Source organism: Tauraco erythrolophus, chromosome Z, assembly GCF_009769465.1.
Source record: "Tauraco erythrolophus isolate bTauEry1 chromosome Z, bTauEry1.pri, whole genome shotgun sequence".
NCBI classification, from domain to species: Eukaryota; Metazoa; Chordata; class Aves; order Musophagiformes; family Musophagidae; genus Tauraco; species Tauraco erythrolophus.
Genome location: NC_141496.1, coordinates 44212719 through 44332094, shown reverse-complemented (window position 1 = coordinate 44332094; position 119376 = coordinate 44212719). Strand labels below are relative to the sequence as shown.

Below are 119376 nucleotides of genomic sequence, written 5' to 3'. Positions count from 1 at the left end.
AAGATGGGGGTAGCTGGCTCCAAAGGGCCTGCTTTTCTCCTTTCTTTTTCTCCTTCCTGTTTTCCTGTCACTCACCTTTCTTTGATCTGGTGTTAGACCTTTTCAGTGAGTCATTTCAACTCACTAGCCCGGCAGAAAAAGCAGCAGAAAAAGGAGGAATTCAGATAATTTTCTGCCAGATTACTGAGTTGAATCTGCTTACGAATTGAGGTGCAGAGCCAACGGGGTGGCCAGAGGAAGGTGTTCCCATGCCAGGAGCACAGAGTCGCTAGCCTGGCTCAGCTACTGCAGCCTTGGAAACCCGTCAGAAGGGCAATGCAAACTCAGACCCTTCTGAGTCATTTGCAGACATATGAGTTGCCTTCAGAACCATCTACCAGTTTTTGGGAGATTTGCTCAATGCTACCAAGAGCAAAATTTGGCCTTGAACTTAAGAAAGAGGCAGAGTGCCAAAGCATAGGCCTGGACTGGGTGCGAAGGACTGCACCAGCGTTCGCGCGGGCCTTCCCACGTGGCCTTCTCATGACGCCAAACCAAGAGTCAGACATGGGGATTTTACATGGATGTCACTGGACTGATCTGGCTGCAGCAGTGTGTAATGCAGGTGCTTGGATCTGTTCACGTGATTGCACATTTAGCTGGGCAGAGCTGTGGCCGCTTGGACGGCTTAAGCTGTGTTTTATTAGTCACTCGTGCATGTGTTTATGATTTTGTGGGTTTGCACAATGTACCTGTGTTCATGCAGGTGGTTGGAACTGAAGTTTTTGATATCTGAGTGTTGCAAACTGCCTGTTTAGTTTTCAAATACATATTTATGCAACAAAATGGATTTTTAAGTGCAGGAGAATGAAATGCTGTTGTGAACTACACTGTGGACTAAATTGCAAGGGATATCTAAAATAATAGCACATACCTTGTTCGTTTTTGTAGTGCAATAATTCTATGAAAGCAGCATCCAGGCTATTGACATACAGGACAATCTAACAATGGAAACAGTGTCGCTGTTGCACGTTCTCCTTCGTGAAGAATATCAACTCTTTTGAGCTGTTTTGTGTTTTTGTTTTTAGAAGCTGCTGTGCACTGGTATTCAGTCTACAGCGTAGTTACCCTCTTAGAAACCTGTGTAGCAAATGAGACGCAGTCAACATGTTGTACTGATGTGCGTGCTTGTCTCAGATGTTTGTGACTGGATTTTGTTCCGATGTTTGCGCAAGCGATGTGGGGTGGGAATGGGGATCAGGAAGAGGAGGTATTTTGTCGCTCTAGAGCCTGGGCTGCCCTAAGGACTGGAACAGCCTTAAAGGAAACTGAGATTCCTGTTGCACTAAGTTTCCTCCGTGTCCAGCTCGTATTTACCTTTTCTCGTCACCGTGTCTGAGTACATCCCGTAAGTGCATTGAGTGACTTGACTAGCACATGTGGTGCATGGGCTGATCGTTCCTCCTGACAATAAGCTGCAAGTGACTGTGATTGACTGACTGGTCTTCCCCATCCCTGACACCCCTGCTCCTCTCACCGTCCCTGATCCTCTAATATTCCTCTCTCCCGGTGTCTGCACCATGGGCAAGGGGACCGCTTTGTGCGGGGCGGCTCGTGGCTGAGAGCTCCTTCCCTGCCTATCAAGTGACCTTGTGCTTTGGGGATAATGTGCTCAGGGCGGACCACCTCACGTCGGGTACGTGGGTTTTGTGGGATATTGGACACGAGCACTCTGGAGGCTCATGTCTCTTGTGCCGGAAGCACTCTTGCTCTCTCTTCTCTTGTGCTTTTTGTAAGAGAGCTTTCAAATCATAAAATGAGATGAAATTCACTCCTGTCTAGAGGGCCAGGCCCACATTTGTGCACTGTTTGACCTTCTCCTGACATCCTTAAAACAAGAATGAGGCGACTGGTCCTCAACAATATGAAATGCTTGGCCTCACTCCGTCATGGAAATCAGTTCATCTCGCATGGTGTGGACAACAGGGCATCAGGATCCGCCTGACACCCTGAACTTCCAGAAGCAGTGTGAATGTGTGGGAAGGAGAAGAGCTCACAGGACACACAAATGTGGTTTGGTTTGCCTGAAAAGAGCCAATTCATGCCTCTAGGTTAGAATAGTGAGGGACTCGGATGTTCAGTATGAAATGTGGTGGGAAGTGGGTTGTCACTTCTTTGCTAAATGTCAGTGTGAAGAGATGGCTGCTTTGCCTAAGGTGAGTTACTGTCCTTGTTCTTAAGAGACAGGATGTATTTTCTTTTCTTTCTGTGCTTTCATGTGTGTGCTAAATCTCCACTCTCAGTGCTCAGGAGGAGTGTGGAGAGAAGGCAGTCCAGCATAAAATATGGCTATATTCCTTGCTGAAAAAACTTGAACTACACTTTCTGGTGATGGTCTCCATGTGCTGTACGTTCCTTGGTAGTCGGGTATAGTACCACATCAGGTGGTGTCTCCCGGCATATCTGTTGGCTCTGTGCAGACGCAGCATGGGGCTTGCTGCACCACTCTCCAAAAACCAAGAGCCCGGGGGGTAGCTTGTCAAGGACACGCCTGTCAGCCAGGCATCTGCAAGCCAAGAAGGGGGAAGGCCCTAAGCACAATTAAATGATGGTGCTTTCCCCAGGGACAGCATATGATGGACACGTGAGGCTGCGCTGTGTCTCCTCAAGGGTTTCGGAACGCTAATGGCCACCCAGGACATCACTGCTCCACCTCTTTCACAACAGCATAACTTCAGCCACTGATGGAGTTGCCCTTCTGAGGACAAGTTGGTTTTCTCCGAGCTGCTGGTGAGTTACATGGTTGCACTGCTACGAGCTCCACTCATGCAAACCAGGTGCCATCATGGTCTTCCCTACTGCGCTGTCTCTGGCTAAGACCCTGTGAAGCTCTGCTGAAGTTGTCCTCCAGCACCTTGACCCTTCCTGAAAGCAGCAGAGAGGCATTTGCAGCAGTGAAATGCTGGAAAGCTAAAAAGCCCCACAGCTTTGACACATTGTGAGCTTGTTGAAAACTTTGACACTGGCCATTCACTGGAACATGTTCAAAGCAGTGATGATGTCTAAAGATTTAATTCCTAATCTGATGGGGGAAAAAATTGGTTTGGCACACAATTTGCTCATTACACGAACTGATGGGTTTTAACATAGTCTCTAGAGTCTCTGTCTCAAGTGAGGAATTTATTTCCTCTGTTTTCACACTGAATTGGTTAACTTTAATTGGTAATGCACACAAAGTTCTATTTGTTTTGTTACACAAATGCCATTAAATGAGCTGTCTGTGCATTGGAAATGGACTTAGTGTTTCAAAGGGATTAGGATGCTTTTGCCTAATGTTTTATTCTTGTGCTCAGCATTCATTACACAGCAGTCTCTAGTATCTGAAAAAATAGTACCTTTTCAGATTTCGGTTTGGTCTTTTGTAATTAATAGATTTGTTCACAGCATTTAAGAGACTGCTGAGGTAGGTGCTGTCACTGAAATTCCATGGTATAGACTTTCAGTGGGAATAAGAAGTGTTCTGCTCTTTCACAATGCTTCAGGAATCTGCCTTTGTGTGTGTTGGTTACTACTGTTTTGTACAGCCCATAAGTGTGAAGAAAATAACGAAACAGCCAAGTGAGGGGAAAAGAATCAAGAAAATGCAAAATGTTTTGGACGAAAATATTGTATTATTCTTATACTAGGAAACTAAACTCTTAAAATTAATTTTTACAGATGTTATCTTTGCCACTTCAGCTGTTATTTTTGTGAACAAAGACGTCTCTCTAACATTTCTCATGCCTAGAATTTTATCTGCTCTCTGAAGGCTGTAATCTTGCTGAGACTGTTCTCCTTATCGTTACAGCTGTTCTCAGCTGGCCTAAATCACTTGTAGCCTTAAGTAGTCCCTGGTCTGCCCTACATTGCTCCTTCCCTTCTACGGTCACCCATTTAATACACTTACTATGTATCAAATTTCCAGCTTGAAAACAAGCCAATGCAGGAGACACACTTCAGCCTCTGTATCTTCAGCAGTGGATCCAAAGTCTGGATCCAGAAGGCAAGGCAATAGTAACTGGCTTCGTACTGATTTTGGTAACCTGTGGTAGGAAGACATCTTCTCCTGGTGACTCGGAGGCTGAAGGTGCACTGAATGATGACCACACTGTAAATCACTTTGTGGAGAGGCCTTTGTCTTCTGCATGGTGCTTCTGGGTTCAGGTCTTGCAAGCTTTGCCTTCTGGGGGAGCTTTCTCTGAGAGCGGCTTGCAAGACTGGGTTCATCTGCAGAAAGCGAGGTGCGTGGATGTGAAATGCAGGTGCAGAAATACCCAGAGCGTTCAGGGACGTGCAGACAAAATGTGACATGAAACGTGTTAATGGAGTCTGAAAGCTGTCAGGGAAAAGAAATTATGAGGAACCCGATGTTGCTTCCATTGAGGGCAGCGCCTGCAAGCCAGGTGCTGCTGCTGCTGGAGAGATTTAATGCCCGTTGTGCAGGGCACTGTCAGAAATGCGCGGCCAGGCTGCCTGCTTCCACCCGCTGAGGCTGTGAACTGCGTGCAGCTGTAAGCGCATGACTAGTCCCACTGGAACAAATGGGTCTCAAGCATGCAGGAAAGGACATTGCTTGGCCACAGTTGCGTTGTCAGTTTGGTTTTGTCTGCGTGACCCATCTATCTGAGACTGTCAGCATAGACCAAATTATTGATGATTGGAAGAAGAAGAAATTGCAGATTATCCAAGTGTGATGAAGGTAGCGGAAAGGCAATGGGAAAGCCTGGCAAACACAATGGAAGTTTTTGGTCTTTTTTTCTAAAGAAGGCAAGCATAATCCTTATCCTTTAATACATTATTTTGTTTTACACTGGAATTGGAAAATCTTTTCCATTTGTTTTAATTATCTGCTGGCTTTAACTCTGCCTTTGAAAAACATTTTTGTTATGACAACCCTTGGTCTTGTGGTGAGCAGTGCTAGGGAGAAACAGCTGAAGTGAGGCTTTCATCTTTCCCTGCATCCAGTGTTTAATCTTTCTAATCTTTTAATGCGAATGTGTTTTCTCCCATTTTGTAAATTGACAAGATGAGCACTGTTTTTCCCAAAACAGCAGTCGAAAAACATATTTTGCTTAAACGTAACCAAATTTCCACCTAACAATGTGAATTCTCCTAAGTGACCAGTTCATTCTCAGAGTTAAACCTCCCTCTAAGGCTGACTTCCACTCACTGACTTCAATGATAACTCAACTTTTTTAAGAACACTTTGTAAAAAAAGTAGATTTTGTTAATTGTTTTGTTTGGTTTTGTAAGAAAAAGATTCACTGTCTTGCCAAATAATAATAATAATAATAATAATAATAATAATAATAATAATATTTCTATGCATTGTGTGATTCAGTGAAGTTAGTGTTGAAATTTTGCATGTTTTCTAGATGTTCTGACATTTGTACATTTATGTGGTACTTGTAAAAATGCTAACCATTGCTGCTATAATCACCACCATTGTAGGTAACTGAAAACTGTATTATGAAGCTGTGCCAGTTAGCAGGTTTTTTCTGTGTGTCATGGTAAATAAAACTCTGCATTCTGCTGTTCGTTTCCTGTTTTGAGCCAGTATTTAGCACCTTCTGTAGAAGGAATCAATATGTTGCGGTAGACGGGAGGTGCCAAACTTCCAGTATCTCGTTCTGCACAGATGATCACTTACCAGCTTGAATTTAAAAAAAAAAAAAAAGTAAAAAGAAAAAAAAATCTTGAACTCTCCATCTTTATCTTTAAAGTGTCTTCTCATTAATTTTCATTGGGGAAAAAACACCTTTAAAAGAGCTGAAAAGAAGCCATCTTCCCGAGCTACACCTCCTGCAGCAGCAGTCTGTCAACTGTGAATGTGAGGGGTACGAGGGAATACGCAGTACCCAAACGTTCCTGTCGGTACCAAATTCAGTGATTAGCCAAGCCTGTTCAAGTCGTTGTGGAGCATGCTAAAATGCCTTTTAATGAAAGCAATCCTCTGATTACCATAAGAAACTGTTAGCTCTCATAACTGTTGTGAGCCTGCTCTTGTAAACAAGTGTCAGCCTGGTCAAGTGGTGGATTCCAGTCCCTGTTCCGCCTCCGCTGAAGCCACACATTGCTGCCAAATGAGGCTTGGATGAAATTCAAGCCCAAGATTTTTGGTCTCGTTCTTTCCAACTGCTTTCATGGCAGACAAGCCCTGTTTATCAAAATTCTGACACTGCATTTTCAGTTCCTTTACCACCTTCTGCTTAAGATCTGGCAGTATAGCAAACACACACACACATACGCATTCATTTTGATTTTGATAAGATTTTGACAGGCTGGAAGCGTACCGTACTGTATTCATACAACAGAAACAGGCAGGACGGAAATGCGAGGTGTTCATCTGTATAGTGCATTTCCCAGCCACCAGGCATGGTCAACTGTACCTAGACTAGTCTTTGAGATAGTGTTTTGTATGGATAAAAGAAAAGACTAACTATCGGTTTTCCATCTCTACTGAGAGATGAAAGTCTGTTACATGTGTTGGAAAGACTTTTCAAATCAGAATACAAAGTTTCCAGAAAAACTGTGTGATTGGGAAATTGAATTCATCCTTACATACTAGTCTAAAGCCATCTCTGTTCCCCAGCAGGAAAATTTACAGCCCTTGTGATGTAAAGTACTTCCAAAAAAAAAGAAGTTTATGCCAAAATTTTCAATGTAGGTGCTCCTTTTTGTGATACCCAGGACATTTACAAACAGCAATATTAAAGGGTGCAGCCTAGAACACTCTGAAAATTGTCCCATGTAGTCAGCTGCAAGCCAGTCCCCCGCAGACTGATGAACTGGAAAATCCCAGCTGAAGATCTCAACCTTCCACAGCGATTAGGATGATTAGAAGCCTTTTACAGCACCTCAGTTCCCACCTCTTGGAAGGAATAGGGCTCTCTTCAGAAATGTTTGGCTCTTTAATTGTCTTTTAAAAACTGGTAGCTTCTTCAGGCTCCTTCTGCTGGATCAGGAGCCAGCTGAGACCAGTTGCAATGCGTTTCTTTGTTGTTTTTCTTGTCTAGTAGCCCTTCACACATGAACGCATGCTTCCACTACTGTGAGTTAAGAGTTTTGACTCCACAGAACTCCTGCCTATGTGGCCCTAATATTAAATATGCAAGGCAGTAATACACGATCTTACTTCCTTCATTTCTTCTATTTATAGCTAAATCCGAATCTCCACGGTCCCACCAGTTGCACGAACTGTCTCACCAATTGGTCTTCCCAGCTGCTTCTTTATGTTGGCCCAACTTGAAAAAAAACACATCAGATTCCTGCAGCACAGCCGTTGTTTTAACTCATCTTCTCTTCCATTGTGAAGCTAGATGTATCTGCATTGTCTTCAGCTCAGATTTGAATCAGGAAAGCGATAAATATCCTTTATTTAGCACTTTATGTGCTAATACGCTAATACGCTTCTACAGGTGCAGACCTGGCATTAGGATTTAGCCTGCTGCCTGTGGCGTGTCAGTCTCTAGTGGCATTTCTTTGCTTTTCACCATGGTTCACTGGTTTCAAGGTGCAAACTGGCTGATTCTAATGGTGTACTAGTTTAGATACCACCACTGCAATGCCTTCAGTGTACATGTTGTCAGTCCTGTAGTTGCTTTTGTAATTGCATTTTGTCTGAAGTGCAGGATATTCCAGGACAAGCTTTCTTTCTCTCTCTCTCTTCTCTCTCTCTCTCTTTTTTTCCTTTTTTTTTTTTTTAAGAAAACAAACCTATAGCTTAGGCTGTGCTGCTGAATGGAGCCAAGAGAGAATTATCCATCCAAACCCCAATGGAATCTGGGGACTTAGCTTTTTTTAGACCCCTTTGCAAGCCCCAGCTGTAATCAGCTATTTAAGGCAGAGATTTTAGCATGAGCAGTGCTACATACCTTCCACTCAGTGTGCAGTTTTCTGTACACAGGGCACCTTCTTACACAGATCCCTTGCCTCTGCATTGGAGAGATTATATATACAACAATTTATTAGAGAGAAGTAATATTTTGATGCGTTTTAATGCATTAAGTTCTGCAAATCTAGAAAATCTAGGGAAAGGGAGAGGTTACTGGATCGTTTTCTGAAAATACGAGCAAAACTCAACTACAGTCCATTTTCAGAGCTACCTGTTCAACCCCATTGTCCCCAAATTGCCTTCTTTCTGGAGTTGCAGAGCGACCTGGGAAAAACGAGCAAAAAGACTTTGTTGCTGTAAATGGGGAAAGATTTCATAACCTGCTTTAAGCCCCAGATCCTCAACTGGGTTTCCAGGGCTGATAATCTTTTTTCTTGTCAGCTGGATAAGTTTTGACCCATGTGGATTCCATAATGCTATTTCTGCAGTGTGTTTTTAAGAAACAATCTTTAAACAGGGTGAGGTCCTTCACAGGTGATGACCAATATGGTCGACAAAGTTGTCTGTCACTTCTGCCAGTTTAGAGCAGGTTTTTCTTGTGTTTTGGGTTTGTGTTTTTTTTTTTTTTCTCCTACTGCAAGACACTCCACTCTTCTTTAGTTGGGATGGAGTAAACAAACATACGTTGTACTACTTTCTGCCACGCTTCAGTCAGATGTCTCCTCAAAAAATGCTCTTTTAGTGTTTGAGAACAGAAGTGCCCTCAATGAGACGAAAGTAAAATCAAGAGGTCTTTTTTTATCTTAGTGGTGTCTGAGTTTCATCCCTTGCTCAGTTGTCAGACAATTAGTCTTTTGAAAAGAGTGGATTCAGTTGTGTGCTAGTTGGAGTGTGACATTCACTTTTACTGATCTGCAAATTCCAGAGATATTTTGATCTTTGTTGCACTTCAGCTCCACTTTTATTCCCTTTCTAATCTTTAAAAAGTCTGGTTCTGCTGCGTTAGAGATTGATTTCACTGGCCATACAATGTTTCCTACTATTGTAGTGTAACTTTTTTTTTTTTTTTGAATTTGTATTGGTTCAGCCTTAAACTTACAGAATTAAACACCATTTAAAAAATAATCAAGATGATAGTCATTGATGTCTGTGATAAGTGCATGCTTTATTCACAGTATTTTGTCTGTAATTAGGTGTAGCAACCTCATCTTGTGTATTTAATAAATTGTTTTCTGCAAAGTTGACTGCTTTCTTTCATCAAGTGAAAACAATTTACTTGGCATTTCAAAGCACGTTGCATAAAAAAAGCACAGCATTCTCTCATGCTTTTAGAGTATGAGTATCGGCATAGCTGGGAGGTTCCCATGGACCTGTAGTGCATTTAGATGAGTAGAGTGCAAATAGGCTCACCAAGAAATAGTTGCTGTCATACGCTCTTAACTTCTGGGGTTGTATTTAAACAATTGCTTAAGTCCTTCCCTGCTCAGGAATGTACTTACAAGCAAGCTTGTCTTGAACCTTGTGCTCATTTAATCTCGCTTCAGTAGGACTGAAAGCCTACGTCCTGAGAGCCTTTTTGGATTTTCCTGGACCTGGTTACATCAATTCCAAGGCACAGTTTGGCTTGAAATTTTTTATTTTGCACTTACAATTTCAGCAGTAAGGTCTGCTCTCCACATAGTTTTATCTAGGATAAAATCAAATGCGCATCCAAGGATATGCATCTTTTAAGACGGTTCTCTGTCAGATCTGAATTTTATCTGTTCAAGAAGTTTTAAAATTAAAAGACCAGAAAACTAAAGCTAATAAAGCCCCTGAAGTGTGAAAGAAAAACATCTCAAGTGGAAAAATCCCTTGAGAGCTCCAACGAAATTCCACTGAGCTGCTGTTCATGGGATGACAACTAAGTTGGAAACAGTTGGAGTGTCTCAGGTTCTGCCAAAGGAACATGAGGAAAAGGAAAAAGCCAGATCTCTCAGGGAAGTGCCATCTAGAGAACTGCAATGTGTTTGTGTTGGTGTTAGGACATCAGTTCAGGACAATAAGAGTGAAGTGACTGTGGGTGAGAGATAGAAGAACATGATTTTCACCGGGTGTTCTGGGGCTGCATTTCCATCACCAGGCAAACTGCTAAATAAATCCCCTTTTGCTGCTTGGTGCTAGCAGTGGGACTGTGTGTTGTCGCTCAGCACAACAGCACATAAAAGGCATCATGTCAAAGGTCCTGCCAAGGTCCCAGTGACAAGAGGAAGGAAAAAACAGAGGCCCTCAGATGAAGAGACAGAGAAATGAGGTATGGTCAGGTGATGACCAGGGGCTACCAGCTGCTTTCGCTGTCTGCTGCAAATGCACAATAGACTTGTTGGATTAACCTCTATAGCTTGAATTGAGCTGTCTTCACGGAGGTTGAAGTTAATGTGTTTACCTGTGGACTAAAAGTGAGCATGCAAGTGGTGATTAAAGTTTAACGTGGTTAATGCAGGTTCAGCTAAGCAAATTGGTAAAGTGTGGTAACTCAACTGCTTTCACTATTCCCTTTGTACACTGATTTAACCCAGATTGCTGCTTTAAGAACTGCTGTGCCTATGTGTCCTCTCCTCCTCCTCTCATACCCAAGGATAACCAGCAGCAGCCTTGCATGGTTCAAGCCTTTTGGGTAACTGTGGAAACAGCACTGAGGAATTTGTCTTGGGCAATCTGGAGTGCTTCCCTGGGATGATCTTGCAAACATTATGAAGTCTCCTGGTTGCAACTGAGTGTATCTGAACATTGTGCTGGAGACATTGCTTAAGAATATCATGACTGCAGCTGATGCAGAAGGGACATTGTGGCACGCTGCCTCTTCAGATAGGCTTTGGAGATGGCAAAAAGTGAGGTCTGTAACTCGCCAGTGGTTTTCTTTGCAATATACAACAAAGACAAATGGAAATTGTCAGCTATCCCTGAAAAGATCTGCAAGATTTATTTTTAGAGTAGCCTGATGGCTTACTTTGTTACAACCCTCACTACTGATAGCATTGATTAGCTCTCAAAGATAATAATTAGAAAGAAAAACAAAACAAAGCAAAAAACCCAAACCAAACCAAACCAAAACACAACAACAAAACCTGACAGCTATATAGAAGAAGATATAGCTATTTGTATACGGACACTTTGTTCTAAGGGCCAAATTCCTACAGGTACCTGGGAAAGAATTCACATGAGACATGCTTACTGCTTCTTCTCTGAAAGCTATGAGGAAACAATACCTGGGAGAGCTTGAAGACAAAATCTGGCATGTAGCATGATTATTCACCTCAGAGCTCCTAGTGTATTCCAAGTACAACGTTTTTGGTTATTCTTGTCCCCATGAAAAATGGCAAACACAAAAGGACTGGAGAAAAACCTGCTTTGAAAGTGTACCCAGGGAAGAGCAAGCAGAAGCATTGTGTTGGGGAGATAGATACGCTGCTAGCCTTGGAGCCGTTAACACCATAATACAAGATGATGCCATTCATCTGCAATTGGAAGGGGATTTCTGTGTGTCTAGACCTCAATGAGGGACACTCAGAAACGTTCTTGGAGGTTCGGGGTGGCCAGATGTTCTCGTGTGCAGAGAGTTGCCTGAGGAAACTGTTGAGCAGAGTAGCATTGCCCATTTTACAAAACCAGACGTCTACTGTGTTGTGTCCTCTGCTATGCCGTTTGCTGTGGGGGTCGCCTTTCCACATCCTTTGTGTCCTTCAGCCTCCTGGGTCTGGAGCCCCTTCTGGAAGAGGGAGTGGATACACGGTCGTGAAATGTGGTCATTGAACTGCTCAGCAGACCAGAAATCGGTGGGGCTATGTTGGCTCAGCAGACCAGAAATCGGTGGGGCTATGTTGGCACTGGTGCCTGCAAGCTACCAGGGAGTACAGGATTGTCTCCCTGCCCACCCGTGAGAGCTGTGTGGCCTCTAAACAGCATCTAAAATCCCTGCTCTTTCTGGACAACAGCAGTACCTGCCAGGAGCCTGTGATACGTGTCAGTGTTGTCGCAGCATGGGCTAGCACAAAAATGAGTAAAAGCCAGTTAAAGATGACTAGAATCTGGGGATTTTAAGAACATCCAGATATGGCAGAGATCCTGATCTTTATTTAAGGTAGATAGGTGGGGGATTATTATGTTTGCTTCCTATAGAGGGAGGATGAATATAGTCACCCAGCTTTTCTGATAAAGCGCCACTGAGACAGTCATTACTGATTTGCAGCATGAACAGCAACAGGCGCTGTGCGAGGGACTGCCTTTGCTTTAGGGGAAGAATGCAGAGATGTAGGGAGAAATCAGATCTAAGACCTCACCAGTTCTGATGGCATCTTGCTACCTTGTCTGGCAACCCTCTCTTCTTCCCTCGCCAAACACACACAGAGTATAACTCCTGGCCTCATCAAGCAGCAGAGCATTAGGTGTCTAGACATTTCCCACGTGCATTTTAGCTTAAAAGGTCTGGCATGGAGCACCTACAAACCGTCAGATAATAGCACGGTTGCCTGCATAGACACAGGGTGTGTGCATGCTTTGGCAAGCAGTGCCAAATATAACTGTTTTTTTTCCTGTGCGATGTATCATCTCAGTGACAGAAGCTTGGCAAGAGGGTGCCTGTGCAGATGGCCGTTTCCTGTGATTTTGCAGGGTTTCTGGCGGGAGCGTGGCATCAGGTGAACCGAACACAAAGACGACTTTTTCGAAGGAACCGTCGTTACTGAGGCGTTCAAGTGCTGCGTATTCACGTACCTAGCCTGCATCTCCTGAGGTGTTGTTTGAAAATAAGCCCTTGGGTAACCTCCAGGAAGAGGGAGGCACAATGCAAATTAGAGGTGAGGGAGCAGGACTCTGAGATTTAGGTGCAAGATCTGCTCTGTGTTAGTTACTCATGCTGTACCTATAGCAGTACCGAGTCCGGACTTGTTTCTTCACAGGCAGCCTGTGAGTTGCGTACACAAAAATGCAGTCTTGTGGGACTTGATCCAGAACCTGCATGTGATCATAACCCAGAGCACTGGTGTTTGCAAGGCCCTTCTGGAAATAGGATGTACGTTCCTGGCTGCTTAATGCTTTTCCAAATTCTGTCTCTCAGAGCATGCTCTGGCTGCTGATAGGCGATGTTGAGCAAAGAGATTTGTGGTTTGGTATGCAGTCACTAAAGTCAGCGAAGAAGGCAAGATGGGAACATCCTTATCTTTAAACAAAGTCCATGCACTGGTGCGGTTTTGAACGAAGATCTCAGCCTTTTCCAGAACTCCTCTGCACTGTCCGAGAATGAAAGGGATAAACAGTTTTCTTCCGGACAAAAGAAGGCAAACATTTATTATGCTGATTTAAAAAGAGAAGCAAGGATCATCTATTTCCTGCAGGACTGGAAAATTGGGTAATTCTTGTTCCAGCCTTCTGAGGATACAACACCCTTACAGACGGTAGCTATACGTGCCTGCTGTCACAATGCCATCATTTTATTTCGTTTTTGGTTTATTATGCTGAAACTCCTTTGCTGCAAGTATTAGAGCTGCATGCTGCGCACAGTAGCCAGCACTTTCTGATCTGGCTACGCTTTCAAGCCTTAGAGCAACTCCTGCCGATTTTTGTAATTTCTGAGTTTATGAGGACACAGTATCTAGTGGGAAGAAAAGAAAAAAGTGATGTAGACATCAATGGGCATCACCGTGTATAAGGTACGAAACATGCTTGAATGGCCATCTGTGTGTCCTGGTCTGATGCAGCACTTGACTCGCTGTGCCAGTTCAGGACTAAAGTAGCACGTATTACAAGATGTTATTGTTAGCACTGTGAAGTATCAGAGCTCAACTCAAACCAGATGTCCCAGTTTTTAAAATCTGTAATTTGGAGAAACCAGGAACTATGGCTTAATTTCCTAGCACATGATTAAACCTGCCTTGGGAAGCTGGAAGCAATCTAAGTCTCTGTATTCTGTTGAGGTTCAATAAATTGCTCAATTGATACTGTGATTCAGGAAATGGTCACCAAAATTTTCAAACTGAGGCCTGTCAGAAGTTAATTAATCCCTGTGGGATTAATTGCAGTATCAGAGCTTCAGTGAGGCAGGTGCTGTCATATCTTCCAGGGCAACTGGCCTTGTATGATGACGCTCTTGATTTCAGTAGGTCCTGTCCCAAAGTGCTCTTGGTGCTCTCAGAAGCAGTACTTGGGTGAGCTAGTGGCAGCTCAGGAGATGGCGATTTCAGAAGAAGAGTAGCAACTAGCTTGTAGGGGAACGTGGTGTGGGGTGAATGTTACCGATCCATGGCCTGGGCAAACAAATGTCCTGGGAGGTGTGAGGCTTTATGGAGAACTGACTTATTGGTAGGGGGCAAACAGTGCCTGAACAGTCATGTCAAGAGGGTTGTAGCAAGACCTGAGGGCTCCTTGTCACGGAGACTGCTGGCGACTGAACAGTTCGTCATTTCAGATGACGTGAAGAGCTCGTGAAGCCACTGACCAGAGGAACTTCCACCCAAGTTCAAGCCACCTGAACTTGTCACAACACACCCTTTCTGACCCTGACCCTCCAGACACTGCAGGCAGTGGTCGTCAGCATAGACAGAGGAGGACCATTTGCCATGAGCAAAGTCTGTAAACACAGCTGGCTTTAGGAAAAATACTTGCAGCCTACCTTTCAGATGGAAAGAAGTCCTGGTTTTAGTTGCATTGTACAGAAGAAAGAGAGTCCCTTCAGTTTATGAGACCTCTGCCCCTCGAGACGGGCTTGCATGGCAGCCTGTATTTTTCTGCATAGTATGCTGTTTTCCAGCAATCCTTCTTGGAGTCTTCAGGAGGACATGCTGGACTGTCATGTTTGCAGACCACAGACTGAGGACTCCTGTTATAGAGGTGTCCAGAGCTCAGAGCAACATGTTTGCGTTGTTAGCCTGTGCATCGTCCATCTATTCAGCTTTCCAGCTTACTTTGCTTGCAGTGGGTTCTTCAGTTGGGTTTATGCAGTTCCTCTACCTTCTGTATACTCTGTTAACAGCAAAAGCTGCAACAATAGAAACCTCTTTTTAAAATCCCAGCATGCAGAGTTACACCTCTGGGACTGCAGCAAGAGACAGCTGTGGCTGCAGAATTGAGGGTTAGAAGGAGAAATCTGACATCTCCCTCCTCTTGAGTGTACCGCCTCTTTCCTTTTCCTGTCTCGCTGAGATGGTCGCCTTGGGGATCACTAGCTCAGTGCGTGGATGTTTGGAGCAACCTTTCACAGCTAACGTGCCTTGGGTTGCAAAATCCATTAGCTTCAGCCCTGTAAAAAGTAGACTTAAAGTATAGTGGATATAATAAAATTATAGTGGTATCATAAAAATGTATTACTCTTTCATAAAGGATATTAAGTGTCTGAACATCTATAAAAAGGTTCTCCATCAATCCTCTACTTCAGTTCCTGCCTTGTGGGGCTGAGACTCTGCTTGTAAGAAATGCACACTGCATGCCTTCACTTAATTCATGGTGTTCATCAAGATGCACCTGCCTTGGGTCCACTGAAGCAACAGGGCCTGATCTGTTGTGCCTAACAGGGAGTAGAAAGTGGGTATGAGTGGAAACTGACTTGTTAGCATTGCCTGTCCAGCTTGCCCAGACACCTGTGGTGGTGTGACACACTGCCAGTGCAGAGTCAAGCTGTATAGGAATAGGATGAATTTTTTCCCTGCTTCTGAGTTGACGAACAAAGGAAAAACCATTGTCTTTGTCATCTTCCCACTGTTCCTGCAGCAAGGTAGGAGATGCTGTGTTACTCCCTGTCTGTCTCTGGCTCTGTGTGGCAGTACGTTTTCAGCTTTGCGGCAACCTTAGGGTGACTTCATGTTGGTGCTCCTCCTGCCGCATCTGAGTTTTTGGCAGACAAACTTGTGAGAAATCATCAGGGAAGTGCTGTGTTTCAGCTCTCTTAAATGCCTCACATTTTGTGGAGAACACCAAGTTGCTCTTAGCCAGACATGGTGGCAGCAGGTCACCAGGACGAGCTATTTTTATCCCCTGTCTTTATTTGTTTTCTAGCGTATTCAACTAAGGTCAATAAGTTTCCCGTCTTTAATTTTGATGATGACCTCAAGTATCATTGCTGTGAGCCCCAACACCACCAAGGCCACCCTCTATGCTCTCAACGTATGGAGATACTGGTGCATGACCAAAGGACTCAGAGATTACATGGACTTCACTAAGGTCAGAAAACTTAGCAAAATACTGTTTTTTCAGTTGTGGGAGCCAGCCTCCCTGGTGAAATGAAACTCAGGGTGAATCTAAAGATTTCTATATACACAACACTTGTACACACAGCTTTGGCTTCATGCTGACATGTGACAAGATTTCCTGCCGTTACCCTAAGGACATACTCTTTGCATGATTTCTGCTCCCAGAGCTAACCAATGCAATTCAGAGCATTTGAGGACTTTTCTCCAAAAATGAACGCCCAGCAAAATCAGTGTAGACACCAAAATAAGGACTGTGGCTATTGGCCAAAGCAAAAAGAGCCCATTTTTAAAAGGAAGTTTCTCTGCTAGGTTGATCTAAGACGTTAGCAAGCTAAAGCACCCTGACTGCAATACTGACATCTCATGGCCAAAAGAAGCTGTCGCTGCTTCTCTTTTTTCTCCTCCTCCTTCTTCTCCTCCTCCTCCTTCTCCTCCTCCTCCTCCTCCTACTTCTTTTTCTCCTCCTCCTCCTTCTTCGCCTGAAAAGTTTCCATATGTAGTACGTTACTTCGAAAGCACGGAGTGTCATACCCAAGTGGTAGGTCACTTATTTGCACACAGTCACACCTCAGTGTGACCGAAAACTTCATTCACTTCAAAAAAGCCAGGAATTTGACTCCTTTCTTCTAAAACTGGATTTCTGCAGCTGATGCAAAAGTGGTGGCAGCCAGTGATATGGATCTAGTCTATTTGAGCATCCTTACACCATGGGGTTTGATTGCATCTCTTTTGCTTAGATAAGTACATAGCCTCTTCCAAGATTCTAAGGATGCCCAGAAATGAACTTCTGTGGAATTGCGGAAGCTGCTGTAGGTTTCATCACATAGAGCATGGAGAAGCTCTAAGCATGTCTTCCCCACCTGTGACGCATTTTCTTCCCGTAAGTACCTTGACACATCATTCCACCTCTTCCTCTTGTTCCAGATCCCAGCAGTGAAGCTGAATGAACTCCTGGAAGACTTTTACATCACCGTGAAGAAAACAAATGGTTCCGACTTTCTAGGCACATCCCTTCACGCTATCCGATGAGACCTGGACTGGATCCTCAAGAATGCTGGTGCTGGCTTCTCCATCACTGGTAGCACCTTCAGCTCTTCCACCAGAAAGCTCAAGGAGAAGCTCAAGGGCTTGGGCAAGGCTGGCATGTCTGGTGCCCGCTTTCACAACATTGTCTACTCCCTTTCTGATAAGGAAGAGATGTGGAGGACCGGATGCCCGGGAGATGACAGCCCCGTAGCCCTGCTGTCCACGGTGGCAAAATACAACAGCCAATATCTGAACATGTGAACCTTACTTAACGTTTGGTGACATTGAATTGCTCGAAGACTCCCAGAACAGGCTGCTTTTGCCAGAACAGATAACATGAAGCAAGAAAACAGGGTGAAGGTGAACAGAGCGTATTATGGCCAGATCTACCACGAGCACTCAAAAGGGCACAGGCTCTGCCCATACTCCCTTCTCTACAAGTACATGTACATACACCAGCCCCCGAGGCAGATGGAGGCCAAGTCTCCCTTCTACCTGACAGCCCAGAAGGAGGTCAACAGCATGGGGAACATCTGGTACAAGGAGCAGAGGATGGGGCTCTGCTCCCTCAGGGGTGTGGTCCCCAAGATGGCAAAGAAAGTGAAGCTGGAGCACTGTGAAAATTTTACTTTTGTCTCTTTCACTCAGGCTTCCAGAAAGTTTGTCCCTCTGAGCTCCTACCAGTAACTGTCCTCTGTCTGTTCTCAACAGCCAGAGTCCAAAGAAAGTCCTTCACCCAGTAGCTTTAGTGTGATAAGAAGAGGGTGAGCTGTTTTCAAACAAGAACAAAAGGAAAGACAGGATATTAAATTCTTTCTGAAGAGGACTGCACATGATGCAGTCCCATTTTGGGGATGAATACAGCCTTCTTCTGAAAAGCAGGGGGACAATGGTGCCTACCACTTCTGAGCAAAGTGGTGATGGAGAGCATTTTCCTCATCAGAGGCAGCAACGTGCGTATCATGGATTTTCCTGATTAGCAAGCATAGCTAGGAGAAAAGAGACTGAGTTTTGAGGACCAAGAACTCTTGAAACAGAAGTGCCTATGCTTTCTTTCAGAGCTACTCTACGAAAGTCAGTCTCTAGTGAACAGTATTTTTTGATGGTTCACAGTTTTCTCCACTTGTTTGATGTATTGTAAAATAGATATTTTTCAATACCTGGTCATTTACACTGGATCTGTAGGTACTGCTAGAAACTACTGTTGGCTTTACCAGATAACAAACAAACAGATGAAATTAATTACAGCATCCCCAAAGGACAGCATTTTCTGTCAGTCATTTATAAATGATGAACACTTCACTCAAAAATTATCAGTTTGGGGCTGTCCAGGTTTTGAGAATTCTTAAAGGCGGCTTATTTCAGAAGTCGAATGCTCAGCATCTTTTGAAAATAATACCACTCTGAGGTGTCTCAAGTCTGGCATCCAAATGAGGTAATTTTCAAAAATCGGTGGTCAGTTGTAAAAATAATTGCCTTAAACTTCTACAGCTAGGACTTGGTCCACTTTCTGTTGAGAGGAAAACAGCTGGAACTGTGGCAAGCCTTTAAGTCACACATAAGAAAACCTGGAAGACCTAAAAGGGATTTGGGGATGTGCAATTTGATGATGTGAAGTCTGCTTCTATTCCAATGGAAAGACGTGGCAGGTTTTTTCTCACAGGGTTGCAGGGCTGTGAGAGGATTGATGAGGTTTACTGAGCCCACTATTCAGTCATTAATCTCCTAGTACTGTTTAACACCTTGAAATCACAGCTTCAGTCCAATAGGTCCGTGATCGCAAAGATAAAATGACAACATGTTGTACTTTTTTTTTTTTTTGAAAGACAGCTTCTCCCTCCCCTAAATTACTTGAATTCTCTTTTTTTTAAGTATTAGTTTGATTTGTAGGATCTCTACGTTGTAAAATACAGTATTGCTCCTGTCTTTAAAATGCTTTTGCCAAGCATTATTTTAATTAAAAAAAAAAAAAAAAGTAATTAGCTGCATACCGAAACACAGAGTAGCATCAACTATAGCAGGGGAAATACCTGCTAGGAAAAGCAGCTACCTACAACCTTCACAGGCTGTGGATCTTATTTCCCACTGTCAGGGTGGTTTTTTAAGAGTCCAACCCTGGGAAGCCTTGGCAGCCTATGCTGGTGGAGGCAGAGGATGTTCAGGATTTCCAGACAAGCTCACGAGATGGAAATAGTTTCTGCCTGAAAAAGGTTTCAAGTGGGCATTGCTCCCAGAGGAAAACTGTTACTTGACATCATTTTATTTTGTTTCAGGGGCAATGGTAAAGGGCATTCCTTGTTAAAAAATATCATTCTGAGTCCTGCAGAGCAAACCACCGGGTAAGACCAAGGAAAATCAGAAGCTGGGCTGGGATAGGGTTTATTTGTCTTTGAAAGGAGCAGAAGCAGTTGTTCTAACACAAACCATTTTGACACCTGAGTGCCCCCAGAAAATCAAAAAGTTCAGTAACTAATGAAGGAACATATTCTTCAGAGGTGCTGACCTCCTGGAGCTCCTCCTGCAGTCACTGCCACTGAGCAGTTCCCAGGCTGGGATGTTGCGGTGGCTGTTAGCAGTAAAAGCAGTCAAGGTGAGGTTTCCTCAGGCACGAATAGGAGGTACAAAAGCCCAGTGGCTGTTCCTCTAATCTTTAGAAGATTTTGCCCTTAATTTCTTTGCTCGGTTGATGTGGCTGTATTTGGTGGGTCAGGAATGCTCTGCGATGGGCTCCAGAGTCCTGGTCCTGTGGCAACACAGGGTGGAGGGTTTCCTATAGAAGATCTCAGCTCCCTTCTCTGCCCATGTGCTAGGGGGAAACCTGGCCTTGCCAGAGAGGTGGGTACTTACCTGGGTTCAGACCTCTGCAAAAATAACAACTTGTTCCATATGTTAGCGGAGGGAACATATAGAGTAGGACTAGTTGCTTTAAGGCATGGTGACAGGGACTGCTGTGGTTTCTCTCAATGATTCCAGGCTTCTCCCTCTTCCCTCTAACAGTGTCAAGGCACTAGGAGCTGGGGCTGTAACTAAAGAACACTCCTCTGCCCAGACGTGTGCTGTTTGTAAGGGTCAATAAATATCCAAGGAAAGAATTTAGCTTATGTCAAATATCCCAAGCAGAAGGATAATACCTTTTCCATGTTTTGTGAAGAACTGAATATTCTGTATCTGAAAACTGAGTAAAACCCCAGGGACTGGTAGGTATCATACGATTCAGACTGACTTTGAGTTATCCTGTTGTTGTACTGTTCTTGTTCTCCTGAAGAGGCATCTGATATCATAGAGGAAACGCTAAGAGTGCATCAGAGTGCTATAAGGTGTTTTTTTAGATAGTGACATAGAGTGAAGTGAAAAAGCAAAAAAAAATGTTACTGAGTGCTTTTGTGAAGAAGAGTTGATCTTGATTTTGTCTCACAGTATGTCTTATTCCTTTGTCTGATGTCCTTGAGTTTGACAATGATGTCTGTTTTGTCATTTACAAGCAGTGTTTGTTCTGAAATAAAAGTGGTATCACTCTTGTAAACTGTGGACCCATTATGAACTGAACCATTTCAGAAATTACTTGGATATGGGGAAGAACATGTGGTGTTTAACTGTCAGTTTTCCTCACAAGGAGTATTTGCCATTAGCCAAACTTCTTCTTCAGTACTGATGGTGCTTTTTCTCTAGTAGCTCTTCAAATCCATTATCCTGAGACCTACGTTTTATCTAACAATATTTAATTCATTTGACTTCTTTGGCTCAGCATATAATGATCGGTATTTCAGCAGTGATTAATGTGTTCTAATGAGGCCAGCATCATATTAGTATGTTATTTTTATCTGAAGGAGACAATTTCCCTTGTGAAGGAATTCCTACCATAAGCCAAAAGACAAGGCTAAAAGAGGTGTGATATGACTTGTCGAAGGCCACAGCATGGGTCAGTAGGAGGGTACGGCCATTGCCCCAGCCAGGTCCACTTGTGGCACCCCTATCTGTAAGGTCATTGTTGATAAATGCAACTCCTTGTTGTGGTTTAGACCAGCCAGCAGCTAAATACCACCCAGCCGCTTGCTCACCCTTCCCCACCCTCAAGGAACGGGGAAGAGAATTAAAGGGGAAAAGGGAAAGACACTCCTTTGGATTGAGATAAGAACAGTTAAATACTACTAATAATAATATATGAATATGTATGTGTATAATGATACTAATATATACAAACAAGGGATGCACAGTGTCATTGCTCACCACCCAGTGACCAAGACCTGTCCTGTCCCAGACTAATGATCCCGAAACAGGTAAGTCCCAACACCACAATCTGGACAAGCGAGAGGCCCGAAAAGAGAGCACAAGAGAGAGAGCACAAGAGAGAGAGCACTTTGAGAGTTTGAGGGTGAGAGCCCCAGAAGAGCAAAAACCCTTCTTTCCAGTCAGCCCTTGTCTTTATACTGGGCATGACGTTGCATGATATGGAATACTTCACTGCCAGTTTAGCCCTCAATCCCAAATCTAAATTCAAATCACAAGGGGAGTTGTAGACCCTTTGTCTCAGCCGTGCTCCCCTCAGCCTGTTGTGCTCCTGCACACTGGCAAGAACACAGGAACTGAAAAGTCCTTGAGATCTCGGTGCCAACTATAAACGTCAGTGCGCTGTCAACATTCTTCTCATGACAAGTCCCAGACTAAAACCAAAACAAAGAGCTCTTCCAGCTGCTAAAAAAGAAGAGCTAACTCTGTCCCAGCTGAAACCAGGACAGTCCTCTAAGAGCCGGTGCTCAAGAATCACCTAGCCAAAAAGAAAGTCAGGATACGTCAAAAGCAGCACTTAACCTTTTTGAACATGAGCAAATAATCAAATGCTGCAAAGAACAAAGAAACACCCCCTTTGCACAGCTGAGAATGACCACCATTGACACAGATGAAAGGGGACACTGGCACACCTCTCCTCATCAGGGTGGGGCTGCGCACTTAAGCACCTTATAGCAGACAGACCTGATGTTTTAGTTTTAACATTCTTTGTCATCAGGATGGATGATTAATACAATGTCCTCCTACAATCTTGTGTGCTGGAGAGGGAGGCAGACACTTATATTACACAGGACAGAGAGCTAAGTAGAGTCAGAGAGTGCGTGTGTGTCTACACTTTGAATTGTGTCCTTCTGAGAGGGCATGGAGCCAGCAGACCGCCTGGCATAGTGCGTTCAGTCCACTTAAGTTGAAATTAAGTGATGTTTCAATTTTACTTCAAGAAAATGTTTTTTCTCAAGCCAATGTAAGAAATACATTTAATTCAATTAAGTAAAACGTTCCATACTTTGGCAGACTTTCAGTTACTCAGAACATTGATTTCAGACCTTATCTGCTCAATACTATTTAGTAAGTCACTAAGCTTTCCTAAAAAAAAACAAACCCAAAAATGCCACATGCAGCAGTCCTGAGCCAGGCCATGCAGAATTACACCTGCATATAGGCAGAGTCTAAAGAACTTCGCATTTGTAACCCACTCACAGGTTTCCTATGGACCTAAATATGAATGAGAAGGGAAAATAGTAACAGTTTTAAGATGTACGATTTACTTTTTAAAAAAATCTCATACGCTGTGCTTTTTTAACTCCATTTGTTGTCTCTTTGCCAATCTTATCACTTGGGGGGGCTCAACGTAGAAGAGTTGAATGCTTTGGGTTGCAAGGCAGTGGTCCATTTTGCTGGACTGGAAATCTCTAACTGCCATGGTGGCCCAGGGCTAATTGCAATTTTCACTGTAGACAGGCTGTTCACTACACGTGCAGAGAGTGAGAGGGACTCACTCCTACTGAACACACACTGCAATGTCCCCAGAGCATGGCTGGCTCATCCCAGGACCATGACTGAGCACCCTTATTCAAGGAAAAGATCAAACATGAACTAACCAGGACTGCAGATCACCAGGTCAAAATTAGGGAAGCGAAGGAAGACAGAATGCTGCAAATCCTGCACTCACATCTCCATGAAGGAGTCTAAGGCACAGGAACATATTAACTACAAAAAGTGCTGCTTAGAAGGACACTCAGATGAGGAAACAGGCAAATACCTCCCAACCTCAAGCAGCGGCCCTAAGCCCAGATGTGGGAGAGTCTGCAGGGAGTCTGCAGATATGATATGCTAATTATTGAGTATTTTTCTGCTCTGAAAGAAAACCTTGCCTGGATAATTTGTTCCCTGATCGAAACAAGAGCTCTCATTATTGGTACTAATGCTAGCATGAAAACAGCAACTGGGCAACTGTGAAAGAAGAGGGAGGTGAGCAGGCAGTTAGTTAACAAGTGCAGAGCAGGAAGAAATGTGGATGTAGGAAGCAAAGCAGAGAATCACATGCCATTTCCAGTGGTCCCATTCCCAGAGGTTCCTGGAGTGAGTGAATGGAGGGTGGTCAGAGCAGCTCTTCCCAGAGACACCAAGTGTACAGGAGATGGAGAAAGCCCTACAGCTGCAGAGAAGGTCACTGCTTGGAAGCCGAGGGGCTTTTTCACCTTCAGGACAGCTGCATCATGGCCAGTCCCTAGATGAGCCACCCATTCCTTAGGGTCCTGCCAAGACACTTCAGGACATACCTGAAGGGGCCTGATCTGACTTCTGTAGATGTGTATGGTGGATGAGTATGCTTTTGCTGAGCTTATCGATGAGGTTTGTGGGAAAATGGAGCCTGTCAGGGAAAAACAGTGAGAGGAGATGTGATCAAGTCATGTCATGCTGGAGAGAAATAAGTGAGGTTGAGCCACAGTGGTTGTTCTCAAAATAGAGTTTCTCATACTTAGTTAAAACACAATCCCAAAGAAAACTGTATCAGTCAGGAGCTTGCAGGAATCTATCTCAGATTTGCCAGTGGACATCACAGGTGTGCTGGTGCTTAGAGAACAAGCTGTTGTGCTTGAGCTTACTCAAGGAAGTCCCATAGACAATTCTGGAGTATTTTCTGTGGTTTTGAGTTCTTTCTGCCTTTTGCTGCTGGTGAGGTGGAAGGAGACTCTAGCTGGAAACAGTCCTGCACAATGTGGCTGGAGCTTTTTAATCTGAGGCTTTTAAATAAACCTGTCGCTTTTTAAAACTTACTCCCAATTTGTCAGTGTGTATTGGCAGAGGCTCAGGGTGAGACCCAGCCAGCTGGGAATGAGTCCATGGGGTGGACTTCTGCTCTGCTTGAAAGATTAACCCTTAACCCTGCCCTATGAAAGTCTCTCACTTTGCTAGCAAAAACTCAAAAACTCACCCAAGACCTCCAGCATGTTGCTGAGATCCTCCTTGCTCGGTGTAGGGAGGACAGGACTTCATCCGTTTTCCTGCAGTCCAGCTGTGCTGCTGCAAAGTGGCCTCTTTGCCAAGGGCAAGACAGTCGCTGGGTTGGCTCAAAGCCTCCTTAATAACAGCTGGGTCTGTCAGTCTGCTCCAGCACCTTCTACTTTTTTTGGGTTACCATCTGCGTCGCTGGAGTGCAGCTGCACCCATGAACAGGGAGAGCAGCGGTGGGCTGGAGAGGAGATTTCTGGGGACGAGGGCGGAGGAAGATGCTAACAGAGACTGATGGGAACACCATGGCATTTGAATGGCTCCTCTGGTGTTATATGTTGGTTATTTCAAATGTGTACAAACTGAGGTGCCAGCTCGTGACTGGTTTTCAAAGCAGTGGAGTTTTTGGGGTCGGGACTTGCCTGTGCTTTGTGTCATTAAAGGAGAACACCTCTGTTTTAAACACTTGCAGATATTAGAAAATAAAGCTGTAGTGTCTGAGGTAGGAGGTCTGAGGGGCAGGATCACTGTTTATGTGAGCAGAGGATTCCTTGTGAAGTTGAGCGATGCCATGTTGATTGTTCTGCTGTTCATTCAAATACAGCAGAGTGGGTGGGACAGCGTCCTGACAGGGACAATTTGTTGTGTCTGGCATCATTTTGACACAACATCCAAGCTGAGTCAAGCTGGGATCAGAGCTTGGAGGAACACACCACTCCTTCTTCCTTTCCTGCTTGGTCACCTTGTTTTTTCATGAAGGATACACCTAAACTCACAGACACACATTCATGTAGCACATGAGCAGCTATTGACCAGCTGTAAGTCACATCTGAGCAGAGCTTAAAAGAAAATAGGGGACAAACAGGGATGACAAACCTGTGTGCTGAAGCTGGCATCAGCTTCAGAAGCAACCTCTTGCTCGTCAGAAGCAAGCGTTTACTAGAAAGAAGTGGTCCAAGACGCAACTCAAGTCTTCACTCTCCAGACCCAAGTCCTTCTGACAGTGGCACTGAAAGCTGTGCAAGGAACAAAGATGTTGGTTGGGTGCACCAACAGTTGTTGGTTGAGTGCACCATGTCTCTGAGCCAGACTTTTTGCTCCTTAGCGTTTCCAACCAGCCCTGGCCCCAGGGCAGAGCCACCCTCTGCTCTTCTGCAATGGCTTGGCACTGAACTGCATGCAGGGCTTCTGAGTGAAGGCTGGCCTGGTGCTGAAGCTGCAGAGTCCCTCCAGCAAGCAACCATGCTCCTGCCAGGAAGAACATTCCCTTGCCCTGAGGATACCATGGGCTGGGGCTCCTTCGCACCAATCTCCCTTTTGAGCAAAGCAATCAAGTGTTAATTTCCCAACTCTGCCACCCAGGGACATTGCTGCCTGCTTTTATCCAGTGGAAGACTCTCTGGACAATGAATACTTGATCCACCTCCCATCATGGCCTTGTGGCTGCTATCTTGCCTATTGAGGCAGTGTCATTCTTATGGCCTAATGGGACTCTGAAGCATCTTGATTGACTTTGGCCATACCTACCCCTTCATATCTGTCCAAGACGTGCTGACAGTGCCTCTCTCCCCAGCAGTGCTGGCGATGAAACATAATTGGCTGCCAAGTCAGACACTACCCTGTGATCTAGTAACATGAAGCCCATGTCAAGGCATTGTAGCCCTTCTCATCAGGCACTTGATTATTTTCTGACTGTTTGCCACTAGCCTGTTATGGAGGTTAATGGTGTCTAATGGTGACCTGTGTAACGAAGCCGTTACTGCAGACTGCTGTCTGTGATAGCAAAGGGAGGCCAGCCTGAGACATGAATGTGTTCACTGTATCACACCATATGAAAACTTGCTTGGCTGCTAGGTGTCATTTGTTTCGTTACTACGTCTAGAGATACATTAGTTATGAGGAAAGCCAAATGACAGGACAAGCACGCATTTTTTTACACACTTCTGCAGGAGATTTGCTTTTCCCTTTCCAATAGCATTGGCTTTTGCGCTTCATACAGTTTGTACTTTTGACGTTAACTTGCTTTAATAAAATCCTGAAATGCCTCTTGTCTACCTTTGACTTCTGTAAAAATCCTATTACAGCAAAATTATTTTTACCGTTTCAACACTGCCTTCTTGTGCTCTTTGTAATACTTCTCTGTAACACATGAAGCATCGCCACCATGGAGCCTTTAAGCTAAATCACAGCGAGAAGTAAGGCCTCCTCTTTGTAGTGCTGGTCCTCGGGGACTGTTCAAATAGCTGGAGTCAATTTCTGAGAGGTCTCACATTTGACCTATGCCCGGGATGGTAGTGTCTTCCCCTACAGCCTGTTTCAGCCCTGATGAGGCTTTAGCTGCTGGGTTTTTTTCTGAGCCTTTCCGAGCACTGGAACAATGTGATATTTCATGATCGCTCACTGACTGAGACACTTGCAGGAGATCTGAATGCGCTCCATCCAGCTCCAAGAGCTGTATGTAAGAAGCCTATGGTCCATACAGAGACCTTTGACATCAGAGACATTGTCCCCAAAGCCAAAGTAGCAGATGCCTGTTCTTAGCCACCTCCTGTGATACATGTGCCTCGTGGTATCTGCAGGGGAGCAGTCAGTTCAGCACTTGGGCACTCTGGTGGGACTGGGGCTTTAGCTTGTTGACCGCTAAGGTCCAAACCAACACCAGAGACCTAGGGTTGCAGTAGGTAATAACCCAGTGAACAAATGCAAACGCACTCCTCCTTTTCTCCTCACTAGTGACAGCAAAGAATGTCCCACAGCATACACAGTGCTGATGCTCCACAGCAAATCTTGAGCACTGTGTATGTAATGGAGAAGACCTGCACAGGTTCAAGTTTGTAAAGGTCTAAGAAGAAACCCATTTAGATCATATGGGTACAGGCTGAGGAGCAAGGGAAGCCCTGCACTTTGGGAGGAAAAAAGTACATTTTTGCCTTAAGAAATTTTGAATTTCAGCTGCGCTGCATGCACTTGCCTTCATGGCAGGTGCCAACACTCAGAAGTGGGACTCCTGGTCTGTCTATGGTATGATTCAGACCTCTGTAGGCAGGTCTGAAGAAACTACCATACATCAGTACAGGATTCATCTTTCCCTGGGATAGGTTCCAGTGCTTTGAACAGAAACGTGTCCTACAACTCACATCGGGGATTTCATTCCTCAGTTCTGGATGAAGCGGCAGTGTAGGATTACATCCCCAAGAGATAAAGCACTCAGCGTTGTTGCTGCTTGTAAGCGCTGTTCTGCTCACTGGGATTTTCCAACAGGACATTAAAGACCAGAAGGGTAGCAGGGATTGATGCTGTGAGCAGCTGAGGTGCCTCCTGCCTTGACACATAGGCTTTGAGTGATTTGACTGTAGGAATGGTCTGGCACCGCTCTTGGGCAAGGGAGAGTATTCCTAAGCTTCTTTGGAAACCGGTATCTCAAGTCAGGCATGAGGCATCCAAAAGCATCATTACTGAGAGCCAAACCAGTTTAAAACATTTTCTTGAGACATCAAAAAAATATGCCATTTTTGAAGACTTTTGCACTCTTGGTCTTCTAGAGTTGTGTCCACTACAGAAATGCTCTCAGCTCTCTTCTGGTGAAATCCCTCTTTTTATCTAAGTTGTTTTTAAGTGTAGGTGATTGATTCTCTGAAAGGGATTTTAAAAAATATTTGGGGAAAAAAAGGAGATAAAAAGAAAAGAATAAGCTGTTTGTGATGGTTTGCCCTGCTGTTCAAATGTGCTCCAGGGCAGTTTGTGAGAACAGCAGGGAGAGAAGCTTAAAGGTGTGCGATAAAGAGCAGAACTATGTGTTTTAAGTGAATATACCACTACTGCAGTGATGTAAACATATATGTTTGTAGAGTGCTGTATGTGTTCTGCTTTACAATTAAACTAGAAAGCATGACTGAAAGCTTGCCCTGCTACAGACATTAGAGAACCTGCCAACTGTAGAAACATGCACGTTGGTACAATGCGAGACCGGAGACGTGCAGTAATGAGGATGTGGGGGTATGTTCTTTCTTTCTAAGGTGCCTTGGTAGGCCCAGAGAACGGGTACAATCCGCTCAGACAGTGGGTATCCTCAGCACACGCTGAAGGGAAGAGAAGGCACTGACTGGGCCATTGGGATATGTATGTTTGGGTTCTCACATGTGCTTTGCTGACACATAGCTAGATGACTGCACCCTCAGCAAGTTTGCTGACGACACCAAGTTGTGTGGTGTTGTGGACACGCTGGAGGGAAGGGATACCATCTAGAGGGACCTTGACAGGCTGGAGAGGTGGGCCTGTGAGAACCTTATGAAGTTCAACAAGGCCAGGTGCAAGGTCCTGCACGTGGGTCAGGGCAATCCCAAGCACAAGTACAGGCTGGGCGGAGAATGGATTGAGAGCAGCCCTAAGGAGGACTTGGCAGTGTTGGTTGATGAGAAACTCAACATGAGCCAGCAATGTGCAGTGGCAGCCCAGAAAGCCAACCGTATCCTGGGCTGCATCAAAAGAAGCGTGGCCAGCAGGTCGAGGGAGGTGATTCTGCCCCTCTACTCTGCTCTCGTGAGACTCCACCTGGAGTACTGCATTCAGCTCTGGAGTCCTCAACACAAGAAGGACATGGAGCTGCTGGAGAAAGTCCAGAGGAGGGCCATAAAGGTGATCAGAGGGCTGAAGCACCTCTGCTATGAAAACAGGCTGAGAGAGTTGGGGCTGTTCAGCCTGGAGAAGAGAAGGCTCTGGGGTGATCTTATTGCAGCCTTCCAGTACCTGAAGAGGGCCTACAGGAAAGCTGGAGAGGGACTTTTTGCAAGGGCATGTAGTGATAGGACAAGGGGCAATGGCTTTAAACTGAAAGGGGGTAGATTAAGATTAGATATAAAGAGGGTAGATTAAGATTAGATCTAAGGAAGAAATTTTTCACAATGAGAGTGGTGAGGCACTGGGACAGGTTGCCCAGAGAAGCTGTGGATGCCCCATCCCTGGAAGTGTTCAAGGCCAGGTTGGATAAGGCTTTGAGCAACCAGGTGTAGTGGAAGGCGTCCCTGTCCATGGCAGGGGGGTTGGAACTAGATGATCTTTGAGGTCTCTTCCAACCCAAACCCTTCTATGATTCTATGAATCTACAATTCTATGATTCTATGACCTCGGTAAGGCACTTCCCCTTTCTGTGACTCCATTTATGTTTCGGTTCAGTGAGGAAAACAACAGCTACTGCTTGATAGTGTTCTTCCACAAACCTGGGGACAAAAGGATGTCAAATAGGAGCTCTGCACTTGGAACAAACACTTGCATTGCAAGGAGAGCTCTGCTGCCAGAGCAGATGTTCACACCTTTCCCCTGCCACCTGAGAACAAAGCAGAGCACCATGGCATAATTGTCGATCATCATCTAACTGCTAATGAGAGTAAAATCTTTCAACTGGCTTACCTGCAAATGGAAACTCAGGGTCCCTGAAGGGTGATTACAAACAATCCACCCCTCGTCCCTTCACCAGTTACAACAATCTAAATTCCCCAAGGTCATTCTGCTTTCCTCCACTGTGGAGTGGAGTTTTGAATTATTTTCATTTCTAAATCCAGACACTGAACACGAAAGAATTAAAGGCACAATTCCCACCCGTTATGTGAAATACCAACATTATGAGATGCAGGAAAGCTAACATTCGCTGGTAAATAATGCATTATACATCAGACTGATATGAACCACAGCAGTGATTCAGTGTTTGGCTTTGTTCCTCATGAAAATTGTCTCAGTTTTGAAAAGTTGTCATATTAATGGAGGACCGCAAGATGCATTTTGTTACTCACTGTAAATATTATTTATGGGGATATTTCTGAAATCAATTTTGCTGTCAGATAGAAGGCTGCATAATTTATATTATACAATATGCGTTAGGAAATCCCAAAGGTATATTTCCTTCTGCCACTTGAAACCAATATTGCAGGAAATAGCTTACAGGAAAGAAAAATATAGCTGGGGAGGTGGAAGAAGGCCAGGCATTGGCTTTCATTGCTGTAAGTATCAAAAGAAAGAAAGACATCCAGAATGACATATCTGCACAGAATGCACAATGCATACTGAACACATATCGTAGACCTGGGAGGAAGTGAATAGCCATCTGATGGAGATTTGTGTCCTGTGAGCGAGCGAAAAGCCCTGTATTAATTCCATTTGGGTGTCAATTACTAAGAGGAGACATAGCCTCCTCATCTCATTTCGTCTTGGCATTATGCTTGTCCTGACCATATGCATAAAAATACTCACTAGTATGGAATAGGCATTTTCCTGACCTACTTTTCTCAACCTGCCTCTTCGGAACTGCTCCTCTTTAGATAGACAATGAATATTCTCTAGCTTGGAGCAAAACTGGCCTTGTTACCTTGTGGGTTAGGTCCTTGTTCCAATGATTATTGCACCATTTATCCAAATGGAAGGAGCTCCGTCAGACAAGACCAAAAGCATGCTGCCTTTGTAAGCATGAATCCAGGCACTCTCCCATGGTTTGGAGGTTGGTTCATGCTCCAGGCCTGGACTAGGCAGTCCAGGCTGCTCCTAGGCAGTGAACCTTTATCTCTGGCTTTCTGCTTGCCTCCTCAGATGGTCTGAGAAGGACCAGCACAGAATAAGAATGTTTTGAAGTCCCAGGAGCTTCCCTGGAAAGGGAGAAGCATTCCTCACCCAGTTCTTGTAATAATTTTCCATTTAAGGTGACGTTTGCCCTTTCCAGCTGAGAGCTGGAGTTTGAGGCTGTTTCTGGGAAACAAACAGGGACTGAGATCTCTCCAGGGCTAAAAGGACAGAGATGCTCTCACATGCACAACACAAACCTCTGTTGGAAAAAAAGGCATTGGCATCTCACCTCGCAGTCCCTAGGCCCACAAGAGAAACCTTTATCCAATTAACACTCATCCACTTTGCTTCCTTTTTCTGACCCTCAAAATCCAGTGGTAAAATTCAGTTTCTGTGCACACTGTGCCAATTGCCTTCTGCTGGGTCAGAGCCTGGGGATGAGGCAAACTACCCACGTAAAGGCTGCACATGCTGTCTGTGGGTAAGGGCAGGGAAGGTTGACATCTCCTTGCCTTAACCTGTCCCCCAGAGAGCGCCGGACTGAGATGGCTTGATGTGAGCTTTATCAGGTGGTGTCGGCACTTACCTAATCTAAAGTTCACCAAAATCAGGTAGCATTGCTCACTCCTATCATCAGGCTTTGGCTCAGGCTGGAATCAACCAGCATTTCTTTTGACTTGCTAAGCTCTCAGTGACCAAATATCACTCTCCAATAATAAGAGAACTAGCTTAGTGCTGGAAAAGACAACTTCCTCAACCATGAATCTGAGTACATTAAGGTGATGCTGAGCTACTTTCCCAATAGTGTCATGAACCTTTCATAGAATCATAGAATGGTTTGGGTTGGAAGGGACCTTAAAGGTCATCTAGTTCCAACTCCCCTGTCATGGGCACAGACACTTTCCACTATATCAGGTTGCTCAAAGCCTCACCCAGCCTGGCCTTGAACACTTCCAGGGATGGGGCATCCACAGCTTCTCTGGGCAACCTGTTCCAGTGCCTCATCACCCTCAGAGTGAAGAATTTCTTCCTTATGTCTAATTGAAATCTTCCCTCTTTCAGCATAAAGCCATTACCCCTTGTCCTATCACTACACACCCTTGCAAAAGTCCCTCTCCAGCTTTCCTGTAGGCCCTTTTGAAGTACTGGAAGGCTGCAAGAAAGTGTCCCCAGAGCCTTCTCTTCTTCAGGCTGAACAACCCCAACTCTCTCAGCCTGTCTTCACAGGAGAGGTGCTCCAGCCCTCGAATCATCTTCGTGGCCCTCCTCTGGATTCGCTCCAGCAGCTCCACATCCTTCTTGTGTTGGGGGCCCCAGAGCTCAATGCAGTATTCCAGGTGGGGTCTCACGAGAGCAGAGTAGAGGGGCAGAATGACCTCCCTCGACCTGCTGGCCACGCTTCTTTTGATGCAGCCCAGGATACGGTTGGCTTTCTGGGCTGCCAGCTCGCATTGCTGGCTCATGTTGAGCTTCTCATCCACCACCACTCTCAAGTCGTCTCAGGGCTGCTCCCAATCCAACCAGCCTATATTTGTGCTTGGGATTGCCCTGACCTATGTGCAGGACCTTGCACCTGGCCTTCTGCAGCTGAACGCATTCTCAGCGTTCCCAAAATTAAATTTCTTGGCATAACTGAGAGAGATTAATGTGTGTGGCAGAGGAAGAAATGGTACCACTGACTGGTATTACCCTAGAAAGTCTTAAGAAAATGCTGAAAATACTTCTAAAGGACTAGGATGGTACAATAAACAGGTCAGCTAGAATAATAGACCACATTAGCATGGAAAGGCTGAAAAGCAGTAATCACAGGAACAAGAACCACCATGTTTCCCATCTGCTTTAGGGCTCAGTTGCTGTACTGAGGTGTCTTCAGCCATGTGTTAAGGCAAGCAGTTTGCTAAGACCCAGAGAATATCACTGAGCTGGGGTTTTGGATCAGCAATCATTTATTAGATTTGAGACTTCGCACTCTTTGATGGCTGAACATCACCTGTTACCCTTCACATGTGTAAACAGACTGCATTGTCAGAAAGCTCTGCTGAGTGATGCTGGCACCGTGCTCTCCTCTGATGTACCGCAGCACCACTGCTAAAAGCCCCATGTGGGGATCAGGCCGTCATATTGGCAGGTCTCTCTGAAACCCTATCTCAGACTTTATCATTGGAATAAGATACAAAGTAGCATGGGGGATAATATTATAAATGGGAATACTTTTTTTGTGATTGCCCTAGGAATGCTCGACTGAAAGGAAGACCAGTTAACAGGGGCTGAACCAGAAGTATTTGCCACGATAAATGACTTCCTGTGCTTAGCAACCTGCCTTACGTCAGGTGATGAAAAAACAACCTGCCTACTGTGCCAGGTGATGAAAAAAACACATCGACAATAGATGGTCCATCCAAAACAACACGATAATTGGGCTTGTTTACTGACAGAGCAAACTGACTGGTTCGAGGTACTAAACGTATGTGTGTGAGACTGAGATATGTATCCAGGCTTAGCTCAGAGGGTAACTTCGCCTTTGCAAATGTCAAAGTCCAGGGAAGCAGGCTGTCCTCGGAATGGAGTAGCTTCAAGCAAAGCCAGCACAATACACCAGCATTTGGATGGGACAGAAAACACCGGGTTCTTAGAGGGGCTGCCAGGGTTGCCAGCACTGCAGCACGCATGTCAGCCAGCTGTACAGGGCTCAACACATGGCCATTTTGCTTTCCTTGGACTAACAAGCCATCTGCTAGGGCAGAGTTTGAAAACATATTACTCTTGGTGTGCCTCCTCTTGACAGGCTGTAACAATCCACGGCTGCGAACATGCAGTCCCCCCGACTCCTGACCCAGCTGTGAGCCAGTGGCACACAACTCTTGCTGGCAGAGAAACATGGAGACGACACCTTTGGCTTGAGCCCACATCTGGCCATTCCCACTTCCACAAGTGGCCACTCACTGACAGATGGAGGAAGTCTACAGTCATCCACGCAGATGGACGCTCTAACGTACTTCTACTTAGGGCATGAAATGATGGCTAAGCTCCAGCATAATGGGCAAGTTTATCTGGTCACTGTTGTGAAGAAGGAAGTACGCTTGCCCTTGCTTCCAAACACTGAGTATGATACTGCTGTCTTTTTATCAGCACCCTCCCTACCCCAAATTTCAAACATAAAAGGGCCAAACTCTGCCTTGTGTTGTTGTCTTCACCATCAGAAAACAAATCCAAAACAAATCCAAGCACTGAGCTGTCCATGAAAACAAAGACAAACCAGAAACCAAAGAGCTCAGCATCTTCTAGGAGGCAGAGATGAGCCAGTTGAAGCATGGGATGCAGAGTGATAGTGTCCAGATGATGCCTCACACTAGCTCACTAATCAGGAGCTAATCCTCACAACTCCACAGGCTTTCTGTGTACCTGCAGGCATTGCAACCTCTTTGCATTTTTCTCCATGTGCAAAACTGAAGATAACTTTGTTTGCCTCATGTGAGGATTCAGGTAATGCACTGAAAAAGCCTCTGAAAAATATAAAAGTGTCCACAGATCTACATATATTTTTTACAATAAGACATCTTTCCCTACTGAAAGAAACTCACACTCTACCAACCAGTAATACACATATGCTAATGGACAGGGCAATGTATGTGCACAGTGAAGGTGGTGTGCAAGCTTGTGATTTGCACTTTTAAATGAACAAGTACAACTCTTCAGATAAAAATAAGGTAGATTTTGAATAACTTCCAGCCACAATCTACAAAACTTGCATGCCAAAAGTAGCATCCACTGACCCTAAAATATCCAGATTAGAGTCCTTAAAGAGAACAAGTTGAGAACTGTGCCACCACCTTTCACAATCCAACGCCTGAATGAACCTGGCAGAGTGGAGTAACTGAGGAGAAGAGCTGTTTCCTGACCAGTAGTTAAGTGTAATTTTTCATAATGTCCCACAAATCAAATTTTCTGACTTAGTACATTTAACTTGCTTTCTTCCTCTCTGAAATACCTATATTCAAGGAAGGAGCGTAAGAATCATTTCCCCAGGGAGGTATGTCACTTGATTCCCATAAAGAGCAAGAACCAGGAAACAAGCAGAAGGAGGTGGTTTTGTCTAGGGCAAGCTCTGTGGTTCCAACAAATGCAGACACTCACTGGAGCAAGCTTTTAACCCAACAGCACGTGAAATTCACTTCACCCAGTAGTCTTCAAAGTTACTGTTTGCTTCAGAAAGCTCCGTACAGTGTAGGACATGGGAATCAGCTTTGGTTTAAGCAGACACAAGGGGAAAGAACATCATCTGCGTATGACAGCTATTCTTACCAATGCTTCTGCCTGGTGAATACACCAAGCCCTGTTTTAACTATCATAATGCTTAAGAGGATGTGTCACGTGTCTGTGACTCCATGCTGCACCATTCTAGGCTCATCACCCTCCTTCAGCCCTTGTGCTCTGTCCCTGAAACATTGCAAACACAAGTCAAGCCACAAAAGATTGTGCACTCTAAGACATAGTTGTCTGCATTTTCCTCCACCAGTTTAAGCTCATGTTCCCTGTTACCTGGTTGATAATCGATACCTTCCTCTTCTTTCTAAAGAAAATGGGAAAAGCCTGGCCTCTTCATGCACTTCTACAAGGTTAGGGTCAGCACTGACCTCTCAGCTGTGCAGCCAGACAATAAATGACCTCCAGCCTTTCAGTGACACAGTGGTCTAATAAAATAGAGCCATCTGAAGTGACTACCTCAGACAGGACTCGCCATGAACTGAGTAGTACCCAGCTTCATTCACAGGACTTGCAAATTACAGCTGGATTGTTCTGTGCTGACTGCACATGAAGGCAGAAGTAGCATTGGGTTATTTTAACTGATTGAACACATCTAAGCAACTACGAAGTTCCTGGCAAGTGACATCAGGGGCTGCAATTTCTTTTCAATAATTAGTTTCATGGGGTATTCTGTGTTGTGAGGTGAAGTGCAAATATGCCAGATACTATTGACTAGTTTCATACCAGTGCTTCTGAGAATCAGTAGAGTGAAAATACTAAGAAAAAAAATGACACTAAAACCCTGCAGTGGTAGGAAACGTGTGGTTCTTCAGGCCAGGCTTCCTGTGTTAAAACTGAGCATTTTCCAGAGCCTGTAATGGTGGTGAGATGGTGAGTGACTTTGGAAAACAAGGGTGTGGAGAGAAAACTTGTCTCGTGGAAGAGAAAGAGCACAGAGCTAAGAAGAAAGAAGTTGTGGTTCAGTTCTTTCAGCGTATCAGTTCAACATCTTTGACTTCTTTACCTCATCTGTTCTTGCAGATTATGACTCTGCCATCACTTACAAAGTCTGACTTCACTGTGTGTTAGCCCACCTCCCATATACCTCATCTGTTTGGTGCAAGATCTACCCCGTGACCTGCTCTCGCCCCACCAAGCACCTGTGTTGAGTGGAAAGGCTGATTACTACTGTAGCAAATGAAAAAAAATGACTCTTGAGTGATTATGTGTGTTAAGATACTTTTAGGTACACAGGTGAGCACTTGATTAAAAGCCTTCTGCTTTTATGTGATAGAAGCAAGACATCCCAGACACTTCCTGGTTTGGATATATTCTAACTTAATAATGAATTGAATCTGAACCTGCAATTCCAACAGGAGAAAAGATTTTGCTGAAATTACTGTACAGGGATACATTAATGATTTTAATACTGATTAATAGTGGAAAGGAGAAAGCAAGAGCGGTAAGACAAATTGACGCATCTGACACTAATTGTGAAGAGTCCGTGGTTTCTAAGATAGAAGCTTCCATATACAACATTTGTATCTTTGACAGTTAATTATATCTACATATATCACCAAGTCCCTCACGATTACACAGAATAATGTGAGGCATTATAACTTAAAAATACTACAACAGCTCTGTCAACTTTTCCCCTTTCAAATACCTCCATCTTTGAGCCCAGGCTTTGGCTTTCCAAAAGTAGATCTTTTGATACCTGAGATGAAAACAACACATCCAGCATGTTTAACTTCTTCAGTGGAGCAACTACGGTTTTCCAAAGAAGGATCTCTACTCTTTCCTTACCTAGATCATATGCAGTCTGTGCAGCAACACTGAGAGAATCTATCATTCAATTTGTTAACACAGAAGGTCTATTTATAGAGAAAGACATTCTTTGCCATTTTTCTCAAGAAAAAAAAAGTTCCTTTAATGTCAAAAAGTCTGGCCTACTTTTTAAATTCAACTAAAATCTAAAATCCAAACTTCTATATCTGCTTTACCTTCTTCACCTTTGTATGCTTCCAAGCTAAGACTGATTCTTAGCTGCCTCTTCTACACACAGATTTGCAGAACCTTTTCTTCAAAGCATCTAAGATACTCAGCTCACAATGTAGAATAATGAGTAGTCAGGACGGCTTCATGGTGAAGCTACTCTTGGTAATTAAAAAGCTATACAGAGCCAACCACTGAAAACAAAAATGACAGTACTCCTTTCTCCATTGCCCGCAAAAACCATCATCGTTCCCTTGACTCACCACATCAGACCCCTCAAAAAACCACAGGATTTGAATAGTTCATGTTACAATTGTACATCTTTAAGCACTATCAGGCCTCCTCCACAAGATCCTCCTTCTTGAAAATGTTTTCGTATGCTACAGCTTCTGCAAGGCTGTGTACTCAGCTGAGGTATATGAAAGTTGTGGCATTTTCCTCATACCGGTCTCTTTGTCCTTGCTCTGTTTTGCCCTCTCTCTGTTTTCTTTCTCATGAGGAACGGAATTGTTAACAGTGCTTACAGTTCAGTAGTGCTTACTGGGTTCAGGCAATCCCCTGCAGACGGAAAAAGGATACCCTAAATGTCACTAAGGAAATCTATAGACTACAACCCTGGAAACCTCAGGGGACAGCTAAGTTCTGCAAAGGAGGGAGCTGCTTCAAATGGGCACCAATTTAACAGATGCTTTCAGATTTCTGGTTCTCACTTAAGTTCTCTTGTTCTTTTTATTTTCTAAAACTTGCCTTCATAGATAAAGCCATCAATGTACTAGTATAATTGTATTAGTAAAGCTGTGGAGATATAAGAACGTCTATGTAAGGACTATTTTTCACTCTAAGTTACTTTATCCTGGTAGCATGATCACTATTCCAAAAATAATTTACCTTAACAGATTTTCTTTCAACATGGAGCTGGAATTGGCTACCACAGATAAAAACAGAGAGGAAAAAAGCAAACAAATTGAAACACAGTAAGTTTTGAAAAAGGTATGACTAGAAAAATGTGGCCTTTTAAACTGAATTGTCCTTGCAGACAACACTTTCCATCTGAAACGTCCAGAGAAGCTAAGAGACTTCTTTTATTTTGTCTGTTAAAAGACTGTTTGAAACAATTGGGTCTTCCCCATTTTAATTCATTTTCATATTTCACAAAACCAAGTAAGAGGCAGACACACTATATGTAAGGACTTGAGAGCTGATGATACTGCAACAGCTAACAGTACACTAGCAATATTCCTGCATACACGGGGAAAAAAAGAAAAAAAAGAGAGACTGACTGATGCACTTGATAAATTCATGTCTGTTTTGATGGACAAAAGTAACTTTCGTCTTTCATTAAAGTCAAATACAGTACCTGTACACAATAATAAGACACACAAAAGGTGACAAGAGTATGCATCTCTTGATGACTCTGGTTTGGACATTTATTTAAAGGAAGCACAGAAACAAGGAAGAGCAAGCGCTATGCACTTCACGCACTGAGGAAGTCTTACATCCGACTTTGACTTGACAGAGGAACAGAAATACAAGATAAAAATTGCTGTTAAAAACATTGCTTTTTCATCGTCAGAGCTCACACTCCCAAAAGGCAACCACAAAAATCCAGAAAAAAATAGATTTTTAAGATAAGTAAAGAAATTAAAAGGTCAGACAGTTCCCGCTATGGACAAAAATCAGACCTTGCAGTTCTGAGAAACAACATTCCTCATTCTGCCTCAAGTCGAGGTAAGACAGGAAGAATAAGATTTCCAAATGCAGAGTCTTGAGTTATGAAGTATCCTGAGGAATGTGCGTGTGCGTGCTGGAAAGAGAAAAACATTTGTTAAAGCGTAACTCCCCACAGCACTGATATAATTCAAGACTTTACAGCTTCTGCAGCATTAATTATTTATTTCTCCCAGTCTGCTCCTCAACTCTGACAGTCAAATTCAAAACCAGCATTTTAGATCAGCCACATCTGAACAGGGTCCATCAAGGGAATTTAACTCGGTCATTCCCTGCTGCTCCTTTTTCAGCTAACTCCATGGAGATGGGGAGAGTGGTAACTGAACTCCTGACCACTCTCCTTTGCCTACACCTCATGCTTCCACTCCTATCTATAACCAAATTCCAGGCCTGGGTTTGTGACAGCTGCCACATATGACTGCCAGAAGCATGCACCAGTAGTGTCACACAACCTGAAGCTGCATGTACAAATGACATGTGACCAGACACACCTGGGTGCAACACGGGACATCAGCCTTCTGCTCATGTGATGTATATGTGCTTTTCACCTGACGAGGGCAGCTGCTGCTCATGACTCTGGACAATCTTTGTAAAATCCTAAACTGCCTTTTCCAGTTCAAAAACTGGACTCCAGTAAGCTAGATGGCCTGCACATTCCTTCCTTCTACCACCAGGGAAAAGCCCTAGTGGGTACCAAATTTAGCCTGAGCCAGCAGCATGCCCTTGCAGCAATAAAGGCTACCAGCACAGTGGGCTGCATAAGCAATTGCATAGCCAGTAGGCCAACGGAGGCTACCCATGAGGCTGCATTTGTGATATTGTGTTCACTTTGAGATACAAACTGAGTCCAACAGAGAACCAAAGACATGGCTGGATGCTGGAGCTCTCAGGGGATGGTGAGGGAACTGAGCTTCTTCTGAGAAGGTAAAGCTGAGGAGAGATCTTATACTGTTTTCAGATAGCCAGTGACAGGATATAGAGAAGACAGAGCCAGACTCAGAGGCAAGAAAGGCTGTGGAAAGTCCATCCCTGAAGAGCTTCGAAACTTAATTGAACCATGCCCTGAACACTGTGATTTAGCACTGCTGTAAGTCATACTTCTAGCAAGGCACTGGACCAGAAACATCCAGAGGATCCTTCCAGCCTGCCATGTTCTGTGGTCAACACAGGACACCAGCCACAGCTCACTTTTGCTCCCTTTCATTTTAGGAGAAGCAATCTGGGGCCTTTGCTGGGTAATAGAAATACAAGGCAAAGGATATATGGACAGCATTGCTAGTTTGCATCTGAACATTTTTCCCATTCCTATGCCCTCTGCCAAATCATGCCCCCTAGAGTGCCAAGAAGGCAGGTGGCCATGTACTGGCTTTCCTGCACAACTTCCAATTTCAACACCAAAATCAGCCTCACCTGACATAACCAAAATAGCAGCAAATAGAAGACTAGACGTACAAATAAGTTTTCCAAATCTTTCACTCCTGTCCCTTGTAACTGCAGGGTATTTACTTGGCATCTGCTCAGATTCAACCTAGGAAAGCTGTGTGGCTACTTCTCCCTACACTTCACAAGACATTCAGAAGTGTGATGAAACTGACTCTTGACTAAGATGTACAGAACAGATATGATGATACTGTAGGCTACATTCTTAAAACCATGTCAAGGGAGAATGAGTTGACAGATTTATGCTTTCATCATAACAGAAGAAACTTCATTTGTGACAAATACAGAAATGTATGAAACCTAAGCTCTAGACGGGACTTTTCGTTCTCTCTAGGTGCAGGACTGCTCTCTGAATGGACGCACATCTAAAATAGACCCAAGCTAAACTCCACCTGACTGTTATCAGCTTACCTGCAGTGCAGCCTTCTGCTGCGCTGCGATGTGCTGCTGCTCAGCATGATCACGGAAATCCTTGTTCAGCGGTGATCTTGCAAGTGCAATGCTGCAATAAAGGACAAGAGAGTATGACACATACCACAGAAAAAAAAATGTGTCTTTGCTATTCCAGCCACAGATTCTGTGAGTTCCAAAGCTCACAATTTACTTGACTCAGGGCTCGACAAATGTTAATTATTGTTTGGAATTACTATTTGTTAACATAAGAGAGAAAAGGAAAACAGAGTGACCATAGCTGCATCATTTGACCTAGCATAAACAATTGATGCCAAACTAAACCCAGAAGACTCACAGTCCTGAAGCCTGTTGTGGATTTCGCTCATGGGTGGAGTCCCACTGAAGTCAGTGGAATCACTGGGGTGCAACATTAGACAATGTCAGCAATTTTTAAAACTACAACTCTGTGTTTTCACCATTACTCAGCCACCCAGTGACGATCCTAAACAAGTGTGATAAACAGAAGAACTAACAAGAGCTCCACAGCCTTCAGTATGAGACCAGTTCTACGGCTGGTGGGCAGCAGATCACTGCTTATGGTAAAGGAGCTTCCTATGGACGTAACTCAAATAATGATTTCTCTGATGATATCCTAGAGTACCTAAAATTGATTTGGCTTATATGTCTCAGTGCAGCATACATTAGGTTTCAAATTAAAGTTTCTAAAGTTTCAGTTTTCTTGGCTTTTATATCTTAAGATTTGTCCACCTTGTTAAACAAAAAGAAAAAATAAAAGGCAGACTTTTTTCTTCCCGACTCTAAATAAGTAACACGGTCAGCCATCCTGCAGATAGAGATCAGTCAGGACCGCCATTAGAGCTGTACTGCAAGGCAATTCACAGCTACTTCTGAAATTGGCTCTGGAGACTGGTGCTGAAATCCCAGCTCTCCTCAGTCATAGAGACAGAAGTATGAAGGACAACAAAGGATCCAAGCAAACTTATTAACTGATCCTTCCCAGCAGCTTCAATTTAGTAAACCAGTTTTTCAAAAGCAGCCAGGCTCATGAAAAGACCTTTAGCCAAATCTACACCTAAAAGCATAATGAAAGCTAAGTAACAATCCTCTGAATAGATTTTATGACAAATATTAAGATAAGCTTCACTGCATTTGCATTTAATTTTGTACCCTTTAACTTTTCAATATGATTTCTGTAGTAAGATTATCTACAGAAAAGTGTCAGTTTTATCATACACTGACACTTTTCAAGAGAGGTCTTCTGTTCTTGAATAGAGGATTCCCATATGCCAAGGCCAGAAACAAATTAATTCATTCACCCTTATGCTGGCCATGCCACTACTGTGCTTTAGGTACATAAAGGTTTTATTTTGTCAAGCTTTCAGAATTTCTGTGGTCTCATTTCTGACAGCTCTGTGGTCTAAAACCTTTGGCACAACATCCCCGTCACAGAACTGTCAGCTTCTTAAAAACCACACATCAGCCCACCATACCAAAGCAAAGAGCGTGGCTGCTGCTTTGTAGATTCCCCGTCATCCCCACCTTCAAAATCAGTAAATTCTAATTCTGCTCACTAGCATATAGTGTTATTTTTCCTTAAAGAAAAAAGAAAGCTAACAGGCACTCCCTGAAACTCCGCCAGACTTGCAATGAAGTATAGAAACACTGTTGCCAGGAGTCAGGGGTTGTACATAACAGTATGATATTTCTGTTTTCTTCTCTAATCAGTAATTTTGCTTGAATAGTAACTGTATACAGAGCCACTCAGAGATCTAACTCAGGCGATTTCAAATATTCTGCACGCTTTTTGACAGTATGAAGGAACTAAAGGTGACCTAGAATGTCCTTGAAAAAAAACACAGGCAGCACTCAGACTATATTCAGAGTATTTGACTCTGATACCGATACTGCATGTAACACAGTGTGTCTGGAATATGGCACTGCACTCACTTCATGATAACCCTAAAGTTCAACTATCTCAATTTCTCCATGTGAACCAGCATGTGATTTTCTCATTACTGATTTCTGACAAAAATCTACTCTTTTTGTCTTAAATGGGAGAAATCTCAGTGACAGCTCCCAAACTCAGATTAGATCATTACACCTTGTGGTGTAGAATCATCATTACAACACAGCATCTTTTATAAGAAGATCTGCAGTAACATAAACTGGCTTTGTCCTGCACACAGGGAGTTTCAGGGATAACTCACTCCCTGCTGTAACTGTTCTTCTCTAAACATCCAGTGCCCTGAACATAATGGTCTGCTACTTCCATTCCTTAGGGCATTCTAGCTTAATAATTAAATGCTTTCTCAGTGCCTGCTATCTTATTCTTCTTTAAGGTTGACTTTAATACAGTTGGGTAAGCATATCTGCTTCTCCCCTTCTCAAATGAAAATTACATAAGCCAAAATTCAGGGTGTGTAAACAATTTTAAACACTAACACGTTCCTGAAGTGCAAGGTCTCTCTGACTCATTATTGAGGATGGTCAGAAAAAAAACGTCAGATAAGTGTTCATGTAAGTTTACAGCTCGCTTGCTGATTTTTTTTCCCTTTGATGTAATCAGTGATGCCCAAACAGGTCTAAGAACATTAAATACCTGGCTCCAGGGTGATTTGTGGAAGACTGGTTTTGCATAAGTAACTTTCTCTTCTCCTTGTCTAGTTCTGCCAGGATTGCAACTCTATTTTTATTCTGGAAACCTGGTGGGAACGACAGAAAAATATTAGAGAGATTTACTTGGTTTCTATGGCCCAACTCTAACATGGTGGAATTAAAAGTCTCTGTACAATATGACAATATGATGAATACACTAATCTTCAAAGCTTTGCACCCATCTGAAAGGCTATTAATAAATAGGTTTCATTTTTCCTTTTCTCATTTTACAACATGAAATAGCTTCCTTAAGCTATCATACATATTAATACATTTTAAAATACAGGTTTCTATCTCAAGTTAGAGAGATCCCCTTCCCAAGCCAGCTGTGGAGCTATTATAAACGAGGTACATGACCGAATACTTGCCTTTCAAAATAAAAAAGTAAACTTATCAGTTTCTAGATTTAAAATGCATTCACTGAACATACAACTCAATTATAATAATGGAGTAATATACTCATGGGGCCTAATTTCTTATGCCAGTGAACTCAAACTAATACAAGTTTTACATATGTAACAGGTAAAAATGAGACGACTGCTAAGCTTGCACATGTGCTTATACAAAAAGTTACACGTTTTATTCAATCTGTGCAGAAAGATTTTAGTTTTAATGTACTGATGTCCTTATGTATACACACTACCCTTATTCTGAGTATGACCACAGTGGAGTATAACCACAATGCTGGCATAGAGAAGCAAAATTAAACTGTCTGGACACAATACAAGAACATGGCCTTTATTTGCTCTGTACATCATTCTCCCAAAGGGACCCTGTATACTAGAGAAGGCGTCAGGAAGTAGAGTGACTGAGGGAATTTAGAAAATGCCTAAAATAGCTGCTATTTATGTATTTTCAAAGCTGCCTTCTAAATGAAAATGTGGCAAAACTGCTGCACTTCCACAGGACTCTCATATGGAAAAAGGACCTTATTGTGACCATAAAACAAACCAGACACACAAGTCCCTCCTGTTGCCCAGTAGGCCCATACAGCACAATTGACGACAACAGCTACAGAGCTGACTCTTACAGGCCCCTATCCCACTAAGGACACTCCTCATGTCAAGAACATAAACCTTTTTTTTTTTTATTTCTAATTTGTTGCTATTCTATAAACACCAAGTGACTACACTGTCATAAAAAAAAAAAAAAAAAGAAAAAGTCAAGTGTTCTCCTTTCTTTCATTCATACAAAAAGTCAAAAAGTTATTGCCATTGGAAACTGATGGTGTTGTGCCTGCACCTCTGTCCCAAGTGCTGTTTTAGTAACACCACTGAAAAATGGTAGCCTACAAGCAGTTAAGAAAGCCAGACACAGTAACTCTTAGGGGGAGTATTAGCACGTTGGGGTAAAATGATTTCAAATTTATCTTCACTAGCTGCACTCAAAGTGCATTCCCTTCGAGAGATCTTCTGTTGCCGCTCAATCACATAATGCAATATTCCTTTCATCAGCATGGCCAATGAAGGAGACAATTACTGGGTAGAAACCTTCAACTCTAAATAATAATTTGCATCCGTATTGCCTTGCCATCAAACCCTTATCTTTTTCTTTTACTGTGCCTAGCATACACACCTCTGAGCCTCTGTCTCAGAGTTCTCGACAGGAGCAGAGTCATTTCATCAAATTTCACCGTGGTTTTATGCAGGATCACCCATAATCATCTTTACATTTATTAAAAGATTTTTAAATTAAATTTAATTAATTGCTATTTTCCTGTCTGTTAATCTCTCCTTCTCACAAGGCATTAGTTCCACTTAAACTCTATTTTGTAAGTGTATTGATTCAGGTCTTTGATGTTTCTCTGCTCTTTAGTTATTGTACACTATCTTTTTATTGAACACCCTGTACTTGCAACAAGTTTGAAACATTAAAACACAACTGAATGTGGTGTTCTGAGAGATACAAAGGCTGAGAGATCTTGCCAGCAAGCTGAGATTAACATCTCTCGAGTTGAGCTAGCCCAGACTTTACTTTCTTGTAAATTCTGGAAACAATGCTGAAATATCTCTAAGAGGGGCTGAGCTAAAGTCATCATGTCTGTATGCTCATTCTACAAAGTTTTCTGCCAAAATGCTTCATACTTGACATATTAATCAGTAGCCTTCTGTTTATCCTGAAATTGATAAATCTAAATGCATGAATTCAGATGATACAGTGACTGAGACAAAAAAAGGAGATCACTTTTTAATATAAGTTGCTTTCAGCTGAAAATAAATACTAAATATGCTTACATTTATCATGAAGCAGATGGTGTGATTCACGTAAGAATAAAATTTTAAATGCTGCTTTTAAACTGTCATCAGAAACTGCACAAGATTATCACTGTCTTCCATTTTAGTATGAGTCTTGCTACAGTATCACATGGTAGAAACTCTAGAGGGATTCAGAAGAAATGCAAGTATTTTTTCTTCCTTTTCCTATCCCTCTATTACAAAGAGAGGGTTTTTTTTAGAAAAATAAAATAGTATTTTGCTCTAGAATTCACACAGCGCCCATCAGCAACCTCTGTAGCGAAAAAGTAATTTGTTTAGAAGACTTCGTTAATGGTAAGTACAAAAAAAAAGCCTATCTGAGAAAATGGAGGAGGACATCCAACACATACATGTTAGTGCTCCTCAGCTGAGCAATCTGAAGCTCCTACAGGTATTGTAAACTTTTCTAAAATGCAAAGTAAAACCTGGTCATTTAGAAGTTAATAATGGAGGGGGTGGAACATAAGAAATCCATTTTAGAGAGAAAATCTGGCATCCTTGCAAAATAATTCATCGCATCTGGCAATACAGAAGCGAGCCTTCCATTTAGATTCTTCCCTGCCCAGGACCCCAAAGTGCTTCCATAAAGACCAATCTGAAACAGCTACAGAAGTTTCCTACTTCAATTATAAAGTAATTTTTCATCTGTAGATTTGATACATCTGTTCTGCTTTCTAGTACTAAAAATGCAGACATCTGAAAAAAGAAAAGCAATCCTTAGCATAGACGGGACTCATCTGTGACAGGAAGTTCAGATTTTTAAACACAGCAACATCATAATAAAGCTTTAGGTTTAGACCTCCCTTAACTGGGCTGAGTTGCGCTACTGTTTTGAGTTTGAACAGTTCATCAATATTGCAGTTCATTAATACTTTTCTCTGCTTGGCAGACAGAAGAGTCCTGACACAAAGTGACCCATTCAAAGCAGCCAAATAGATTAATGGCAGTGTCAGATGTCAAACTGAGCACCTGGACTCTCAGATTACTCTCTAAGGTAGAAAATTCAGGACATTTAAAGTTTAAACCTGTTCTTTCTGACATTTCTATTTCTGACAGAAAGCATTGTATTATGTGCTCTGTGCAGGAGCTGAATTTTACTTGCACCGATGTTTTGCAGGTGAAAGGCAGAAAAATAGGGACTAAGTTGAAGTCTTGCTGAGTGACATTGGTAGCTTTAGGAGCTCACAGCAAGCTTTACGCTTTAACCTAATCCTAACACCTAATACTACCACCCTACCTCACCAATATCGACGTCAGTTAGTTCTACTAGCTAACTTCGCATGGCAAGAAACAGTATTACCTTCATCTACTTTAAAGTTCTTGCTTTTCGTCTCATATCTTGTCCATGATCTGTTGGTTGCTTCAAATTCACAGCATGTGTAAGTTTTTTCTAATATGCATTACCATTTGTCCGTAGATGTGTAATGCCATAAAAGAGCCCTCTGTCACTGTGTATTCAAGATACACTTCTATTTGGAAAAATGGTTTCTAAGCTGAATGTTTGCTCTAAGCTTTGCACGTTAAAAAGCACTGTCACTGCACGCTGTTCTGCCTGCTCAATTCGGAAAGCTTTTCACAGCAATTTCTTTACTGAAGTGCATGCTTTCGTAAATTGTAGCCTTCATGAAGTGAGGCAGCAACCTCTTAAAAAGCAGAACCTAAAGACCTTACTAAACACGTAATGTTTGGGAAAAGGATGGAGTAACTGTATTTTGACTTCCTCTTCTGTTTATGACCACTGGCATCACAAATCATCATCTAACAGCCTGCTGCACATCAGCACTCTTCAGCAACAATTCACATTCGGATATGCTACCATATACATTGTGAGACAATGAAACGAAAGGCATATTAGTAATTCAGTAAATTAACTTGAATTACTAAGAGACATATCAGTATTTTGTCTATCCTTCCAGAAAACAGTGACATGCATAGTTGAATATAAGTCACTGACTGCTTTATGGCCACAAAGTTCTCCAGGGAAGAGACATGCCACAGCCCTCAAGTTCTACACTTGCACACAGAACAAACTCAGATGCAGAGAAGGGAAGTTTGTAGATGACGACATAATTTAATGCAGAACAGCGCAATCTTCCTCCTTAACATGGACTAGGTGAATAGAAGGCTCAACCTAGCTGCTCAGGCTGTGTTATGTGAACGCGCTCACATACCTTTAGGACAAAAGGATAAGCAACTGCCAGGACAGAAACAGACCTTGTAGAGTTGCTATGGCCTTAAGCTTAGAATTCCATGTGCGTTTCAAGAGCTTGGTTCTTCCAACATACCTGAATTCTTCTTTTCAGAAAATTTCAGCCCTGTCTGAAACAAGACCTATATTTTCCCTCCTGGGAACCATGCTAAGGCACACGGAGAGCAAGGAGGTGGTGGGTGACAGCCAACATGGCTTCACCAAAGGCAGATCGTGCCTGACCAACTTGGTGGCCTTTTACGATGGGGTGACAGCATCGGTGGACAAGGGTCGACCAACGGATGTCATCTACCTGGACTTGTGCAAAGCTTTTGACACTGTCCCGCACGACATTCTTCTCTCTAAACTAGAGAGGCATGGGTTTGATGGATGGACCACTCGGTGGATAAGGAATTGGCTCAATGGCCACACTCAGAGAGTAGTGGTCAACAGCTCGATGTCCAAGTGGAGACCGGTCACGAGTGGCGTCCCTCAGGGGTCTGTGTTGGGCCCGGCCCTCTTCAACATCTTTGTCGGTGACGTGGACAGTGGCATGGAGTGCACCCTCTGCAAGTTCGCCGATGACACCAAGCTGTGTGGTGCTGTCGACACGCTGGAAGGGAGGGATGCCATCCAGAGGGACCTCGACAGGCTGGAGAGGTGGGCCCGTGCCAACCTCATGAGGTTTAACCAGGCCAAGTGCAAGGTCCTACATCTGGGTCGTGGCAATCCCAGGCACAAATACAGACTGGGCGGAGAATGGATCGAGAGCAGCCCTGAGGAGAAGGACTTGGGAGTACTGGTGGATGAGAAGCTCAATATGAGCCGGCAATGTGCTCTTGCAGCCCAGAAGGCCAACCGCGTCCTGGGCTGCATCAAGAGGAGCGTGGCCAGCAGGTCGAGGGAGGTGATTCTCCCCCTCTACTCTGCCCTCGTGAGACCTCACTTGGAGTACTGCGTCCAGTTCTGGAGTCCCCAACATAAGAAGGACATGGACCAGTTGGAGAGGGTCCAGAGGAGGGCCACGAAGATGATTCGAGGGCTGGAGCACCTTTCCTATGAGGACAGGCTGAAAGAGTTGGGGCTGTTCAGCCTGGAGAAGAGGAGGCTCTGGGGTGACCTTATAGCGGTCTTCCAGTACCTCAAGGGGGCCTACAAGAAAGATGGGGAGAGGCTGTTCAGGAGGGCCAGTTGTGATAGGACAAGGGGTAATGGTTTTAAAATAGAGGGAGGTAGATTCAGATTGGATATTAGGAAAAAATTTTTTACCATAAGAGTTGTAGAACACTGGAACAGGTTGCCCAGAGAGGTGGTGGATGCTTCATCCCTGGAGACGTTCAAGGCCAAGTTGGATGAGGCCCTGAGCAACCTGATCTAGTTGGAGCTATCCCTGTTCCTTGCAGGGGGGTTGGACTAGATGACCTTTGAAGGTCCCTTCCAGCCCTAACGATTCTATGATTCTATGATTCTTTCACCTGTGGGGACCCAGAAGTGAGTTCCTTCCTGAGCAGTCACATTTCTCTCATCTCAGAGGCCCTCCTCTAGGAGAACTCACACATGGAGTCTTTTCATTTAGTAACACGCAAGGTATGCTCTGGCTTCCTTGTGCACAAGCAAAAAGCATTACAAGAGCAGCCTTATTAATGTATGTTGCTTAAGTACTGTGAAGTATTGCTGCAAAACCAGTGTATTACCAAGCACCTGAAACTAATTTCTGTAATTTAGAAGCCGATTTTCCTTCCACCTCCCCGCTACCAAAACGTACCACTGTGTTCTATAAGCTCATCTTGTGGACAACGCACAGCATGTTAAAAGCTTTTCCATTTCTTTTAAATGCTGTAATCAGCTTCATGCAATCAGTGCAATCAGTTCCATGTGGTATTAACAGCCTGAAGTAAAGCTTTCATTCAGTTCTGTTTGGTTTCGCTGCACACATATGCAGCTCCTCATCTTTGAAATTCTAATCAAAAGAGTGTTTTCCTAGGAGACCAATGAATTAAAAGAAGTCCAGTCCACAACTTCTTAACCTTTGTAGTCCAAATCACTCAACTCTCAGGAAAACACTCAGTACTGATTAAAGGGAAAGAAACAGACCAGCACTTCAGAATTAATTACACCCAGCTTTGCCAGACTGCCTTCCCAGATCAAGACAGACACCAATATGCATGAAGAAGCCTCAGGTTGCTGGGAAACTGAATTTGTTTCTCATAATCAGTAAGTGAAGAGTCACACCTGAGAAGCTTCTTTCTCCTTAGCTATTCCAAGTCTCAGAGCTCCACTAAGATTTCCAGAAAGCAATTCTACAGGGTGATCTGAGACTCTCCTCCATTTACTCTGTGACTCTCCCCCTCTCCAACTCTGAGCTCCTTTGAATGCATGTGTCTTGGCTAGATAGATGGACCACTTCCATGTTTTGAACAATTTTACAGATGCAATTCAGATGCATCATCATGCAAAGAAACATTTCATCAGATGATTTTATTTGGCTTTTCCTACTAGGTCTGGGCACTTGCTATCTATCTTTTGACAGCTATCACTGCCTGGGTCTTGCTGCTCCCATCATGACATGGAATATATTAGACTTCTGATTGTTCTTGACACTGAGCACAAGAGCTGCAAGTCACGTGCAATGCTAAGTGTTGCAAGTGTCTGAAACATGCTTCAGAAAATAACGACAGCACCATGGGTATGAAAGAACACACAGTAATTCAGGGCTCCCCAGATATCAGTGGTCTTTGTCAACCATTTAACATGTGTGTCTTCTCCCAGAAGACTTGTTCACACTCTGCTACTTTCAGCCCCACTTTCCTGCCTCTCTTCCCCATTTTGCTCTTCCTATAAAGTAAACTTACAGTATTGGTGACTTCATTGCCATTTTGCACAGTCTTTCCCCTTGAATACTTATATTAAAACCTACCTTGTCCTGAAGGATTTGCTGCCATCCTTCAATTTTCAGCCCTAGTTTTATTCAGCTGCAGTTCAAATCTTTTAACCCCACAAATATCTGCAAAACAGGCACAATACGACACAAATACACTCCTTTAAAAGAAAAGCTTGGATCTCATTCTGCTACAGATTTCATAAATGTGGCAACTGTTACAAAGCATAACACAAATACACTGTGAGTATTGCTTAAAATATGTAATGCTATTCTGTTCGGTTTATGTGGTCAGGTTTTGGTAGTAGGCGAGAGGCTACAGGGACAGCTCCTCTAAGCAGCTGCAAGAAGCTTCCCCAGCTCCAAATCACATCTGCCTCTGGCTAGGGCTGAGCCAGTCAGTGCCTCTGTGAATAACATATTTAAGAAGGGACAAAGAAACCTGGACCATGTGGGTCCTGCAGCTGAGAGGGGAGAGATAGCTGCCTAGGCAGGCAGCTGCCCAATTTGGGCCACTGCCACTCAACTGGAGATGGCTGTGGTGGCACAGCTTGGAGACCTCCAAAGCACCCCGCTCCCAGGGCGACCACGGGGTGGAGTTCATTCTGCTGGCACTGCCGAGGCTCATCGGGCCCGGCACAGCTGCAGCAGAGAGAGGACTGAGACCTGAGAGAAACGGCCACACAGACACTGAGGACGATGAAGATGGAGCGAGAGGAGGTGTGCCGGAGCTGCAGCCCGTGGTGAGATGGCAGGTGGGCCCCCTGCCATCTGTGGAGAAGAGATCCACCTGCAGCCCATGGGACAAGACCCCACGCTGGATCACTCTGTGCCCAAAGGAGTATGTAGAGGACTGTCTCCAATGGGAAAGGCACTCCCATGCTCCTGGACATTAACCATGGAGCATCTGCAGTCTGTGGAGGATCCCATGCTGGAGTGGGTGGCTGCTCCCTAAGAAGCTGTGACTCTGTGGAAGAAGCCCACACTGGAGCAGTCTAATGGGTAAGGATTGCATCCTGCAGGAAGGACTCACATTGGAAAAGTTTGTGGAGAACTCTCTCCCATGGGAAGGGACCCCATGTCGGATCAGTAACAAATTAAACTGATTTGTTCCCAAGTCAAGCCTGTGTTGCCCATGGCTGTAACTGGCGAATTATCCCTCCCTGTCCTTGTCTCGACCCTTGAGCCTTTTGTCATGTTTTCTCCTCTCCATCCCAACTGGAGGGGAGGGAGTGAGTGAGCAGCTGTGTGGTGCTTAGTTGTCAGCTGTGCAGGGATTTATATTGTCCTGATTTAAATTTTTAGCTTGAAATATCAACAGTTGTGATCAATTCTTTTTCGGATTCTAGTAACTTAAGAATAACCTTTAGAGTCAGTCTGGAGTCATAGGCACTTTTCATAACAGAACTTCTTCCTGACAAAGTATGTTGGTCTCCACTTAAGAGTCATGTTAAAGCATTATACTCCTTAAACGCTACAGCCCCCAAAGACCTCAGTTTAGGCTCTAACTCAAGAAAACTCATCATCTGAGGAAAGAAAATTTAAATCTCAGCTACAAAGCCTTTTGAAGGTTACCATCCTCACAGCTGCAGCAAAACAAAAAGGGATGCCTGCTCCTCAGCCATACGTCACCTCGGGCCACCATCGGCTTCTGCGTCCATGAAGGTGCTGGGCTGTGAGCTGCAGTGGCGGAGGGCTGCAGCTCAGCCGGCTGGAGGGGAGGGACGGGAGCACCGAATCCTGTGGGAAACGCGAATCGCAAGTCTCAGATTTCGACAGGAAACAGTTACACCCCGGAACTGCGGGTCCCTGAGCAGCAACGGAAAAGTAATTCAACAACGGTACTAATTCAGAGCAGTGACACCGGTCAGGACGTGCGGCTCCGCGGACATGCGCGCGGGGAGGCCGAGCCCCGCTGCCCCCGCTCCGCGGGGCTTGCCCTGCCGCCGGCAGGCTGGTACCACGCGGGGAACCCCGCGGCGGGGCGGCGCGGCGGAGGGCCGGGGCTGTCCCGGGGACCGGCAGCCCCCGCGGCGGGAAGGCGGGGACGCCGCAGAGAGGAAAGGGGGAGCTCGGCTCGCGCTCCCGCCGGAGCGGGCTCTCCCGTCGCCGGGTCCCCCCCCCGCCCGCGGGAACGGACCCTCCCGCTCACGTTCCGCCCCGCGCCGACGAGTGACGGCCTCTCCCGCTCTCTCGCCCTCCCCGGGCCGGCGAGGACGCGCCGCCCGCCCCGCCTCGGGCACCCGCCCCCGCTCTACCCACCTGCCCGCGGGCTCCTGCGCCTTCCCCGTCTCCCCGCCCGCCCCTAGCCGCGACCCGGCAGCCCCGCAGCCATCCCGCCCCGCCCCCTTCCCGATCGGCTCTCCCCGCCCAGCCCCGCCGCGACCAACGAGCTGGCGGCACATGCTCGTGACGTACGGACTACGCGGCGACGCGCCCCGCCGCCCCTAACCCGCGCTGCCCAGCGCCTTCCTGAAGCGGCGGCGAAGTACGTCACGCGCGTAGCGTGACGGACAGGTCGGAACCGCCAGTCCGCTTCAAGCGCCGTGAGGAGGGCCCGCCCCCGCCTCGGCCCGGGGCGGGCCCTGGTCTGTAGGGCGGGCCCGGGGCGGTGGGCTGGGGCGGCTGGGGCGGGGTCCGGTGACGGCGCCGGGGCCGGGGCCGGGGGAGGCGGCTGTGTGCGTGCGGGGGCGTAGCTCGGCCCCAGAAATGTGCAGTTCTGGCTTTAAACGCTGTTTGTGCTCCCGGGCTCCTGCCGGCGCCGTCAGCCTGCGTGCGGGAGAGGTCCAGGAGCAAGTGTGAGGGAGGATCGCCCTTGGATCACACTGAGGGAACTTCGGGAATCAGCGCAGTTAAACGGGAAAAAAAGAAAGGAGAAGGGAAGGGTTGTTTCATTTTTTTGCCGCGGAGTTTCAGTTTGAACACAGCAGGAATGATTATTCGGCATGAATTCCAGAAAGGGTTGTGCGTTCGTGTTCCTAATCCGTGGTTTGGTTTCGAAATGTCAGGTGACACCTTTATCATAGAATCATAGAATCATAGAACGGTTAGGGTTGGAAGTGACCTCAAAGATCATCTAGTTCCAACCCCCCTGCCACGGGCAGGGAAACCCTCCACTACACCAGGTTGCCCAAAGCCTCATCCAACCTGGCCTTGAACACTTCGAGGGATGGGGCATCCACAACTTCTCTGGGCAACCTGTTCCAGTGCCTCACCATAATGAGAGTGTCTTTTCTTAAACGATCAGGTCTGTGCTGAGCGGTGTGCTGTGGTCTTAAGCAGCAAACTGCAACTTTTATTTTACATCCTTGTGGTTCAAATACTTCAGTTTGACCCAAACTGAGCTGAGCAGTGATTCGAACTGCGGCCCTGAACAGTGGTACCTCTGATCATACCCGAGTAAAATCAGTTCTCAATAAATAAATAATACAACAGGCTGCAAACAGACGGGGCCCACGCTGAGCTCTGGCTAGCCAAAGAATCAGCAACATTGCCAGCTTAACTTTCATGTATGTTTTTTTTAAGGAAGTAAACAATTCTCATGAAATAAAGGCCTTTTTTTAGAACTGAATTTAAAAAGAAGTACAGAAAAATCACTTTTTTTATATATATATGCCTTAGTTCAATGTATCTCTAGATAGGCTTTTACTGCAAGTTATTAAACTTTTTAAGACTGAGATTTTGGTGGTGTATGTAACAGGCATTTCTGAGCAAATGACACTTAACGGCAAGGGCAATCTTGGAGCTGGTAGTCAAACCTCCTGTGTGCTTCAAGGCATGTAGTTGCATCGGCTTCTTCTTCCGTCAAATCTTAGAAGTCCTTAACCTTATCATTCTCCAGGCTTAAAGTGGACAAAGGGCTTATTAAAAATTGTTGGTTTAGTTATGATGGAATTCTTTATATTGGCAAGAATGTACACAGAGTGTACACAGTGATAAATGTGATAAATGCCACACTAGCCCGTTAGCTCGGACACCAAACATACACATAATTGTTGAAGGCAGTTAACAATTTTTTAAGATCTACTGCAGCCAGCTATACTAGATCATGTAGAAATAAATTACATTTTTGAGAGTGTACAGAATGTATAAAAATCCTTTTGGTATCTACAACGATTTATTAATTTGACTTAAAATAGTGTGCATTAGTATTGTGCATACAAATTCCGTGAGACAGAGAATGTTCTGGTGAACAAATATGCTAGCTGTCCATGCATTTACACTTAGTTTTGAAAGCCTCACTAAGTGTGAAAATCGTAAAACTGAACAAATTTATGTCTAGAGACTTGTAACATCCAGATTTAGAATTTTGATACCTAGATTGTTTGCCTGGTAAAACCAGTCTGTGTGTGTTTGCGTGTGTCAATGAAAACCCAAACCAGCACCTGAGCAACTAGCAAACATCTGACAATCTCAGGGAGTTCTCTGTTAGCTTTAAAGCTGTGTTAATTAATGCCATAGAAGGCAAACGATTCTGCCTTTCCCACATACGTGCATTATTTTAAACTCTTCTCTTTGGCTGAACAGCTGACTGATTGCCTTCCCTCCTTCTGATGTTTTCGGGGTGTTTTTTTCATTTTTGTAATTTCTCATTGTGCCTTGAGTACTGTCTGATGTGCTATTTTTTTTTTTTCTGGTAATTATTCTCTCTTGGGTGATCTGCAGTCCATTTTACCTAGACACCTCACTTGTAATCCTTAACTGCTGAGAAGTGAATGAAGAGCACCCAAGCTAAAAATCCTACCTGGTGCATTTCTCTGCATCATTACGCCAGGTCTGAGGTTGTAAGTGATTCTGAAAAGCTGCAGCTTGAGACAGACAGGCTTAGCTGCTCGGCTCTTTTTTGACACAGCTCACACTGGTAAGAAGAATTAAGTAGTAGAAAGTGGTCCTTGGCTGGGGATCGAGGAAGGCAAGCAGAAAAGGAAGAGGTAGCAGGGCAAGGAGGAGGAACCACCAGCAAGGAAACTCAGCTGCAGAAAGGCTGGGACTCAGTAATTCTGCAGGTCTGTACAAGTGTGACAAAAATTGATCATAGTAGTAACTTTCAGCATCTCTATGCAAACATGGTCCTGCCTCAAGTCACATGATCCTTTGGCTTTGGGAGAAGTTTCATATCAGTACATTAATTTCCTCCTTGGGATGGAGGAGAGAATCGAAAGGGTAAAACTGAGAAAACTCGTGGGTTGAGATAAAGACAGTGTAATACGGAAAGCAAAAGCCGTATGCACAAGCAAAACAGAACAAGGAATTCATTCACTGCTTCCCATCGGCAGGCAGGCGTTCAGCCATCTCCAGGAAAGCAGGCCTTCATCACCCGTAACGGTGACTTGGGAAGACAAACACCATCACTCCGAACATCCCTCTCTTCCTTCTTCTTCCCCCAGCTTTATACGCTAAGCATGACATCATATGGTCTGGAATATCCCTTTGGTCAGTTGGGGTCAGCTGTCCCAGCTCTGTCCCTTCCCAACTTCTTGTGCACCCCCAGCCTACTCGCTGCTGGGGTGGTGTGAGAAGCAGAAAAGGTCTCGACTCTGTGTGAGCACTGCTCAGCAACAACAAAAACATCCCAGTGTTATCAACACTGTTTCCAGCACAAATCCAAAACACAGCCCCATACTAGCTACTATGAAGAAAATTAACACTTCCCCAGCCACAAACAGCACACTATTGGAACGTCATTACAAAATCTTCAGTTTTAAAAAATGCGTTTCTTGAACATTGCCTCACGAATCTCCCATGCTGCTTCTTGAGCCAATGCAAAGCTGTTTTTCAGGCTGGCTGTTCTCGTCATCTCTGGGTAGATGGAGCTGTGTATCTCATTAAATAAACAAAAGCTGGGTTAAAATGGAAGTGATACTGAACGATGATAAACTGCAATATTTCAGAATGGCCGTGGGCAGTTCTATTCAATAGAGGCTGCTTGCAGTTGACAAAGCTGAGATAAAACAGTGATTTACTCTTTTTTCTTTTCTTTTTCTTTTCTTTTCTTTTCTTTTCTTTTCTTTTTTTTTTCCTGAAGTGAAAATGGGCCATGCGGGATGTCTCCTTGGCTTGAGCCAAGATCTTCCAGAATGCTGCTTTTCTTTCCAGCTGGCAGTGCTACTCATACATATCCTTTCTAAACATTTCCTTTTATTTCTATATTTATTGTACATGTCAGGAAAAAAAAAAAAAAAAACAACCCACAGACAAACAAACAAAGTAGAATATTTTGGAAGAGTCTTTAACATTTTAGTTGGATTACTTTTTTTATATCCAATTGCCTCAAGATAGTGTATCCATAGTTGTAGTCTTCTGATTTTTCATTTGATAACCATTCAGCACAGGCTTCCACTTTCTATCACAAGTGCCCTATCTTCCCACAATCCTGATTATTGCTTCCCCATCAAACTTGACAACTTTGAAGGCTTTTGATGCAGCAAAAGCTTACCCATTAGCTTAAATGTGTGCATGAATAGTGCTGTTGACTTGAAAGCGATCCCATCTCCTACAGAGTCAACAAGCAGGTGCATAAGATTTAACTGGGTTGGGTCAGAAGCCTGGTCTCCAATCTTTGCAGTACAAGACATGAGCTGTAGTAGCATAGGGAAGGAAGAAAGGACCTTTTTTCAAAAGATAGCTGGATTTTGATTTTTCTGTATCCTCTAGAATGGTCTTGTTTCGTACTAGTTTCGTATGTGCTTATGCATAGACAGACACAAACATTATCCTCGCCGGGTATAGCACAGGGGAAAAAAGATAAAGTGGTTAAGGAGAGGCTGTTGACAGTGAGGAAAAAAGCTTTTACCGCCATTGACCTGGCAAGCCAGCCAAGCCTGACAGTCTGGCTAGTGTGGCCTCCAGCCTACCTTATTGTTTGTTGTCTGTACTGTCTGGAGTGTGCTATAGAGGCGAATCCTATAATTTAGGCTTTAAATAGAATACTTGATGAAAAGGAGGTGGGTTTTACATGTCTGGTCTAGTAAATAAATTCGACCTGAAGTTAGCCTCCTGCTATTCATCGTAAACTCTATTGCCATTTTATGTCTCATTATCTGAACAAGGAGATGAAGATGCATTACGAAAAGAATGTTATGAAACAACTGAGAGTCCTTTTCAGGCTCACACTGAGCACTTACTAAGCCATCTGCCATTATAAAAACATCCCAAGTGGTATTGTTGGAGTACCTGACACTTCAGATCAGAACAGCAGTAAACCACTGGTGCTACCTATCTTTAAATTTGTAAATAAGTTTTCCTGCAGGTGACTTTCCATTGTTATTAAGGAGTGGCTCCAATCCTTGCTTTGAAGAAAAGCACTTTGACACCTAATAGCATATTGCTGCCAGGTAGTATATTTGCTGCTGTCTATAATATCTGCCAACTTATTTTAAAATTAGGAAATGTATTAAATAAGAACACGCTCTTTTTTAGAGGATTTAGACAGACAATAGAGAAAGCACCCAAATCTCAGAACCCACCACCAAACTGCTTCTATACCAACAACTGTAGGTATGTTTCACACAATGCAACTCAGTAGCACTGCATAGAATCTCTTGGAAATTTCTGTTCTTGCTTAAGCTGGCCTATGTCCCACCCTTAGTGAAAATGACAGGAGATGTAACATACAAAGAATGATCTCCAGTTGAGTGACAGAGATGCTTAATTATAATACATATCAGCCTTGGTTGAGAAGATACAGCAAAGCAGCAGAAGTAATACAAGTACTTCCTAACTAACACTGCCTTAATGGAGGTGCAAGAGTATCGTTGAAAAGGCAGGATGAGAAGGTTACCTGTAGATCCTTCCTCTCTATTTCTCCTAGCAACAATCCGAAGAGGTAGTCTGTAGGGCTATCATTTCAGTGATACAGAGACAGAACTATTTTCTTCAGAAAAAAAACCCATGTGAAACTGGTGACCTTTGTCTTGAATTGGTGAGATTCTTGATCCCCAGACTGACCATTTGTCTTCTTTCCCAGTTAGTATTATAGGCATATTTATTCTGTTTTATCTTGTTTTTCAGCTGAAATGTCGTAAATGTAATAAATAGTTAGGATTTTGTTAAGAAAGTGTGCCAGTTTTTTCAGGTTAACTTGGGTTAAGAGGTGGGCATTGAATGGCAGCCTCTCTTCAGCCAGTCACTCATTTTGATTCTCAATGTGTATTTTATTCTGCTGGTTGTATGCTTCATGTGCTGATTGTTTTCAGCTTGGTCAACGTTTAACACAAAAAACCCTATCAATAAGAATGTCAAGGAAAATACTACAGTCCTAAAATTATACCACCACAATTGGTGGTATGGAGTAGGAACTGCAGAATTAAGACATTTATTTATTTCAGTGCTGCTACTATTAGAAAAATAGATACTTTCCTTCCTCAGTTTTTGGCTGTACATTCTTGTGCCTCCTGCTGATGCCAGACAACCCACCTGCTGATGCATTTAGAGGTTTTCTATTTATGTGTGGAAAAAATTTCCTTTAAGAGGTCAGATACATAGCATAACTTTTTTCTGTTTTGTTTCATGCACGAAAGATTTGGAGTTTGATAATGCATTACTAGTTCTAATCAAGGTACAAGAATTTGCTCCTAACTCTCATTTTTCAAAATCGAGTCTTAAAATGTTTCATCTTATGTCTTTTTGAAGTTCCAGCTCTTGAAATCAAGTACACAAGATTGTCATCTTCCATGTTAAAAAATAAAAATAAAAAAGGGTTTCTCTCGTGGCGGAAGAGGAAGCTAAAAACTCTCCTCAGTCTATGATATGAATTTGCAGAGAAGACAGCAAAGAAGAGGCCAGCCAGCTGTACAGATTTTTCAGATTACAAATTTAAAGTAAGTTTCATATATTTTGAGATACAGTTTATGATTTTTGAACTCTTCTAGTTCTCAGTATAAGAGTTTGCATCTGCTTCTGAAGGTATATATGGTTGTTAAACCTAGATTGCTGCCTATACAGATATTTACAGACTCACTGAAATCAGAAGAGGATAGACATCTGTCTTTAGTCTTTAAGAGATTTACGGATACCCTAACCCGGGCTATTTGGTTTCACAAAATGCATGCTATAATCAGAAATGAGTTGTAGTGAATATTTATATTGAAGTGACCTAGGGATGAATATGGGAAAGAGACCTGCTCAACAGTTAACCATCTTGACTTTGTAGCATGCTATGGTGTTGGAATTCTGAAATGTAAACATAACTATCATAAATAGAATTTAGGAGTATCACCATAATAATCACCAGAGTTGTCAATTTTCCTGGATGAAAGGCCTTCTACTGATGTCCTCTGGACTCTTCCAGCCAGACTTCAGCTTGCTTGTATTCACAGGTGCACAAATACGCTTGTATTTTGCATATACTGATCCGGTTAGTTGTTTGAAAATGTTGTTAAGGGGTTTGTGTTAGATGAAAAGACTAAGGATGGCATGTTTCAGCTCCAAGCAGAAACCATCTAGGTAACACAGCTAAATGTGATGAGTAAACTAAGAAGCATATATTGCCTGTACAGACAGTATTCATAGAGAGCTAGACCAGTAAGTCAATCACTGGAGCTTGGAACTTCATCCTTGCACACAAGAAAATTGGGGGGTCACCTCACATTGCTTTAGAAACTAGATATACTACTTCCATAGCAACAAACATTATGGAATCACTGAATCATTCACGCTGGAAAGGACCTAGGGAGGTCTCTGGTAAAATCTCTTGTTTAAAGGAGAGTCAGACATGAGATCAAGCTAGATTGTCTTGAAAATCCCCAAGGGTGGAGACTGCGCAACCTCTCTCTGCAACCTGCTTGGTTGCTTGGTTGTCCTCAGGGGGAACAAGTCCTTCCTAACATCCATCAGGAATTTCTTGTTTCAATTTATGTTCCTTTGCCTCTTGCTCTCCTGTTACGCCCCGCTGTGAAGAGCCCAGCTTCATCTCCCATCTCCTCCCTATGGGGTACTGGGGGCTGCAATTGAGTGCCCTTGAAGCCATGTCTGCTCCAGGCTGGAAAAGCCTGGGCCCCGCAGCTTCTGCTTGCAGGGCAGGTGCTTCAGCCACCAACCAGTGCCTTCCTCTGAACTTTCTCCAGTTTGTCAGTGTCTTTTTTGTATTAGGGGGCACACAATCGGACACAGTATTTCTAATAAGGTCTAACGAGTGCCAAGTAGAGAGTGATAAACCCTGCCCTTGCTCCGCTGCCTGTGCTGCTTGCTGTTGAGGCAGCCTGGATACCGTTGGTCTTTGCTGCAAGAATGCAGCAGGCTTAAGCTCAGCTCGCTGCCCACCAGGCCAGTGGGTTTAATGAGCAGAAGGTTGGTTGTACCTGCACAGAGCTAGAATGTGCCCAGGTTCCCAAGTTGTGACAGTGTTGGAATAAGTGTCTCTGACAGGCTTCCTTTGTAGAAAGGTCTGAGTTCAAAACGCAGCTGGGTCAGGATGCTTAAGGGGAAAGACAGAAAGAGCTCTTGGAAGTGGTAAGCCTGTGAGATACAGGCTTTCACAAAACTGAAGGGAACTGGTTCCTGAGCAGCGTGGCAGATGCACGAACCTGACTGCTGCTTTATCACCATAGTTTCCACTTAAGATTTGGAGAGTCTAGAAGAAAGCTGGGGTGTATGTATTTATGCTGTCTCATTTGTGTTGTTTCCTTTTGCTGAGAGATAAATAGGTTGTTGTTTCTTAAGTGTAATTAACCAGGCGTACTTGGCAGCCTTTTTCTCACTGGGGCCTGGGACTCGGTTGGAGCTTTTGACTGTTATCAGAGTTCAAACATTACCTAACATTAAGTAGTTATTTATAGTAAGGATTGATTTTTAAGTATTTTTTTTCCTGTGATAAATAGCATTTTTCTTTGTAAGGAAAGTTCACAGTGTTGCACCCCCGTGTTTGTCCTGCTGTGCAGCAGCTGGCGTTGACACCTGTAGCACTTGCCAGCTTAGCTGTAGGTAGCAGCACTGCCCTTTCGATTTCAACGGGAAAAGTAAAACATAGGCAAAAATGTCTGGAGCATCCGAGACCTGTTTGGTCACGTATCTGTATGCCCGTCTTTATATATCTATATATAGCCAGAAGGGATTATGACAGTCTCACAGTAATCCATCTTTTCCCCCAGTAGCATGTTACTCTATTACATGTAATTAGTGCTGAGCAAATTATTTGCAACGAATAATTTATCAGACAAATGTAGCTGCTTTATCTGCTCAAGGAATATCTTAAACCAGACAAAGATTTTTCTCATATTAATTAATTATTCAGCAGTCATCACCACTTTTTTCACATTGTTAATTGTGGATAAATCACTGAATTTTTGTAATTGATACATGCTTAAAGAAATTTGCATGGATCATTTATACAGGCCTCGATATAATCTTTCAGCTCCTTTTAGCAAATCGTTAAGTGTCTGAACTTAAGGTTGTCTGAAAAAATACAAAAATTCTTTCCACACATGGTCAGAGTAAAACTTTTCAGAACATCTTCTTTATTTTTTTTTCAAATAAAGAAAAAAAATTCTCTGCGATAAAATCCAAGCAGCTTCAGCATGAAACACTCTAAAAAAATGTGAGATATCTCGCGTGCGGTCAAAGTAAACACACGACAATGGCTGAGCGCGTTTCTGTAGTTTCCTGGCCTCCTGCGCGAAACATCTCTCTGCGTGCCCGCTGGCAGTCGGCACCCAGCCCGTGGCAGACCCGGGGTCCCCTCGTCCCTCTGCCCGCCTCGGCCGGTCTTGCCGGTGCGACCGGAGGACGCACCTCCTGAGCCCGACTGCCCTTGTCGCCACTCTCGTGCCCATATCGCGACAGACCTGAGCTCTCGTCCTCCACGGAGACCCGCCGTTTTTGCAGAGTTTCCCTTCCAACACGTGAACAGTCCGAAACGGGCGAACTGAGCCTGGGAAAGCCGAGGAACTGGTTTTGCTTTCCAGGCGTCTAACCGCTGTTCGACGCCGGCGGCAGCGCTGCAGCCGGGGGTCACCGGCGGGGCCGCCCGATGGCCAGGCTGCGCCTCACGGCAGCGGCCCGTCCCTCCCGGGGTCGCCGCAGGGCCCCGCTGCCTCCCCCGCTCCGCGCACCGGCGCGCTGCCCGCCCGGGCGGCGGCTGGCACCGGCCGCGCCCCCGTCCCTGTCCCCGTCCCCGCACCGCCGGGGCCTGCGGGGGGCGGGGCCTGCGCCCGCCGCAGCCCCGCCCGCCGCCGCCGCGCTGGGGCGGCCCCGCGCTTCCGCTCGGGGCCCGGGGCAGCGAGCGGGCGGGCGGGGCGGGGCGGGGTGGGGTGGCAGCTCGGCGGCCGGCGGCGCGGGGTTGGCAGGTGGCGCGGATGGTGCTTTGTAAAGGGGCGGGCGGCGGTGGCGCGGGCAGGCGCTGCTCTCGCTCCTCCTCCTCCTCCTCCTCCTCCTCCCCCCGCCTCCCTCCTCCTCCTCCTCGTCGTAGCGCGGTAGTGGCGGGCAGGCTCCGGCCGCGGCCCCGCAGCTCCCCGCCGAGGCGGCGCGGCCTCCGCTCCTTCCCTGCCTCCTTCCTTCCTTCCTTCGGTTGCTGCCTGGCCCCGGCGCGATGTCGGGCGGCGCGGCCGGCGCACCCAAACCTCTCCCGTCTTCCGGGCCCAAGTCGCTGCGGGAGATGCCGCATCCCCTGGCCACGTCCAGCAGCGAGGAGATGGGGCCGGCGCTCACCCCCAGCCCCGACCTGCTTCTGCCCCGCAGCGTCGCCGACAAGGTACCGCCCGGGGAAGGGGGCGCGGCGTTTGGGGGGGGCCCTCTGGCTTCTAAGGGGAGCATGGAGAGGAGGGAGAGGGGCTCAGTGTGTGTTTCCCCCGCACGTTCTCTCCTCCGGCTGCATCACTGGCTTCCCGCGGGGAGAGGAAGCCCTGGGCGCTGCTGACATCCATTGGAGAGCCCGGGGCTGCCCGAGGGGAGAACGGCTGCCTGGTGTGTAGGCTGCAGGCATCGTGTCCCTCTGTGCGAGGGACCAGCTGGGTCACCGATGCTCGCCCTCACCCGAGTGGGTGCGAGGGAAGAGATTTTACTGATCGTGTTTTCCTGTGGCTCATACCCTTTACAAACGGGTCTGAATGCCTTAGGAATTGCTGCGACTCCCTTGCCGTCTCCTTCCTGTAGCCCTCACGGGAAAGGCTTGGAGCTGTCGTTTCCTTACCGCTGAGCTTGCCATCAACTTGTCTGTGACTGTCTTCTGCAGAGCTGAGCTCCTGCTTGCTTCTTTGCAGCAGTGCAATATGGAAGGGATGCTGTTGCAGGAGTATCTGTGCCTTCTTTCCCTGCCCTGGCTCTGGAATGTGTCCGCAGGACACTAGTGGGCTTTGTGAAATGCCTTGCCCTGTGTGTGGGCCTTGGGTGTGATGATTCCTGAATGTGAAAGCAGTAGTGGCAGCAGAGCGCTGCTGCTAAGTTCACTACTCTTGCATGGACTCTGTGGGCAGACTTCCTGAAATGTGTTAAGGTAGAGTTTCCTGGGAGCAAGGGTTGCGAGGGGTGAGATCGGTTTGAAACTTTATAATAAGCAGTTCTGGGCCAGCCAGTGTGTGTACAAGGTGTTACAGAGCTGCTGGTGGCAAGAGGTGCTTCGTATGGCTGTTGTCCTTGGGAGTGTGGAGCTGCTTCTGGGCAGGGCGGATCTGCTAGTCTCCAAAAACCTTGGGGATGCCGGCAGCATCTGGTCTGATATGCTCCCATGCTCTAGGGGAACGAGTCAAGGTAGTCTGGCCTCTTCCATCTGTCACCTTCTGCTGCCCTGTAACTGTGCTGTACAGATTCAGCACTCATTTGTGCCGATGCAAGGTGTCCTTTCCTCGAGTGTTCCTCCCTGTTGCTCAAGTGGAAGCCAGGCTTACCTTCCCTCTGGGACCATATGCCTTCATCTAAGAAACTTTGTCAAAGAGCCGATGGCCCTCTGAAAAGAGGGGGTGTGAGGAGGGATGGTGAAGATTTTTGTCTGTGGCAGATCAGATTTACTAATGTAACTAGGTTGCTGTCTGACCAACCTATAGCAATAGGATTTGGGAGCTGCTTTCATGAGTCTTCTTGCGGCTCAGGAGTGCAGCGGTGGTACTGTACTCACTCTGTTGGCACTGTCCATCCATGCTGCTGTGTAGCTGGAGAGAGGCTCTGTTCCGAGGAGTAGCTCACACCCTATAGCTTCTTTCCTCAGCTATATTGAAGGGCTTTTTTGCTTTTGGAGCACAAACACGTTCCTCTCTCCAATTTACTGCTTTGAGGTGTCTGAGAGGTGTATCAGCATCTCTTATGACCTGGGAGCCGAAATACCTCTCTTAGCCTCAGGCGGTGGTTAGCTAGCTTCTCCTCAGTAGGGAAGTTCTTTCCCCATTTTTCCACCAGCAGCACAGCCGAAGTTCATCTTCTAGTACCTGTATGTAGCACTGGCCTGTTCTAGGCAGGTGGCAGCACAGAAGTGCTCTAAAGGGGAGAGCAAAAAGGGGCTGAGGTAAACGGTTTTTAGATTTGAGGGCAGTTCTGTGGTTGACCTGGAAATGGCACTAGGGTAATGACCCTTGCAGAATAAAAGGATTTCCAGTAGGAAGAGAGCAGCATTCTTTTTTTTTTTTTTTCTTGCTGAATTAGCAGAAAAAGACAAATGTCTGATCCTTCTGATGGAGAGAGTCCAACAGCTTTGCTGTGTGAGGGATGTCCTTTCTGCTTAACACCTGATGCACTGGCAAGAAAAAAAATGAGTTGACTTGTTTCCCACCTCAGGAGAAACTTCATTGAACAAACAGGTGTTCCTAACTATAAGGCGATAGTACTAACTTCAACTGCTTGCACTGCATATTGAGTAGTCTAAAAAGCGAGTATGCTAAGTGGAGGTAAATAGATAAAACTGCATTTTAGGTGGTTATTAGGTGTCTTGGTCATAATCTCTGGTGGTGGGTTGTTAATCTCTTCAAAGGCAGGCTCCCTAATCAACTAACGGTGTGTGGATAGCTCCAGTAGTTGGGTAACAGGGAGGTCAGCATCCAAGTCTGACTTGGGCTTAAAGTTTTGCAGCTGTTCTTTATTGATTCTTGAATAGGAGCTGTGCTCTTCTGCTCTCTTGGCCTTTCTGGAGAATCTGGTGGGGATTGACACTGCAGGAAGAGTTTGGGTCTAAGTCTCTTGCTTCAAAGTGGCTCTGAGTCAGTAAGCTTCTGTAAGGACCACTGTACTAGGACATCCCTCTGGCAAAGAGGCAGTGGCAATGGCTGACCCATCACCATGAACTGCATAACTTGCTTTTTCTGGGTTCTTCTTACCTGCCCTGAGCAAATACTTCCTAAGCATGGCTGCAAGATAAAAGTACCTAAGACTGAAGTCTGCTGAGGGGAAAAAGCGCAGAAGTAGGGGAAGTTGTCTGCCCATAAAGCAGTGCTTCAGTTTCCACTGCCACAGATGTGCAGCCTGAAGTGGTTGAACCCCTGCCATCACTGCTTTGCGTTCTTTAAAGCATGCTTTCCTTACTTTTTTGGCGTGGCTGAGTAAGAGCACTACTTCATCCTGAGTCAGAGGAACCTGGAGGACAGGAGCACTGCCTCTGTGTCTCCTGTTGGTTTTTGATTCAAACACGGGAATGATCTAGTGCCTTAGACCCTGTCTAACTTTGAAGTCTCATAAACCTTTGGTTGCTTGTTCAGGAACAATGGCTAATGCTACTAGAGCAGTAGGTAATGGGAAAAGAAAGGAGAACCTTCTGCCCTGTTTTCTGTGGCTTCTATGGTTCTGAGGCCCTCTAAAGTAGACTAGTTCCAAGATTTCTGAGTTTTACTGAGAGGGCTGCAGAGCTTTCGTTGTCTGAAATAGCATCTTCATCCTGACTTGTAGGAGAGTGCTCTTTTAGGAGCCAGGAAACCTTGACTTCTTAGCAGCATCTAACCTCTTAAATGAAGTGGATGTTTTTGGCTGAGTACTTGGCTTTCACAGTGATTCTGCAGCAAACTTGAAACAGTTGAGTTGTAGATTCTTGTCTCTGAAGTGTTTATGTATTGGTCAGGTTTTTCTATAAAGATGTTTCTGTTCCTGTCAAGTCTAATTGCGTAAAACATTGTTTGTCCTGGTGCCTGGTCACCATCAGCTTTTTTGGCTTATTCTCCCTTTACCCTTGTGAGCCTCCGAAGAAGGACACAGCTAAAGTTGAACCTCAGTGGTACTGACCCTTTTTTTTTGATATCAGGTGAGAGCAGGAGGAAACAATCCTTAAGGATGCATGGCAGGGTCCATTGCAGGGTTAGCTGTAAAACTGAGCTCTTGGTCTCTTACAGAGCTTTTATAAAGCATGCCAGCTAATTGAGATCCGCTTTTCAGAGTGGATCGTCTGCATAGCAAGGTAAGATAAATGGTGAAGTGTCAGTGTGGATTTCTCTCCTTTTTTTTTTACCTTAAAAAAAAAAAAAAAATTTTTGCTTGCATGTGACTTCTTGACTCCAGTTCACTAGCTTGTCACTTTCAGTAGTGAATCTGCTCTGTGCCCTAGGACAAGCACTTTGACACTGAGGAGAAAAGGCATTATTAATGGGTTACTGGGTTCGGAGCAGAGGTGAGAAGTAGATGATGTTCTGCTGTGTGATTGTACCCAAATGGCTGTAGAAGTATGATAAGACTCAGAATGCAGCCCCACTGAGGCCATGCGGATTTAATAGCATGCTGCAAAGTGTTGGAAGTGCCAGGCTGTGCAGAATTAGAAAGAAAGGGTTCTGTATGGCTTACTCCTGCTATGGTCCTTGTAGTCCCTCTAGACTTGTGTCGTGAGAGCTACTTACTAACAAGGGTGATGTTGGCTATTCTAGCTACAGTCTGCCTTGAAACTGGCAGCTGTCTGATAAGGTCCCAATTCCCAGTATTGTTTTCTTGCCTATCACTCCAAAAGCTGTAATATCCCGCCTGCGCTAGGGCTCAAACTCCCTTGTCTTCTTTCAGACGTCTCTGACTACTGATCCTTTACTTGTGGCCAGCTATGTATATAACTTGTTAAGTTTTTCTTCTTTGAAGATCCCCATGCCTTGTATTTGGCTCTGTTAATGCTAGACAGCTGAAGTGAGCTTCAGGGGTGTTTTACAGGTAGTGTATCAAGCAGAGCTGATGTGGAATACCAAGCTTGCAATGAATGCAGAGCTTGAATTTGCTCTGCATTTGCTATTCATGGAGATGGATGTCGAAACTCCTACTGCAAACTTCTGGTTGCTAACTGAAAACTATTGCTGGCGTGTGACCTCTTGTTCATCAGCTTCCAAGCTACCACCCTGGTGAACCCCCGGGCCTGTATTAGCACCTGATTGAGTATAAATACTTGGTGTGTTTGCTGGAGTGCTGTTACTTAGCACTTATATTCTGGAAGGGAGCCTGGCAGCTCTCCAACAAAAAATGTACTGAGAGTCTGGAGCTCTACTTCTAGCCTCTTTGGTTGCTAGTTTAATTATTGCTTTTAACTTCGTCCACCCACAGATGAAACCAGTTTTCAGTATAATCTGAAAGCTTAAAATAGATCTGCCTAAGCTTTTACAAACCCCTTCCTTCTCTGACTAAATGAGAACTGTTGGACCAGCACCATATATTGTTGTTAAAGCAAGCTGGAGGTAAATTCTCAGTCTTGGGAGAGACTGAGGACTGCAGGAAGTCAGAAACTGAAGTTGGTGAAGTCGTGAAACAATGTTAGTATGGATGAGTTCATCTCAGTTCCAATCTACCAGAACACAAAACTGACCATCGCAGAGACGTGGAGGCTGGAAGGCACTTCTGGATATCTTCTAGACTGACCACTCGGCTCAGAGCAGGCTGCCTAGGACACTGTGAAGTTGTTTTTTGAATATCTCTCTGGGCAACCTCTTCCTGTATTGAGTCACCCTCAAAGTAAAATTTCTTTCTTGCATTTAAGTGAAATGCAATTTAATATTTCCATTTATATCTATTGTTTCTTGTTGTGGTATTGGATCCACTGAAAGAGTCTGTCTTTCTGTGCTCCTTCCCATCAGGTATGTATCTATATTGGTAGGATTCCCTGAGTGTTCTCCTTTCTAGGCTGTTGGCCTTCTCTGCCATGAGGTGTGTTGTTGGCTCCTGGTCAACTTTTCGACCAGGATCTATTGTGTGCGTTGGGTTTTTTGGGGGATGTATTGTGCGGGGTGTTTTTTTCCTTCTGCCAAATTACTTTTCAACTAGTCACCCCCCAGCATGTACTACTACATGGAGTTATTCCTGCCAGGTGCAGGACTTTGCCTTTCCTTATGTTGAATTTCATGAGGTACCTGTCAGCCCATTTCTACAGCCTGTTGAGGTCCCTCTGAATGGCAGGAAACCATCCAATGTGTCACATGCTCCACCCAGTTCTGCACTCCAGCACCCTTGCTGAGGATGTACCCTGTCCTGTCACTTAGGTCATTATTCAAGGTGTCAAACCGTAGTGGCCTTATTTTCTGCTGGTGTACTCCACTACTGACTGCCCTCTGGTTGGAATTTGTGGGATTGCAATGCTTTGAGACCAGGTTCAGCCAGTTTTCAGTCCACTTTGCTGTACATCTGCCTAGCTTGTACCTCATCAGCTTGTCTAGGAGGATATTATGGGAGACAGTGTTGAAAGCCCTGTTAAAGTTGGGATAAACCACATTAAAGCTCTCCGCTTGTACACCTGGGCAGTTGTATCTTCATACTTAACCAACCCAACACCCACTATGACTTCCCTTTAAGTCCATGCTGACTTCTCATCACCATATCCTTGAAGTGCTTGGAGATGGTCTCCAGTATTTTCTTGATCATCTTTCCAGGGACTGAAGTGAGACTGGTTGGCCTGTAGTTCCCTGTGTCTGCTGTCTTGGAGACAGGAGTGACACTTGGTTTCTTCCAGTTGTCGCCAGCCTTCCCTCATCACTATAATAAGGATAAGATAATTGAAAGTGACATCATCCAGCTCCCTCAGTACTTGTGGGTCCGTCTCATCATGGGCTTTTGTCTGTCCAGTTTGTTGAAATGCTCCCTAACCTGGTCCTCTCTCACTGATGATGCGTTTGCCACCTTTGCTTGATTTCCTGCTCATTCGGTTAGACCAGTTTTCAGGGCTGAAGAGATATTCCTTGAAAATCTACTAGTTCTCTTGAATGCCTCTGTTTCTTCCTAGCAGATCCCTGAAGAGACCGAAGTCTGCTTCCTGGAAGTCTGGGGTTGTGGCCCTGCTCTTTGCTTTGCTCCCTCTTGGGATCCCGAACTTCACCAGCTCATGGCTACTGCGGCCGAGGCAGCCCACTACGTTCACATCCCTGATCAATTCTTCCTTCTTTGTAAGACTAAAGCTCAGCAAAACATCTCCCCTCACCAGCTTGTTGTTCGCCTGTGTCAGGCAGTTGTCACCAATGCACTTCAGAAGCCTTCTAGATTAATGTCACCTCTGCTGTGCTGTCTCTTCAGCAAATACTATTGTGATTAGAGTTACCCATAAGGACCTGTGAACATGAGGTTTCTTCCATTAAAGTCTTGTCCTTGTCTGCAGGAAAAGTGCTTAGAGGATGCAGGAATGCTGTTTTCAACCTAGGACGGTAGGATCACTGGTTTGGTTGAACTGTCTCCTAACTGTTTCTGAATTCACCTATTTATGAAGCTGTTTTCCTGGCTTTTCGGAAATCCTGTGGTTCTCTTCCGCAGTCACTGCACTGAATAGGGAGGTTGCGTTGCATAGTACATGTGGGTTAAATCACTGAACCATGATTCTTAGATCAGGAAACTTTTAGGTACGAGCACTTGTCTTCCACGTGCTTCATAAGCAGGCTATGATCCCAAAGACTGAGCTTAGTTGTTGTCTTTGAACCTCAGTTTTGGATGGCTGTTAAAGGAACTGCTTTCTCTTCTCCTGTTGCACCGTGTGTGTGCATGCACGAACATCAGGCAGGTCTTTTCTAGTCTACCAGTCAAAAGAACTGACTTAAACCTGGCATGGCTTTCAGCTTGCCGTCAGAGCTCTGCCCACAGCTGAGCTGCTGGCTGAATCCAGTTTCCCATCTTTCATGATGGTGGTAACTAGAACTGCTTTCTCTAGCTGCTTCATCTCTCAAACTCGTGATATCCTTTGAACAGGTTAGTACCGTGGCTTCTTGCCAAAAAGATGGCATGCTTCTCTCCTTTTTGCTTGTAGCCAGCCTGGGTTTTGATGGTGTAGAAGCACATAGAACAATGCAGTTGCCTTAATTTATAGAAGTAGGATATTATTGGTAAGGATGCTTTAGTCGTGTGTTACAATGTAGGTGCTCTAATACTGTTGTAAAACTGTACGTGGGTCCCTTTACGATCCACAACTTCCCTACAGTGAGGTTCTCTGGAATTGGCAGTTCCCATCTCTTCTGAACAAGCTAACACTTAGCTTCGGACAAACACTTGCGTCAACATAACTAAGTACCGTTACTCTTTTAATCTTTCCATCTGGTAAGACTGAACATAGCTTCTACTGTATAACAGTATTATTACTTTGTGGCTCTTATTTAAACATAGAGGAGGGAGGGCTATACTTTGAGGTTGAATTCGGTGTTGCACAGCTTTCATTATCTTTTTCAACAGGATTGCTTCATACTTAATGAGAGGGAGTATTGAAAACAGATATTCAAAATGTACGTAGAGGAACTTGGTTCTTCAGATAGGTTTCACAAGGATGAGTCTTGGCAATAACTTGTCAGCCATGGTGGAAAAAGTTATGCTTGGTGGTCGGAAAGAATCCTCTGGGCTGCCTGTGCTGGAATGCCTTTAACCTACTGGAGTTGCTGAATGCTCTCTGAGCTCCTTCATGGGGAGAAGAGGATAACTAGATTGATTAAGGAGCTCTCTCTTTACAGCTGTCTGGGCACACTGTTCTCTTACGGGTGCCTCAAGGGTTTGTGATAAGCCTCAGGCAGCATGTCCCTGTAATTAATGATGGGAGGGGCAGAGGATGAAGACTTTCCTATTGACACAGTGATCTGAGAGACCTCAGTTCCTAGATTAACCTGCAAGCTTGTGTCCTGGTGTCTTCTAGCATTGTGGGTGACTCTTATGGTATCTCAAACAGATCATCTGGCTGTCACATGAGCCAGTCTCTCCCTTATCTGAGCAGAGAGGCTGGTTTCTGTAAAGTAGGTCAGGAGACAAGACGGGAGCTCTTACGGTGCAGTGAGACTTCACTCAGTTCTGCTACGTTAAAATCGACTTGCAACACCTAAGCTACGTCTTTGAGATTGACTTGTGTGTGTGCCTTCAGTCCACAGAAGACAATACTCCCACTAAAAATGGCATTTAATCTTGCGTATTTCTCAGAATTAACTTCACTGAGGCTTGTTCTCTGCTGACCTTGAGCAAGATCTGAAACGCTGAGCTGTGCTGACTCTTTGAGCTGTGGCTGACTTGTCTGCTTGAGCCTGGGTTACGGTGCAGCCAGTACTCCGAGCTCTTGTGGCTGGAGAAAACTACTCCCATCACTGGGATGAGATGGGGCAGACAGCTCCGAACTCCATCCTGGAGGTGGTGGCAGCTGCAACTCTGATGTGAAAGCTGAATGAATTTACTCTTAGTAAATTATTGAGAAACTGTGGGGAACCTGTTTCTCTTCCTGTTGCCAAGGGCAATGACTGACAGCAGGGTAGCTACTAGCAATACTGCAGTGGCCAACTGAAGGTGGAAAACAAATGCAGTGATCTGCAACTCTCTTAAGGAGTTAGCATTCTCCGTGTCAGTCCAACTTGTATGGTTTATTGATGGATGAGTTCGTGGGACGTGTTTTATTTTCTGAATTGGGAGAGGTGGAAAGAGATGTTGATTTCAGCTATAGTTGATGTTATAATGCCAAAACTGTTAACTCTCAACCAAACGTTTCACAGAAATCATGATATACCTGTTTGAATAAGCATGTAGGTGACGTGGGTTAGTGGATCTAAAAATAAAAGCAATAATCCAAAATTCGTACAGCAGGGAAGGAAAGAGCTCAGCCAAGAGCTATATCTGGAGTGGTCCTCAAAGCATGTATTCTTTTGGAGAACATCACTGTCTTACAGCCATGTTCAGAGCTTCTATGCCGCTGCTTCTATGAAGCAATAAGAAGTAGGTGAGAAGTGAAAGTAGTGATGTCTCTAAGCCCTAAAGATGGGCTTCTACTGGACTTTGGTTTGTGGCTTTATGTATCTCAGGTTGACGAGAACTACACTATCGTGTGGGAGCAAAGACATCACAAAGCTGTGTAGTACTCTACTCTCTAGGAAAATGAACAAAATGTAAATAGCAACAGGCTTTACTTGCTTCTAGATGATACCCTCAAATTAGGGAGTGCAGACCCTACTGTGAGGATGACAACCTCTCTGCCTGTCTTGGAAAATAATAGTTGCAGTAGTCTGTACTGTGATTATTGATGGGATGGCTTACAGCACTGAAGCACATGCTTCAATCCTGGTTCTTATTCTTAGTCTGTGCTCCAACAAGCTGACTTTAAGTCTGAAAAAACAAGGTCTTTTAAACCACCCTAACGCTGTCTGTCTAATGAGGGTAGCTAGTAGCCTCTCAAAGCTGGAATACTGGCAAGGGGTGAAGCTTGTCTCTGTCACATCTACTAGGAAAGCTGTTACTACACTTGTTCAATGCCCTGTCCTCATGGGGAGAGTGGTGCCTTACACTGCTTGAATGGAACTTGCTGTATCTTTCTGAAAGGTCTCTTAGGGTGTAAAAAAAACCCCACTCCTGTCTTAGTCTGTCTGCTTAGTTGGCCTCATTTTTCCATTGAGCTTGAATGACGTGATATGTTCCTTGAAAGCAATATGCTGCAGTGCGGGTGTTGCTCAAGGGCAGAGAAGCCTCTTCCCCCTGGATGCTGCAGATGCTGTTAGCAACAGCTGCTTTCGCCTAGCTTGGCGGTGGGAATGGTAAGTGATAGACTGACTACCTGTCATGGGTTCACCATGGCCAGCAGCTGAGCACCGCATGTGATACTCAAACCTGTGCTCATCTGGGTAGAACTGGGACTTTTGCTGTAGCTCTTCAGATGCTAATGTAAAGCAAACTGTAAGTGAAAGTCTTGGATGCTGCCAAGGTGAAGCTGTGTGTTTGGATTGTTGCCAGGAAAATCCTTGGAAAATATTAATACCATTTATTGCCAGTGATCAGCTTGGCATCTTCAGGACTTGTGTTCTGACTTTGTGTGCTGACTAGCTTGCTCCTGTGTCAGTTTACTTCATTTGAAGCTGTGTGTGCCAGAATCACTGTCGGGAACTTAGGCCATATAAATAAAGGCTCTTTCTGTAGGTGAGTTAGTCTATAGATCTCATGCCTTGTTTCTTCCCTCCATCAGTCTCTACAGACAGTTCTCATAGTGTGAGGAAATACTGCACGACTGCTTTTCCTTACTTGTGCTCCTTAAAGCAGGGAGTGAAGCAGTTGTACTGTGTGGATTTTTTTCCTGTTATTTTTTTCTTTTTTTTCAACAGATAGCACACTTTATTTTACCCCTCCAGGAGTAAGTGCCTTTCTGCTGGAAAACATCTTGCTTATCAGCAAACGTGATGGAGGATTATCCCTTTAACTGCATCTGCCTAAACTAACTCTGAGAGCTACTCCAAGAACACACTCCTCCAGCTCTCCAGGGTTTGAGATGAAAACATGAGTTCTCCTCTTCCAATATTTCTGCCTCCTTTACTTACACAGTGATGTCTCGTCAGTCTGACTTGCTCTCATGAAACCTCCACTGACCTTGTGTGGGGAAATGCTAATGCAACTCATCTAAAACAGTGAGCATGAAGAAACCCACGTTGTAGTGCAATACAGAAGTGTATTCTTGCTTGTTTAAATGAAGTATTTACCAGCATACTATAGTGCTTACTAGCCTTCTATCATCTCCTTCCCTCCTGTTTCTTCTCTCCGCTTCTCCCCAATCCTTTGCATCTGTTCACAGTTAAAAAAAAAATTACTGTTTGGTCTTGAAAACCTCTCAAACAAATTGACACTCTGGTGACACTGGATGTCTAGATAACTGATGCAGCTAAACCTACTTCTAGAGTGTGAACAGGAAAAAACTGCTGTGTGGTGTGTCTGCAGAGGTTTAACACAAAGCCGTATGTCTCTAGGAGAAGGCAGTTTCGTTTGGACAAGCTTAACAAACTGCTCCATCTGTAATCAGATATAAATCTGGCTTCTTGGATTGGGAATGACTCCCAGTCATATGCTGGATTCAAGTTTTCCTGCTCATGGTCTGAATCCTGGCTGCTGCTTTGCTATTTAGAAGGTCAGAGCTCAGGTTTCTGAAAATGAAGCTTTAAACAAAACACTGGGTTTGTTAGGCTTGTTCATTAACAAGGTGATCTTTAGCATGTTAAAATGGGTTATAATGTTCTGTGCACACAGCTGCAGAACCCTTTTGATAATAATTCAAGTTATACAACAAGCAGTAATCTTGAAGCAAACTCCTTGCAGATGGACGTGGAACTTAACAGAGCGAGAGGAGAGTAATTGGAGACTTGACTCTAAAGGTCTGTATTTTTCTAAATGTTTTTGAAGACATCCAGCTTCTGCCATTTGTGGAGATCTTTGAGCTCTGGAGATGGAGTGGGATTGGTGTCTGTTGCCTTCTACTCAGAACTGTAGAAGGAAGAAAGAACCTTTAGCTCTGCTAAAAGATGCAAATCCAAGTCTGCCTAAATGTTAAATTCTCTTGCTTTTCTTTAGGTCATGAGCATTTTTCTACTACTTTCTGCATCTTAAGCATAATTGAACTAATCTTGCTGGACAGTTGCCAGACTGGCTTTTTGCTTAGGATGACAGATACAGCTTACTGTGAGGACTCTAGTGCTTTTTAAACAGATGTAGAAGCTAACCTTAGATCTGAGGCCATTTCTTCAGGCAAACATCACCCCCACCTTTAAAAAAGGGACCAAGGACAACCCAGGAAACTACAGACCAGTCAGCCTTACCTCTGTGCCAGGTAAAATCATGGAACAGATTCTTCTGGTAGCTGTACTAAGGCACATAAAATAACCAAGTGGTTGGTGACAGCCAACGTGGCTTCACTACGGGCAAGTCATGCCTGACTAATTTAGTGGCCTTCTATGACAAAGCTACAGCGCTGGTTGACATGGGTAAAGCAATGGTTGTCATTTTCCTAGACTTGTGCAGGGTGTTTGACACTGTCCCACATGACATCCTTGTCTCTAAAATGGTGAGACACGGATTTGACAGATGGACCACTCGGTGGATAAAGAACTGGCTGGATGGTTGCACTCGAAGAGTTGTGGTCAATGGCGCGATGTCTACATGGAGACCAGTGTCAAGCAGTGTCCCTCAGGGGTCTGTTCTGGGTTCAGTGCTGTTCAACATCTTTGTCAGCGACATGGATGATGGCATTGAGTGCACCCTCAGTAAGTTTGCCGACGACACCAAGTTGTGTGGTGCCGTGGACTCACTTGAGGGAAGAGATGCCATCCAGAGGGACCTTGATAGGCTTGAGAAATGGGCCAGTGCAAACTGCATGAGCTTCAACAAGTCAAAATGCAAGGTCCTTCACCTGGGTTGGGCCAATCCTAGGCACAAATGCAAACTGGGCACAGAGTGAGTTGAGAGTAGCCCTGAAGAGAAGGATTTTTGGGGGGTGTTGATAGATGAGAAGCTCAACATGAGCCGGCAGTGTGCTCATGCAGCCCAGAAGGCCAGCCGCATGCTGGGATGTATCAAGAGAGGTGTGGTCAGCAGGTCGAGGGAGGTGATTCTCCCCCTTTACTCTGCTCTTGTGAGACCCCACCTCAAATACTGCGTCCAGTTCTGGTGTCCCCACCATAAGAGAGACACAGATCTGTTGGAGAGTGTTCAGAGGAGGGCCACAAAGATGATCCAGGGGCTGGAGCACCTCTGCTACGAGGACAGGTTGCAGGAGCTGGGATTGTTCAGCCTTGAAAAGAGAAGACTTCGGGGGGGACCTAATAGCTGCCTTCCAATACCTGAAGGGAACCTACAGGAAGGCTGGGGAGGGACTTTTTACAAGAGTGTCCACTGATAGGACAAGGGGAAATGGGTTTAAGTTGAAGGCAACAGATTTAGATTAGATCTTAGGAAGAAATTCTTCAGTACGAGGGTGGTAAGACTTTGGAATAGATTGCCCAGAGAGGTTGTGGATGCCCCCTCCCTGAAGGTGTTCAAGGCCAAGTTGGACAGAGCCTTGAGTAGCCTGGTCTAGTTGAGAGGCATCCCTGCCCATGACAGGGAGGTTGGATTAGATGATCTCTGACGTCTCTTGCACCCTATGCCATTCTATGATTCTTCCAAAAGAATAGTTCATCCTGTGGATGTGTTAAAATACCTCTTTGCATTTAAAATACCTTGCCACAGTAAGGGAGCTATAAGATGTGGCAAGCATCCTGTTATTCCTTACACTTTCCTTCCTGTTCAAGGGCTATGAGGAAGTACATGTCAGGTTAGTGAGAGTTAATAAAACAAAAGTATGCCTTATCCCTTTACGTTTTGCCTGATTAATGTCTGCTCCAAATAATAACCTATTTCCTCTGCCAAATGCCTGGCCCCCAAAGCCTTTTGACCTTTTGTGCACAAGGTAGCACAGTAACACGGTTTATTACTAGTATTAAAGAACTTGTCTTAACTGCTGTAAAATATCTGTGAGATGCCACTCATGATACTCATTTTTAGAGTGTAACCTGAACCACATTTAGCTTTAGTGTGATACTGCACATTTCCCCTTCCAGACTAGGAAAAGAGGCCACCCTCTTAAGGACTCTGTAAGAAGACAGACATACAGCCAGACTGAATGAACAGATGGTCTGATGTGGTACTTGACACTTTCTTGTGACATCCCCCTTTACTCCTATACACAGGAGGGCTGAAACCAAGCCATAGCTGAGTCCCTGAAGACTTCAGCAACAGAGGTAGGAGATGGCTTACAGCGCTTGCTGAAAACGCTATTTGCAGGAAACGCTTCTGTGCCCACATTCTTGCTCTGGTTAGCTTAACTGTCGTGACTTATGGGAAGACAAACCACAAAGTAAAATAATCCATCCTATGAAACTTGGCTGTTAGCCTCAGGAAAGAGGTGGGAATTCCATGACCTGTATGGGAAGGCTTGGAAAGTGCTCGTGTCAATCCTGTAGTGTCTCTGCAAAACTTGTTCCAATGTTTCTCTGTCCAGCCAAAGTGTAAACAAACACTATTCCAAGTGTGATACCTTTGTAAGTAAGAATGCTCCTAGATCTCGAGTGGCACCAAACTGCATGCTGTTCACCTGCTGTGTCTGAAATTCTTATTTTTTCAGGGATACTGAGGAGTTTATCTCCAGGCAACTCTGACCTGCAGAGCAGAAACACTAGTTCAAGTGGTGAACTCCAGAACAAAGTCAGCAGACTCATGGCTTGGCAGCATGCTGTACTCTGACACCTTTCTAAAATATCCCAGGAACAAATTGATCCAGTCTTTGTCTAGCGGCTTTTTGGTTAGATGAGCAGAATCCCGTGGTACTGCTGGAACTGTGGAGGTGCAGCTTGGACTAGGTGTGGTCCCCTCGTGAGAGTTAGGGGCTTTCTGCCCAACACTGTAGGGCCCACAGACTTGCTGCATAATACCCTCCAGGGCTAGGAGGTAAAAGTCTGGGCTTGTGTCCTCTACACCTGGTGTGTCCCTCCTCTGCTGACATGTTTCCAGGTAAAAGCAAGAAGTATTGCTTCTGATTTGAGATTAGTCTTTGTTGCTCTTAAAATAGCCTCAACTTTGCAGTCTGATTCTAGATGATTAATATAGTGGAAAACACTGACCTCTTCTGAGGGTATAATCTTGTTCCTGTGCGTACACCCACACACACTGTACTTTTTCCCGTTACTGGAGAAGGATGTCAGGAGCTGGTGAACATGTAACTGCTTACCCTTTCCCAGGAGGGTAAGTCCAGTCTTAAAAGTTGATTCTCATAGTTCTTGTCAAACTACAACTTGGCACTGTCTTATTTTGTATCAGTGTAGAAGTGTCATACTTCCTCCTCAGAATAAATAGGGGTTTTGGAGTTTTAACTGTGAGTTTTTTCTTTTTTTTTTAAAAAAAAAACAAACTTGTAGAGCAAGGAGTCTGAATCCCTACTTTGGTCACTCTTGCCTCGAAGTACCTGCCCCAAGACAAGTGCAAGAGGAGACGACATGCAGTATCTCATATCTATCTCAGATATCTGTGAGGCAACAAAGGTGACCTGTAGTAAATAATGTATGATGCTGATGCCTGGTAGGGAATGAAACTTAACATACAGAAAAGGCATTTACTTACCCTTTATTTCCTTGTTCTCTATCTGAAGAGAAGTTTAGGTATTTGTCTGCTGCTGGTATTGAATAATAGTCTTGTGCAGACTGAGTTCTCTATACAGATGCTCAGTGAGATCCTCTAATAGGATACTGTACTGTCAGTGACAGACGAACTGATCTAGATGGTCTGGAGGATGGAGAGGTGCTTTCTCTTTCTACCAGAGCTGGCCTGTACAGGCTAGTGGCAGAGAACTCTATAAGCAAAAAATACCTGCTTTCAAAACTTGCTGGGGTGAGACAAGTAATGCTATGAACAGGTCTGTGAAAGCCAAATTAACGCAAGCTTTTATAGTGTCTTGGAAATATTGATGTCTAAACTGTTTGAGTTTTCCAGTCACCAGCAACAATTCTGCTGTGACTTATTGTCGTGTACTGAAGGTATGAAGGTGAGATTGTTCCAGAAACCAGCTGCAGTTGTCATGTGGAATCACTGTCCCCTCAACATGATTGTATCTGTGGTTATGTCTCTTGGGGAAATAGATGGCAAAAAGCAACAGAACACCTTGAAACACAAGGAGAAAGGTACAGCGTGCTTGATTCCAGAGGCAAAGCAGTGAGGCTCTAGTAGTACTGGCCTGGCTGTAAGGTCCCCGAGTTAGGCAGGAATATTTGGGGTTAAGTGCACCACTTGCCTTTAAGTAGCAACATTTCTCAATGTCACTTACTGTCATCTGTTGAATGACAACAATGTGCTTGCACATCAGGTGGTTTCAGGCTAACTCTTTTCAGAGAGGAGCTCGTGTGCTTGGAAGACCTGGCTGAACCACCTCTTTGCTTCCTTCACGGAGTTCTGCTTGCATAGCAAAGCTGCCTGGTCCAGCTGTACGATTGCTGAGGCAGGACAGGTGAAAAGTCACATTCGGTTTGTATTGACTAGCTGCACTTAGTCAGGAGGAGACTTCATGATCTTCACTTGACAATAAGCCAGTACCTACAGGATTTTAGACCTCTTTTTTTTTTTTTAAAGCCTTGAAGGGCTGAGTCCTGGATGCTTTCTCTGGTGTGTACTGCTCCATTGCAGGAGGCTGCCATCCAGAAGACTGAATACCAAGCTCCTGAGGTTTTACTTTATGTGGATCCAAGCTGCTCTGTAAATCCAGAGTCTTGGAAAAACTCCTGGGAGAATCAAGGAGGGAGAAGATGACATCAGCTGGAAACTTACCAACTCGTTTTGCATCTCACATGCAGACTTCAAGTTTATAAAATTCAGTTGAATTTTAAACTTGGATGAAGTGAACTTCTTGGTAGATTTAGTACCTATTTCTAGGCAGGGTGACTAGTGAAGGTGTTTGAACTGCATAATACAACAAAAGAATGTGAAGCTGCTTCCTTACCAGATAGCAGCCTGCATAGTTGGCAGGGCTTGTGCATTTCCAACACAGGCAGTTAGTTCCTACTTGCCCTGCACTGTAGGATACAAAACGTGTGCTGCTAGAGTCATCTAATCTCATGTACCCATAAATTTGAGTGTCTTGAGGAATCCTAAAAACTCCATAGGAACATGTGAAGGGTCTGCCTGTAGGTGGTTGTACTACTGTGCTGAAAAGCCTGGTACTTAACCAGTAGATCATGAACCTGAAGGTCTGAATGACTTACTATTTCTGCTGTAGGTTGTGATCCAGGCCTTGATAGACCTTCACCTGAGCTCCTCCATTCTGGCTGCCAGAAACAGCCTCTCTTCCTCCCTGATGTGGCACTGCTTAGATTCATGGCAGGCTGACTGTACTATGAATAACAGGTGCTGTGACAAAAAGGCTTCCTTTTTTTTTTCACCTCTGTGAAGAGCTTTGTGAGCAGTAGGTACCTGCTGGGACTTGGACTGTCCTGATCTCTGAAAATGTGGATAGGTGCTTAAAACAGTGGATGAGCAGCTACTTGGTGTACTAGAGGAGATGCTGGTGCTTGAGTCTCTGGCACTGAAGTCAGACTTCATTATATAAAACTATTAATACTAGTCAGTATTTCTAATGCTTGTGGGTATGGTAACTACACTGGAAGGTAGAAACGTGGAAGGCTGCAGGTCTCCTTTTGTGCTAGGCTCTGCAGGACATACTCCTCTTGCTATGGTATAAGTAGACTAGAACAGATGATGTAGCCTTGCTTCCCCAACTGCAAAAAATCCCCAGAGTCCCATGGAAGAAAAGCCAGTGCTGGTTAACATGATGAGGAGGTGCTCTGCTGAAAAGATTACAGCTTGAGACAACTTAGATTGCTAGCCCATCTGCTGTGACACTTCAAAGCCAACCTCTTTCCAGCCACAGCGCAAGACTTCATCAAACCAATGCTGCCGACTGTTGAACGAAGGTTCAGCAGTCGTAAGCATCGTTCCTTATGCAGTTTGCTAGGAGTCTCCATCCATTAAGAAGCTTCTGACTTGGCCTTCCAACTACTGAAAACTAGCCAAGTAGCAGGGTGTGATGCCAGCTGGGACTGCCAGGGCAGGGTTCTGCCATCACAGGTGAGGCAGAGCATGGTGGTACTTCCAATGTACACATCATCTGTCCTGCCACCCCCTCACAGCTAGCAGCCCTCCTGCTCCTAACCAGAGTTGATGGTAGAAGCCTTACTTGATCTAGATCTGAGGTGTTTTATCCAAGGCGGAGGTCAGGTGAAATTGTCGCTGCCTTTATTTTAAGACCTGAGATGTTCCAGAGGACCTGTGCCTGCAAAAACACACTCGAAGCAGACTGAAGGGATTTCAGCCTTCATAAGCCTATGCGCCCTGCTTAAAAAGTGCAAGACATGCTACTGTGATATTTTTATCTCTCAAGAGAACCAGTGAGGAAAGTCACTAACTTCATGCAAGTGGCTGCAAGCTCCATCTTTGGTCCTTCCTCCAGTTATTCTGACACCTTGGTGCAGAGTTTCCTTATTTTAGGCAGATTCCATCATATTATGCAAGCTCTCTTTTGGAAGCGTTTTGTTATGAGCTTTTGAGATCTCCTGTGCAACCAGGCTTAAGCTGTTTCTGCAAGTTAATTAATTTCCATACTGGAAGCTTAGAATTTGACTGGCTGCGGTTCTGGCACAACTTGTCTTATACTAATGCTTATTGCACATGGGTGATGAAGAGCTGTCTTTTCCCTTTGGAAACAGGACCAGATTTGTCGACAGCTACTGCAGTGTCCCAAGATTCGCCTCGCTCTTTGCTCAGCCAAATTCTCCTGTCTAGCTGAACTGCAGCTTTTCTGAAGACATCTCCTGTTGCTAATCTTACCCTGTCTTGTGCTTACTCTGTTTGTGAAACTCCAACCGAACTCTTTATCTGCTGAGTTCTTGCAGCATTGCTTGCTTCTTCCTGTTGCATCTGTTCCTGTTGTGTTGAGCGTGGGCCAGGTGCTTGTGTGGTTTGAGCTGTGCCTACCTCATGTATGAGCAGGCAAGCTGTGCCATGCTCATCCTGCTTTTTTGCCCTCTTAAGAGAGCATTTGAGGGCCTGCTTTCCAATTCTTGGCTCACTTGCCAGTTAAATCTGAAATATCTCATCTGTTGGCAACCACTTCTGAGAATTAGCTGGGAGAATGCATCTAACCTCTTTGTTAGTAGGTGATAGTTTAGATTGCCCCTTTCCCAAAATGTCTAGGCTAAAGCATTATTCTCCCTACCTCCCCAAGGCGAAGATCAATACTACCACAGTTCTGCAAGACTGCAATAGGCAGAGGGCTGTCTGTAAAATCCCAGCGCTCCCATGATGGGTTTGTGACAAAGACTGTTAGGAACTTAGCCTTGTTCTTATCAAGGTCTGCTTTTGACTGGCTAAGTAGCTTTAACTTGAAGCTGTCACCTGTAATTCTGAACCCTTGAACAAAGGAGGAGTTCTTTTGAAGACAGGGATTACCCTTGTCCAGCTGGAACATTAGCCAAAATTGCATAAGGAATACTGACGGACAAAGAGGATCTTACTCAAACAGGATTGTATTGTTAAGATTACACATTTCATTTAGCCACTTAAAGACTCTGTGAAGCTGGAGCTAAGCAGTAATTTTAAAACTGAAACACTTCTAGTCAATCTGCTTAGCTGTAGTGATGTTTCTCTGTCTAGTGACCAGAGGAACCTTTGTCTTTACGAGGGAAACTCTCTGTGTATAAATCTGTTCTTGTGCTACTAGCTAAAACAAACAAACTCCTCTTTTCTTTGAAAAGAGCAGCCATGGATCTTTAGGACTTTCTAATACTGTTGTCAGATGTTTGTAAATATTATACAACTTGTCATGTGCTGTCAGCTCCCTGTGCTACAAAACCAGAGCAGAGAACACGTGTGAAGTTGCAGTGGTATTTATGCAAAGGGGACTAACCACTAGCTAGCTGTATGGAGTAGATGGTCTATGTCAGAGTGACACTCAAAGGTGTGGGAATGTACCAAGTTGGCTATAAAGCTTTTTTTGGTCTGTTCTGTGCCCACCCCCGCTCCGGCTGCTGAGTCAGTTTCAAGGAATTACAGACTTCCCAAACCCTTGTGCTTCTCTTCCTAAAATAGCCACTTGCTGGTTCCTTTAGCCTCTGTCTTCCCTAGGCACTGGATGATGCTCTTGGAATTGAAAGGATGGAACAGAAGACCTCTCAAAGTAAAATGCAATGTTTTCCTTGGGCTTGGGACTCCAGAAGGGAGATGTGCATAGACATGGGTGCTGGAGCGGATGATCTGTGACTGTCCTGTAGTGCAGTGATGGCAATTCAGTCTCTGCTGTCAACGCATTTGGAAGTTAATGGACTGGATGGGAAGCCTCTGATACAAGTTTTCCCTCCTTCCTCTGCTATAGGAGTCCCCGGAGGTGAAGGCTGACGGCATTCCAGTCAGCTGAATGGTTTCCCACTTTGCCTGAAACCTGTCCTATGAGTAGGTCTCTTGATTTGTCTAGCTGCTTTGTTTTCGAAGTCGAAGTTGTTTCAGTCTCATCAGGAACTGTTGGTTCAGCAATACTACTTCTTCACACGTAGAAACCAGGTTGCGCCATACTGAGGGGAGGTGTGGTAGTGACGTGCTTTCTCTTCGACTTGTGGAACAGTGGAGCAACCTAATGCTCAAAGCCCGAACATTAGAGGATTGCCCAGGTATCCTGGAAACGGATGATCCTTGTAGCTGCTGGAATAAATAGCTCTTGTAATGTATTAGTGAAGCTTGTCAGTGGCATCTTTGGGAATACTGTGCTTTACAGTGGATCTGCTCACATGTTAAAAACTTGCTGTTTTCATCTCTCCGATACAGGATCTCAGTCTACCCAATGGCACACCTGTGGACACTTCTAGCCCAGCCTCCTCCTCATCTCTCCTCAACCGACTGCAGCTGGATGATGATTTGGATGGGGAAACTAGAGACCTCTTTGTTACTGTTGATGATCCCAAAAAACATGTGTGCACAATGGAGACATATATCACGTACCGGGTTACAACAAAGGTACAAAGCAATGTTCTCCTTTCATAGTATGTTTTCCTTTGGGGAGTTTTTTTTTAGGGCATATTCTGGATGTCTATGCCTTGCATTCTGTTTCCTTATCTTAAAGACATTAACTTAGTGCTTTCAGTACCTTGTGAATGTGTCGAAGGTGTGACTTCTCTTAGCAGAACTGTTACTACTTCAGTATATGAAACTATGCAAAACTTTTTAGATTTTTGTCTCTAGCTTTTAAATAGAAATGTTTCTAGACTTGCAAGTCCAGTTTCTTTCATTAACTTGAAAGTTTGTTCGTATAAAGTAATCTGAAGGGGAATGTAACTTCTTGTTTCACTGTTAATCATCTCACATTGTCTATCCTTTTTCTGAGATGCTTTAAGCTTGTTGCTTAAAGTGTTTACCACACTTCCTCTATCAGCCACTTACCTAAATCATAATCCTGATCCTCAACTGTAAACTAGTTTCCTTGCAGTTGTTAGTACAGAAAGCTGTATAGCTGCTTCTAAAACTAAGTAGCCTAAGAATGCTACTGCCTACCAAAAGAAATAGCTAGAGATTTTTTCAGCATGTGCTGTAGTTCAATCATTAATGCAATCTAATTAGACTAATAGGAAGAGTGATCTGAAAAGTCTGCTGCACTCACAACTGGAATGTTGATTTCTGTTAAGAAGCTGACACTAATGAGAACAAGCTAGTTGATGATGTTGACATCTGTTTTGGGCACTTGTAGTTACCCAAGATGAAAAGTGTTCCCTAACTTCACTACGAGTATACTTGATCTACTTGTCCAAAGCGATTAACATTCCTCTGGTGTGCTTAGATGGCACTATATACTGGAGAGAATATTGTATTTTGAGATAAGGAAGGCTTTGCAGGCCACAGATAATTTTTTTTTTCCCAGATGTCTGCTCCAAAGTTCCACTTTCAGGCTTCACAGGAGAAAATGTCATTTCTCTGAAACGCTAACTACCTCTTACTGCACACTTACCATAGGGTTCTCATTCTTTGTTGCCCTAAGTGTCTTAATCTTGCAAGAAATGCTGTATCTTAACTAGTAGAAAATTCTAAGAAGCACTGTAGGAAGCTTTTCTTGGAGCAGCTTAGTCTCCAGCTGTTAAATGATCAGAAGGAATAGGAAGCACAGAATGAGACACAACTTTTCACAGGCAAATGGCTAAGACTGGCTAAAGCTGTTTCTCCCCTAAATTAAGACCTGATTATTCTATCAAGATAAAATATCTCTACGCATTTGCACCCTAATAATGTTCCTCTGCTTGAAAACCCATGTTCATACAAGGGTTCCCTTCCTTCTTAAAGCAGAACTCCGGAACATGGGTAAGGTGTCTACTGTATTTAGATCAGATGTATTACTCAACAGTGTCCTTTTTGAAATTAAAAAACCCAAACCTCATCCTGTACTTCTGATTTTTGCATATCTACCTACATGGCTGTTAATAGTTGTTTTATTTGGGATCTCACTGTAGCACATAAATCTGCTGTATCATAGCATTACCATACTATTGTGAAACAGTGCATAGTTTATTCTTATCAATCACCACGAAAACCTCAGCTCTTCAGATTGATTATTCTTGTGAACTTCTGGCTAACCTCTAGGGTCAGCACCTCGAGCACTATCTACCAGTGTTTAAGAAAATAATATTTGAAAGACTAACAGTATTAATGGCCTGACTCATTCTTGCCATACAAACAAGGCCTCTTTGATGCCAAGCTAGTTGCCCGATCAGCCATTAGAACTGAAAGCAGTAATTAACCATGGTAAAAAATCTGCACAGGAATACTCCCTAGACAGTGATGAGGATGAGTGGCCATGCTTGCACCTTCAGGTTGTAGGTCAAAGTTCTATAGCAGGATTTACTTCTGTCATCAGTGTAAGGCCATACCTTCCTACCACCTCCCTTGCAGCCTTGCGTGAGAAGGGTTTGAGACCTGGAAAGGGCTGAAAGGGTCACTGGTGGCTCTGGATGAGGAGGCAGGGATGGGGGCTTTTTTTTTCCTCCACTGAAGAATGGTGCTGGAACCTCAAAGGTTTGGATACAGGTCCTAGAATGAGTTATGCTGAAGGCTTCCTTGCTGTGAAGAGCAGCATCACTAGGTGGAAGAGGAAAATGTGATTGCTAGTGCTGTAGTGTTGCTCATGGCTGTGACTGGGCACCACTGTAGGGCAAAGTGTAGCTTGACCACAGCCTTGCTTCTGTGTTGTGTGGTTTTTAGACTGACTTTAGGAAGATCCTTCATTGTAACAGCAAAAAAGAGAAGTCTTGCGCATGCTCAAGACTTCTCGTCCACTGATGCCTCTGTCAGCAGGCAGTAGTGGCTGAGGAAGGGTCCGAAACAATGGCTTGCAGGGAGACTGAGAAGAAAGCTTGGAGTTTACTTCGTCCTGCTTGTGCCCCTGCTTTCACAGCCTCCTAGTAAGAGCTAGGTATCATTCTCTAGCCTGTCTTCTGGGTGAGCATGTTAAAGAACGCAATGGGAATCCTCAAAATAACAGGGACAGTGATTCAGACCTGACTCTCTTGACTCTTTCATACCCTTTTTTTTCTTCTCGCTAACAGCAGTTTTCTTATGAGGTGGCTAGTGAAACAAAAAAGATGGGTAAAACTTGCACTAGAACTTAATTGATCTTGTCCACGATGATTGAAGTGTCTCAGGTGTTCCTGATGATACGCCTTTGCACTCTGCAGGTAGACTGATGTGTACTCTAGAGGGGTTTTATCAATCAGATCTTTCAAAGGAGGGAGGGGGGGGAAATAAAGCTTACCCTTACATTATGTAGTCATCTCTCCCGAGAGAAGCATAAGTAAGTGTGCTTCTAACTTCACTTTTGTTGTACTTTCTAGGATGGCAGTGCCTCTTCTGTGCCTTTTCCCACAAAGGTCTGAACAGCTGTGGGCTGTTCTTCAGAGTCATGCAGTTGCTCTGCAGGCTTGAACGGAGAGGCTTTCAAACCGGTCAATACTCAAGTGGAGGTCTTGTTTTCTTTTTCCTTCTCCTTCTGTTTCCAGTGCATGCATTGGATAAATTACCTGAGCACATGAAACAGCTTGATCCTTAGAGAGGAACAGGTGTAAAATCTCTTTTTCAAATAGGCTAAACTATTTGAGGCAAACAAAGCTATGAACTGCTAAGAACACCAGCCTTGCTCCCTTCCCCCTCTGCCATTCTCCTCTATTTCTGGTTGAAGATTTTACCCCGAACTTAAATAGTAACAGGGAGGGGAATCAACAATCATGAGTAGTAAGAGACTAGAATTAGGGTACAAAAATACTTTCACATAGTCATCACAGCCTAGCTTTAGGTTTGACTGCTAACTCCTTTCAAGAAAGACAAGTGACTTACACAAGACCAAGACTTGGATTGCCTTAATGGTGCCTCAAGTCAGAACTATGCCAGCAACAGAGGCAAAAGTGTCTGTAACTCTGCCTGCTTTCCAGCAAGTAAAACTGAGCCCAGAATACTGCAGCGCTGACTTAGTGAAACTGTGCTGGAGCCTTCAGTAAATCACTGGAAATGTCTGTCTTACCCTTTATTTTTGGGAGGTTGAGATCTGCCACATAAGTTTCTCAGCTTCCTTTGGGAGACACATGTATCCTTGCAAGACAAGATTTATGGATACTGCTAAGAAAGCAGGAGGAATTCAACTGTGTCAAAGCCGCAAACAATTCACTTGCCATCCCTGGGCAGTGGCAAGACCTTCTTTCCTTGTGTGCAGTCTTTAAAAAAAAAAAACAAACCAACAAAACACAAAACTTGTGCTGCTGATGAACAGTTTGATCTGAGATCCAAATTCTTTCAGCATTAGTGAGGTGTTGTTAAAACCTGGAAGGGCCCTTATGTTCTGTTTTTGAAAAGCTTATTTGCCATCTAGATTTGACTGCCCGTAAAGCAAACACTGAAATGCTGATGACTATGATGTATTTTCATCTGCTTCCCTCTGAGGAACGAAACCTGATATATGGAAAACTTGGCAAATCTGCTTGTGATCTGAAGGTAGTAGGAGCAGTTTGCTAGAGATGAACGGTAAATGATGTAAAGTTTGTGCACTGAGACTTTCCCTGCTTTCCTACTTCTAGACTGAATAATACCTATACAGTTTTCTTTAACTGTTAGCGGAATACTGGTTAATAAGGTTCTCAGCACTAACAGATGGGAGACTTTACCTTCCTCATGCTACAGGATAAGATGCTGTACTGTGTGTACATCCTGGTTACTCTCATTCGCTTACTGTCTGATCTCTTAAGAGGCCTTTGCCCAATGACAGCCAGTTCACAAAAGCTCTCCTCACTACTGAATTTTGTTTTGGTTTTGTGTTTTGTTTTGTTTTGTTTTTTTAATTGTGGGTCATCTCCTGCAAGACTGAGATATAACTGCCCTCTTAACAGAACAAAGCAGTCAGCACTACTGGCTGATGAGGACTGTCTACATGTGTGTGAATTATCTTGTTCTAGCATAACGCTGTTCAGTCTCATACTCAAAACAAGTGAAAATGGTTCATGTGAAGTCTCAGAAGCTTAATTTATAGTGTGGCACTCTCAATACGTTAAATAAACTGGTGTTACTCTGAGGTGTAGCTGAGTAAAGCACAGATCCACAGTGGATGTCTTGGTCTTGGTAGTCCCTCGACTACAACTGCTCCATTAATGAGCATTCATTATGTTAGTTCATGGACTAACGTGTTTATCTCTTACCGTAGCTAGCAGGTCAAAGAAGGGAGGAGGTGAGCTTGGCTGCTTCTTTTCTGTCTCTCTATGCCTTTTCTTTTCTTTTTTCTAGAAATCAAATGATTTTGTAGATAATACCACATGAGTGTGCTGTTCTAGTGTACTATAGCTACTGTTCTGTTGATAGCGTGCTAAGGCTGCCGGTTTCCTCCCAGAAAGACTTCTGGCATAGAACTTGTACCAGATCCCTACTGGGGGATAACATGCACCTCCAAGGTGAAGAGTTGGAGCCATCCAGAAAGCAAGTGAAGAGGTGGATTGTATTTAAAGGCTACTACTTGATGCTCTCCAAATGTTTGGCAGTAGCTCTCAGTCAGGAAGTAAAAGCAAAATCTCTGCTGGAATTTACCAGATAGTTGTAGTGGCTAGGAGTAGCAAAGCACAACCTAGTGCCGGACTCTGTGCCAGTTCAGAGCTAGGAGAGCTGGTGTGTTCCTCAGAATGCAGTGGTGCTGCTGTCTAGCTGTAGACATGTAGCATGCTGGTGCAGCGGCATCACCTTCATTGCAAGATGGTCTTGGTGTTGCAAGTAACTAAGAATAGCTCTCTAGGCTTCTCTGTGAGCTGTGCTTCTCAGTGGAATGTAATGATAAGGGCCATCTGCCTTCCAATCAGGGCTATCGCAATACCAGGCTCTTGGTACCTAGTTTTATTAGTGCCTTTTAGGCAGTTGCAATATGCACTGTGCAAGGAGCCCCGTGCAGTCGTCTTTCCAGGCTACGGACTGTTTGAGGACTGGATAAAACATTTGCCAGCAGTTTCTCTGTATACTTACCTTCTGTCTCAAACTCGTAATGGCAAGTTTAACTCCTTGCCCTAATCAATGAAAATGTTAAAGATTTAGCTTAATGTTCTGATATCTGTAGTCAGGCTTACACCAACTTAATGAAGACAAACTCATTTCTTCCTCTCGGAAATGAACAAAACCAGTCCTTTAGCAAATCTAGCAATGACTTACATTCTAATCTTTTAACTTTGAAGGTGTGTAATAAGCCTGTCACTTCTGCAATACAGGGCAGTGATGAAACATGGTGTGTTTCAACCCATGGTTAATGAACCTCATAGAATAAACAGATCATTAAATAACTTCACTTTTAATTCTTGATGGCTAAAATAGTCTCATCCTTGGAATGAGGATTTCTTGCAGTTTTCCCTGCAAACTTGTAACTGCCAAGAGATTAACATATTACACCATACTCTCCTCTTCAGACTCCTCCCATAAATTTTATCTGAGCAGAACATGTAATGAAGTATGAATAGATCTTAAGAACATATCAGCTCCAAGTAATAGCTTTTTTCATTGCTGGCTTTCCCAGTGTTTGAAAGACCAGAGAATCTTCCTCTCATGGTGGCTGCAACATGATTTTGGGGATGGAGTCCCCATGCAAGGCTTTTCTGGCCTCACCCTTGCCAGTGATGGCTGTTCTGCATTTGCTGCTGTGCTCTGAAGTGAGAGGTTTTGGTGCACACTAAGCATATCCTGTTCTTCTTTTCCAGACCACACGAGCAGAGTTTGATTTGCCAGAGTATTCTGTCCGCCGACGGTACCAAGACTTCGACTGGTTGAGAATCAAGCTGGAAGAGTCTCAGCCAACGCATCTCATTCCTGTAGGTAGTAAGCAAGAGTCTGCTACTACAGGCAGTTCTGTATCTGCCTTCTAAGGGTGATACTTTGGTGATACGTCTCTTTAGATTTAAATACAGTACTTCATTCTCTTCTAGTATTTAGATTTAAATATGGTACTTGATTTTCTTCTAGTGGAGTGGGAAGAGCTTCCCATTCTTGACTGATTATGAAGCTTAGACTTTTTTAGAGTGGCACACCTGAGAGGTGAGATTTGGCAGCCTCTTGTAGGGCAATATGTGGGGTGACTACATTTGTTGTGACATAAATGGAATATGCTTCATCTGTTTGCTCAATTTTTGCATGTGAATTTCCAAGTATCTGAGGCTTATGAAAAGCTGCACAAGTACTTCAAGTCCTAGTCTCAGTCAGTTTTCAAGATGGCCTTTTGAGCTGGTTTTAAAGAGAATTTTAAAACTGTTTTGTGCTAACGTTTATTAGCATAAATTTACAAATCTTAGCCTCTGGCCTGGTAGTTATTGCATGTTTTCAGTAGGCAGAAGTTTAGCTGATGAGACTGGCTAAACTACTACACACCTTGTTGCTGAAGCTGGCAGTCTGACCGCATTATGTGATGTGAAGAGTTTGACACTGATCTTCAGCAGTCTATTTTTTCATACTGTAGAAGATGTGAAAAGGTAGGAAACCTTTAAGATCACCACCATGAACTCTTCTGAACAAGGAAATTCTAAAAGGCCTGTAGGAGGTGAATTGTTGGGAAATAGCAACGCTGCTAGCATACTTCAGCTTGCCCATCTGGGATGGGGGACAAGTTTCTCTGCTCTCCCTCCCTCAGCAAGGACTAGGCTGTGTGAGAAGTGTTCAGCTAGACTGTTCCAGGGTAGAGAGCTATTTAAAGTCCTTAATTTCTCTTGCCTCTAAGTGGAATAATAGCTCAGCCTCTCAAAGATAAGAAATACTTCTCAAAACCATGTGACACCACTAACTGGCAGCAAATATGTTTACTGAGGGGTAGGGAGAAGAGAAGAGAGAGTGTGAGCTTGCTTAGATAAGGTGGAGACATGAGATTATTGTGCTAGCTGCCCAGACCCTCTCTTCTCCGTCCCTGTTCTCTGAACAGCTGGAACTATCAAGGTTAAGCTTCTACAGATTCTAAAGTATGCTAACAGGCAGCCAGTCCTGCCTGAAGACTGCACGGCAATAAATAATAGTTTAGCAGCAGAAGGTGAGTCACAGCCAGGGAATCAAGCTCCTTTTCTATGACCTGGAATTTGTTGCACACAAGAATGGCAAATTTGGCACAAGTGGCTCTAATACTAGACACGAAACCGACTGCAGAACAAGGCAGTCTCTTAAGTGCCTGTCTTCTAGAAAATCTGGAAGGATAAAGATGCACTGCCCTCTTTTATCTCTTTATGTGCAAGTTAGCAGTTACGGAATTTCCTATTAATCTTCTCTCATGCAGTGCTATGGCGAGGAGGTTGCTGAATGCTTTATATATTTATTGCCTAGAAATAAGTGGAGAATAGAAGCTAAAGGCAGTTTCAGGTCCACTGTGACTCAAGTGTGTTCTGAGAGGATGTTTCAAGCCAGTCTAAGAGTATCTGTGTTTGTAACTGGAGGTACTGCAATCTCTGGAGGTCTTCTGTCTAATAAAATACTGAAAGGAAATTGTCTTCCTAATCTCAGAATAGTGGCTCTGCCTAAAATCTTCCTGTAACAAATGATGTGTCTTCTCAGTGCAGCGAGTCATGATAGCCTACAGCTAGGAGCCCAAACTAAACTGAATGTGGGTTCCTTTTCATATCTGGTCACTGATTTTTTTTTTTTTTTTTAAAAAGACAAAAACCATTTTTAAAATGATCTGAGACTTATACTAATCTGTTCTTTCAAACAACGGTAAAAATGCTCTCGGATCTGTCTCTAGACTAGCAAGATAAGCCTAACACGGCCAAGGATCTTGTCTTTGGATAGTAATGTTGGGATACTTGAAGCCGTTTCTGACTGCAGTGAGCTCTGCTCGTGTGACAGGTGGGAGAAGCAGATATTCGGCTGGAAGACTATAAGGTAGATAAGTGACACACAGTTAAAGCAGGATATCAGTTGCTAGCTGTGTGTACTGACTACTTGAGATGGAACTCCAAAGGTCTAAAATGTGAAGGACTTTAACTACTGCTGCAGCTAAAACCAGGTTAGATGGCAGAAGTCTCTGTAGCAGAGATGTACCCTTCTGTGGGTCTCAAATGCTCACTTTAGTTATTACTCAGTGCTAGTTTGCATGTGTTTGGTTGAACTAGGGTTCTTTAAGCTAGTCTTCTAGCTCATCCATTTCCTCCTGCATATGGCACTGAGGTATTGACTTCCTAAAGTATAGAATCCCAGCTAAGGTTTGCAAGGCAAGGGAAGAGAGTTTCTTCCTCCCTGAAGACTACTAAGCATTATTCTTCTTCTGAAGTCTAATTAGAATATACCTTACACTGTTTTAACTAGAATGACTGATATGAATGCTAAGCATGATAAGATAAGTCTTAAATCATTAGAACTAAATATAGTGGACGAAATGTAGCTGTGTTGCAGCAAAGTCACACTGGCTGGGTTTTTTTAGGAGGTGCAGTCTTCACATTCATCCCACATCAGCTAGGGTATGATGGGAAAGCCATATGCATACACAATGTATTTTTCTTCGAATTACTTTTGTCGCAGGTTTCATGTGACAAAGGCTCTTTGCAGAGCAGAATCCCGATTCCTGAACTGAGTGAAAATGGCTGTTATTGCTAGCCAAAAAGTAAGCAGGTTATCTGTCTGGACAGACTGTTTCACAGTACTGCAAAGCACAATTTTAAAACTGATATTAATCTGCGAGTCGCTGCTGTCTGAAGGAACAAAAGCATACCTAGTGGTAGAACTGAGAATAACCATGCTGAAGCTTAAAGAGTTATCTTCCATCTGAAATGGTACTTTGAAGTCTGGAGCCTAAGTGTAACAGGAGGGACTGCAGAACTAGCAAGTCTGGAGGCAGACTTGGGCTTACATGTTAAGCTGAACTGCAGAGATGAATTGGTGGAGTCAAAATAGGGGTAAGATGAAAAAGTAGGTATGTTGGCAGACCTTTGCCACACCTTTGCCACGTACACAAACATGCCCAGGAATGCCGGCTATGATAGATGACCAGTGTGCAAGTGCTTCAGGAGGGCTGCAGCCTGGACTACTCAACCATTCGCTTTGTCAAGCCTGCTCATCTGTTGCTACTCAGTGTGGTGCTGCTGCTAAGACTATCAGCCCTCCGTAGAAGGGCCCTGACCAGGAGCAATAAATTGTTCAGAATTTGGGGGAGGGAGGAGAAGAGTAAGTAGAATTGTGAAATTTTGTGTTTCCTTGGACTGAGCAGCTTTGCTTCAACATCAGGGTGGGGGCTGTGTGTGCACGTGTTGCTGTAGTGAATAGTGTGCAGCTCTGCTGATGTCTCCTTTACAGCTGGAGCTTGACCATGGAAAGCCTTTGGGAGGAACACCCTAAGCTATGCCAGAAGTACTTAGTGAGTGTTGTCTAGGCTTCACTGGTGTGGCTCTCAGCTGAAGCCACTCAGTAGAATTGCTAGCATTAGGCCAGACCAGCTAAAGGGTAATTCAGAGCAAGGCTGGCATCCCATCTGATGTGTGGTTCCTGTTAGCAAACACAACATTTCAGTTCCTGTTAAGAATGGAGTTGGGTTGCTTTGTATGTTTCCAAATAGCAGAAGTTAGTTTTTGGTCTTTTGAATCTTGTGCATTTTGCTTGTCTCTGACAGCCTCTTCCTGAGAAATTTGTGGTGAAGGGCGTTGTCGATCGCTTTTCTGAAGAGTTTGTGGAGACGAGGAGGAAAGCATTAGACAAATTCTTGAAGAGAATAACTGATCACCCGGTGCTTTCTTTTAATGAGCACTTCAACGTGTTTCTCACAGCCAAGGTAAGCCAGTAACTTCCAAACACAGTCATTTGACAGGGACAACAGAACATGCACCTTTGCAGTCTCTTTTGAAATGAAGGTAAAAAGGCATTAATAAAACTACACGTGCAGGTTAGAACCTCCCCTAAAATACTAGAGTTGTTGGGGACCCTGAATGTTGTGTGTGACAACCATATGGGTTCCCTTTGCTTGGAGAGGGATGTTCTACAGATTTACGAATTCCAGAGCTGCTTGTTTTGTATTGCTGTGTCTGGAGCATACTCTTCTGATGCAAGAGAGGTTCAGAATTTAGAAAACTGTAGACTTTGTAAAATTCTCTTTTGGGGAGGAGGAAAGTGGAGAAAGAAGAGAGATCTGTCTTGCACAAAAACTTGCAAACTTCTTCACTTTTTTCTTATCTGTGCCTTCTATACTGCTTGCACTTGTTGCCCTCAAAACTAAGCATGAAGACCTCATTTTTATTTGTTCTTGGTCAACAACTTCACGCTCATCTTCTGTGTGACTCATCCAGCAACGGCGCAATTTTCTTCGGCTGTCTTTTGAACTGTATTTTAAATAAGACTAGGAAGACCTACAGTCATGCTTGGTTTTGACGTGATAAGTGAGGGAGCTGTAAAAGCACATCTTTCCAATGTCACATTACACTAGCTCACTCAAATGCAACACTTAATTTGAGCTCACTTCAGGCTTGTACTCTGCTTGCTGGTAATGTGAGACTCAATCTTCAGTTCCCTTTTATTTTCCCTCCGTGGTGAACCTAACTGCTGAAACAAGCCAGAAATGCAAAATTTGTTTAGTACCTTGGTAGTTAAATGTTAGATAGCTTTGTTCTGCTTTTCAGCTGTCAAAGCACGATACAACTTTTAGCTGCTTTGTTGTCTTCTTCCACCCTTGTGAAATGAACGATAAAAGCTTTATCCTCAGCCCTGGGCAGAGCTTGCCTAGAGAATACAGAGCATCTAGGGGGGCTAAGGGAAAAGGACATGCGTTCTTCTGACTGTCTCTAGCGCAGCAGTGAGGTGTCAGTTCAGTGTACTAGGACTTCAGAATTTAGTTACTGCAGAAAGTCATGAGACCACCTCCTGACTGAAAAAGAAAATCCAGCCTTGTCTTCAAGTTCCCTGTTTGGACCAGTAACACATCAGAATGTTTGACAGAGTGAGTAAATAGTTTTGAGTTAAAGGGTCTTTTTTTGATGCCTGCTTGCAGATAGTGCTTAGGACAGATGGAAGGCAAGGAACCACTGCATTTAAATGCAAACATAATTCAAAATTATAGTAGCTGCTAAGATGCCTGTTAATCAGGAGCTGCTAAGATGTTCTGTTAATCAGACTTACGTTTGACTTAGATATTTGGAAAGAATACCATAGTACATGCTTTGAAGGTGGCTGTTGTATTTTTTTTAAGAACTCTAAGCTTTTAGTCCCATCTGTAATACTCATGTCTTGATTCTTGACCTCTGCAGGTCTACTTAGTTTGAAAACGTCTGTTCCTCAGGTGGCATAGGGTAACAGTCATAGCTGTTAAGCCTGTTTTGTGATGTTGAGTAGTGACCCCTGCTGGAAGGAGTAAAATGCAAAACCGACAGCATTTTGGCTAACTAAAAACATTGTTTTTTTCTGACGTGCTGTCAAGGTGAAATCCCCTGACGATTGTAGCTAAACAACCACCTTAACATCAGTTGTCTGAGTGTCGATTTATGAAAACGTGTATAAAGTGTTGGCAAGGAGGTTTAAGCTTTCTGTGCCGGCACACGGCTACATCTGACCCAGCTTGAGCTGCGGTCTGTCTTGCAGAGAAGCTGTGCTCTGCTCCCCATGGTGCCTTTTTTCTGTGTACGGTCTTCCTCTGCCTTGTATGCGAACACACAACTGGTGTGAGGAGGCTGCTGACCAAACAGACATGCAATATGTAGCTCTGCACAAGGTCATCAGAGCCAGCTGGTGCGTTTGCGTAATACTGGTGTGGTGAGCTATGACATAAAAATATGTGTGGATGAATGGCATGAACAGTATTGGTAGAAACAGCTGTTAACATCACTACTTGTCTGGTGACAGTACAGGAACATGAGAAAGTATGGCTGTGTGCAAAGGTAGACCACGTACTCATTTATAATGTACTTTATACTATTTTCCTGCATAGCTTATCTCTGTCTAGAGGTAGTCTTGAACCTGTGCTCAGCTGTACAACTTGTACAAAGTGAGCTTTTGTCCAAGGCTACATGTCATGTGTAATCACTTGCCTTCACCAGATTTGGTCTTGACTGGAAAGTATCCTTCCCTGCATTAATCTTCCAGCGTGCAAGTGAAATATTTCTAAACTGTCGTTGTGGGTTTTTTTAACTTCCTAGGATCTTAATGCCTACAAAAAGCAAGGAATGGCATTACTGTCAAAGATGGGGGAGTCTGTCAAATATGTCACAGGAGGCTACAAATTAAGAAGTCGGCCACTGGAGTTTGCAGCCATTGGGGAGTATCTAGACACATTCTCTCTAAAGCTTGGTACCATTGACAGAATAGCACAACGGATTATCAAGGAACAGCTGGGTAAGGACACAAGGTGCTCTATCATAAGACTTAAGTCTTAGTGCTCTGTATCTTGTTCTGGTTGATGGCATGACCAAGACAACTTACATCAATGATTCTGGCCTGTAATGAGCCCCAGACAGAACTAAATGTAATGCCACTTGCAGATATAAAACAGGCCTAAAGCCTAATGCAGTATGTTATTTAGCTCAACTCTTCAGACATTTTTAAAAATCGCTCTTGTTATACCAACCTACTTTCTTACTAGAGTTATTTTTGGAAAGACTTTCAGGAAGGAGGTAAACCCATGGATTCCATCTGGAGGGGTACAGATGGAATTCGTAGATGAAGACAAACTTTACAGACCTGTCTTAGCAGAGCCGGGTTTTATGTATGTTTGAAAAAATTGACTTTGGCTACTGCACAGATGCAAGTGTCTTTGTATTGGAAGCTTGTAGGAATGGTCTGTTAAGCAGGAGGCAACTTGGACCTGTCACCTGTGCAGCCATAGAGTTCTGTCTAGTAAGATGATAATGCAACCCAAGACTCGACTCCTGGGGAAGTTAGTGTTTGCCAGACTTGGTGCGTAGTTTGTCCTGTTTGGTGTAAGTGTTTGCAAATTCTTGTGCTTTGCTCTTACTCTCTTAATCTACTTTTTCATCTGCCTCTTGCAGAATACTTGGTGGAACTACGTGAATATGGACCTGTTTATTCAACGTGGGGAGGGCTGGAGGTTGAGTTGTCAGAGCCACTGGAAGGAGTGTCTGCCTGTATTGGGAACTGCTGCACAGCACTCGAAGAACTCAGTGAAGACATGACAGAAGACTTCCTGCCTGTGCTTAGGGAATATATATTGTACTCGGAGTCGATGAAGGTAAAGAGCGCTGTGGCAGAAGACACTGTTGTGTTTATATGGAATGATATATCAGTGAGTTCATTCTGTCTGACAGTGAGAAGGCTGGTGGTGGGGAAAAGTGAAGAAGTAAGATATGTTAAGTAGGAGGATGTTTTCATAATCAAACAAAACTAGTTATGTTTAGTAGCAGAGTACTGCAGGACTAGCATAACCTGCTCTGCTATTCAGTCAAGCTAAGATCAGTAATGCTACAGTGCACACAGTGTTGGAAGAGTTGCTCCTTCACTGGAGTGGTGGATGGTAATAGGAGACATCCTGTGGCTGACTAGAATCTTCTCTTTGAATTATTAGAAAGTCAGTCGTAGATTAATTCTTTGTTACTGAGTCAGTGCTGGCACTGCAGAAAAGGTAGCATTAGCAGCTTCTCACTTGTATGTGGCAGGGTTGGGTGGCTCCTTTTAGAACTGCATGTCCAAATGTGTCATCCCCATACCAGAGGCAGGATGTGTCTGTTGTAAAGTTCTGTTAAGTTCTGCGTACCAAGTAACTGCTTAAAGATGTTGTTCTGTGATTCTTAGTCTCCCTAAGAACTTAATATCTTACTGTTTATGCAGAAGTAGTAAAAGCTACTTCAATGCAGTTTTTATTTTCTTGAAGTTAAGGAGCATTAGTAGTCATTCCTGTTGCATGGGGAAAAGAATTACTGAGTTAACTGCACCGAAAACTGAAACTGAGGACTCTAGTTTGGCTCTTAGAGCTTTTTGCCACATGCCCGTGCTACAGTATGTATTAGTAGTCCCTGTAAAGGATACTAACACACAAATTCCTTCTGAGGACTTTCCGCTTGGAACAACTGTTAAAAGGCTGCAGTATGCACCCCGTCAGAGTTCTAATAGCCTGTTGTAAACCTACGGTCTGAACATGGTATTCCTTCTTTGTCTTAGTCATCCTATACTTATCAAACTGAGAATTGAAACACTTGCAGATTTCTTTTCCCAGCTTCAGATAGCTAGTTGTATGGCTCCTGTGTTGCCTGGCTGAAGTATTTTTGCAGAAGGCTTTGCACTGAGTGTTACTCTTTGCTTTTGTATTCATGGTATTGATCCCAGCATAAACAAGGTGCATTTTCTTTACAGAACTATTAACACCCAAGTATTGCTGGAGCACCCTGAGCTGTAGCTGGAAGCTTTGACCCAGGGTGTTCAGACTTACCTTTATTCTGTAGGAAGGGGGTGGGGAGGGTGTACTTACAAATAAACAGAGCATGGGGTTAGTGGTTAAAGCTTCTAGTCCAGAATGTCTGGCTTTTGGTGCTACGTATGCCACAGCCTACTGGAGATGGCATCTAAAGTGGCAAGCTGAGTTGAGAGGTGCTTTTCACAAATGTAGAGGGGCAAATTTTTTTTAAGCTAAAAGCAAGGGTTTCTGCAGCTGAAGAAGTACTTCAGGCAGTTCAACACCACTTAACACAGGGAGAGCAGCATTAAAGACTTGCAGCCAGACTATCTTTTGGCTTGGAGACAGCCTCATTCTAAAAGGGCTCTTGTCAGATGATGGCAAAGACACTAAGTGCAGTCTCCAAGCCAACAGGTGGTCCAGCTGCAAGTCTTTAATGCCTCTCTCTGTGGTAGGTGATGTTGAACTGCCTGAAGTACCTCTTCAGCTGAACAAAGCCTTGCTTTTTAGCTTAATTTTTAGACTGTTGACTTGACTTTCTAGTGCCCTGAAGGATTCACTCTTCCTGTCAGATATTTTCTGGTAATGAACTGAACATACTCATTGTGTTGGTGCTTTGGAACTTGTTGGATCTAGAAACCATACTTGCAAAATAGCAGTTAACAGTAAGTAAGGACTATACTGCTTAATGTCCTCCTGCTTGGACATCTCATTAGCTTTATTCTGAAAATCAAGAATAAAAACTGTTACTAGTCAAGAAAGACTATTGCTATTTTGCTTCCCTCTCAAATACCAAAACTGAAATCTCTCAGGTCATACCAAGTGCAGTCTTCTTACAGTAGAAACTACCAGTCTGTTGCTTATTTTTGCAGTAAGCAGCTACAGAACTGTCTTCCTGGGATCCATAAAACTGTCTAAGTAACTGTAAAAGAGGCTACTCTTGGAGTTCAGGTGGCTTTCTGCTGAAAGGTCAGTCTTCTTCACTATCAGTGCAGTCCTATTCATCAGCTGTCTGCTTGTGAAGCCTGCTTGTGAAGTTAAAGTCCTGTTTTGGTCTTTCAGAGAACAGCTTTTGGACAGGGTACTTGATGGAAGGTAAGTCTTTAGGTACGAGGAGTTCAATGCCACCTTGATAGCTTTCTCTGTTGCACACTGTACTGCAGGTATAGGTGTGGGAACTTGATGTGTAGAGCAGCCTCTAGCTGGGTGAACGTCGCTCAGAGTAAGAACTGCCAGGTTATCCTCACTGGTTTAGAGATGAACGCTGACCTTAGTGTATTCAGGAGCACTGTTGTACCTGAGGAACTGCATATATGGAGGCAAAGTCCAGTAGTTCTAGCTGAAACAAACATTGGCTGACCCCAGGGAAACCCAATCTTTGGGTTCGTTTGAAAGATTTGCAGAAGTGGGGAGAGGCTTGCATTGTGGGCTTGAGTTAAAATGCATGCTGGTGGTGTCTAGGAGGGACCTCTTCTAAAACACAGGCGACTGAGATAACTGGACATGAGATAACTGGACGATGTCTTGAGTCCTGTTGCAGTGAGGCCCGTGTCAGCAAACATGTGGTACCACGTTTTTTGCGGTATGCTGGTGTTCCCCATGGAGTCATGGGCAGAGGACAAACTCTGCTCAATGTAATTCACTTCTGATACTAAAACGTTATATGAACTCTCTGTGCTTAACATTGCCAGAAAGGCTTATCAGATGATGTGATCCTCAGCTGTGTGTGCTTGGACATCACCTTTAATGTGTGTTTAAAGCAAGCACCACATGAATACCTAACTCTCTCTCTAAAGGCATGCAGCAAATAAGGATCCTCTTAGGAGGTATAGTCGTAATAGGAAGCTATGTAGTGTGCAAGTGTCATAGGAGAAAGGAGGCTGATGGCAAACTCCTGAAGTAGAATCATAGAATGGTTAGGGTTGGAAGGGACCTTAAAGATCATCTAGTTCCAACCCCCCTGCCATGGGCAGAGAAATCCTCCACTACACCAGGTTGCCCAAAGCCTCATCTAACCTGGCATTGAACACTTCCAGGGATGGGGCATCCACAACTTCTCTGGGCAATGTGTTCCACTGCCTCACCACCCTCAATGTAAAAAACTTCTTCCTTATATCTAACCTAAATCTCCCCCCTTTCAGTTTAAATCCATTGCCCCTTGTCCTATCACTACACACCCTTGTAAAAAGTCCCTCTCCAGCTTTCCTGTAGGCCCCCTTTAGGTACTGGAAAGCTGCTATAAGATCACCCCGGAGCCTTCTCTTCTCCAGGCTGAACAGCCTCAACTCTCTCAGCCTGTCTTCATAGCAGAGGTGCTTCAGCCCTCGGATCATCTTCGTGGCCCTCCTCTGGACTCGTTCCAGTAGCTCCATGTCCTTGTGTTGGGGACTCCAGAGCTGAACTCAGTATTCTAGGTGGGATCTCATGAGAGCTGAGTGGAGGGGCAGAATCACCTCCCTCGACCTGCTGGCCACACTTCTTTTGATACAGCCCAGGATGCCGTTGGCTTTCTGGCTGCCAGTGCACATTGCCGGCTCATGTTGAGCTTCTCATCCACCAGCACTCCCAAGTCCTTTTCCTCAGGGCTGCTCTCAATCCATTCTCCACCCAGCCTGTTCTTGTGCTTGGGATTGCCCTGACCCACATGCAGGACCTTGCACTTGGCGTTGTTGAACTTCATGAGGTTCACACAGGCCCACCTCTCCAGCCTGTCAAGGTCCCTCTGGATGGCATCCCTTCCCTCCAGTGTGTCCACAACACTACACAGCTTGGTGTCATTGACAAACTTGCTGAGGGTGCACTCGATCCCACTGTCCATGTCTCCAACAAAGATGTTAAATAGCACTGGCCCCAGTACCAACCCCTGAGGAACACCACTCGTCACAGGCCTCCATGTGGACATTGAACCGTTGACCACAACTCTTTGAGAGCGACCATCCAGCCAGTTCCTTATCCACCGGGTGGTCCATCCATCAAAACCATGTCTTTTCAGTTTAGAGACAAGGATGTCGTGTGGAACAGTATCAAATGCTTTGGATAAGTCCAGGTAGATGATGTCAGTTGCTCTTCCCCTATCCATCAATGCTGTAACATCATCATAGAAGGCCACCAAATTAGACAGGATTTGCCCTTAGTGAAGCCATGTTGGCTGTCACCAGTCACCTTTTTATTACTGACATATCTATAGAAGTTTTTCTTGTTACCCTTGATGTCCCTGGCCAGATTTAACTCTATCAGGGCTTTAGCTTTCCTAACCTGATCTCTGGTTGCTCAGACAATCGCCCTGTATTCTTTCCAGGCTACCTGTCCTTGCTTCCACCCCCTATAGGCCTTCTTTTTGTGCCCAGGCTGGTTCAGGAGCTCCTTGTTCATGCATGCAGGCCTCCTGGTGTTCCTACCTGACTTTCTCTTTGTTGGGATGCACTGCTCCTGAGCTTGGAGGAGGTGATCCTTGAATATTAACCAGCTTTTTTGGGCCCCTGTTCCCTCCAGGGCCTCGTCCCATTGTACTCTAGCAAGGAGATCCCTGAAGAGGCCAAAGTCTGCTCTCCTGAAATCCAGGGTAGTGAGCCTGCTATGCATCCTCCTTGCTTCTCTAAGTATCTTGAATTCTACCATTTCATGATCGCTGCAGCCAAGGCTGTCCTTGAGCATCATGTTCCCCACCAGCCCTTCATTCTTGGTGAGAACAAGGTCCAGCGTAGCACCTCTCCTCATTGGTTCCTCTCCCACTTGGAGAAGTAAGTTATCATCCATGCATTCCAGGAACCTCGCAGATTGCCTATGCCCTGCTGTGTTGTCCTTCCAACAGATATCAGGATGGTTGAAGTCCCCCATGAGGACCAGGGCTCGTGAATGTGAGGCAGCTCCTATCTGTCTGTAGAGGGCCTCATCCACCCAGTCCTGGTCAAGTGGTCTGTAGCAGACCCCCACTACTATGTTCCCTGTCCCTGCTCTCTCTTTAATCCTAACCCATAAGCTCTCAGGTGGCTCCTCATCTGTTCTCAGGTGCAGCACCATGCACTCTAGCTGGTCCTTGACATAGAGGGCAACTCCTCCTCCTCTTCTGCCCTGCCTATCCTTCCTAAAGAGCCTGTTACCCTTTTATTCTGACACTCCAGTCATAAGATTCATCCCACCACGTCTCCGTGATGCCAATAAGATCATATCCCAACAGGTGCGCACACACTTCTAACTCCTCTTGCTTATTCCCCATGCTGCGCGCATTGGCATAAAGGCATTTAAGTTGGGCCCCAGATGAATCTGACTTCCTGGCTGGAGTACCTTCAGAGATATAGATGGAATGTCTCGACTAAATGCAAAATGGAGAAGGACCTGCCTCACTGAAAACAAACTAAGTCTTGCTTCTACAGGAACCAGTAGTTTAGTTCTGTTTCCAAATAACTGAAATGTGGTATGTAAGGTTTTTTGTTTTAGTGTCTTCCGAATTTTTAAATTTTTCGAAATTTTTTTAAATCCAAATTATTTTTAAATTATTTTAAATATTTTTAATTTTATTTTTAAATTCTTTTAAATATTTTTAAATTTTATTTTTAAATTCTTTTCTCTCTGAGGCCTTAACTAGTGGAAATATTGCATGGGCTGTGGTTAAGTCTGGAGGTAGTTGGTACAGAGCTTTGCAGAGGAGCTGATGAAGCATTAATGCATTGTTCTACGGCTGAGAAGAGATTGCCTGGAGGTGCCAGAGGAAACACTTCCTTTCACATATGGGACAAGTGAAAGATAAGGCAGTATCTTTCTTATCTCTTACAAGTGGGCCACTAATGGATACTTAACGCTGTGTTCAGGAGCATACTGTTAACGATCCTCAGTGGACAGACTTGAGCACTTAAGGAGAAATAAGACACCTGCCCTTTGAATGTCGTCTGCCAATTCCTGTTTATTGTTGGCTGCTCATGGTACAGATCCAGCTTGAAGGCTGAATGCAATTGCTGGAGGCAGTTGTTTTTCTGAGAAGAAATTCCAGTTGACTCGGGTTCAAGAGGCAATACAAAGTAGAAATAACTGTTAAATCTCTCAGGCTTTTGTTGCATTGGTAACCTCAATCACTTAAGGGCTATTCCACATAGTTGCTCAGATTCCAAAAGGAATGAGGATGTTGTGTTTTTTCAAGCAAACGTGACCAATGGCATGCTTGCTTATATCACTTTGGGGACAAAAGGGAAGGTTAAGCTGTAGAAGGTCAAGTTTTTAGTTTTGCCTCCTTTTTTTGTGTAAACCAATAGCAACTTTGTGAATGGGATGCCTTTCTCATTTTATCATGGACTGAGGTTTGTAAGAATATTGATTTCAATGTCTCCTATCTCTACTCTAGAGCAACTGCATTGATGACCTTCCTTTGACTTAAAAGGGAAGAGAGGGAAGATGATGATTAGTAGACACAGGGTTTGTACATCTTTAATTAGGAAACAGATCTTGGCTAGACTGGCTCTTAGAGCTCTGAAAACTACTCTTTTAAACAGGTATTTGTGTAGGTAGCAGTGTGTGTGACTAGTCCTGCTCTACTAGCCTTGTCTGAAACTGTTAAAATGACTAATTACTTCCTTTTGCCTTAATGAGGTAATTCCTTCTGGGTGTCAGAAGGGAAGACTAGAAACATGAACTGGCCAAGATGGCTACAAGAAAAGCTCAAATTTACAGGTGCCTCAGCAGTTGGCCAACTTCCCTCAGCATTTTTGATAATAACTTTGCATCAACTGCGTTATAAAAAAAATTGCTAGTGGTTTCCTTGTGAAGGCTGACGAAGTCAGTTGTCCACTCTCGCAGACACAGAACTGCTTATTTTTTAGTAGTATATTTCTAAGAAGACTAATTTCTGTGGTTGTGTTTAAATTGTAAGACTGTAGTGTAACTTTGGTGGCGATCTTGGCTTGTGGATGTAGTACAAGATAAGAGTAATATCTTTTGCGCTCTATTCTGAGAATATGCTGACAACAAAACGTTTACTGCTTGTGAAACTCAAGTCAGATAGTTCAGTGCTTTTCACGTAAACGGCTTTTCATTATTTTAATTTTTTTAATTAAACCAACAACAAAACCCCTCAAACTGATCTATAAGCAAAACTAACTTTTGTTTTAACGTGAGAATGTAACAGCTTACTATAAAGGACTAAAGGGAGATGTAATACCCTCCCTGGTGCCCTTCTCATCTCTTAGTCCATGCTGTTGTCTGTCTGCTGCTTGAGGATATCAGAAGCTTTTCACTAGCCCTTGACAGCTTTGATGCTTTTGTTCGTATCCTTTTCATGCTAATAATAGGTCAACTGGTGAATTCAATTTCCTTAGTCAGGGTTATATTCATGGTTACATGACAACGTCTATCTTGTATGTCTCCAGCTCATCCACAACTTGAATTTTATCTGACCCTGCCAGCTGCTGGAGAGCAAGTGCTCTTTGTTTTTGAAAGCTGCTCCCTAAATCCTGTGAAATAGCAAGAAGTAAGTCTGAAAGTCTGACTTTGGCCTGAATTAGCACTGTATCACTATTAGCTGTATCACTTTGCGGTTTCTTGCAGACTGGGGAGGGAAGGAACAAGAAGATCACTCTCACGGTTGTTTTTTCTCTTGCCCATAGAATGTGTTGAAGAAGAGAGACCAAGTTCAAGCAGAGTATGAAGCAAAACTGGAAGCAGTAGCCTTGAAAAAAGAAGACCGTCCAAAGGTTAGCACATAAGACTACTCTACAAAACCATCTTGCACTTACATTGCTTCCTGAGAAGAATGAAGAAACAGAACTTGCTTTGCCTGGGTCTGGTGACTTCCTTCCGGTATAAGCGATTTCTGGCAGAACAGAAGTTTATTGTTGGCAAGCTGGTGTGAAATAAAGACTTAGAGATGAACATACCAGTACAAATTGGGGACTGAACTGTTGGGGAGCAGCACAGAGGAAAGGGACCTGGGGGTCCTGGTGGACAGCAGGATGACCATGAGCCAGCAATGTGCCCTTGTGGCCAAGAAGGCCAGTGGCATCCTGGGGTGTATTAGAAGAGATGTGGTTAGTGGGTCGAGAGAGGTTCTCCTCCCCCTCTACTCTGCCCTGGTGAGGCCTCATCTGGAATATTGTGTCCAGTTCTGAGCCTCTCAGTTCAAGAAGGACAAGGAACTGCTTGAGAGAGTCCAGCGCAGGGCCACAAAGATGATTAAGGGAGTGGAGCATCTCCCTTATGAGGAAAGGCTGAGGGATCTGGGTCTCTTTAGCTTGGAGAAGAGGAGACTGAGGGAGGACCTCATTAATGTTTATAAATATGTAAAGGGTGACTGTCATGAGGATGGAACCAGACTCTTCTCACTGGCATCCAATGACAGGACAAGGGGAAATGGGTATAAGCTGGAACATAAGAGGTTCCGCTTAAACATGAGGAAGAACTTCTTCCCAGTAAGGGTAACAGGACAGTGGAACAGGCTGCCCAGAGAGATTGTGGAGTCTCCTTCTCTGGAGATGTTTAAAACCCGCCTGGACGCATTCTTGTGTGATGTAGTCTAGGTGGTCCTGCTCTAGCAGGAGGATTGGACTAGATGATCCTTTGAGGTTCCTTCCAATCCCTAACATTCTGTGTGTTTCTGTGTGTGATATATAACCTGTCTAGCAACTACTGCACTGCTATCTCCCACCATTCAAAGCAGGATGGCTCTGACCTGTGTAACACTTGAACAACAGCCAGCAATCAGTTGGAGTGTTTCGTGACAGGGACCGAAGCAGCGTAGAACAGTCCCTGGTGCTGTAGCAGTGTGTCAGCTTGCTGAGTTAGGGTCCCTAGCCCTGCCGCTGCTGAACTGCATGGTAGGATCCCTGTTTTGACTGTGGAAGACCTCATGTTTTCCCCTTCAGCGAGGGAGGTCTTCCTGTGTGATGCTGAACAGGCACAGCAGGTCTCACTGGGTGACGGGTTTGGCTGGGCTTCATTCACAGCAAAGCCGTGAGCTGGTATGCTTGTGCTGCCACCTGCTTTCTGCATGAAGCAGTGTGCCAGAGCCCTGTCTTGCATCTCTGCGACTTTAACCAACCATGACGACAGGTTTTGTTCCCTTCCTCTGCCTGGGGTTTTTGATTCGCCTTCAACTTTGTGTTAATAAGACTACTGTGTGGTAATCTTACAGGAGATTCACATAATGTCTTTAATCTAAGAAGCTGAAGAGAACAGAGCATAGAAATGCAAACTGGTATTTTTTCTGATCTTATGTCTGTCACAGACTCTACAAACAGTGGTGTCTTAAGTATCTTGTGGTGCAAGATGCTGCAAAATACAGTATCTTGTATTTTGGTCTTTTGCCTGCCCCACTGCTGCCTGCTGTGGTATGTACTCTTACTTCCTCAGCGTAGCTATGTATAAGCAGGTATTCTAACAAGTTGTATGTCAGATAGAGGGAGCTAAGTCTAGCATATCTAGTAAGCCAGTTGAGGTTTCTAGGCATTTGACTCAAGATTTTGATGCAGTGGAACTGCTGAACTTTGCTGATCTCTCACCTTTTAAAAGGCTTCTGCATCTCATCTGTCAGTGGGATTATTAAGTAAAACACAGCACTTAAATAGCTGTCTAAGAATTTTTTGAATACTTATGTCTTCTCTGCAGAGTATGAGCATATCTTTTGGCAAGTCCTTGTACCTTTTTTCTAACACAAGTATTTTGTCATTTACAAGATGAAGTTGAAAAAACCTAATAGAACTCCTAGCATGTTTGTAAAATACTAGCTTGTGGTTTTCATATCCTTTCCACTTAGAAGGAGTGTCCTCATCTGTAAGAGCTGGTAGCTGAGAGCTGTGGGTAGCAGCACATCTTACATTCAGTGAGGTCTCCTGGCTATGACTAAGAGCAGACAGAGGATCATGAGCTGGGTTAAGCAGTGAACAACATTGTGTTCCTTTCAGCATGTTTAGCTGATTTGGCAGAAAGGATGTTAAAAATCCCAACAAATCTTAAGGGGGAAAAAAGCCCTACTTTTGGATCACAAAATGAGAGCTTTTTATTATTTTTAGTCTCTTCCACTGGAGGGCATTCTGGGACCTGCTGTACACGTAATCAGATTGGCTTCACAAAGCTCTGTTGGTATCATTAGGTTGTTCTTGCATTGAGACGATCAGCTTAGAACTCAGCGGCCTATAAATGCAGAAGGCTTGTAGGGCTATTGTAAACGTTTCTCAGCAAATACTGCTCAGAATACTGAAGCTTACATGTAAAGTGTAGAGTGTGTTGGTTTTCAGCACTAGCCTAACAGTGCTAGTGTGGAGTCTGCAGCCTTTCTCTTTCTAACAAGTACAGTGAGTGCTTCTTACACATTTCTGACCCACGCTGGAGCTGATTTTGCAGTAACCCAACTAATGTAGAGAAGTGCAGGCATTGTTTCCTTTTGGTGAGATGAAGTTCACCTCTGATGACCTTATTTATTCTGTCCGCCTCCAGGAATTGCAGGGTGGTGATCTGTGGGAACAGTAAATATCTCAGTTGATACGTAGTAACACAGGAACTTCCCTTGAATTCGTAGTAACCCCAGTACTAATCACTTTTTCCCCATAGTTCACACAGTGCTTCCTACTCTTTTATTATTGTACTTCCTGAGGATTAAACCTGCTCCCAAAATGAGACCTGAAAATGAAAGTTCGCATTCAAAAGCATGGTAATTTTAATCCAAGCTCTGCAATAAAGTCCTCTGAAATGCGGGTAATTAAGGTATCTTTACATTAATCAAAATAAAAATAAAGTACATTGGGCAACTGTATGAAAAAATGTTCTCACTTTGGCGTGGTAAGTCTGTTCAAGCTCTTGTTTGTACAGCTGTATTTGTTCACCATGACCATATATATTACAGGAAAAAAAAGGCTTGTAATAGCGTATGTTTCCAGACACCTGTGAGGGTAGAAATATCATATACAGAGATTTGTTGCCCAAAAAATACTGGATTCATTGTGCATCAGGACCATTTGTTACTTGATAATGATGCTGTAGAGGAGTTTTAAAGAAGTGGACATGTTAAAAAAAGTGGACATGCTTGTGCTGAAAGCAATGCCATCTGCACTTGACCAGGCTAAATTCTAGATTTGAGGCATACTTAGACTCTGGTCTCTTCAAGAATTATGTGAAGAGGAATAGATATAGGTGCAGAACTTCATATCCTATAATGAGGTGACCAGACTCCTGAATATACAATTTTATGCTCATTTCTTGCCTGCATGTACATCTCTTCTGAGCTTAAATTGACTCACTGAAAGAGTGATGAGCCTTTCTAGAGTGTATTGGAGTTTGAGGCAGTTATCATTTGGTGTTGAGGTTGGTTTTTTTTTTGAGCTATTCAAGTAGTTGAGAGCAGCCATCAGTAAGAAAGTAGCAGCTTCCCCCAAAGTCCAGTTGTCTATCTTCTCTGTTCCTAGTTGCTAGCTAATATTAAATATCTCCGCTGGTAAAAGTAGATGAGCATCTACTGATCAGTGCATCAGCACTGATGTTTCAGCTTATGTCCGAATTTGATATTAGAATGGTAACCTCAGTTTTCATTAACCTTGTATTAGATATAAAGTGCTTAAAAGCTGTTAATTAAATTAGAATTTTGTTTCAGCTACTTAGTTGCAACATCTGTTCTGAGAAGGTGCAGTTTTGGAAGGAAAGGTCTTTACATTCTTGAACTGGACCCTTGCTGTGCAGACACCACTTGCATGATGCCTGAGAAGACCTAGCTGGAGTTCATTTCCATAGAGCATACATGACCCATTTGCTGACCACTGGGTTGTCCCTGTAGCTCTAAACTCGTACAGCCCTCTCAGCCTGACCTGCAGGGTAACTGGCTGTGGAAAAGAACAGATCTTTTTTTATTATAACTTCGTTGTGGTTTCAGATCCTGGCAGAAGGAGCAGGAAGATGGTGAATGTTTAGAAACTAAATTAATTGGATTGGGAAATCTTATGTGGCTTTGCTTCCAGACTTCATGACTCTTTCTCTTGATAGCCTAGCCTTTCCCGTTAAGATAGCAGGGTACCTATAAATATGACGCAAGGCATACTTGCCTTTAGGGAAACATCTTCTAAACGTTCCAGGCGCTGGTTTGGTAGCTCTTGTCTGAAGCCTATGAGAGAATTTTGTTTGGAGTTGTAGGAGAGTGGATTCTGTAGCCAAAAGTATAGTGCTGTGAGAAGGTGGGGGAAGTGTGTAACTACTGAAGCCTCAAGCTGCCTATTCACCCACAAATCCAGTTGTGTGAATAACGGGGTACTCTAATCCCATGAGTATGAAGAAGGTGCTTCCTGTGTCTCAAACAGCTTTGTTGGAGAACAGATGTAGGACCTTCTTTGAGTATTAGTTGATGGAATACTTTAGTGATCGACCCTAATCCATGTCCTGGAGGAGAACCACAGTTCATACATTTCTGCCTAAATCATGGACATTGCCAAGCTGCAAGGTAGTAGCACACCTCTAACTTCCTATGTTGTTACCCATGAAAAGCTTCTTACGCAGTCTGTTCTCCTTTGTGCCCCTCAAAGAAAAAGGGGCGTGAAGTAAGCAACTGTAAGTATCGAGTATGAGAGGAGCCACTACAAACTTCTGCAAATGTTCTTCATTCTGTCTTTTGCATTTGTGCAAGTTGCAGCTTCCAGAGCAGAAGTTCACTTCTCACGTTGGTGCTAGAGCTCAGGGGTTTCCTCTTCTGAGGTCGTGGACTTTTAGCCTGTATGTCCTTATAGGCTTCCCATTTGTGTGGACCGTGCAGCAGAAGGAGAAGGGAGAGACAGGTGTTCATGGCTTTCCTGCCATTATTCCTGTAGTTGCCTGGTGGTGTACATGATGTTAGTTAGTGTACATAAGCAAAGACCACCAACTTCTTTGGCCTGAAGTGCATCTACCTTGGGCTGGTGTCTACTTTCGTAATCCACTTAAATCTCTACCTAGGCTTGCAATAGGCTGTCTCGAGATTTCTCTCATTGCTTATGTGTGATTACGTGTCCAGTGTTAAGCCCAAAGGCCCATGAGCCAATCCACAGTGCTGATCACCAGTGCTTTGCACTATCCTTTTTTTTAAGGCAGCCTGGAAGGTTAAAAGTGGAAGCTAGAAATAGGAGGCTTAGGAATTTTATTCCGCAGCCATAGCTGATCATTGCTATTTGTATACTACAGTTGAGAGGTAACACTGAGATCTCATATCGAGCTCTTTGGGCAAACCTAAATGTTTGTTTTATATGCACTGTTGTAAATCAGGAAATGCCTAGTGCAACTGTAAATGGGAAGGAGGAGAGTAAGCTTGCTCTGGAGCTGTAGTCAAGCTGCTCAGTTTGAGAGCTAGAAACTGAGCCTAGGCACCCAGCGCTTACACCAAATGGCCTTCCTCTTCGTGTGCCGCCTAGCAGGCTCTTCCTCAGTCTGCCTTCATAGCTGACTTGGAGAGGGACAAGCACAACTGTCCACCACCTCAAACAGCAGAGAACAAATTAAGCAATCCTGTCTCGTCACCAATACAGAATTTTCTCCCTACAGCCATAACTGAGTTTATTCAGGGTGACTACTGGACTGTTCATGTATGCTGTCCTCTCTAGCTTTGCTCAGTGAGGTTTGAGGTATTTCAGCAGTCTAGCACTCCCAATAACAGTTTCAATCTTCACTTCTTTTCCTGCAGGTACCCACAGATGTTGAGAAGTGTCAAGACCGAGTAGAGTGTTTCAATGCTGACCTGAAAGCAGATATGGAGAGATGGCAGAACAACAAAAGACAGGACTTTAGGCAGCTACTCATGGGGATGGCAGATAAAAACATCCAGTACTACGAGAAGGTATGTAGCACTGCTGGAACATTGGCAGGAATAAGAGGAATTCCTTTTCCTCTGAGATGGTGGCAGTTCTTCACGCTGTCTTGAAGAAAAGAATCTTGGGCACCTAAGTCAGTTCTCTAGTGCTATGGAAGCTGCTCTTTGTCAGCAGCTTAGTGTCATCTGTTGAGTTGCTGGTCATGCTCAAGTGATCTGCGTGAGACTAGCAGTCTTTTGCAAGGCAGCCCAGTAAAGACATTTCATTCTGCATGCTTGTCTGTCTTGTGTTCTTGAATTGAACAAATTACTGAGCAATGGTAGTGGTAGTTTTGCAAAGAGCAAAACTGCATGTTCTAGTAACACTACCAGACTAGAAAAAAACCTTGATTCTGCCTTTATTAACCAAACTACATAGGTTAATATACATCCATGGATCTGCATGTAGATTACACCTGGCATGCATAAATTATTCTGATCTCTGTCCCCTTGTGCATAGTTCTGACTCTTGCATGCTAGTCTTGGAAATAGGAGTCAGGTGCCTCTGCCCTTTTCACTTGGTGCGTATGTCCAAGATTCAGTGTCAGATTCTTTTTACATGAAAGGCCCTTGACATTAACTGTGTATGCTACCAATCTAGGTATCCTTCGTGCTAGAACAATGCAGTGGTTGCTGTATTATACACTACTAGGCTTATACATGGTGAAATACTTTGTCATCTTGCCTATTGCTTTTTTCCACATCTACTTTACAGACTTCTTCCTGGCTAGACTACCTCTCCATGTAGTATTGGTATGCAGTTCCTTTGCATCCTTTCCCTGTCAGTGTCTGTCTTGTCAGTAATTCAAGACTAGTCACACAAAACTTCCTTCACCCTGGTCTCTTCTCTCTTCTGAGACTACTGTCAAGGAAGGTATTAAAGACTCCACTGAACATCTAGCAATTGACAGTTAAATTTGTACATCTTAGTTGTGCTCTTAGCTGCAGCAAGGAAGCTTTTTGGTAGGAAAGTGTCTGGTTGCTTCAGGATGCACAACTGGAAATACTCTATTTACCTGCAGTACAATCAGCAAGATTGGAAGGAAGATGCTTGACAATAGTGACTTGGGGGTATAAGAGGTGGTGATGAGTTTGCCCGTTTCCAACGTTTAATAACGTGTATTCCATGGTCTGTATTGTTCAGTTCTACTTCTGGGCTGTACATGCTTGAAAGGCAGTAATGATACACAGCACAAGCACTGAAGTGAATATACGTGTCTGAGGAAGTGACTCCAAAACCTGGAGTGACTTTCTAATAACTCGGAAGCTAGGCTGCACTTTTATTTTACTATGCCGGGCGCTACCAGTTTGTCATGCAGAGGAGTCAAGTCCTAGAGATGTACCAGAATACACTGTCTCTCTGAACTACCTTCCCTAAACGCATGAGTTTTTCAGATAAGTTTGCTGGAGGTGGTCTGTAATAGCTGCCTCTGTGTCCCAATCGGCCGTCTTCCACAGTCACTCTGCAAAGATCTGAATTTCTGCTAGAAACAGTTTGTCTGCCTAGCTGAAAGCTGTGGTGTTCTTCAGTTTAGAAGAATCTAGCTTGATATCTGGAAATACTGGGTATTCTGATAATTTTCAATGGCTTGGGCCAGGCAATGACTTTGGAAAGCTTTAATTTATTTTCTTTCTTTGGCAACTGCAGCTATTCTTCCTATTCAGCTGTTCTTCCTGAACACTTTCTTGCTGTTTGAGATTCTGAGGCTTTTCCCCGCTTCTGTAATAATCTATCAAGACCCAGATAGTGTTTCTTGAACTTGCATTCTGTTGGTCTGGAAGAGTTGGTCAAAAGTTACAAGAACTGATGTACAAACCATTTTTAAAATCTTTATTTTTTTCTTCAGTGCCTTACAGCGTGGGAGTCAATTATACCACTATTGCAAGACAAGCCAGAGACCAAATAAGAAGTACCTTCATGGACAGTCTAGCACTTCTATGCTCAGTACCACTAGACATACTGGAACTGTATGAAGGACTCCTTTTGTCAAGTTAACTCAAGTGCCAGCTGCACTTAGGCTGGAACAGATGCTCTGAAAACTGTTCGATTTTTTTTCCTCACTTTCTGTGTTTAAACTGCGGTATGTTTCATCTTTTTGAGTTATCTTGAATGGTTCCTTCTTTATCCTATGGAGTGATTAGGGGTTCATAGTGAAAGTGCACGGGGATCTTGATAAAACTTACCTCTCTAGTCTGGAAGGAACTGATGAGCGAAACACTAAAAAGATGAAAATAAAACTCTACTGCAAGGTGCCAAATGACATCTTTATTACCATTCTGTTTTGTTTGCCAAAAAAAGAGATAATTATTCCTATGATACAGTACTCCCTAACCAATCCTTATCCCTTTTTTTGGATGGACAGTGAAAGGCTGGAAATGAACATTTTCTGTTTTGCTACCGTCTATATGCTCCCTCTAGATAAAATGGTTTATGGAGACTTTTCTGTGTGGGAGTTGGACTGGTCCTAGACAGAGCATACCAACACCACCTGCAGATAGCCTGTGATGCAAGCATGAACTGTGGTTTTTGTGAGTGTGGCATGCTGTTGGTTCATACTGAGTATCTTTGTCTGCCTTGGTGATTATGAAGTAATGTCAGTTGGCTGAAGTGTACTTGTGACTGACTTGGGGATCAAAATCAGCCTAGCTGCCAGAGTGAGTTGAACAGCGGCCTTGCAAGGCTTACGGGAATGATGGAAGCAGCTTGTATGAGTCTTCAGTGTATTTTTTCTAAAGCTAGCTCTGGAAGTTGCATGGTAGAATTCTCTTGGTCCATGCTTTAAATGTTGTTTTTGTTTTTGTTTTTGTGTTGTTGTTGTTGTTTTTGTTTAGTTTTTTTTTTTTCTGAACTAGAGCCACTTTGGGCTTGGTCACTTAAGGTACCTGCTGTAATAAAGGTAGAACCCTGCATTCTCTTCCCATATTTTTTTGCAGCAGCCAAAAGCCAAAAAGGTGTCAAACGCTTGCTTACACCAAGCATCATTGTGTGTGAAACTTGCCTTGAACAGGTCGGTGGGAGTAGATGGGTACCTTATTAGGTACACGTGGTGTTCATACCTGTCTCTACTGAACCACACGGCAAGTCTTTTAAGATTACTTTTGGTACAGATCTATTTTTTTAGTAGTTTTATTGGCCTTTAGAAATGTAACTGTTTCTGCAAGTCCCTCTTTTCCCTCTTTGAAGTCCAACCTGAAATAAATGCCTGGTTGGTGTTAATGGCCTTAGGAATGCTGCTGTGATTCCCAGGGTCTCACAGTCTTAATTTAACAGCATGTAGATAAATCCTTTTTAACTATCCTGAGTGAGGGGGTTCAGGGCTAGTATCACTGGGATTTGGTGGAGTAAATAACTGAGCACTTACTGCTAAACTTGAGTGATTACTTGATCTCCAGCAACATTCTTGTGAAGAATCTGAGCATTAATCGAGTATGTGCAACTTGTGTTCTCCTGTGATGGCCTACCAGGTACTAGTCTGGTTCGGACTTTATCCTTTCATAAACACAAAGTCTACCTGAAACCCCCTACTCATCTTGGTGGCTTTATAGCAACTGTCGAGATGAGTTATTGCCACAATGTGGTAGCTGTCAGGCTGATGAGATGATGCTCTCTGGGTGCAAAAGTCCATTTAAGAGGTCTTCCTTTTTGACTCAGCCTCCATTGACAACTCTGTGGTACTACACAAACTGCTTTTTGGTTTCAGCTCACAGTTTGTCAATATACACTTACTTGGTGTAAACGAGAACTCTGCTTTAAGTTGCTGTTATGTCCAGAGCAACAAACTACTCTTGGGCAAGGGAAGTGCTTAAGAGGATCTTCTTGAAGCAGTGACCAAGTGTTTTTCTCAGTCTTTCCCTTCTAAAATGAGCACTCGCATACCACCTAACAGTCTGACCTTCATGGTTACACTCTTCCCTATTTCCAACAAACAGAGATCAACATGCTTTTTTGAGATGGTTCCTGTGTGGTAAATGGAATTTTGTAGTTGACTCTGCAACATCACTGGTAGTCAAGCGAAATGTAATTGGAACTAATATTTAGACAGTCTTCTCTTCACCTTGTCAAAGTGCAAGATGAGTAGAAAGGATGGTGGTTTTTTTCTACAGGTGAGTAGGTTTCATCTGATGCCTTACAACACAGAGGTCCTCTTCCTTCTTAGTTCTGTGTCAAACTGAAATGGGTGTTGGTTCTGGGGAATTTAGCAATTGATATCACAGCCATTCATGAGAAGCATAATGGGCAATGGGAAGTACCAAGAGAAGTTCAAATCCACATGTAACTGTTGAGGCTGGAGCTGTTGAAGATCAGATCTAATAATCTGATGCCACTGATTCTGCAGCATGGCTTTTAAACTAGTCCTCAACCAAAGCATGTTTCAGTTTCAGATAAATCCCTTTCTGGCTATGCTGTTGAAAGGCAGGGAAGCTTTACTCTCCCCTGTTGGAGTATGTGGCTCTATGGCACCTGCAAGTTGGGTTGTAGGAGAGGTTGGGCCATGTGCCTCAGGCTGTGGCCACTAAGGATTTCTTACGTGATCTGGAGCACCAAAACCTCTTAAGCTTCTACAAGGGAAGTAAAACTTAACATTGAAAAGGAGTCTTCTGCAAGAATTGCTGCAGTGTAAGAAGGCTGTGTAGTGGTGGGTCTCTCAGCGTGTATGGACTATAGAGGAGTCTCTTTATAAAAACAGCTGTTAAATCACTAGGTAACTGTGGAAGAACCTGTGAGGTGTGGGGAGGATCCTGGGGAGCAATGCTGAACCCGAGGACTACAAAATAGCAGGAAACTCCTGTAAGATGTAAAGAGCACACTTAACTGCTGCTAGTGAAACTCTGACTTGTTATCCTGTAATCCTTGCAGGATAGAAGTTTCTCCTTTGGATGGCCTGAACCTCAAGTGTGAAAAGTAAAAGGTGTTGGTAAAGGGAAGCAGGAGTAGTGCAGGAGCTTCATCTTTGGGTTACCTTCTTGAGTGTTCAGTCACTTAAGGTCACCCCCTGCACATGCAGTAAAATGACATCAAAAGTAATAGCACCCTTTCTAAAAGCTATGTAACATGTGGGTCCTTCAACAGTCTTTAAACTAGCCCAGTTTTCGTTGTACATTTGTTCATAGCCAGACCAAGTTCCCTCTCTCAGTATGCATAACTCACTGCTGTCCTGGTTACTTCTGTGTAATTTCTGGGATGTTTGTTTGTTCTCTTAACTGGCACCAGCACAATAAAGCAAGCACTGAGACCTTGTTTTCATGCTCGGTAATGAGCTGTGCATCGTTCATGTGTATCCTTACCAGGTACTGACTCTTGCAATAAACGTAGATACTGAGACATCAAGACTTTTTCAGGTATCCATTGAAAAATGCAGAAGTAATAGGTGCAGCCCTGAAGACACGAACCCTTCTCATGTGAGTTGTATCAAAGAATAAACTGTGGATTCTTCACTGAAGTCTGCCTGGATTTTTGTCACACTGACACTTGTGACGAGGATAGACTAGCAGGGTGAGTGGCAGAAAAAAACATCTTGCAACGCATGAGTGGCAGAGAGGGTCTCACAAGGTGAGGTAGCCTTGCAGCAGAGGCTCTGCATAGACTGTTCATGATGCACCTGCTTCAGGTGTCGGTCCTGCACATGCCAAGGTACAAAAGAACTCCCTCCCAGCCCACCTGGGACTGTTCAGTGTTTTAACAGAAGCTGTGCTTTTGTTAAAACTTGCGCAATTTGACCGAGTATGATTAATGTTGCAGACTGTTTAAAATCCTGGTGCTGATAACTACTGAGCAGAATCGCATAGGCTAAACTAGCTCATTAGGTGTTCAGCTGCCTTAAATTCTGAAGGCAGAGAAGTCTTTCCCTTCGTATATTAACTTTTACTACAACAACCAATAAATAGGGAAAATGTGGGGTTTTTTTTAAGACAGGGGAGATGCTACTATTTGCCAGATTTTTTCTTTTTTTGTAAAGTAAAACTGGGGATCACATGAATAAACTTGCCTTTTGGCAGTGCGAATGTTGCATTTTAAACTTTTTGGGAGTGCTGTTTAACCAATTTTATGGAATAAACGGGCGATGCTTAATTCTATGCTTAGTACTTTGGAGTCTGGCTGGGGTATCTGACTTGTTCAAGTACTCAGTAATGGACTGGGCTAATTTTAAGGTTGCACGGCCCAGGCACAGTACTTGTGCAGAAAGTAACGCACTTCCAAAAACACATAAGTAGTTCACTCTTATGTAAGCGACATGCTAAAACGTCAAAGGCTAGTAGCTGTCCTAGACTACTCTGAAGGCCTCAGTACTCTATGCTTTGAAGCTCAACTATTTCCTTAACTCTGCTGCTGGGATATGTATCTGTACCTTCAGATCAAGCAGCAGGGCTGGGGCCAGTGCTACGTTCACCCTGCACAGGGAGAGAGGCTGCAGAGAGATAGTCTTACAATAGCAGACACCCAAAGGGCTTTTCTCTTTATATGAAAATAAAGCAGCACTGTCCTTGTTCTCTTTTTCCTCTGTGCCTGCATCTATCTGTCCCTCCTTAAAGTTCGGAGAGCTGGAACGTGTGGGTGAAGGCAGGTTGGCTGTGAGCAGAGGTGGATCTCATCCTCCTCTTTGTTGAAAGTGTCAGTACTGGGGACCAGAATGGTGCTGGCTCATTGCCCAGGCTCTTCAGCTTCCAACCTCTGTAAACCTACTCACTGGAACTAGAGTCACCATTCATACCATTAAAAACCAAAACGGAAGCAGTGGAAAGACTTGTCTCTGTGTGTGAATCAGTTAGCAAACGATGTAAAAATGGGAAGGAGGCTTTTGTTTCCTGCACTCGACCAAATCTGGCAACTGTGCTCTTGTTCAGACTTGCAGGCTATGAAATGTTGTCTTGCCTTCTGGTGCTGGCATGTTTCTATACCCTTTCATATATCTCTGTATAAATATACTTTGTGCGTTGTTTACTATGGATCTAGTATTGATGGAGAAAAACACTTTGAGGTAAAACTGTTTGTAATTCTCTATTAGTGTGTACATTTTTTTAAAATGCACCGTTTGTTTACCTCAATTAATTTAATGGAATGGACCAATAAATGTACTAAAAGATGACTCCTTTACCTAGAATATAAAGTTTTGTTTTTTAGCAGCCTTTGCCATTGAAATGATGTGTGTACTTATTGTGCTGAGCAGCTCATTATCTTACTGCAGAAATACTTTTCTTTTAAAACCATGTTTGACTGCTGATTTAACTAAAAGTCGTCTGTCTATTCCTGTAGTACATCTGGTATTACTTCAAAGTGAAGCCTGGAGCTGAGGAAAAGTTGCAAGAGTGTGGGTGGGATGAGGGGGGAACAGGGGTGGCAGCAACTTCCTCAGAATAAGGGGTTTCATAGTGAGCAATCAACTTCTGCTGGCTGCATCACTCGCTTGGACTGAAGCTGCCTGATTTGCCTCCAGATTATTTCAGTTACTGAAG

General features: G+C 44.0%; 2 protein-coding genes across 5 annotated transcripts; one reads left to right on the top strand and one right to left on the bottom strand.

Moving 5' to 3' along the window:
- Nucleotides 1-38533: 38533 nt before the first annotated feature.
- INIP (INTS3 and NABP interacting protein) lies at nucleotides 38534-53143 on the bottom strand. Of its 4 annotated transcripts, none has more exons than XM_086629473.1 (6): nucleotides 53105-53143; nucleotides 52262-52426; nucleotides 50726-50812; nucleotides 43310-43412; nucleotides 40708-40798; nucleotides 38534-38932 (listed from the first exon to the last, which is right to left on the bottom strand). In XM_086629473.1, exons 3-6 carry the CDS (start codon nucleotides 50748-50750, stop codon nucleotides 38837-38839), a joined length of 315 nt encoding a protein of 104 aa, XP_086485599.1. In that variant the 5' UTR covers nucleotides 50751-50812; nucleotides 52262-52426; nucleotides 53105-53143; the 3' UTR covers nucleotides 38534-38836. The 4 variants fall into 4 exon arrangements, with proteins under 4 accessions (XP_086485599.1, XP_086485597.1, XP_086485598.1 ...); XM_086629471.1 differs by lacking the exon at nucleotides 53105-53143 and adding an exon at nucleotides 52949-52987; XM_086629472.1 differs by lacking the exon at nucleotides 53105-53143 and adding an exon at nucleotides 52949-52987 and having other exon boundaries at nucleotides 52319-52426.
- Nucleotides 53144-63194: 10051 nt separating this feature from the next.
- On the top strand, nucleotides 63195-114665 carry SNX30 (sorting nexin family member 30). Its single transcript, XM_009992394.2, has 9 exons — nucleotides 63195-63371; nucleotides 84131-84319; nucleotides 90556-90666; nucleotides 94431-94589; nucleotides 96940-97135; nucleotides 97789-97988; nucleotides 105740-105826; nucleotides 111760-111912; nucleotides 113772-114665. Exons 1-9 carry the CDS (start codon nucleotides 63210-63212, stop codon nucleotides 113829-113831), a joined length of 1317 nt encoding a protein of 438 aa, XP_009990696.2. The 5' UTR covers nucleotides 63195-63209; the 3' UTR covers nucleotides 113832-114665.
- The last annotated feature ends 4711 nt before the right edge of the window (nucleotides 114666-119376 follow it).

What these genes read in the sequence shown, in the direction of transcription:
- INIP (XM_086629473.1), bottom strand. Translation starts at nt 50,750, where the DNA reads ATGGCAGCAAATCCTTCAGGACAAG. An exon ending in ACAAATCACCCTGGAGCCAG is followed by an intron (nt 40,799 to 43,309) that starts GTATTTAATGTT and finishes CCTTTATTGCAG; the next exon opens with CATTGCACTTGCAAGATCAC. An exon ending in AGCAGAAGGCTGCACTGCAG is followed by an intron (nt 38,933 to 40,707) that starts GTAAGCTGATAA and finishes TTCTCTTTCCAG; the next exon opens with CACGCACACGCACATTCCTC.
- SNX30 (XM_009992394.2), top strand. Translation starts at nt 63,210, where the DNA reads ATGTCGGGCGGCGCGGCCGGCGCACCCAAACCTCTCCCGTCTTCCGGG. An exon ending in AGCCAACGCATCTCATTCCT is followed by an intron (nt 90,667 to 94,430) that starts GTAGGTAGTAAG and finishes TGTCTCTGACAG; the next exon opens with CCTCTTCCTGAGAAATTTGT. An exon ending in ACGTGTTTCTCACAGCCAAG is followed by an intron (nt 94,590 to 96,939) that starts GTAAGCCAGTAA and finishes TTAACTTCCTAG; the next exon opens with GATCTTAATGCCTACAAAAA.